This window comes from Strongylocentrotus purpuratus, unplaced genomic scaffold (assembly GCF_000002235.5).
Source record: "Strongylocentrotus purpuratus isolate Spur 01 unplaced genomic scaffold, Spur_5.0 spur5_scaffold_11, whole genome shotgun sequence".
In the NCBI taxonomy this organism is placed as follows: domain Eukaryota; kingdom Metazoa; phylum Echinodermata; class Echinoidea; order Camarodonta; family Strongylocentrotidae; genus Strongylocentrotus; species Strongylocentrotus purpuratus.
Genome location: NW_022145596.1, coordinates 24,730,939 through 24,853,713, shown reverse-complemented (window position 1 = coordinate 24,853,713; position 122,775 = coordinate 24,730,939). Strand labels below are relative to the sequence as shown.

Below are 122,775 nucleotides of genomic sequence, written 5' to 3'. Positions count from 1 at the left end.
GAGCCTCCGGAAGAGAGAAATAACATACTAATCATCTCGATGGTCAAGTCAGAGAATTAATAATGATTCTAATCAAATTGACAAAATGTAATATAACATTGTAATATTCTATCATCTGTTTATTATATCAACATATATTTGTATGCGAAAACAGAGTGTGATAACATATCTTTATATTTAGTGAAAGTATTTGAATGATGTAAAGATCATATCTTTCTGTGAAGAGATTAATTGCTTGTACATTCCACATTGTATAAGTGAAAATGGTGTGCTCATCGCTGCTAACTGTATGTAATCCATCCAAATAAAAAGATAATGAATGATATTCATACTTACAACAAGATAAACATATGTTCTCTGCCGGGTATCCATTCAACATTATTCTTAGAATCATTATTATTACCGTTAGTATTATTACTATTATTATTATTATTATCATCATTATTGTCATTCATGATCATTATTATTATTACTAATATTATTATTATTATCATTATTATCATTATTATTATAACGTTTATTATTATCATCATCATCATCATCATCATCATGTAATAATTATTAATATATTATTATTATTATTATTATTATTATTATATTATTATTATTATTATTATTATTATTATTATTATTATTATTATTATTATTATTATTATTATTATTATTATTATTATTACTATTAATATCATTGTTGTTGTTATTATTACCAATTTATAAAATACCTAATGTTAAGTTGGTAAATAGAATAATAAGCTGGCTTCATCCAGAAATTCACCGTTTAAAAAAAAGTGATTTCAACAAGGCATCTTCTAAATCGACAATCGTCTGCATTTGCCGTCTCCTTTCCTCACTAATCCATTACATTCCACAGAATATTAGCTGTTGTTGTTATACGTATCATAATTATGTTGTAATTGTTCTTAACTGAGTGGTGTTCAAATCCTGTCACCAATAAGCAGTTTCGTATGGGTCTATGTTGCTAAGAGGTTTAATGTACAGCAGTCGGTGAATGTCATTTAGAAGCATGCTTGATTTGAAAGGCATATTATCCAGATTAATGTTATGTTAAGGTGTCAATGTGTCAGAGTTTAAAGGTCGGTGGCATAGCTTATAATGTAGGTCGCAAAATGGGGAGAGGGACAATTAGGCAACGCAAAGAGAAGATATACTCTTTTCGAAACCCTAATTCCACTCGAGTGCCTTGACTGTTTCTTTCTCTTGTATTTCAAGTTTCATTCATCTAATTGTAAGAACGATTCCGCCCCCCCCCCCCCATTGACCCAGTGCCCCTCAGTGGCGTGACCCATGCACGCTACGCCACTGTTGATGATAGCTATATCTCACTGATTCCTGTCGATCGCGTCAAATAATTTTTGTTTGAAAACTAGCATTCCTCAGAGTAACACTGATTACAATGTTTAACACTTTAATGTTATTTCTCTGTGCTACTATGTACATTTGTTGTATATTGTATCAATGGAAAGGATTACGTTTCTGGAAAGAAAATAAAAAACAAATGCGAAGTATGATATCGGACAAAGCCTTGAATAAAATCATCCTTATCTGTAACGTCCATTCAGTAAAATTGTTCTTGCGTGTACCACTAAACTTCATTAACGTTGATGTATGTTATCAAACTTGTCCTGTATGGTTTTATTGCGTTTTGTCTTCTGTTGTACAATATAGGCTAAATGGGTATAACTACAAAATACGAAATACTCTGCATACTTCTAGAATAAGACGCCCCTCCCTCCCTCTCTCTCTCTCTCTCTCTCTCTCTCTCTCTCTCTCTATCTCATCCCTCTATATTTTTAACCTTCTCTCTTTCTCTTTTGGCATTTCTCTGTTTTTCTCATTTGCTCTCTGTCTGTACGTGTTGTAGCATTTCTCCCTCTCGATCCTCTCTCACTCTCACAATTTTTATTGTGCCCCAAAGATGCCCCATGATATGAGAGGGGTCACGGAACCTCATCCCCACTGCAATAATTCCCTCTCTGTTACAGGCGTACTTACCTTGAATTCATTTTTCTCTTCATTATTCATAAAGCCTTCACTGAAATTATTATGGTAGACAGCCTAAATGGAACTTCTCCAGGACTTTCTCCAAGTGGAACTTTAGCAGGACCTATATCAGGACACGTATACCATATTACCAAACGTTTCGATCTGGGAATTATACACACTCACTTTTAGGAGGATGGCAAATTTAATGGGGAAAAAAATTGATCGAGAGAAAGAGCGAGAGAAAGAAAAGAGAGAGAGAGAGAGAGAGAGCGTGTGTGTGTGCGTGTGTGTGTATGTGTGTGTGCGTTTGTGTATGTGTTGGGGATAAAAATGAAATTTTAAAATAGATACAAATATATTATGAACAAATATATTCTTTTAGGAATGATAGAGGTAAAAAGAATGGTTTATTTTTAATGATATTTTAAAGTTAAAAGTAATGCAAAGTTTTGGGAAGTTTTGAAAATTGGATGGATAATAATTCGTTAAAACTTTGATATATTTCGATGCCCCTGAATGAGTGAATGTTATGTTATACCAAGAATAACATTAATGATAGAGAGACAGAGAGAGTTTCAATTTCAGCTACTGCCTGCCTGCATGGGACAATTTATACTAAAGATCATTTATTTAGACTTGGATTTGTTGAAGATAATTTATGTTCGTAGGCTATACTGTTAACAGGAAAACGTATTCACCTTACATTTGGTGTTTGTTTAAATGTTACATTGAAATGACAAGCTGCTGTGTTACGATTTGAGTTAAATGAAATAAAGGACTTTAATTGGCGAGATATATTGTTGGATTGTCAGGTAATTCAAATAGAATCAAAAGTTGAAACACTATCATTTCATTGGTAAAATATATTTTTTTGTATTTATAAAAGATGGCGTAGGCCTCCTCCAACCATTGATAAATTACAGAAACGCCTATTAGATTACAAGGATCAAGAAAAGAAAATGGGGAAATTAGGGCTACATCTTACAAAAGTGGGAACAGCTAAATTAGAATGAGATTTAATTTGTACGGCAGCAGGCCTATAGAATAAGCCTTTTATACACGATGCTTTACCCGTATTTGTAAAAGTAATTTCCAATTAAAGGAATGTTTTTTAGTGCATGTTGGGCTAACTTAGGGCTGATTTTAACATATTTTTTTGGCCGGGGGGGGGGGGGGGTACATGCCCCCTGTGCCCCCCCCCCCTGGATCCGCCACTGGGTACGATGAGCATATTTTGATACCTTATTTGTGACACTGACATGCAGGTCACTCATTGGAGTGGGGTCCAGGGGCGGAGCCCCCAGAAGCTCAGGGTTTTTATGCATTAAATTACGATTAGATGAGCATCCAGGGGCCGCCTTAGGGCCCTTGGTGGGGTCCAGGGGGCAGAGCCCCTGGAAGCTCAGGCGTTTTAGGCATTTAATTACGGTCAGATGAGCAACCATTAGGACCCACCTTAATTAGGGCCTTTGCTGGGGTCAAGGGGGCAGAGCCCCCGGAAGCTGAGGTAAAAATCATGCCATTTCAACAACATTTGTAAATCACTAGTATCGAATTAGATATAAACCACGTTTGAATTTCATTTGAGGGGAACTGCCCCCAAAGCCCCCCCCCCCCCCATCATACGCAAGTGTGAGGGTGACGGAAGTTTTGTAATATCACTTTCCTATATAACAAAACTATAGTATAACATAAAGCATTATACTTTTTTCATACTTCAATTTTCTCGGTATTCACTAGTAAATTTTGAAGGATATTGGAGCGTAAAGCTACCGAGTGAAAATATTTTTGCGTTTTTATTTGTCTAAACGCTGCACTCTTGGGCCCTCCAGAGCCTAAAAGTGTAGTCTTTTAATAGTCAGTATTTTCTATACATTTTGGGGGGCACTTTTTCAAATTTTGAGGGGAGACGTTTCCCCCCCCCCCCCCTTCCGGCCCCCGGGATCGCCGCATCTGGACCCAACTGATCGGAGTATAGTAGACCTATAACAATGATAAAATCGTTCAATGCAATAAACAAAAAACACACGCTCCATTGCTGGCATCTCTTTGATCCGATCCCCGATCTAGATATGCAGTTAGTCTGCAAGCACAAACCCTGGTCATTCGTAAACGTGAGTCTGCACTATAAGACTACCATAGGCCATGTACTGTACTGTAGCTGCTCCTGACACAACCTTCTTCTTCTTCTTGATTTGTTTTTGTTTGGCAATCAGTCACAGTTGACTATTTTTGCCACACACTATTTTTATGAATTATTGTACAATTTCATGTCATAAATGACTATTTTGGGGATTCTTTCTCTTTCCATCCTCTTTCCTTCCTCTTTTTTTTCTTTTTAGACTCTATAACTTTTTTTAGAGAGAAAATTCAATAAATTAAAAATTTTGGAAAGAGACGACGGCCTATAAGCAAGTTGTGAATGAAAAACGCCTATAAACTAAAACTAAACGTACGTACTTGTGTTTACGCGCGCGTGCGCGTTCAAATATCACCTCACGTATGCACATGTGTACTTCGCACTTACCCCCACCCTTTTCAAAATGCCATCTTACCAGTCTTTGAGGTATATTTCGCAGACTTTCGGTTTTAACCTAGGTCACTCCGGCATAGGTGAGGGGGTGCCAGCTAGCATGTGATGTTGGAGGTGATCACCGAATTGTTAGAAAAAGTAAAAGGTCAAATTAGTTACAAGTATTGTGGGCTTTATTGGTGCAAGAAAAAGGAAAAGAGAAGATAAGGAAAAAAAAAAGAAAAAAAAAATCAACAACAATTTAATGGTTTTGATACAGCCGCTTTGTTCTTAAAACGAAGCGAACCATTGCTTTTTGTTTAACTATTTCTGAAAGTTTAAGTAGTGTCATGATTTCCTGTGGATGTGATAAATCAGTTTCTACGAGTAACATAGCTCTTTCTATTATGTACTTTGGGCATTCAGTGAGAAAGTGGTTTACAGTTTCAGTACGTCCTATGCAGTTATTGCAATAGCCTGTCGAGTGTATATTCAATCTGAAGAGATCTAAGTTCAAACCTATCACTCCTATTCTTAATCTATGGAGAATACTTTCTTCAAATCTGTTCAACTTACATTCATATGGTTGATTTACTGTCAGGCAGTATATGTCTAAGAGAGCTATCAGAATTATTCCATCTGTCTTGCCAGAGTTTTATATACTTGCTGGTAATAATACTCTTTATTTCAGAAAAGGATAATTTATTACAAATTTCAATGTTATTTTGTAAAGCAGATTTTGCATAAAAATCTGCCATTTCATTTCCGTGTACACCACAATGGCTAGGAATCCATTCTAAGTGTATGTGTTTTCCTTGATACGATAATTTTGTACTTAATGTAATAATTTCAGTTACAAATGTAATATCTTTTTCATCCTTTATGGCGAGCAGGGCGCTTACGGAATCACAAAAAATAACAATGCCAACATACACATTAATGTTCTCTAGCCAATTAAGCGCAAGGACAATTGCAGCCAATTCAGTTCTGAAAGATGAGGTGTGATCCGCCAATCGTTTGGCTTGTTGAAAGGAGAATGCAGGTACATAAAAAGAAGCAGAACTTATTCCAAAACTTGGAACCTTTGACCCATCTGTATAGATGTGTAGTTGTATTGGCCATTTGGTACTGATCAATTCTAAACTGCGTTGACGTAAATAAGATGGGTTTTCATGTTTGTTCACTATTTCGCTTAATTCTATCGACACTTTTGGAGCATTAATTTTCCAAGGGGGGAAACTAGGTATAGTGTAAGGTTCGATAGTACAATGTTTCATTAGTTCTGTTCTGCATCCAAATGGCTTGTTATTCTTTTGGAGCTTCAAAAGTTCCATTTGCCAGCTGGGCTAATATGACAGGGTGATCTCGATGCATTTCAATCTTTTGTCTGAATCTGTCCGCCAGCATCTGTCTTCTTAAGTCTAAGGGCATTTCACCTAGTTCAACTTGTAGTGAATCTAATGATGTAAGAGGAAGAGCTCCCGCACAAATTCTCAAGGCTTGATATTGAATGGAGTCAAGTGATTTCTTTATACTTTGAGCCGCACTGTCATAGGCTTCACAACCAAAATCTAATAACGATCTAATCAATGCTCTATATACCATTAGCAGGGATTTCGAGGAGCTTCCCCATGTAGTCCCAGTAAGGCACCTAAGAATGTTCAGTTTCTTTTTACATCTAAGGACTACGGTAGCTTGGCTAGACTTCTCTCAAGGCACAATGATTTTTTGATTAAGTGTCAAATTAGGGTCTGTGCCTCCAGACTAATATGCAGTCTATATTGCATCAAGATGGCAGCCCTCATGAACGGAGCACGCACATTGAGAAATCACTGGAAAAAGTCAACAGTTTTAGCAGTTTTGTCTGTATGGGGTGCAAACTTTCTAGTAGACCGATATAAGTGAGTCTGGAAAACTTAATTGTGACATTCATTTTAGTGATTAAGATAAATGAAAGTGTAAACCATGGAAACTGTACCGAGAAATTGAAACTGTACTAGACTACTTTGACTTCAGTCCCACTGGCAGTTTTCTGTGTAGGCCTACTACTACTCAGTACTACTGTAGAGTAAAGGAGCCCGTTTTCGGCCACTTAAGACAAAATCCTATTTTTAGGACCCTTAACTTCCTATTTATTATCATTTTTTGTTCAAATCATGAAGCAAATATTATTATTATTTAAACAAAAAAAGAATCCCAGAAAAAAATCACGAATTGCCATGACAATATTCATTTCAATTTTCACTGTTTTGGAGCCAGTTATCGGCCAAGCGTTTCAGTTTACGGTCGCATGTACAAAGTCAATAGGAAGCGCTCCCGCGCGCCGTGCGTTTCCGCGCTGATGTACAGCACAAGCGGGCGGAGCAGGTATCCCACGCCGGAGCTCCCTGGTGCTCGCCTGGCCGAAGACAGGCACAGCGGTGATCGGAAGTTGGAATCTGAATTAGACAGACATATCGTGTGTGCGTGGCAGGGTCCGGCTGCATTGATTTAATATATGCGATGAGATACTTTTGAGCTTGCGACTAACACAAAATCGGGCTCTAAATCTGAAAAATACTTGAAATAAAGCTGATTTTATGGTACCCATATTTCTTACATACACGCGTAAGATACTTGATTTTTCAGATTCGGGTAGCGGGACCGTCGATTACATCGCTAAAATGTGATATTTTAGGATATATTTTTCATTGCAAATGTGGTTCTTCAGTGACACTGGCATGGTATGGTATGAGTGGGATATGTGTTATGCTATTATGCGATGTATTTTAGAGTGATTTTACCTTGCATCCAACCAATCGGCCGAAAACTGGAGCTGGCCGATTACCGGCTCCTTTACTCTATATAGGCCCTACTTAGTTTAATGAAGTCTTTATTAAAGGCTTCGTTTAACAATGTTAAATCTGAGATGCATGGCCCGACATGTTATCAGTGCCTGTGATATGGAGTAATATTGAAGCCCTAAAAAAATTGCGCTTCAAAATGATCAAGAAAAATGTAGAAGTGCCTCAAAAAAGTAAAAATCTTCGAGTTACCGGTTTTACCAGTAGGGCCTAGGGGCGCTGGTCCGAGAATAAGGATCGTCTTCATAAACGAGGATCGTCTTCTTTAACACAGACAGATGCGTCCTCAAAAAATAAGGACCGTCTGCTTTTTCGCAGATGTTTCATATTTTTAATCGGCGCATTGGCGATGCAAAAAACGGATTCTGCAATGATTTTCTTGATGCATTTTACATTGACTTTGTACAGAGACCTTCACATTATAAGCAATAAATCCTTGGGAAGACGGACAACCCATAAAAGTAGATGGTGAACTAGGGTTATTTTCCCCCGGGGAATCCATTTTTGGCATCGCCAGCGGGCCGTTCTGTAACATGAAACCCCCAGAGCGCTGATGAAAAAAAAACGTCCTCGAAAATGCAGACGACCCTTATTTTTGAGGACGCATTTTGTCCTCGTTTAGGAGGATATCCTTGTTTATGAGGACGATCCTCATTCTCGGACCAGCGCCCCTACTGTTTACCATACTCATTTTCCCCAATAGACTGTTGTGTTATGAAAACCGTTTTAAAATTTGTAATTCCAAACATAAATATCTTTATAATCAGACAGGCGATCGGCTTGTAAATATCATGGGATTCCTGACTGACCTAAAGCCTAAAGGCTTATTATTATCATTGCAGCATGAGCTAAATCCAGGATTTTGTTTCAGAATCTGAGACAAAGTTACTGGGTCCCTGAAGAAGAGGGAAGAAGACGGACTGAGCTGCGCTAGTGTACTTTCCCATTATGAAATATGATATTGATATCACCTAGCCTTATTCAATTGGCACCCATACCCTGAGACTTAAGCTTTTTAAGTAACACTAAACCTAATCCTAACCCACTCCAGCAAAGCATAGAGAGTCATAACTCCAGGGAGCTCCAGATCGAATCCTGAAACACAAATCAAACAGCGGGTTATGGCAACATTTTTTCCGACATGTGAAACGGAAGTGATTACAAATTTTGACGAAGAGGAAGTACGCATGCACAGTAGCAGCGCAGCAAATGTGAATATTCATGCTACAGAGCGCCTTTCGCTCGAAAATGCTGAATATGCACGAGGTGAATTTGCTAAATTCATCAAACTCTGCGCGTGCACCTTAGTACACTAAACTAAATTAACTAATCACTATTGTAGTAATATTCTAACCAAATTTCTTCACCCCTGTCTATCTCGATACAATCCACAGGGCAGATCTTTTGAGAGCGGAATACTGCAGACAAGCTCAGGTAATTATGCAAACTGAATCATCAGTAGGATCTATCGTATAGTCAATTTTTTATTGAAAATTTGCGAACATTATGTAAAATTCAAAAATTCATTGTGGTGCTATGTACATCGCTCGAGTCCTACAGCAATGCTAACTTGACAATCTTATGGATCTGTTGATGCTGTACAGTACGTTCATGTTTCACATGCAAGTCAATCCCTTTTGAAAATTCAGGCACACTGCCAAACAACGGTTCCAGATTCTGTCCATTCGATGTAATTTGGAGTTTTGTATCTGCTTTTGATCTGGTGTCTGTTACAGTGTTGTGACTGGGGTATAAGATTATGGAACTAAAGGCTAAGGACAGTCCAAAATGTCTACATATGATATGATCATGAAATGTGTAGGTTCATCTATAGAAATACATTTTCGACTGAGCGATGACTTATGACACGGCTCAACACTAACAGGTGCCTGGGACATTCGCCCCCACCCCCCCCCCCCCATTTTTCCCTATTTTTTTCTTCCATAGGGCTCATACATCAAGACTCCAAGAAAATAAATCTGGACCCCCTTTCAAGGAAATATATTAGTGTGGAGACTGCTTATGACCAGTTTTAGTTTGACAGTGTCCTGTACTTATGGCATGTTTTTCTGTCTCTATCTTTCATAGCTGTATGGACAGCAACTCACACAGACCATCAGCAGACCTGTTAAAGCAACTGTCTTCTTGAATCCAGCTGCTAGAAAAGGGTAAACATTTCTCATTGAAAAGCAAGAAAATCATCTATATAATGTAGGCAAATGTTCTTTACCTACAGGTTACTTCATTAAAAGTTTCAATAAGAAAAGCAACCCTCCCCCCAAAAAATTAGTCTTTATAAACAAGTTGTCTTTCTACCTAGGTTGTCTCTCTAACAGGTTTCAGTGCCATTCTCCACTAAAGTGTTCAATTCAGGTACAAAATGTAGTACAAATGACGATATATTTGCTCCAAGAAATTTATTAAAATCGTTTCGATTTGCAAACTTTGATACCTACAGAATACAAAACAATGGATGCTTTAACATTGCATATTCGTAATCCACTGCTAAGCCCCTTTTTTCAATCTTACATAAACTTTCAGTTGTGGCCCAATGTAGATACACCCATAAAGTGATGTGCTGGGCCTTGAATCCAAGACCTTTCCATTTCTAATCAGGTGTTCAAATCATTTGGCATTGACATCTCAATGTTATTTCATGAACATTGTTAAATTTTGATTACTGATACACATATAATTTACACTCACATGGAACAAACTCAAGTAGGAAAGTAGATGACATTTATTCACTATGGATTGATGTCATTTATATATTTGATATGAACAGGGGTGCTTGTATGAACATTACTCTTTGAGATTCCTTTCTATTTGTTGTGAGCGTCGAAATCGGCAGCCTAGCATAGCCGGGTAATGTTGGAGCGCCTTGAGGACCTTGCAAGGTCGATACGTGCGCTATATGAGAATCCAATATCATTATTATTATTATTATTATTATTTCATTTTTAGCAAAGCCAAGAAGCTCTTCCAGAAGAATGCTGCCCCACTTCTCCACCTTGCCGGTCTTGATGTTGAAATCATACAGGTATGATGATCTGGATTTATAAAGCACTTAATACGGATTACCGTCTCTAACCGCTTCACAGACATTACCCCAGTCATTGGATTCATTCATGCACAACGTGCACCATCTCCACTCCCTGCGGAGTATTCTAACCAAAGTGGCTGTGAGGGCATAACACAAATGCTTTCTCATCCTACCAGTTCCCATGCCTTGCCGAAGGACATTAGTGACATGTTTGACTCACAAGGGTGACATTTAAAAGGGTCATGTACTAGCTCTCCTGAGTTGGCTTTAAAGAGAAGTTTAGTTGTGGCATGGTTGTGGTGAAGGTAAAGAATCATTAGTGAGCTTTCTTGTTCTCGTTATGTCAGTTAGGTCAAATATCATACAGTAGTGGTAGTATTTATTTCCGTATAAAAACATGATAACAATGTGGATTGACACATTCCGTGGGGTCCAGAACAAGTACATAAACACATCTGAACAACAGTAAATGAATTGATTGTCAAAGAAAAACATTACATGTATTAAATACAATTCTGCAATCTTAGATTTAAATATATTAATACTAGGGGACGATTTGATATGAGGAAGTGTGTTGTAGGCCTTTGCGTTTCTATACTTGAATTGAATGATCTTTTGAGGTAATTTGTTCTCGATTTGGGTAATTCTATTTTAGCTCTAATTTGGAAAAGGTAGGAATGGATTATCAACTCATATTCATTTCTTAAATATTCAGGGGTTAGATTATTAATAATTTTATACATAAGAACAAGGGAATGATGATTTCTTCTATGTCCCAAGAGTTGGCAATTAAGAGCATTACTGTAATTTATGGTGTATTTTTTTTTTTTAAAGTTCCGATTTATGCCCCTCCACCTGGCACTATGCCTGGCAATGTCTCCCAGCTCAGTAATCGGTGTGTTGACTCACCACTAGAAAACTAGAACAACACTCAAATTTGTCTGTCATCTTGGTTTGAAAGTAATCTTTCTGATAGATCTCAATATGTAGTTTATAATAATAATTCCTCCAATTTTTCTTCTATTACACAGCGTACCACAAGTTTCTATCCTAGGTCCTCTACTGTTTTTTAATTTACATTAATGATCTTACACATTCAGCTGCACTTCGCAGTTAAATGAAAGGCCTTCCCGCGTGGGTTTTTTAACACGGACCTGGCTTGCTGCCGACTCTGTCGGCAAAAAAAAGAAGAAAAAAGTAAGAGGGGTGCGGTTAATACACAAGGGCGGTTTATACACCGTTAATTACGGTATGCATTTCCAAAACAGAGACATGATCAAGAAGTGCCTCAAAAAAGTAAAAACCTTTAAGTGACTGGTTTTACCATACTTGTTTTTCCCAATAGACTGTAGTGTTATGAAAACCGTTTGGCAAACGCAAAATTTGATTTTGATTTTTAATCATAAATATCTTGATAATTAGACAGGTGATCTGCTTGTAAAAGTCATGGGGTTCCTGACTGACCTAAATGTTTATAATTATTATTGCAGCATGAGCTAAATCAAGGATTTTTTAAAAGGATCTAAGAGTAAAGACAAAGTTACCGGATCCCTTTAAGAATACAAATGTTGCATTGCCAGCCAAAGAAATCCTCGGACAGATCATCATAGATTTGGGAGGGAATACCCACACAATTGATGTGAAGCCATTGGTTACATATGCACCATAGTACACCATAATCCCTTTTGATTATTTTTTTACAAGTTTCATATAACAGGCACATGGGTATTTGTAGGCGCTAAAGTCAATACGTAAACAATTCAAATTACAGTTAAAAAGAAGAAAAAAATTAAATACAGCCTGTCCGAGTCCTTCAATTTACTAAAAACCCGGTTAGGAACAAGGAGATCAACCTATCGTAGACCATGTCATTGTATTTGCAAAGATAATTCACTTATAGCAGTGCATGATGAATGATGGGAACAGGAGAATAAGTCTGGTATTTCAATCATTGATTGTCATTTGAAGCACTGACTTGTTCAAGGAGAGCTGTCAGTAGAGGGATTAACGATCAGAGAAATCCTAGAAATGTCCCCTGAAAAAGAAGGCTCTTTATATGTCCTCATATTTAAAATATGAGAAATAGTTGAAAAGTTTGGACCAAACTCTCATGCCACATGAGGCCTGCCTTCATCAGCTCGAGTTTGCCAAATAACCCGCTATTTTCAGACTCTGGATAGTATCACAAACTAGCTCGTACAGACGCAAATTAGCCCGCTATTTCCCAAATAGCGGGATATTTTGGAAACAAGACCAATATTTCTTAGGATATTTCTCGATCAAATATCCTGCTAATTGCAACTGTGGGCTGATGAGGATGCAAATTATCTGGCTAATTTTCGATTGGGATAGTTCAAATAGCGGGTTATTTTGGCAAACTCAAGCTGATGAGGACAGGCCTACCTGTAGTCCCATGTGCACACCTGTTACTCTGTTTAGTACATGTGATTTCACAGACAAATTATTCAGTTTCTTCTAGTCATAATGACCATTACAAAGCCTCATTTTATACACCGATTCCTACATGCACATACCACATCATAGACCTATGAAGAGTACCATAGTAAGTGGCTTGGACATCACATAAGCCAAGGATATAAATAAGGACCCTCTTGGCCTCCTCTTCTACATCATTTTGAAAAGAATAGCTCCATTCTTCTTGAAACAAAAACAGATACATTCGATATGAAGTTTAGTCTCATGGAAGATATTTTGCCTAATCTAACAATGAAACAAAGCAAGACAAGTCATAAGTATTAAAGCTATTGAATTTTCATTCATGACAGGTGTTCAAAAACACAGGAAGTGCTAAATAACCACTTTGAATGGTGAATCTAAAGTTCTGATAGACAGGATTACTAATATATTCAAATTTTATGCAATTTTTTAATATTAAAACAAATATTGTTCTTGAGAACCTGAAAATTTGCCCCATGCTTGTCCGAAATAGAAACAACTTATGTATACAGACTGGATTTGTATTGTAGTTCATTCATTAATAACAGGTTAATGGAATAACTCATTGCTAGGTCCCCAGGAAAGAAACATCCATAAATTTGAATATGTTAGTAAAACCGGTCTATTCTATATTTCTTGTTTGCAGACCTCGATGGAAGGTGAAGCAAAGGATTTAGCTGGATCCCTGGCTAAGACGGACATTGTGATCATCGCCGGCGGAGATGGGACGGTAGCAGAGGTCATCACTGGACTACTCAGAAGAGAGGATGAGCAAGCGGTCAGTTCAAACTGGACATTGGGCATTATACCGGTTGGAGCAACAAATTCTTTGGCCAGGATATTGTACTCGGATGCAGAGGTCGATGTCAGGTAAACATTATCGAAGGGATGGAATTATAACTAGACATGTCATACTTGTTTGGAACAAGTATTTTTTAGAAAATGCTTAAAATGTCCTGAAACGTATGCAAAATGAATTTGAAACGATTTGAAGCATTATAAAATTTTGCGCGCGCATTGATGCGCGGGCGTATGTATGCGCAAACGTTTTTTTACCTGAAATTGACCGGACAGATGTTGACCTTGGTAATGATAAATATGAATGAGAAATGACTTTCTGTTATGAATATATGATCATGAGTTCATTTTCACAAAATGGCGCCTAGATGACGTCATCAGTCAAGGTCAAGGTTGAAAACGTTATTGCTATTTCCCTATATACCTATACATATGTGTGCCAAATTTCAAGTTATTTGATTGATCCATTTTCAAGTTATCTTGCTAACAAAAAAGTTGTAAGAATAAAGAAAAATAAATAAATAAATAAATAATAAAGGCAATTTTAACAAAATTATAAGGTGGTCTGTACGATATACAGCCCACCTGATAAATAAATAATAAATAAATGATAAAAACGATTTTAACAAAAATATAAGGTGGTCTGTATGATATACAGCCCACCTGATAATGAATTAAATTATGAAAGCACTGATGGAAGGTTTAGGTTAGGGAGATCAATAGATTAATTTTGTTGTGTAACAGAAATGCCATACAAGGTAATGAAAATGGTTTTGATTTGTATATAACTCAAGTTCTTTTAAATATTTTTGACTGTATTACAGATGGATGTGCAATTCTGCAATGGCAATCATCAAGGGTTTCACCAGACAAGTAGATGTCATGTCAGTACAGGTGATATAACATTTGAAAAATAATAATAGGAATATTTACAATACAAATGTTTATTATACAGTGCGTCCCAGAAAAAAATGAAACCGAGAACTTCAATGTTTTATCATAACTTAATCACAATTATAATTAATAAATGACACATATTTGGAGAGCTTAGATACTCCTCTTTCATTTGGTGCAACTCATATGATGCATATTTCACGCATGAGTGATTAAAAGCAATTTGAAGAGAGGAAACCAAAAAGTCATTTGGTGGGCGGTATCTGAATTTCAAGGAGAAAATCACATTTCTAGAAAGTTCAATTTCTGCCCTGTCATATGACACCTCAATCAGGAAAACAAGCTACATGTAGGAATAACAAAGTTCTATTTGTTTAAAATTGCTTGCATTTCCATAATTTGATCAAACGAGTTCGTTTTCACTGGCTACCTGCCGTAGCAACAAACAGAGTTGACAAAAGACTTAACTCCATTACGTTGAAGATCAACCAGGCATCAGGTCTTTCGTCTTCTTTGTGCATGGCTGATCGCCAATGAAACAGAGTTAAGTCTTTTATAAATGTAATGCTTCCTGGGAGAAGTTTCAATTATTAAATATATTTGTGGCATTCCACCCAGTAAATAAGATCGATTGATCGATCTGTATCAATAAGGTCGATTGATCGACCTGTATTGAAAAAACACAAGTCACAAGTTTTTTTTCTGACTTGTTTTTTATAAATACAGGTCGATCAATCGACCTTATTGATACAGATCGATCAATCGATCTTATTTACTGGGTGGAATGCCACAAATATATTTAATAAGAGTTAAGTCTGTTGTCAATTCTGTTCGTTGCAACGGCAAGAAGCCAGTAAAAACGAACCAGTTTGATCAAATTATGGAAATGCAAGCATTACTTTAAACAAACAGAACTTTGTTATTCCTGGCTCATTTTTCCTGATTGAGGTGTCATTGAGGTGTCCCTTTCTAGAAATGTGATTTTCTCCTTGAAATTCAGATACTGCCCGGCAAATGACTTTTTTGTTTCCTCTCTTCAAATTGCTGTTAATCACTCATGCGTGAAATATGCATCATATGAGTTGCATCAAATGAAAGAGGAGTATCTAAGCTTTCCAAATATGTGTCATTTATTAATTATAATTGTGATTAAGTTATGATAAAACATCGAGGATTCTCGGTTTCGTTTTTTCTGGGACGCACTGTACAACTCACGCCTAGTCACATGTGATTAATTTACTGGGACTATTCCACGTTTTTTCATGAAAGGTGTGCGAAGGTATAAAGTACTATCCAACAATTTTTAAGTAAACGATGTGCAGCAGTGCACCCAGAGGTTAGTGCGCTTATCAGGTGTTGGCCTATACCTGCATAGCACTGCCCGCAAACACGTATAGAGGTTAGGTTGCTTATCTCTGTTTGCACGCTAAAGTAAGCCGATTTTAAAATATTAAACTTTGGGGTTTTTGTCAGCTATAATGGCACAAGACTATTTGAAATGGATCTTTATTTTCATCAAATAACAAGGATCTATGAGCTTTGTTGTATAACACTTATGATGCATGTTTTAATTCATTCAGTACAGGATCAATCTGCTCTTGTTGAGGCTGTTTATGCAGCTACGTCAGATGATTTTGTACGATAGATGCATACAGCCTCAACTCGAGTGCATATATAGATTGTATGATGAACTCAAAAACTCATTTGCACAAGGGTGAAGAAGATGATGGTGATGGTGATGATGGTGGTGATGATGATGATGCTGATGGTGGTGATGATGATGATGGTGATGGTGATGGTGATAATGGTGATGATGATGGTGCTGGTGATGGGGATGGTGACAATGATGATGATGATGGTGACATTGATGATGATGACAGTGATGATGATGATGATGATGACGATGATGGTGATGGTGATGATGATGATGGTGATGGTGATGGTGATGATGATGATGATGGTGACATTGATGATGATGACGGTGATGGTGATGATGATGATGACGATGATGGTGATGGTGATGATGATGATGGTGATGGTGATGGTGATGATGATGATGATGATAATGGTGATGGTGATGATGATGGTGATGGTGATGATGATGATGATGGTGATGATAATGATGATGATGGTGATAACAAGAACAAGAACATCATTGATAACATTTTGCTTTATGTTTATACCTGAAAATTTGTCTTCTAAAATTGATTTCATTCCCTCCACCCTCCCCCCCCCCCCACCCCTCAGGATGAAACACACGGTCGCAAGTCTTATGCTGTGAATAGTATTCAATGGGGCCCATTGCACGATGCCAATGAGAAAGCTACAAAGTGAGTGTCAACGTTTAATGGATTTTATAGTGTCTGTTTAGGAATAATCTGTCATTTGGTCTGGCAGCTATTGTTCTGAACGTTATTTCATCATTGACATTGGGTTAGAGTTAGGATTGCAATTGAGATTCATTCTTGGTGTAGTATTAGGTATATTGTTTCGTCGGGGGTCGAAGTTTGTAATTTGATGATATTATAATAACAGTAGCACTGAAAGCCCAAGTCCACTCCAAAAATAACTTATTTTCAATAGAAGCAGAAAAATCAGACTAGCCAATCAAAAATAGTCTGAGCAAAATCGGATAACTAATAAGAAAGTTATGAATTTTTAATGACATGAAAAACTTTCAAAATCACTAGAGAAATTGGCAACTCACTCATGAGTCTGTGATGTCATGTCCTCACTATCCACTAATTATTTTCTTTATATTGATGATATAAATTTCCTATTTTCTCTGTAAGAATCTTATTCTTCACACCAGCATCCAAGTTCGATTAATTTTAGTAATATGTTTTTGTGTGGATGCACTAATATAGAGTAATTTTTTGAGTGGACTTGTCCTTAAAGATTGCACAAACTTTTCTTATATTCATGTATTATGTTACTTCTGTATATTCATACATGTAGCTGCACTATACAAATGTAACTATTATGATTATTATTGTTATTATTATATACAAGGCGCTTTCTCATGCCAAAAAAGTTCACTAATTTTGTGAGTGGTTAGGTTTGACAAATGTTTTATGCTGCAAGATGAATCACAACTGACCCAACAGTAAACCGTTGCTTTTCAAGGAAGTTTCTTGCTGTGCAATTGATGTTATTTACAAATCACAAAAGTTTCTGGTTTACAGTCCTACGTTTTTGATATTTTTTTTCTCCAGATTTTGGTATTTCGGACCTCTGAAGTATAGGTTCAGCTACTTATGGGCAGGTCTGACCAAGGTATAGTTATCTAGAAATATATTTTTGTAAGAATGAAACATTCTGTATCAGAAAATAAGCATTGTTAATTTTTACAATATTTTGACAAGTCCATTTTATTTTTTCCTGTTGTGTCCTTAACATTGCTGAATGCATTTATGGAATAGTAGTTTCTATTTAGTAAAATGGTTAGTAGAATCGCTCTATGGCAGGGGCATCATTTTCGACTGCGCGCAGTCGGAGGTCCATCTAGTTTTTAATAATCAAAAAAGAAGATTATCTGGTCAAGTGATATAATCTAATGCATACATGTACCATGTTAAAGATTGCTTGTGTGTCTGCCTATATCTACATGTATATAATAAATACAGCTTTAAAGCTAGCTTTTACAACCATCTCTAGAAATGGAATTCAGTTTTTCTCTTTCAGTTTTTTAGCTCTAAGTAACTCCACTGTTTATCATGCAATAGCTAGGATGCATAGACCAGCACAATAATAGTTAAACCAAATGCAAACTGTCAGAAGTCACATTCCTTGAAAGTATAGCTTAAATTTAATGTGGAGACCACATTATGCATGTGTATTGCTGCGAGAAAATTAATTTTATTTTCTACTATTGCTGAAAAACCCATCTACTTCATCTATATTTAACCAAAATCATATGGCAGTGACGGTAACATATATCATATAATACCATATAATTGTGTAGGGTACTTTTCATTGATAATGTGAGAATTTATTTCTGTCATTACCAGTACTCAAGATGACCCTTTAAACCTATCTCTTATCAACGTGCTAGGTGTTTCCAGCTCAGGTCAAAGGTCATGCGTCATACGGTCACCCGAAGGAGATCCCCGAACCAGTCGTTCCAGAGAAGCTCTGGTGGTGGACCAGACTCGTGAATAGACTCTGGCCCAAACAAGTGGAACCAGGTACTAATTTGTCTAGGATTACAGTCCTGTCTGTGTAGTAAATCTATTCTTGATATTATTTGCTCTAGTATCTTCAACTTTGATATATGACCCCTAAACGTGATCAATTTTTTCTTATAATTTTTGGTTGCAGTACTTGAGCTTGAAACCAACAAGATTCAGGGTCTATATAGTGGGCCAGTGAAAAGTGAAATGACCAACACATTTGAGAGACAAAATGAAATTTAGTAGAAAGTATACTGCTGTTTTGCGTTTTTTTTTTTTGTTATTTTATTTTTTTAATATTCTATCTCCTCATATTTGAATGTGGAGCCTACACTTATGGCAGGTGTATACATGCAGGCTTTAAGCCAAGATAAAAAAAACTGGCTGTCCAGAAGGTGCCCATCAAGTGATGTTGGAAGGGGAAGAAAAAAAAAAGATGTCTTCCACTAGAAATTGGCGTCGTTTACATGTAAATGCCCAGACATCATCCTGGCTATTAAAAAACCTGTAAGCATATACATTTATATGGCCAAATGCTTTTATGGTTTGAACAGAAATCGTAGGAGGCTATTCTTTGCTCAGAGTGAGCATGAGTTCCAATATCAACAAATATAATGGCATACAGCTCAATGGTGCTCCCATTATCCATTTTTTCTTGCATAATTTGTTCCGAAGGATTTATTCTGTGGGCCCATGGAGGGACATATATCTACAATTAATTTTACATTTCCCCCTTTTCCCCTCTCCTTCTTAGTACCCTCATGTCAAAGGTACTTTGTCCCACTTGCAGGCCACAAAAATGAAAAGGTTAAATTCCACTGGCATTTGAAAGATAATACTAATTTAGAACTTTCCTCAAAACTAAAGGGCTTGAAAATGTCTTTTTGTGGGAAAATAACGATGGTTAGTTGTGGAATCGACTTTAAGGATTGCAATCCTATTAGTAAGTAGTCTGATTTTTAGACCCTTGTACCAAATGGTGTACTTTTTTGTGCTGCGCAAAGATTCAATCAGTTTAATTTTGGCTGTAACAAGAAGTTGGTTATTGATGTAAACAAACGCTGATGTATAAAGAGTTGCAATTGATCTGAATCAATCACAAGTTTTGCAGTTCTCTATCTCTATGTACATAGTTGTGATTGATATCAATCACAAAATAATTACGATTATAAGACAGCGCCCTGGTAGAGGTTAAAACAAATTAGTAATTTTGTGAGTTTTCATCTTCTCTTTCTTACCCTGTGATAAATACCATTACAGCATCAGCATCCAATGGAAATTGTTGCTCTTGAAATGTCCTATTCCATACAAATTCAAAAATATTTTACAACTTTTGACCAGGTTATGATGTCCCATGGTTTTGTAGTCATATATACATGTATGCATGATGTATTTAAGTGCCCAGTGCTGTGATTGTTTGTGATTTTCACCAAGATTTTATTCTTTCAATTCTGATGATTCAAAAACCTTATACTGTGGAAAAACATTCCCACTGTGTTTATGATAAACCATTCAAGCTATCAAACTTGATAGCCGGCTCTTTCTCGCACAATGTAAATCTGTGACTTTAAGCCCATGATTATCTCTGATATTTCTACTGTGAAGAACCTGAAGTACAAGAGGTGGAAGAGGAAATATTGGAAGAACTGGACATCTCAACTGTAGAACTGTGTATCATGACGGACAACAGTGGAAGCAAGAGAGAGGTATGATGCCTTCCTAGTACCTGCAGTTATCAGAAAGAAAGTTATTTTATCCACTCAGACAGAGTTGTGAAAAGGTTTTACAGCACTACAGGCGCATTCTCCCCTTAAGTGTTCACAAAGCGATGTTTATGTTGCTGGCAGTACCAATCTGTTTTCAGCCTTGTTTCACCTGATAGATATGAGGTTTATGAAATCAACTTATTCTTAGGAGTCATTGGCTTGAAATATAAGGGGTCGGATCGAGGCTTTGCAAAATGTGTCGTGCCCTCAGGAAACTATGCAAGAACTTCCAATGAATGATGATTCTGTTGGAAACATCAGGGCAGCATTTCATGAGACCGTCACAAGTACAAGTCTGCGGACAACCCATTGAAACGTGTTTATTAAATTTAACACATGTCTGTGAACGTGTACCTACGACGGTTTCGTGAATCGATGCCCAGGAATTTTTATATGCACTTAAAACTCGTTTAGGACCCTCCAGACATATCATTCACAGAGATCACCTGTCTATATTTAAATAGAGATCAAACATTTTGTTTCCCTTGAGGTGAATTTGCCATTGATACACAAAGACCACCTGCCTGTAAAGACTGCCTTGCTTCTCTCCTTTGACAAATGAAAATGTTATATTTAAAACAAATTGTGAAATATTTTGAGTTTTTGAAATGCTTTTATTCCAGGGCCCACCTGCTTTGCAGCTTAGAGTTGGACCTCAAGAGTTGTCAAGAACAGACTTCGTGAAAGAAGGGTATGTATTTTTCACTTTTTCCCTACTTTAAGGGTACTATGTCCCATTTGCAGGCCAACAAAATGAAAAAGTTAAATTCCAACTGCATTTGAAAGATAATACTAATTTAGAACTTCAATAAAAAAGGTGGGGCTTGAAAATGTCTTCAAGTGGGAAAATAACGACTATAATACCCCATTCACAGTGGTTTTGAAATTTGTAGCGGCGTTGTAGCGGAGCGGCGACACCGCCATAACACCGCTACAAATGCATTCACAGTAGAAAAGTTATCCCGCTGCAGCAGCGGGATAAATATCATGTACCCATTCACGCTGCAGCGGGTGATTTTTATTACCTCCGTAACAAACACGTGTATGCATGGCTCATGACCCGCGAGTGACCCCGATATGACCGGAAATACTCCAGCGCGGGGTTTTCGATTGCTTGAAATTGCGCGCGCTAGCTGTACTTTACACACTCTTCCTCATGTAGCTAGCTCGATTTAGCTTTTTGTATCCTCGATCATATTACTTTTTAAAAAACTAGCATTTTTATTGCTTCCAGTCAGAATATTTTAATTTTTTGAAGTGTGAAATATTTTTATTTGGATAATTATAATATCTACATAATAATAAAATCAATTTGAATCCACTGGTTACCGGTACTTTATTTCTATTTCACTTTATGTTCCCCATTGCTGGAGAAAAGAGGTCAGTGATAGGTAAGTAAACAAATCACACGTGTTTGTCGCGGTGTTATAGCGGAGAGCCTTCACACTGAGTAAACACCGCGACAGCAGCGGGACTGTCCCGCTGCTGTAGCTAGGCGAACCTAGCGATAGTTTGTCGCGGCGTTATCGCGAGGCGGTGTTATCCCGCGATAGTTTATAACGGGTCCGAGCCTTCACACTTGTTTCAAGCTTAGTTCGATGGCATTTAATGTCAGACGACAAAGGATAGTACAGTCAGATTGGTATAGTAACGAGAGAGTAGCTTTTAATACTGATGGGGCCATCTGGCGCCCTCTTTTGATTGAAGCTTTACATGTGTTCTTCTAAAATCTCAGAAACAATATTGACACAACACTGAAGACAACACCGCGACAGCAGCGGGACAGTCCCGCTGCTGTCGCGGTGTTTGAGGCCACTGTGAATGGGGTATTAGTTGTCAAATCGACTTTAGGGCTATAGAGCCCAAAAGTAATAGTCTTGATTTTCAGACAATTGTACCGAATGGTCATACCTTTTATGCTGCGCAAAGATTCAATCAGTTTAATCTTGGCCATCACAAGAAGTGGGTTATTGATGTAGACAAATGCTCATGTACCCTTTACAACTTTTTTCATGTATGTTATTACCAAAGAAGAAAAAAAGCCAGTCAGTCACTCAATAGTGTCTGACAGTGAAGTCTAGCAAGTAAACGTGTTTCCTTGCATAATTTGAATATGTGGACACTGCTAACGTTTAAATTTCACAGATAGGACATACGTGACGTATTCATGATTCCGGCAAAGTTCTACAGAATTTGAGGTTGGCTGCAAAAGGGACATAGTACCTTTAACCCTTACTGTACTGGGGGGGGGGGGGCCTGGGAGGCCCCCCCCTCGACATTTTCGGAGATTGCGCCGCAACCGCTTGGAATTTTGAATTGTCGTTTCATGACTTTTTTCCCTCAAGTCTTACGCACATTTTGATACCATTTTCGTCAAAATCGGATATACCTATAAGGCGTTACATAACAATTAGTATGCGCATGTCATCAAAAAAAAAATAAAAAAATTTTAAATCCATCAAAATTTGCATAAATTATCATTATTAATTACATTAAAATAACTTTTTTGTGTTAGAAAAGAAGTTTCATATGAATAATGAGTTTCAACATTTAAAAAGTGGAGTTTGACACGTTTTCTGTAAAATGCATAAAATTAGCGCATTTCGCATAATTAATTAGGCTAATGACAAAAATTTGCATATTCGGAAAAAACTAATTATACCATCTTGTTCCTTACGTAAATATCTACAAACATGCAAATTTTCGTGTTCATCGGACAATCGACGGCCGAGATCATAGGGGGGGGCCTCCCAGGCCCCCCCCCAGTCAGTGGGTGTTCAAAATAGCCCAGTACAGTAAGGGTTAAGAAGCAGCACATGTTAGATGTCTGAATATATAGGCCCTTTACGTATTGCAACCAAATTCATGCATATACCTTTGTGAAGCTCCTTAGTAGGAATTATTTCATTCTCCTGTTACAAGTAATTGTATTTCTATAGTCAGAATGCACATTGCATAAGTTTTGTTAGGTAGGGCAAGCCATAATGTTTGTCTTACATAGCAACAACTTATGTATGCAATTTGAATTCTGACTATTGAAATACAATTATTTGTAACAGTTGAATGAAATGATTTGTAACAAGGCACTTAAAGGCGAAGTCCACCCTGATATTAAAATATTTTGAATAGAAGCAGAAAAGAGAAACAATTGAGTCAGAGTTAGAGAAAAGTCGAACAACAGAAATAAAAGTTATGAATCTTTCAAAATCATGAAAATCATATAATCTTTTAAAAAAATTGACAATGCACACAGAAATTGTGATAACATCCCCTCACAATTCACCACCATCTGAATGACAGAATGACCCAAAATCTCAATTTCTATGAATGTGAAAGGAATAGTAGCCCCATCTTCTTCTTTTTTTTTGGGGGGGGGGGGTGCATAAAAGAACACAGTTATCCATGATATATGATCGAGATAGGTATGAAGAAAATATATCTTTTCATCAAAAAGTAATTTAAGGAAATTTCTTGCATTTAACAAAGGATAAAGTGTGAGGGGTGACATCATATTTAGAGACTGCGTGGCCACTTTGACTCACAGATTTAAAGTGTTTTGTTTTTAATATCTTGTCCGATTTTTCTCAAAGTACCTTCACTGATCAGTTCTCTTTCTTCTCTTCATATTGAAACAAACTTATTATCAGGTTGGACTTCCCCTTTAACAAAGATTTGTGCATTCAATTCAATTACATTACAAAAATATTTATTGGGCAGTGTTCATTCGGAAGTCCACAGTCTTAATGTCAGGTGTGTTATAATCATGTTTCACTGTCCATATCGGGATATATGTCTCAATCTGTATCTGTACTGACTTTGATCTCATTTTGCTGTTGCTTAATATTGTGAGATCTCTGTAGTTTGGCATTGCAAGAAAATACAATGTAGATCTATGTGCATGTATATGTAAGTATGGAAAGCAGTAGGTGATTGAAAAAATAAACTTCATAAGAATTTCATTACACAGACTTTACAACTCATCCTTCATCCTTCATGCACCGATGACCTTTTTATACTGAAATCTTCTATTCATTCATATGCTACAAGAAATGCAAATAGTTTCCATATACCCATAGCTAAGACTTCTTTTTTTTTTTACAAAAAACGGATACCCTTCAATGGACCTATGGTATGGAGTCATCTTCCACCTGACATCAAAAATTGTTCTTCATTGTATTCATTTAAGGCTAAGTTAAGATTATTCCTGTTAAGTAACCCATCCTTTACAACATTCACATATAGGTAGATGCACCCCCCCCCCTTGTCTTTGATATTTTTTCTCCCTCTTCTTTCTCGTTTTTGGTACCACCACATCATTTTACCTTTAAAGTTTTAATTGTATAATTTATTTATTTTTTATTATTGGGGGTAGTCCTCAACAAATCATTTTTGATTTTTGACTACCCCTTCCACAACATTTGCTGATTTTTTCTTTTTAAAACATACATTGCTCCAACTGGAGTCGTTTTATATATATATATATATAATGTACATGTTCTATTATTGTATTGTATGTTTTATTTTTATTTTATGTAGCTCCCTATGTTTTGCATTTGTGGAGAAATAAATTGAACTTGAACTGCTGGGAGGGCAGCTTCTGCAACACCAGAAACTTTCTAATGATAGCCATTCTATTTAAGTCACACGAAAACTAAATTCTTGTGTTTTGATAAATGTACCAAGATGAAATTCAATTATTTTCAATTATTTTGTGGGAGAGAGTTTCATGACGAAAGTTTCTGGTCTTACCGCACTTCATAAGCTCCTGTACTATCTTTTGACATGGCTAGAGACTGATAAAGTTGCATGTACATGTAGCTGCACACCTGCCAACCTTTCCAAATAATCCAGAATATTCAGATTTTCTGGATTTTTAGTACCTGAAAATTTGAATATTCAGATTTTTCAAAATTTCGTGTATTGCCAGTTACACTGCCGCTGCAAGTGCGATTTCATATTTTTTAAGGCATACCGTGCTAGAAATTCCTATTTCTTATTTTCAAATGAGGCAGGTAAGTAGCTGGGTTCATGGGTTAATGGAATTATGTTTAAGTGTCAAAATAAGGTCCTTGTCTCCAGGTGCAGACTAACATTTTAATTTTAGATTTCCTGACTGTATCTATCTTATCCTTTTCTTGTCCACTGTACAGTTGGTCTAGAGCCAGCAAGCAGGATCACATTGAGACGTTCAAGGTGACTGATATCCCTGCAGGAGAAATTCATCTCAAGCCTGATCTAGTAGAGGTAGGCAGTTTGTTGGGGCATGTGGTGGCGTAGCCATGGAATGGAGAGAGGGGGGAGGGGTGTCCATAAAGAGAAAACAGGAAACGAAGATGGAGGCAGGAAAGAAGGTACAATGAGAAGATGAAACCAGACTCCCCTCACCTCTCTCGAAGGCATTCCCATCTCACATTTCATCCTCCTATAATGGTGCCCCCCCCCCCCCACCACCAAAATGACCCTATTATATTTCCTGACCTACACCGGTGTGGTTATTGTGTGATACTTGTATGCTTTTGTTAACTTGAATGTTACAACATTTGATCACTTAATTGATTTTGTTATGTGCTGTGCTAATTTTACAATGGCCTTGACATGTCAAGGACAAACCATCTTTCAGCCATTCGAAAAGATAATCCACTTTGAATCTTTGAATCAGGCCAGCTAATATTTGCTTATGTTCTTGTAAAGCCTTATGTGTCTTATTATTATTATTATTATTATTATTATTATTATTATTATCATGTTGCAGGCAGAGGAAGCCTGGTATACCATTGACAATGATCGCTTCGAGGCCATGCCCATCGTCATCGAGCTACTTCCGTCCAAGCTACGCTTCTTCACCGATGCTCTACCCCAGGCAACACAGCTCAATACCACCACAAGATGACATGCAGTATGCATGCATGGGTGAAGGAAAGTGATATCAAACTTGGTGCTTTGATTCTCCAACATGGATAGATAATCCAGGGTCCAGTCTGGCAAAGAGTTGCAATTGATTACAAATAATGTGCAGTAGACCATTTTCTTAATGTAATCAAATTTAATGCACAAATCTTTGTTTCACTTGAACCGGGTGGTCCTTGTATTAAGCCTTTGGGAATGAGAGAATTCAGTAGTTCAAAGGTCAAGTGCCTTGTTACACGTTATTTCATTCACGTACCTGTCACATATAATTGTATATAATATCGAAAGGCAAAATGCAAATTGCATCCATTTATTGTTGCTAGGTAGGAAAAACATTATGGCTTGTCTATCTAACAACACGTAGGTATATGCAATTCCCATTCTGACTATCGAAATACAATTTTTAGTAACGGCTAGGTGAATGAAATAATTAGTTACAGGGCTCTTAACCCTATCTAGCTTCTAAAGCCCCCCCACCCCACCCCCCTCTACATTTTTTTGCGAAACTTTTTTATCAAAAATAATCTTGCGCTGAAATGTTATGCCTCTTTTCTTTAGAGTCTTTCGCATCTTTTGAAATTAATTTTTAGAAAATCGGACCTACCCTTACAAAGTTACGTAACCTTTTGTCTTTGCATGTCAGCTCAAAAAATTGCTAATTCTCGTAATTTCTGTACAAAACATATGGAAATCTTTTTTTCTCCAAAAGAGATAAAAACGTTGGTTATTTGGTCTGGGTGTGTGTGTGTTTGGTTTTTACAGACCTGTATCAATCAGATATGATTATTTACGTCTGGGGACCGACCTTTAAACGTCACCATCCGAAAGACGTGACTCAGTTTCGAACCTGCATCCTCGGCTGAATCATTTGTAACTTCCATTGTTAGCTGGATTACAGGTGCACGCCACAATGCCTAGTTTATTTGGTCTTGTTTATAGTCTAGGTGTTTATTTTGGGAGTCAAACTAGTTGAATTTTAAATAAAACAACAAAACCAATAAAATACATACGGTAGGTTAAAAAACACAGAAATACCTAAGAATTTATTAAAACAATAGATAACATAGGAAACACCTGGCTCTTCCAATTTTTGTTGTTGTATTATTATGTTGTATTATGGTCTAAAGAATATATGTGGTGAAAACTAATGTTTAAATTTGAAGAATATATGATTTATGGGTAAAAATGTGGATTTATTACCTTATTTGCATAAATTACCATAAATATGCAAATGAGTAAAATTACCATAGTAATCTATACACTTCACTTGACATGCAAGCAAATTCGATCATAGCATTGTGCATTAAACTTGAATGCCTAACAAAATTGGCGTATAGATATCAAATGCAACTCTTTACTAAAAAGCTAGGAGATGCAATCGATATCAATAATTGCAAATTATTTGAAATCAATGGCAACTCTTCCATAAGACGGGGTCCAGACGTACATGCAGTAAAGCCACATTGACTTTTGCATGCAAGATGGTTTAACATCAGATGGTTTAACATCATAGAGCCACTCATCCTCTCCAAGCGCTATAGTTCTCCTGAGAACTATATGCTAAGAAAGATAACAAACAGTCCTTTTCAGGACTACACACCCCCAATAAAGATTACCGAGTCAGAGTCCTTTTCAGGACTCCTCAATCCTCTCTCTCTATCTCACATGGTGAACCTGCAAGACTACTATATATCTACATCACCATGCAAGCCGACACTTACAAGCAGCATCTAAGATGGTTTAATACGCCATGTCATGCAGTGTGGCCTGCCAATGCGGGACACTGAGAGGTGTAGTCATGAAGTGGGAGTGCACTGTAGATGGTATAGTGCATGTCAATCAATCATTTTCTGAATTTTCCGAGAACTTGCCATATCCTTCGATCGAAGAAGCACAGTTCATAAACATTGCGCAACCTTTGTGCATTATTTTGTGACAATGAGTGATTTAAAGTTGGGTGTTTAGGGCTGGTGTTCGTTTTTAATCAACATGAACACCAGCCCTAAACACCGAAGAAGAAATCAGCTGGTGTTCAGGCTTTGACCAATGAATACCATCAACTTCCGATAGCTTGTGTTATTGATTTTGCAAAATTGTCTGCTGAAGAAATCTTGGTGGCTGGTGTTTATAATTCATTTACAAATGTCCTATTCACTAACACTAGGCCCTAGGGATTAACCAAATGTTGATTTCCGGTTCAGTGTAAGTGTTAAGCTATTGATATTGATATCGGTATCGGGCTGTTAATCAGCAAATTTTTAGCTAGATTTAAGAGCTCTTGACTGCCCTAAACACTAAAAACCAACTTGAAATCACTCAATGCCTGTTTTGATGCATCCATGGTGTTATGTATTTTGCCAACTGAACCTTAATACAGTACGACATAGCCCAAGCTGTTGATCAAGGCATATGAGTCGTTACAGGAGTGCGGGATATTTTGTGCAAGTTTAAGGGTGGCTTGAGAATCCATCATTAAATAAACACATGATAAAGCAGTGACATTGGTCAGCTCTGATGGCATCTTATGTATTTGTTCATGTTTCTCGCGCAAATTCAAAATATGGGCAAGTTCATGGGATTTCGTCATGTGCCCCGTGCAAGTTACCAATTATTGCCTTTGATGTAAACATTGAAGGTTTTGCTTGATAATGTGGTCTGATCTAATCTATAGGAGAGGCTTAAATTGACACATAGTACTAAAATCCTGGGACTCCGTCATTTCAGATTAATTTGCTCATACGGCCGTTAAAATAGTAAGCGGCTTGGAGCATATGCAGAATGATTTGGGGTGAGGGAGGGGTGGTTGCCTGGGAGCCCCCCCCCCCCCCCAGCAGTTTTGCAAATTGTGACTCAATTGTGTGTTTCTTTTGTTTTTTAACATCGCCTCATTAATTTTTAATGAAGGAAACTTTTCAATATTTTATCATTTTCAAGATTTCTCACATGTCTATAGGCTTAGATGTGGAGTTTTCTTTTTCCCCAATAATAATAGGCAAATGTGACAACGGTTTATCGTAAAAGGGCGTCGGGGCGTGTTTGATGAATATTGGAATAACGTGCGAGCTAGGCTTTTTCTTTATAGAGTTTCTTTATAATGTTTCAGGATTTTTTGTGTATGTGTGTCTGAATGCCCTGCTCGCTTTACACTGATTCCCTTTACAACGTTTCTTACTTTCTTTATCAGGTTTCAGGATAAACTTTTTGTGTCTGAATTGGCTAATAATTGAATTAGAATATATGAACGTGTATTAAAAGAAAGATCGCGTAAGTGTAAAATCATATTTTTTAATGAATTCAATCAACCTTATCGTTTGTTTTTTCGGATACAGGGTTTATTAAGTTGGACCTAAACAAGACTCCTGTTATGAATAGAAATACCTAGACCTGATTTAATTTATTAATCAGAAATTGCACCAGAGATGCGAGTATTGGGTGTATTGTGTCATGTCCATTGGCATATTCACCTTGGTTGAAATTCTATGAGAGAGAGAGCTATACAAATATATTATTCTAAGGATATGACAACCAAGCACATGTGAATAGTTCAAAAAAATGTTAAGTGTTAACACTGTCATTTTAAGTGACTTAAAAGAAGGTGAGTTTTCTGTGTATTCTAGTGTTTCAGCCCTGATATGATAAGATAGGTAAATCCCCTGGTAAGCAAAGAGTTTTGTTGTGTTAAGATAAAGGTTCCAGTATTTCTTGTGAAAAATCAGAGCAGGAGCAATTTAATGAAATGACACAAAGTAAATCATATACTTGTCTGGGTATTTTAATAACATGAAAGCACACGAATCAAAAGTCTGTGTAGTAATAAAACCAAGTGAAATGAACATATATGTTTTCTCATACTTTTACATGTACAGAGATGAAATATACAGTACAATCTGAATTCATGAATATTTTCGTTATAAAATGAAAGATACATCAACAGCTGGATGTAAATGACAGTTCCATATACTTAAAACAAAAATTGTTGCCTTTTTTATTTTCGCTCAATAAACTGCATTATTTACACATCACATATTGGTTCAGATATCCACAAAAATTTTAAAAGCTGGATTGCCTTTTTGAAGAGCGTCGTGCACAATAATTTTCTGAGTACCATTGTCGCGAATGAGTTTTAAAAAAAAATCAAAGATGGATTTACATTCTTTATGCAATACTTATAGGTACATAATCAGTTATGTAGTGGGTGACATGGTGGGGTAAAGGGCTTGCAGGTCAGCAGGAGCCAAAATAATCCTCTATTACGTACTTTCATGATTATAGATGTAAAACAAGGTAATATTTGATTTTGCTATACGTGAATTTCATTTACTATCAAAGGAACCAGCTTGATATTTCAACACTGTCACTATTAGTCATTACATGCATCTTAATTTTAGGTGCACTTTTCTGGAAACAATTAATAATCATCTTTGATATACTTGCCCATTTTTTAACAAATATTAAACATAACACAGTAAAAGCATATCAGAATAATGTGCAATTCATTTATTTACAAAATCGTTATGGATCAGTTATTTAAAGTAATCAGAAATGGAATTTTCTTTTCAAGCAGACGCATATTTATTTAAGATTCTCAAAGGAGTAATTGTGATTGTCATCTACAAGCCCAGCTTTGCAGCAGTCCCCTCCAGGACCAACCTGTTTTATATGCATGTTGTACACTGTGGACAAATATATTGTTACGTTTCATTGGTTTACTATGTACAATGCAATACCATGTAATTTATTTTATTTTGTTGTAAATGGAAATAAACGAAATAAATAAATTGTGTAATCTATACTCTTCCAAGATTTCAAAGATATTTGTATATATCATGGAATAAAATTAAGTTTATTTTTGTGTCACAGTATATCTTAAAGGCGTCGTTTAACAGTGTAGAATCTGAGATGCATGGCTCGACATGTTATCAGTGTCTGTGATATGGAGTAATATTGAAGCCCTCAAAAAATTGCGCTTCAAAATGATCATGAAGTGCCTCAAAAAGCGAGACCGGTTTTACCATACTCATTTTCCTCAATAGACTGTAGTGTTATAGGAAAACGCAACATGAAATTTCAATTTTCAATCATAAAAATCTTGATAATCAGACAGGCGATCGGCTTGTAAAAGGCATGGGGTTCCTGACTGACCTAAGAGTGTATAATTATGATTGTAGCATGAGCTAAATCCAAGATTTTGTTTCAGAATCTTAGACAAAGTTACCTGATCTTGTTTTAAAATCTGTTTTCATTTCTTCATTTACTTCATGACACCCTTTGCAAATTATTTTCAAAGTAATTTCAGAAATCTAAAGTCCTCATGCATGCCATGCATCTTAAACGATTCTCTACATAATTATATGAAGATCATTACAAATGATCAAAAGACAAAAAGATATATACACCCACTTTTACACTTTCCTTTGATATGTAATTATATACAGTAAAATAGTTGTATATATTGCATACCCACCATAGCTACAATGTGATAGAAAGACAGCTGCTTTATAATGATTTTTTATGAGATAGAGGCCAAAATATTACGATTGTAATTTATTTTCAAATACAAACGGCAACACACACCAAAAAAAGCACTATATAAGAACTAGCTTTTAGTATTATTCTGATTTAAAAACACACTAAAATGTCAACAAAATGCTGGACACAAGTTTTCTTCTGTACATTACAAATTCTCACTGCAGAATATTTTTTAAATTTCATTATGTCTCTATCCCACTCTTGTCATATTTACAAAACAATATATCTCGCAATAACTTGGCATTTCATGCTATTCAAAAGTAAAGACAGGACCATATCAACAAAAAAAGCAAACATGTTCTACTGCTTGTAAATCTTATTCCTTTACACTCAAGCCCACAAAGTATATGTACTTGATACACAATTTCAGAAAATTTCAACTCTTAAGAATGTCTCATTCTTGTCTACATTTCATAGTGTTTAGTTTTGATATTTCAAAAATTATTTCTGTATAAGTTTACAGCATCTTATATACACGTGTAAGTGCATCACAATTCTGCCTATCGCATATAGCCATCCCATCTTAATCTTAATACTTGCAGGACTCTGGCATGCTGGGAAGGGTTTCATTGCCCATGATATTGAACCTCATAAACATCCAAACAAAAACAAGAAACTACCTTTGTTCCCAATAATGAACAGAGTAGATATACATTTATGACTAATGCGTTTACTACTTTTGAGCAAAGTAATCATACACGAAAGCAAATCAACCAAGGTACGTCAGAATTTGGTTTCCCACACAGCTGCTATCGAGAGCTAACCTTGGCTATGTGAAGTAGGGAGAATTGAAATGTTTACATAGGGCACTTGCCTTACATGCATTGTATATTATTAAAGGCACAACGATGACAAGATGTGATTACACGTGTTAAGAGATATTTGACGATTAAGGGCATAAGTAACCCATAGCAGTTTAATGTTACCTCAGTCGGTAAGTGAAGGTTTTGCATTTTTCATCAAGAATTGTACATGTACATGTAATTAACGCTCATGGAGCATATATCCCACAATATTTGGAGTTAATTCTCACTATGAACATGGCGGACAATGAAAGCGGACAAAATATACAGTTCCTCAGGTAGACAAAGGAACATCCCTTCACTGCGTAAAAATGTGTAGAACAGGTGAATATGCATGTGATGTGACACCTGTTCCACACATTTTGACATAAAAGCAGTGAAGGGATGTTCCTTTGTCTACCGCTTTCATTGTCCGCCATGTTCATAGTGTCTGTTGCAGTACATTGCTCTATTCAAATGAGAATTATGTTACTGAAAATAGGCATTCAGCAAATATCCCAAACTGGTGTTGGAGTAGACAGAAACAACCATCTGGTATGGATGTAGCAAGTATAGTAATGGATTGATAATATCATATCAACCTCAAATTGCTTGTACTGTAGGAACACTATATATTTACTTCAATAGTCCGATTTTTATCTTGATAATCCCCCTATTACTACATTAATACAATCCTGTGTAACTTTACCTCCATTCAATTTGTACTTTATACACGTATATCATAATGATTAATATGAAACCGTACGACACTTGAACCAATTCAAGGTAGCTTATCTGAATACATATAAAAACTTGGTGATTAAAATGTATCGATACACAGAAAGTATACACTGATAAATGCATATTGTCTCCATATAAATCATTCAGCAGCACATATGTTTATCAAATTTCATTTGATAAAATCCATGTATGCTCCATCAGGAGAAGTTGTGGTAAAACATCCAAATTCAAACTGTCCATCATGTACATGTATACAGGCCTCTATCGCATCCTGAAAACATAATGCTAGGAAAAATATATAATTCTGACTTCCCACCAGTCTTCCTCTTGTAGAATTAAAACAAATATCAGTTTACAAAAATATTTGTGGAATGCATGCATAAAAAATTCCTTTTTAGATATTTCTTATGTTGTGTGTCAATTCACGACTATTTAGAATCACAGAGGGAACTTTGTATTCATAGTTATAATCATCTGTTTTGTAAAGACTATTTTGCACAAACACCTGTAGAAGTATCATGCCATTGATGGATTCAGGCATCCGCACAATATTTGCACCATCTCCATCCTTTGGGGAACAACGCCCACCTTGAAGGTCACTTTGAGGGAAGCTGGCAAATTCAAAAGTTTAGCATCCCACTACCAGGGAGGTGTTTCACAAAGATCCTAAGTAGAACTTAACACTAAGTTGGACTTAAAAATTATGGACAGCCATTGGAGTCTTAAAATGAAATATATCCAAAAGCAGAAATTCAAGTGTTTTAGACTTTTTTATAAATTCCACGCCAAGAACATGAAATCTCCCATGATAATAGGAAATATGAATGATTTGAATCAACATTTTATGCCTTCTACAAAGAAATTTACAAAATATTTTCAAGGATGCTAATGGCTTCCCATAATTTTTAAGTCCAACTTAGAGTTAAGTTCTACTTAGGATCTTTGTGAAACACCCCCCAGGACCCCATTTCTCTCCTGGGTAAAGAGAGGCAGATGTAAGATATCTTGCCAAATGATGTTAGTGGCATGCTTGGGTTTGAACCCATGATTAAGTGTTACAGCCACTCAACTATGGCAACCTCTGCAGATTCAGAATACTATATACAACAAATGACACGATTTAAATTCTACTATATGACATTAGAATGAAAAAACTGAAGAATCAAATATGGCTGATGGATGAACAAAGGCACTCAGATCTATACGCAAGGCTATAATAGGTTGTAAGACTTTCTCCGGCAACAATTGCAGCTTAGCGGTCGATAACCAAATTCTTTATTTTAACCCTAACATCTTTTTACAACCCTAACCCCATATCTTTCATGAAATAAAACCAAGAGCAACTGTTGCAGGAGTACATGTCGGAGTACCCAATAATATGGACCAAGAAAAGATGAGGCGAGAGTTTGGGCCGACCCAATTTCAGTGTTTTGTCAAATAAGCATGTATTACAAAAAATATGGTGCATATAAAGTTAACAACTTCAATTATTCATACCCTTTAATACCAAGTTTTTTATTTTTGTTCAAGTATGTGAAGTTGATTTGACATATTTTTTATTTTTTACATCACAAAGTATTCAACAAAGGCCCAAATTCAACCAATCCACCATTCAAATAATTAAGTTGTTAACTGTACATGTAGATGTGTATATTTTTCTTGTGGAAAAAATCACATACATTTTTGTTTCCTCACTGTAAATGTGAGGAATGCCTTACCAGAGCAGGCAATAACATACATGTATCGACTTGGTTTTGAAAACGAAGACCAGTCCAAGTTTCAAGACCGCTGCATTATTTCATAAGATTAGAATAAAAATGGCGAATCGAGAACTGGTCTACAGAAACACTTTTTTCTTTGATATCGTCATTCAGTAAAAACCCTTTGAGGACAATTTTCTTTTGATTTGACAGATACTTCCACTGAATTTCATCCCAATTTACCAGTGACCGAGTATTAAGAAAATTTAAAGAAAATTATGGATTCCACTTAAATTTCAAATGCTAATTATACTGTAATGCATTTGTTTTAATTATCCAAATCGAATTGCTAAAATATACTCTCAACGTATTACATAGCGTTATATTTACAAAATTTAAACAAAAAACTAATTCTGCAGAAATATAATAGACGGTACACGATCTAATTTAAAAATAAAATAAATATAAAACCCTTGAACCAAAACATTAGATGTCGCTTTACACAAAACCATTGTATAAAGTAAGCATGCAATTAAAAACTAATACATGTAGATCTATATTCTGCTCAAATTCAATTAAACCTGACCAAAGGGCTAGAATCATAACAAAAAGGAACAATTTAATAATAATAATAATAATAATATTCAGCTTTTATATAGCGCAAATCACAATAAGTCTCTAAGCGCTTCCAAACTTGGATATTATTACCCCGGCTTTAGCTGTGCTGCCATTATAGCGCACTAGCATTTCAAGGAATAAATTCCTACCAGGTACCCATTTACTTCACCTGGGTGGAGTGTGGCAAATGTAGATCAATATCTTGCCAAAGGACATTAGTGCGGCGGAGCTAGGCACTAAACTTAAACTTAACCTAAACCTAAACTTACTTCCTTTGTTAAACCCAACGTACAACAACAAAAGTTATTTTAAAAAAAAAACCCACCTAAACCCAGCAAAGATTAGTTAAATTTGGGCCATTGTATCACACTAATTAACCGAAGGTGATCATATCTTTTTAACAAGCCCAACACAACCTATGATTAAGTGGCATGAATAACCAACATCCAGGATCTTTTACCCCTCTAGCAATCATACAACACATCTATGAAACACAAAACTGGTTGATCCCGCTCACGTTCAGTTGGGCATAACAAATATTTAAAAATCCTTCTCTCTCTAGAATAAATGTATATCAAATTAATCCATGAATAATCAAAGCTGACAAAGGAGCATAAACTTGGGTGCCTACTGGTAATAAAAACATTCCATTCTTTGTACAGCCAATATCACATTATGAAAGGTCATAAAACATCCCTATGCGCTTCCAAAGCACTTTGGAAACTGTTACCCCGGCTGTAGGTAAAGGAACATTTTTATCTGCATACATATTCAAACAAAATTTTGTCTGTGCGGCTGGGGTATATAGAAGTATCATGCTATGTTTTTTTTATGTTACACTGTACTGTGAATTTTTCTGCAAAAAATGTAAGGCATACCGTATTCTGTAAATCTTTGTTTTCTGACCAATAAAAAAATGAGATACCATCTATTCTGATTTGTGCACATTTGAAATTTGAAATTGCTCTTGTAAATATTTGTTTCTTTGTTTCCCTAGTCATTATCTGTAGAAGACAGGAGAGGAAGTACCCCTCCCTTAATCAAAATAAATCACATAATTCATTCTTGAAAAGGCTAAATTAATTCAGGATACTTCCCTTTTTTAGTTCTACTATTTCAGACGGGTTAGAGGCATCTGGCAAATCCCCTGATCCATGAGGAATCCCATGATTCCTTGAGGCTCATTCAGATACATAGGTAACGGCAGACCACAGCGTTTAAAAAAATTCAAACAAAACAATGAAAGGCAACCTCAACCATGTACATTGGAGGTCCTAAACGTATTCACTGACCTCTGTGTTATAAAATACAGAAATGTAATGCGTATTATATGTACATCATACCATAAGCCAACAAGGATTCAGAAATTAAATTTCTATTTAGTAATCCATGAGCATTAGTTGATGGTTTCTTTTCTTTTGTTATTGTATTAATGATTGTTCTTTGTTTTCTTGAATTCTATGTTTAATATTTTTATACTCGTTAATGTTCCTGGAAATAAAATAAACATAAGCGTTACCAAAATAATGATAAAAATCATATAACAATAATATGTCTTGTTTACTGAAGTTTAAGCCTCATCAGTATTAATACCGTTCTCCCTGAGGGCCCTGCAGTCATATTATTACCCAGGCTTTATAAAAAAAAAACGAAAAAATGCTGCGATTCACCATGTCATATCTGAACCAGACTTTTTAGGGACTGCATCCATAGATGTATTTATTGCTGTCTGTACAGGCCTTGTATGTACAGTCGTTGTATGCACAGGTGTCACAATCCCGGACTTGGTTCTTTTTCAACAAAATGTTCGAACTAAAGGAACCTTTATCCTCAGGTGTGGCCTGTGGAAAATGAAATATAGAAAAATGATCATTATGATTATGGTGTATTCATTCAAATGTGTCATGCAGCCTCATTGTACACATTTTTAGCATAAATAAATATAGAATCAAAATGAGTACATGCAAGTACACTGTAATAACAAGGGTATAACAGCATAATGTGATGAAATGAAAGTTGTAAGCAATTTTGCATGGGAAAGGTGACATATGTGGTAGCATGTTTCTGCTCCCAGACGGCCCTGTGCAATGATATGTGCCATACAACACCCTGATTACATGTATAAATAGTCCACAAAAAACGAAATAAGCACACATTCTGTCGGAGTCATGACACCTACTCTCTCCCAAATAACCTTTCTCTTTATTTCCCTCCTTACATCTTACTTATTTCCACATCTACCTCTCTTTCTTTGCCCTTAATTCTCATATACAGCATATTTGTTATCATAATTGTATTCACAGCTTCAGCTTGTACCCTAACCTCCTCCTTCTCTCTATCTACCCCCTCCTCCTTTCCTCTCTCTTCCCTCACTTGCTCTCTCTGTCTTCCCCCTCTCTCTACCTGTTCAAGTTTTCTGTCCCTCTCCTCAGTCTTTTTTTGTACTTTCATATCTTTGAAATAACTTGAAGTAATAAATATTGCATAAATTTGTATTTATCTAAATGTGATTACATTTTATTTCTAATGTATTTCCGTCTACATGTACACAACACATCACACAAACACATGTGTGCATGTAATATCAAAGGAAAATGCCTAATTACTCCTTAATCAACTGACCCTTTCACTATATTTTAAGCTTGTGCTGTGCTGCTGGTCAGTATTTTTATACCACTCACACAAAATAAAGAAAATAATATAAGCAGCTTTCGTACTTACACTCCCGCAGGTAGTTTCGTTATTTAAGGATGTATAAACTTGGTTGGCAACTTCCCATTCTGTACATCTTTGAACAGTTTCATTTGTCGTGTAAGTACCTTTAACAAATGAAACGGGAAACCCTTTTTGTGACGTCAGTGAGTCAGAGACTACAAAGAAGTTATGTATCCCAAGTGTTTCAATACAAATAAAGCATGGACATTTAGAAACATCAGTTTACACATGTAAGAATTAGATGGACTCAGTACTACAGAATCATAAAAACAGAGCATTTCTATAAACAATGTTAAATAATGAAGGACATATTTTCTTTAGATAATCAGTAATTATCATCCATTGCATCTGGATATACCCTTTTCCATAATGCCTCATATCTAGTTACCATGAAAATGAATCTTCTGAGGATTCTTTCTGCACTTGTGAGATCTAAATTAGAATTTCTTTAAACCCATTCCTCTTCCATTTGGTAGAACATTTTGTTGATATACAGTTATGCATAGGATGGTGCGATATCATAAAGCGTGACTCCATGCCTAAAATTAGCTTCACGAACTACAGTCGAACCTTTCTATTAATGTTAGAAAGAAAAAACAGAAAAAGTGGCCACTGGAGGCAGGTGGCTTTTCTAAAAATGTTCAATGACACATATTTCTTTCTTAAAGGAGACAAAATACATTGCCATTTTTCACCGTTCAGTTTTAGGAGGGGTACATGCCTCCAAGGAACTGTTATATGAGAATTTAGAGGCACAATGGCGGATCTTGCATTTACTTTCTACATGTGCTTTGCAACAAATTTGTTGGGCCAGGTCTTGAAGAATTTAGGGAGGATTAAGGGGCTTGCGCCCCAAACACCTAAAGAACCTCTACTAATGCCCCCCTCTTGTGCTTATTTCTTTCTGTATATACCGTATTTGCCGGCGATAAGGCCGCAGCGCCGTATAGGCCACACCCCCGTTTTTAGAAGAATGTGTAAGATCATTAATTAAAAACAATAAAGTACCTATGGTACCAGTGGTGTACCTTGTGGTACACCATTTGTTATAGAAAAAAATTTGAGGAACTATTATTATAAACTACATATTGAGATCTATTAGAAAGATTACTTTCAAACCAAGATGACAGTCAAATTTTAGTGTTGTTGTAGTTTCCGAGTGGTGAGTCAACACACTGATTACTGAGCTGGGAGACATTGCCAGGCATAGCGCCATAAATCGAAACTAAAAAAAAAAAATACTGCGGCCTATACACCGGCAAATACGGTATTAAGCACATCTTGTTTCTTTGTTTCTTAAGGAATCAAATAGATTTAATAGCCTACTCTGTTTTAAATTTATTGGAGATCAAAATTAGACCAGTAGCAAGGGTCGTAAATGAATTTTAAAAAACTACTAAAACAGACTCAAAGTCAGAATAACAAAGGTCTATAAAATACTGCCAGTTCTGTGCTTCCAAATTTCGAAATTACAGGTAAAAGAATATATTCTTTCAGGAAATGCTAAAAAAACTAAAATCTGACCATCCTAACCAAATACCGGTAGACCTTTATTGAGCTATAACAGAATACTACACTATGCAACTTTTTGGTGGTCTTGTGGCACGAAGTCAGTCAAGTCACAAATTAGCTTGTTGTCTGCTCGTACTGCACATGCCCAGTACACCTATACATCGCTGATTTATCCAATTTTTGCTTTGACATTATATTGAAATTTTTCTCTCTGATAGTTCCAACAGTAGAAAAACAAATTAAACCTCAGTCCAAATTTCTTTTGACAAAAGCAAGTTTAGACCATGCTGGCGTCTGGTTTAATTGAATCAATAGAATATGTACGAGCCTCATTGTGAAAAAGTCAGTATGTCCATATAAACATAACAAGAGATTCAAACATACCATAGGGTTCGATCGAGTATTTCAAATTGGATGCTGAGAACGTCACATCGGTAATATCCAAGATTAGGATGCTCAAGTGGACCATACTCCTAGTGCAATCTAGGCTCTCGTTTTTCAACAGACGATACGCTTCATCATTGCTGTCCGTGATTACATTCCCGTTGTATGTAATACTTGGTTCCCCATTCTCCACAGTGCCGTAGATGATTTCAAAGACTGAGTTTGGTGGTACCTGGTAATCGCCACCTGGTGGAAACATATTTGGTGGTGGTGTTGGTGTTGGTGTTGGTGGTGGTGATGTAGGCTCTATTACGGAAGATAATGATAAACAGGCGAATGATACACACAAAATTATAATGCACATTGTTGTTTAAGGACATAGATTGGGGGAATATATATAATCCAGTGTGAAAATGTAATATGGTCCTATAACCACATGCATTATCATAATTAAAATGGCTTAATCTTGAGGGCCCTGCAATTATTATTACCCCCAAAATAACCTTGACCTACATACAGGTATATAGAAAGGGAAATCTGGGTAATATACAGGGAGTCCAGGGAGGTAATGATGAGCCCGGTGGGGTCACTCCCCGCAGAGGGTAACACGTATGACCGTTACCACAAATGCAAATAACCCCCTTTTGTGGTCAATTTCAAGGACATTTTGTGAAATTTAACCCCTATTTTACGTCAAAACAAAGACAAATCGTACTTTGGAATAGCCCTATTTATAAGATTGTAAGGACGCTTTCGCAAATTTACCCCTATTTTACCAATTTCAAGGACAAGACTCGGCTCCGAGAATTTTTTTTCCCGGTTTTCTCTTTTCCCTTTTCCTGACCCCTATTTATCAATTTTGAGGACACCTAAATTTGCACCCCTATTTTCTATATTTCGAGGAATATTTTTTCTGCGGACATTGCTTGAAATTGACCCCTTATTTCATGATTTTGGTAACCGTCATGCGGTCCGGAAGTCACATTGAGTGACCCCATCGGGATGATGAGACCCAGGGGCTTCACTAACATTGTTCCCCTTGGATCCATGCTCTACTCTGCTGAGTGCAAGATGGCTTCATTCAAAGCTATTCTGCCATTCCCATCGACCCTATTGATCCGGGAACAGGATGCTTCCTGTACTACCCCTATGGGAATAAGAAAATCCAGTAGTCCACTAGTCAGCTTTCAGCATGTTTCTACTGTAGACCCGGGGAGCAACGGTACTGTCTACCGGAATACAGGTATTGAAATAATCGCTAACAGAATGTTACCAGTCCGTTTCTACAGAAGCACAATAAACCCATTTTTTGTGCAGGTATCATAATTCATACCAGGCACAATGGATGTTTGGAAAGCGGGTAATGAGTGCAGTAATTTACAAATAATACACAGCAGTGAGGGCATTAGTAAAAATTACCCAAACAAGGTACCTTTGGAACAGTCTAACATGGCCGAGGAGACAGCCGAGGTTGTTTGGACTGTTTCGAAGTAACATAGTGTGGGTAATTTTTACTAATAAATGCTCGAACAAAATGGCGTGTATTATTTGTTTTATAAGATGATGTTTTATTTGTTTTGTAAAATGATGTTTTATAACATGTGTTTAATGACCGGTCATTAGCAAAATTATGAGTTAGGCAAAATAAATGCCTGGCCATGTGTACGCTCAACAAATCGTTTGATTAGGATCAGCTTCATCATCTTATAATATGCATAGTCTCACACGGCCTAAACACTTACGCTAACGCATGGAAACGTTTGTAAAGAACTGAGAAGGCAAGCGTAAATGTTAGCATTATAAACAGATTATTTTATTACTAAAGAAGCACACACCTGAAGACAACAAACTCAAAATAAAGGAAAGAAAAGGTACCCGGTAGTTGGAAATCCTGTAGAAACACATCAAATTTTCAAGATATAAATGACAATAAAGGAAAGAAAAGGTACCCGGTAGTTGGAAATCCTGTAGAAACACATCAAATTTTCAAGATATAAATGACAACATTTGGAGACGTACCACTACAACTACTTAAGACATATACATCTTCATCTGTCGTAACCAGGTAGCCGTTTTCAGTAAGCTCCAAGTCTTTGATGGGACGAGATACTACAGGATCCTGTAGATTGGAAGATAAAAACAGAAAGAGTGGATGAGACAAAGGGATAAATATAATGATCTGGTTTACCCAGGATATCCACCTCAATATCAATACTGTTCTCCCTGATCGAGGGCCCCGCAATCATAGTATTACCCAGATTGGGGTCGATAGGCAGAAAGCAAGATAGCTAGGAGAGAACAAGAAACAATGGTAAGTTGAGAAGATGGGATATATTCAATGGATAGACAAAAAAATAAATGAAAAATAAAAAAGAAAGAAAATAAATTCACATTAGAAACTGAGGACTGAGACAGAGAGACAAGCAGATAAAATGATAGATAAAATGATAGATAAAAGGAGAAAACATGGAAACATGGTAAGTTGAGATGAAAGAGAAGGGAGAAATACACTGTACAATGGGTACACAGGATTTTGACCATGATCCCGTCTTCTGATCAAAGATTGAATCATAGTATATTTGTAGAGTAAAGTCGCAGCTCCAACATACTAAAATATGGGAGACATCAGAGTGGGGATAGACGAGAAATATTCAAAACAACAACAGAAAATATTAGCTCGTCAAATCAAATTCAATTATTTTCCTTTAAGTTTGAATTCAGAGCATTCTATCAGCAAAATCAGAAAACAAAAGAATAATTGGGGGTATCTAGCCATGACGCACGTACGGACACGGGAGAGACCGACAGTTTACCCATGATGTCAAGTTTAAGCATATCAAATATTCAGAAATGAAAATGTACATGTATGACGGAAATATGGTCAAAAATAGAAATTAACAAAATAAAAATGATCAATAATCATACATATGCCACATGTCATTAACCGTGTCTTTCATGAGATATGAAGCGAACAAATTCCATATAGAAAGAAAGGGGACAAAAGCTCTTTTTTACACACAGACAGCGCCTTGTCTATGTCAGCATAGTGTGCGTGCATAGCCATGGCATGCAAAGGCTTGCAAATTTTTCATTTGTGCTCTAGCTTATTGCAAATTAATTATAGATCTATGCCTCTAACAATAATATCAGCTTAAGAAATTGCTGTGAAAATTTATTACTTAGGTCGGCGTGACTTGAATACAAGTTTGTCATTGGCTTCATACTTGTACCTGTCTTATAACATTTGACGTTATGTTTCTAGAAACAAACCCACTGCCTACAGGAACCGGGTGGTCCCTGTAGTAAGCTGTCTCAGTCACAACTTTGCGTTTTTGGCTTGCGTATTGCGGCGTATTTATGGCAAGCTGTTATAACATTTATTCCTATTTCTTGATATCAAGAAATGATTTTCTGCTGTAAAACAATGGTTATTCTTGATATCAAGAATTCAATTTCTTGATATCAAGAAGAAATTAATATCAAAACGGCTTGCCATAAATACGCAGCAACAGCAACCCAACTACGCAAAGGTGTGACTGAGGCATTAGGGAATATGATATTTAGTAATCAAATAATCAACTAATTGAATAAATAATTACAAGAAACTTCTTTTACTCACTTGACAAGGATCTACCAAATCTCTGTCCGCAGTATCTACTACCTTGTACAGGCATCCCCTTTCTGTAAAAATAAAGAGTAAAGTCATACGGTATTCACATTTCTGAATGTCCGAAAGCCTAGTTCAGATATTATAGTTATTGACTGACAGGGGGTGTAATATAACATTATTTGGACCGCTGAAGGGAGTTATATTTTCCCGAAGCGCGCAGCGCTGAGGGAAAATATGGTCATGAGGGAAAATATAACTCCCTTCAGGTCCAAAGAATGTTATATACCCCCTGCCAGTCAATAACTGTTATATTAGATAGCTTTTGTTTGTTTTTTGTTGTTGTGGGGGGACAATCTAAATTACGTAAAAATAATATGTCGAGATAGTTCAAGAAAGAAAAAAAAAATCAAAAACAATTTTGGGAAAAAAAAAAGAAAAAAAAAAAAAAAATTCAAAAAAAATAAATTCCTACCCTAAAAAGCATTTTTCGGGAAAGAAACAAAAAATAAAAAAATAAATAAAAAAATTACTCAAAAAAGCATTTTTGGGGAAAAAAAAAAATGTGGAAAAAATAATTTCAAGGGAAAAAAAAAAATTCATAAATTTTTTTAAAAAATAAAAAGACCCTCGGTTATGGTGTAATGTGTGTAATTGGTGACATACAGTCCTCAAGAGGGCGACATGCATTGATTAAAAATATATTCATTTCACCAGCCGGTAAAATATAACACCGAAAAGTGACCGGCCAGGAAAATATAACAATTTGGATCCTCGCAATTGATATCACGTGACGAGCTCTGGACCAATCACATCTCGGTATCTGTCTAAGCTATCTAATATTATAGTATTAATGACTGCTTTGAGAGAAATAGTTGTTTTTATACGCTCAAGGGAAGGTTAGAATTGTGCTATTGCCCCGAGGCGTGCCGAGGGCAATAGCCCAATTGTAACCTTCCCGAGAGCGTATAAAAACAACTATTTCTCGAATATTAAAGCAGTCATTAATACTTTTATATGCCGAAAAAAAATAGACTAAAAAAATAAAAAAACTTTTGTCAAAGATGGGATTCGAACTCTTGCGTACAAAAGGTGATGTAACTAAAGTCAGCGCCTTAATCCGCTCGGCTATCGCGCTCTATTAACATACTAACCAGTTTTCTCTAATATATACATTAAAATGGATTTAAAACGGCTTCGCGTGTTGATGATTCGCAGCTGCTCCATTAATCGGGCCCTTCTTTTACTTTTGCAATGCATATTGGCACGAACTTAGATCAAGATCTATCGGCAGATGTTGTTTTTTTGTTTTTGGAAGTTTATTTTCGTCTTCATGTCAACAATGCAAGATAAAATTGTCGGTAAGATCGATCGAGATTCAATTGTATTGAAATTACCGACCAAATCTTCGCACACGTACGGTATCCTCGATCGCTCAAACCATTTTTTAACATGTAAACCTATGGGGTAACCATGGAGACTGACCTATTTTCCCAATAACCATGGTTATTGGGAAAATAGGTCTGTTTTTACAGGAACAGTTAAAGTTTATGAATGCAATTTCGACCAATCAGATTGCTGGATTACTTAAGTGAGGTATATAAACAGTCATAAACCACAGCAGTTTTGTTTTTTGATGATATACAGAGTTTTTTTCATGACACAAGTGTAAAGCACTACACTTGTAGGACCTTTGTTGAGCGCAGTTGCCATACATTTACATGTAAGAAGGGGACAAAAGCAGCGATTATTTTTAATTTAAGGTTGATACAAGGAAATAATGGACAAGATATGCCACAAGGTGCCTCGATCCAACTGTAAGATGGTAGCCACATAAGAATAATTTTAGCCATTTTGAAAGAGAGATTTACCTCCACGGCATTACTTCATATTGACTTTGTGTATACATGATACATGTACCGGTACATGTATTTATCAGGGATGTAGATTTGAAGAACAGGTGTGTTTTTTTAAAGAGCAAGAAATTTCACACCTTTATGTCGTACTTTAAAGATGTTTGCAAATGTGTGAATTCGGTAGATCTCTGTTTTTGTGAAAATACTTGACCTTTTAATGTGTTTTTAATGAGCCAAAAACACATGTACATGTTGTAGGGTTATGAGAGTATTTAAATCCCATTTTAAACCTGTTTTTTGCTGCTAAAATGGGTCATATTTTGTGGGCAATGTTCTGAAAAGTATTTGGAGATAATTCTCTCTATCCCTCTAATAATCTTGTGTTACGCCTTTGAAAATGAAGTGATAGACCCGGGATTTACCTGACGAAATTATGTAGACTTCTGTGCCGTCTTCAGTGCCGTCTTCAGAAGTCATTTCCAAATTAGAGAAGCGGTCCCCAACCAGGAAGAACTGAACTGTTCCAACTGCAGGGTCACTCATTAGGTTGTAATCACGCTCAAAGTCTGTGTCGGAGTCATTTGGATCCTCGCACTACAAAGGGGGAATATGGTGAAATATGAGTTAAAGTAGAAAAAGATTGGTTGAATGATGAATATGAAGCATACGGTACATTATTTGAACTTCTTTTTTTTTCATTTTAAGATTTTGTATTCACTATTCATTTCATATAAAACTCATCCAAAATATCTTTTTTTGTGTTTTTAAAAGAAAAAATGATTCCATTATATAGGTGTAACACAAAATATAATTCTCAGTGTTCTCAATTTAACTTGGACAAAGGTACAGAGAAATAAGGTAGGTGGGGAAAGTAAAAATTTAGGATACAAATTTCATTAAGCAAAATAGGTGAATAGGGAGCCTATGACAATGCAGCCTCATTACAGAGTTGCCAATTAGCCTTCATTAGAAAGTGATCTTCATATCATTAATAAGGTTGTCTGACTTTTCTACTTTTTATAGCAAAATGACTGTATTCCTTTAGAAGGAGAAGGATGAGTTCCGGCAAAAATGAAGAATTATTTGTGAACTTTCTAATTCCTGTTATGTTAATTTGGAAGAATATCACAGTAGAAATGTCCCCTAAAATAAGTTGCTCTTCAAATGCCCTCCTATTCAAAATATGACGAAAAATATCTGACAAGCTTGGAATAAACTGTCATGGTACATGTGTGTGTAGTTCAATTCACTCATTTCTGGTCTCTTCTCATTTGAGGGATTTGAAAACCTCACAGTAAACCGACATTTATTCTTATATATTTCATACATACACATAACCAACCTTACCCAAATGCTTCCAGATATTTTACTTTCAAATAATAATTGCAAGACCGGTATTCAAACTTTATCTTCAAAGATGAACTTACATTCAAACCAGGCCTTGGTGACTTAACCACTCCATCATATACTCTCCAAAGATCATTGGTATTTGATACACCATCAGCCCCGAAGAAATCACCCCCATTAAATGTCTCATCGATTGAAGTCAGTGTGAAATTACAGAGAGCTGATTGAGGTGCGGCATTCCTGAAGAAAATTACAAATTTATAATACAATCAAATTTGGGGTATCATAGCCATTTCTCAGGAGAAAATACCAAACTCATATAGTGATATAATAATAAATATTTGGACATTGCAGCCACTGCCCCCCCCCCCCTTCCAAGGGTTGGTTGAATTTGGAGAAGGGCATACAGATTATTCAGAAATGATTCATGCTACAAAATAACAGAATAATGGCACTAAATTTTGCAATCAACAAAACGTTATGTAAGAGATATGGACCCCTTTGATATTTTCATCAAAATTCAGATGTTATTAGTTTTGTATTTTTCAGTAGATCAAGAAGCTACCTCGAGAAGAAAAAAAGAAGAGGTGGTAAATTACTACTGTACTTCTTGGTAACATTTTTAGGTTCATATATTGTAAGTTTTTATTTTTTTAGTAGATCAAGGAGCTACCTTGAGTAGAAAAAAGAAGAGCTTTTTTGTTACATACGGAGGCGTAGTGGTGGTTTTTGTGTAATGATCTCAATTCAATATGGCTGGGTATAAACAATTAAATGTTATGATTTGAGGTTTAAAGTTGCAAAGAGAAATGGTAAAATAACTTCCGGGTTCATATATTTTTAGTAAGTAAAACATAGAAGGGAAAGATAAAGATGTCTACATTATGGGTGATTTTAATATTAACTTGCTGAATTGTTCTACTGTAAATCAGGTTAATTACTTTGTAAATATTTTGTAGAATAAATCATATCGTCCATTGATTGATAAGCCTACACATATTTGTAAATCATCAACAATTCTTATAGATAATATACTTACGAATTTTTGCAGTAATGATATTAGTTCTGGTATATTTTGTAACGATATAACAGACCATTTGCCAATTTTTTCTGTTACTCAAAATAATCTCAAAGAAAATAGAAATACTAATGCTAATAAATCCAGTTTGATGATGTTGAACTCGCATATGATCGTTTTTTAAATAAGTTTAAAGGTAGCACAAAGTTTTGGGAAATTTTGAAAATTGGGTGGATAGCGATTCTTTACAATTTTGATATATTTGGATGCCCCTGTGGATGTATTATAAGCACTAGAAAATGTAGCCCCTAAAATACTTCTAATTTTTGAGAAAAATTGAATATAAAACGTTACCGGTGCTCCCGGTAAATTTTGATAAATTTCAAATAGCGCCTACGGCCGTACAATAGGAGCTGCGACCATGAAAATCTCAGATCATTTAGATGTGATATATAATTTTCAAACAGGAATAGCTAATCGGTCAATTTTAGTCAAGAAACATTGTTTTATAAGCTTAATTAATATCTTGACCTTGAGAGGGAGCTATACAACATAAAGAGTTTATTATTAACAATTTGATAACTTTAGACTTGATTTCAACCTCGACAACAATCACTGAATATTGTATGATCGCATATGCTTCCAATATGTTCATTTGAACAAAATTCATGACCCCATATCAATACCTTGTATTACCTTTAATGATGTTTTTAGTAATAAATGCTTGAAAGGTAATCATAAAAAGAATTCTTCACCAAGAAAATCGTGGAGTACTTTTTCTTTATTAAGATGTATCAATAAAAAACAGGCTTTATAAAGAATATTGTAAAACAGAAAAATCAAAACTGATTTTATTATTCACTATATAAATCTATGTATCTACTTAATATTTGCTAGTTTATCTAAACTACGCTACCGTCGAGAACTCTTTAAAAGCGTCACACTCGCGCATGCCCCACCCCCATACATCGCCTTCCCAGGATTCGCGTGCGCATCGCACGCCCGCCATTCATCCTCTTTCACAAGCCTCCAAAGACAAAGCTTCGGACATGTTGCCCGCAAGGAGAGGGGACGGAGGGAGGGACATAGGAAGATTTATATACCGGTAGTAAATAATAAAATCAGTACTGATTTTTCTGATTAACCACAATAAATCAATGTATCTACCTATTATTTGCTAGACCAGCAAACAAATGGACCGGGAGGCATGTCCCGAAAAAAAGGAGATTACTGGGGAACAATGGCAGCCGAAGCCGCTCGCAGGGACGCAGTTGCAAACAACACCTCCCCAGAGGTGACGTCCCAAAGATAAAAAGACGTACAGGTATTGGGAGACTGCCAAAACGCGGCCTTCAGAAAGAGGACTGAAGAGAACCTCCATTGGTCCGGAGGATGCCAACTTATTCTTGGCAATGTAGGAAGGTCGTGGGACCAACCGAACTCCCCGCCTTTCCCACCTGATGGGGCCGGGGGAGGTAGACAGCGCATGGAGCGCGCGTACTCCTCTGCTGTCCAGAAGCTATTGCCATAAGGAAAACTGTTTTCACCGTCAAGCGAATAAGTGAGGCCTTAGACAAAGACTCAAAAGGAGGCTTTGCCAAAACGTCTAAAACCTTCGGAAGACTTGAAGCACGAGCCAGCTTCAGGAACGCTGGCCACTGCAGAAAAGAATGCTGTAACTTGTACAAGAAATGGGAGATAAACCCCCGAGCCGTCCAGACCCAAAATGAGTGGCGCGAGGGCCGAACGGTAAACATGAAAAGAACCTTACCCTTGTCAAACAATTAAATAAAAATCCAGCTATGACACCTACCGAAGTCTACGGGGGAGACCCCGAGGTCTTCACACCCAATGGAGCAGGGGACCAAACAAGAGTTGTAAAGTGTCCTCGTGGATCCTTACGACTCTAAGACTATAAACTATGAGGCTCTCTCAGAGATTCCAGAAGTCATAGCGTACTCCCCGACACCGGCCCAGCGGTCAGAGAGAGTATGTGGTCAGAGAGAGTATGTACCGCGGGACGATGACGTAAAATCCCAGACAGAAACTGGGACAACAGGTCCGGTCTCAGCGGGAGAGGGAACAGATATCCGCAGCAAAAGGGACAGAAACCAGAAACACTGAACTGAAACGAGCCGGAAACAAAAAAACTGACAGGGAGCCCGTGGCCCCAAACATCAGCGACAGACACTGATTACGCTCCAAGTGAGCTGGGGAACTGTGTCCACGAGATAATTCCCCCGAAAAAGGCGGCGCAACAGCCCTCAAAGGCTGGTCAGCCACATGACTAGGCTTCAATGAGAAGCTATCACAGATGGCAAAGCCATCTGCGAGAAGAGTCCCAGACATAGCCGTCATTTGGGAAAACCCCAAACCCCAGAGGGGAAGGGTGAGTCCCGATCCAGCTACCGTACCCACTCCTCTCTTGGAGGGGTAGCAAAAGAAGCTGGAGAAGAGAGCTTAGCCATCACCAACGGGCAAAAAGCCCAAGGAGAAATGCCAACCACCGAACAGAGCTTCTCCGAGGCTGAACTCGGCGAAACGGTCCCCAAACCAAAACAGGTACCGGCTTATACCAGACAAGCGTAATCGGGCTTCAGACCAGAAAGATGGGACTAGGGTAAACCCTGTTGCCCACCAAGATACTTTGACACCACGCAAAGCCCAGTCTGAACGGTTGGAGAGCAGGCAGGCTGAGGTCTAAAAATCACCACAGCTCACAAAAACCAACTACAAACTTCTTACCCCTTGTCGAAGCGTCGGGTGACAATACTTGCTCTAGGGCCTTGCTAAAACTGAAAGGTTTAGCTAAATAGGCTCAGCATGGTCACCACTAGACCATGCCTCACCGCATTAGAGGCTGCAAGAGCTTGGTGCGAAATGCTTACGTGTGGTCTACAACCTTCTGTCGAGTGGCGAACTCAACTGAAACCCGTTGCAGATGCCGAAGACGACCACAAGAAAAAGCCCCCGTCAACCAGATGGGCTAGGGGCACCACTCCCCACAGGTAAGGGAAGGTGCCCAAAGCTGCTGCCGACTCCCTATCTGGAGGATCGTCAAGGACAGGAGCAAAAGGCCCAACTCCCACCAACCGGCCGACGGCCTATGGTGGAAGGCCAACAGCACCAAGCAACCCGGACCTAAAAGTGTCTCGGATGCCGGAGCAGCAACACCCGTGAAATCTGAATGAACCCAAAGCCAGGTGTGACCAGGGCCGGCTCATTACTAGCTGAGGCACAGGAAGGGGCAGAAACTGAGCCTCCGCCCGAACCCAAAATGCCTTTCGGGTTTTTTGGTGGCTGGTATCCCCAGTCACCAAAATCATCAAGAAGCCACAAAGCCCAGCCTGAGCGGCTAGAGAACACACCGACTGAAGTAATACTTAACTCAGTCTTCTCTACCTTAACCCAGTCTTCTCTACCTTGACCCAGTCGGCAGCTGGACGTCAGAACGCTTGCGCTTCTTACCCGCAGGTACAGGAGAAGAAGCGAGCATTGCGGCCATACTAGACTTCGTAAGCCCAGAAATAAGCTCAGTGTGACCGGGACCGACCCGCTCCACTGCACCAGAGGCTCAACAATCAAAATACGGGAGCCTCTGTGAGATCAGGATCTTTGCGTTTCACGAACGTGGATCAAACCACGTTGTGGGTAAAACCGGGGTGAGTGTGTGTGTATGTGTTGGATGTGTCCGCTTGTGATTATTAATAATTTTTACTTATAATTTGTTAATTTTGTAAAAGGGGCACCAGTCCACAATATCTTGATCTGTTTTGGTTGCCCCTAATAATATGTTAACTTTATACATCTATATGATTGTCAACATGTTCTATTGTATTGTACTATTTTGTTCATATCATTGAATAAAAATGAATTGAATTGAAAGTAGATGATAACAATTCTTCCTTAGGCTGATTCATTACAATAAAGCATGTATTCATGGTATAAAGATAGTTGGTTAACTTCTGTTTAAATTCTTACAAAATATATTGAAAAAAAATCATAAAATTATTATGTCATCAGTTGAAACAAATTACTTTAAAAAGTATACACATAGAGCATGACTGTAAAAATAGGAAAGCTTAAAAGGAGGGAAGAAAGAATAAGGCATAATAATGTATAGAGAGGAAGGAGGAAAAAAGCAAGAAGAAGTATTGGGTAATTAATGAGTAGAACAAAAAGGAGAAGAGAGGGGAGGAGAAGAAGGGTGTGATTTAAAGAAGAAGAGAAAGAGATGGAAAAACAGAAAAAAGAAAGAGAGTCTTTGGGAGAGAAAATGACGGGAAAGAATAGCCTTTATAGACAAGTCATTAATCCAGGAGCGTTGTATCGGTCCACTGCGGTTCTGACCTAGCATTGTATGACATTAGATCCTACAAGAGCTAATCTACTGATTGCGAATGTAATATTCTTACATAAACTGGTATTTACATGACAAATATTTTCTGGACTTTTTATTGGTTTCTTTTAAAATGACAAACACCTCTGCTTCCTACTTCAAAAGACATTAGTTATGATTCACGGATGCTGAAATTTATATCTTCGTTCAGTACAAAACATTCTAAATTTCTCTCTCTGGCTTTCAAAATATTTGGCTTAAAGGGTACAGTAACTTCTATTTAAAAAGTTTTTGTGAAGTGGGCATAACATTGCGAGGTGTCACTCTGAAACCAGGGAGTTCTGCCAAAATGGTTAGGGATTTTTAAAAAAAAAAATCATTTCTTTTCAACTCGTTTACAACATAAGGTAACACGCTATTATATCTGTAACTAAATCTACCTTAAAATCTACTGTATATCTACATCACCATGCAAGCCGATACTTACAAGCAGCATCTAAATCTACCTTGTTGTAATGCCTCTGAACAAGCGTTCAGGATATGTATGAGGGTAGCCTTACAACTAGATAGGGTGAATTTTTCATTAAATTGTCTTGCCCCATAATTTCAGATTTCCTGGAATTGGAAGACAATCGATCGTTGCTCGAGTGGCAAAACTAAGGAGGCCTTTTGGAAGACCATACATAATTTCTCTCCATGTTAGGTCACTCTCTTTCTCTTCCAACAACTGCATATTTCACTGAGAAAGACAAGAACATTTATCAAAGCCCATTACAAAACTTACCGTTCATTAGTGAAAATGGCATGGATCATTGTACAGTTTATATCACTGCAGGCAAAGTCCTCTGAAAGAAAGAAAAAAAATTGTCAACTCTGAGAAAACAAGAGTACGGTACTCAAGATTATACTGATACATCATTGATATCTATGTATATTGTAATATATTTCCTTCTAAACAATAAACTTAGTCAGCTTGGATTTCCATTTGCAGCCTTTTTAGTTGAATAGAATAAATCTTCCCCAAATATTCTTTTTTTCTCACTACCATATCCTCTTCTCCTCCTCTTTCTCCTCCTCATCATCACCATCACAATCATAATCATCATCATTATCGTTATCAGCATCATCATTATCATAATCATCATCGTCATTATCACCACCACCACCACCACTACCACCACCGCAACCATCTGCACATCACGGACACCACCATCATGATCTTAATAACCCATTACCTTCACATCGTTATCACTACCATCATCATCACCACCATCTCATCATTCACCCAATTCTATTACCAGTATCTCCACATCATCATCATCCCCATCATTGTCACCACCACCACACTATCACTTTAGCATCACCATAACCATCTTCACATCACGTGCACCGCCATCATGATCGTAATAATCCAAACCCTTTACATCAATATCACTACCGTCGATCATCATCACCATATCATCATCACCACCATCTTATCATTCACCCAATTCTATTACCAGTATTTCCCAGTGGCGTAGATCCTTACTTAATACTTATTGTAAGGGGGGGGGGGATGAACGTATAGATCATCCCCCTAAACAATATGTAATAAGTAAGGACCTCTGTCACTGATATCTCTGCATCGTCATCATCACCACCACAACCATCTTCACATCAACACCACCATCTTATCATTCACCAAATTCTATTACCAGTATTTCCCAGTGGCATAGACCCTTACTTAATACCTATTGTAAGGGGGGGGGGGGATGAATGAATAGATCATCCCCCTGAACAACAGGTAATAAGTAAAGATCTCTGCCACTGATATCTCCACATCGTGATCATTACCACCACAACCATCTTCACATCATCATCATCACCATCATCATCACCACCACCATCTTATCATTCACCCAATTCTATTACCAGTATTTCCCAGTGGCGTAGATCCTTACTGAATACCTATTGTAAGGGGGGGGGGGGGGGGTGAATGAATAGATCATCCCCCTGAAAAATAGGTTATAAGTAAAGATCTCTGCCACTGATATCTCCACATCGTCATCATCACCACCACAACCATCTTCACATCATCATAACCATCTTATCATTCACCCATTTCTACTACCAGTATCTCCACATCATCGTCATCACCATCATTATCATCACCATCACCACCACAAGGACTAACACCACCATAACCATCTTCACATCACGTACGCGCCATCATGATCGTAATATTCCATACCCTTCACATCAATATCACTACCGTCGATCATCATCACCATATCATCATCACCATATCATCATCACCACCATCTTATCATTCGCCCATTTCTATCACCAGTATCATTATCATCATCGCCATCACCATGATGATCCAGTCCTCATCGTCATCATCATCATTGTCGACCTCATCACTCTTCTATACTGTTCATACTTACGAATATCATTATAATAGAAAGTAGAGTCCTCAGTTGTAATGGAGCACACAAGGCGCTGCTTCAAGAAACTGGTGAGGGTCTGAGTACTTGAAACTGCTACCCCAGCATCATTCTGCAAAGCAAACAAGAACGGGTATGTTATGAGGTGTCGTGCTATAGTGGTTCATTCACTGACTCTTAATCCAAGGGTCCAGGGTTCAAATCCCAGCACAGCAGGGACGTCAATTGGCAAGATTTTAATACACATTTTCCACTGTCCACCCAGGTGTTATATGCGTACCTGGTAGGATGCGAAATTCATTGCAGTTTGCTCAGCATTGTGAGTGTTTACACAATGGTGCCTGGTGAGAATGCTCCCCAGTGAGTGAAGAATGTGCTTTGTGCTGGCAAGCCTGAATCTAGTGACCCAGTTTAATACTTATATCTGTAAAGCACTCGGACACATCGTTGATGTATTAGGTTAAAAAATTACATTTGACACTTTATGCTACGGTCAAAAAGGTTCATACGAACGATAATTTTGTACGAATCTCCGTTTTTCCATTGTCTTCCTGAATTTCCAGTACGGCGTTCGTAGCAGTTCGTAATGGCATTTGTGACCGAGGCTTACGATAGTTAATAAAATGACCAAAAACTTAGAAGTCGCATCAGACTGAAGGTTTCATTTTGTACAAATTGTTAATGCCAAATATATCTTGAGTAAGTTTTATGAAATTTCTTTTCATCCTGTTCTTTGAATATTTGAAAAGATTTTCACTTTACATTAAAAAAAACTAGATGGAACTTCGACTGCGTGCAGTCGAAAATGATGCCTCCGTCATAGAGCAAGTTTACAAACCAAAACAGTAGAATTTTTTCAAATTCAAGTTTTATTGTAATCCATTAACAGGTTCTCAGAATATCGTGATTACAAGCAATTTCTCATATACATATATGACCCTTTGATCTTTGACCTCATGACCCTAAAATATACTCGGTTCATTGGCTCTGCAAGATGTCCTGAGTTAAATAGTAATCCATCTGTCAGTTCTAATGAGAATGCGTTCACAAGCTATTTTTGCATACATAATGAGCCCATGAAATTTGACCTTTGACCTCATGACCCAAGAATCTACTCAATTCATTGGCTCTGCAAGATACAAACATGATCTAAGTTTGGCAGGAATCCATCAATCTATTCTAATGATAATGCGATCACAAGCTATTTTTGAATACATAATGAGCCGCATGACCTTTGACCTTGACCTCATGACCCCAAAATCTAATCAGTTCATCGGCTCTGCAAGATACATACATGACCAAAGTTTGGCAGGAATCCATCTATCGGTTCTTGAGATAACGCGATCACAAGCTGTTTTTGCATACATAATGAGCCCTGTGACCTTTGACCTTTGACCTCGTGACCCCAAAATCTAATCAGTTCATCGGCTGTGCAAGATACATACATGACCAAAGTTTGGCAGGAATCCATCAATCGGTTCTTCAGATAACGCGATCACGAGAACGGGAAGTACGGACGGACGGACAACCCGAAAACATAATGCCTCCGGCTACTTCGTAACGGAGGCATAAAAAGTAATGCAGAACATAACAATGTCACTATGCATCACACCTAAGATTCCAGATCATCTCTTTAAACCTGGAGTCACTGATATTGGAGAGAAAAAAGTTTTCATTCAAAAAATGAAAACTCATTGAATATTTTCAATAATAACTGAAACATTATATAACTCAGGCCTTATTCACATACGATCTGCCCAAACCGCTGCATTTTTTTATATGATGACAAACAGTGCAATTCAGGTCACATTTGCTGGTGATATTTGTTTTATTCTTACCAAACAGGGCCTCATGGAAGACCCCCAAATTGGTGATATGTGCCACCCTATAAAATAAAAAATCTATGACACAAAGCTCAGTGACTAGGCGCAGGACCTTTGCTGCGTGCAGTTGGCATTCATTTACACATTCAAAAAGGGCGGCATTTTTGGGGGGAGGGGGGCGGCAGTCTAATGAGTCATATTTGAACAAGCCTTTATTCATTTTGTTTTAATTCGATTCAATTTAAAAAAAAATTATACCATGCTATAAACATGAAAACAAAAAAAATTAACATTTGTCCAGCTTATCATGCTTATACAATATACCGGTAGTACCAGTCATGAAAATCGATACGCAAAAAGAAATTGGGAAAACAGAATATTTGTTTGGCTCATTATATAAGAATAAATTTGGTGGTCCAAGGACTCGTTTAAAGATAAATTAATTTGAGTTCTGATCATGCAATTGCATTGTGAAATAAGCGATGTGGAATCGATCAGAAAAATTTGATCATCTAGCATATATTGGTGTGTACTGCAAGGTTCTGGAATCATTAAAATTATAAGAAATTTGGCCCAGTCTTTGTTAAGTTACAAGCACTGTACACAGAAATACATATCTGTCGTCCCAATTGTTATGATGTTACATGCCATATTTAGAATATACATGCATTTGAAGAGCCATGTTTTTCAGAGAACAATTTTTTATCTGTTGTTCTTCCACACTTGCATAATACATTGATAATGCTCACAAATTATTTTTCACCTCTTCCCAGAACTCCAATCTTCTTTTTAAGTGCAATAATTTATTAAACATAGGCATACTTTTTTAATGATTTGGGCAAATTTAGGCAGGCCCTGAGATTTGTTTTTAATACGCACATGTGACGTCATTTAATGTCAAGAGTGGACTGAAATTTAGGGAATTAGTAGTGAAAACTTGATTGTAATTGGATGGTGCGATTTTTGAAAGAAAGTCTGAGCATAAAAAACGTGGAGAATGAAAGAACAAGTAAAGAAAAAAGATTATGACAAAATCAAGAGGTGATCTACAGATATGATGATTAGCATGATGATGAATCAATGATTATGACGATGATGATGCTGCTGCTGATGATGATGATGATGATGATGATGATGATGAAGATGATGATGATGATGATGAATTGATGATGATGAAGATGAAGATAATGATGATGAATCGATGATGAATTGATAATGATGATGGTGGTGATGATGATGATGATGATGATGATGATAATGAATTGATGATGATGATGATAAAGGTGATGATGATGAAGGTGATAATGAAGATGATGATGACAATGTTGATGATGAGGATGAATTGATGATGATGGTGATGATGATGATGATAATAATAATAAAAATAGTGGGTTCTTGTATTACGCCATAGTGTCAGGCAAATTCTGACTCCTGGCGCTCCATTACCATTACCCCGTCTTTAGCACAGTTGCCAAACAACCTCAGAACAACCTCATCACAGGTGCAGTATTTGTGGATTTATCTGCGGCTTATGACACTGTCAATCACCAAAGGCTACAGACAAAACTTCATGACATCACAAATGACCTCAAACTCACCAGATTCATTCAGAAGATGATGCAGAACAGACGCTTCTTTGTCGAACTTGATGGGCAGAAGAGCAGATGGCGGAAACAGAAAAACGGTCTCCCCCAGGGTGGCGTCCTGGCGCCAACACTCTACAACATCTACACTGCTGACATCCCTTCAACAGAGAACACTCGAAACTTCATCTATGCAGATGACACCTGCATCACAGCCCAGCATAGTACCTTCGAAGCTGTTGAACTCCATCTCAACACAGCGCTCGCAAGCCTTTCGGAGTACTACAGAGCAAACTACCTACGGGCAAACCCATCCAAGACTCAGGTGTGTGTTTTCCATTTGAAGAACAGGGAGGCAAAGAGAGAACTGAAGCTAAAGTGGAACAATGTGCAACTTAACCACTGCGAGCATCCAGTGTATTTAGGTGTAAAACTCGATCACACTGTATCCTTCAAGAAACATATCGAGAAGACAATAGGCAAAGTAGAATCTCGAAATGCCATCATCGGGAAGCTAGTATCTTCACACTATGGCGCTGACCCCAAAACTGTACAAAGTGCAGCTGTTGCTCTATGCATGTCATCCGCAGAATATGCTTGCCCATTTTGGAGCAGATCAGCCCATGTGAAAAAGCTTGACACCACACTCAATAACACATATCGAAAGATAACAGGCTGTCTGAAACCAACAAAAGTTGAGGAGATATATCACCTCGCTGGCATTGGATCTCCTAACCAAAGGCGCACTAACACCTGCCTAAAGGAACGGATGAAGCAGGCGACAGATGACATACACATGCTACACAGATACTTACAACCCCACAAACGACTTATATCCCGACACAGCTTCCTCGATTCTGTCCCACCACCTGAACAGAATCCTCCACCATCAGTCAAGCCCGTACTCATCAAAGGTCTTAACCTGAAGTGGCCGGAGTGGCAATGCCTAAATCGAATGCGGACGAGAATGGGACGGTGTAAGGTCAAGATGGCAAGATGGGGCTATGCCCATGAAGGAGATACTCTCTACGACTGCGGAGAGGCTCAGACGATGGACCACCTCTTGCAGTGCGGCAGAACGGGTTGCACAGATGAAGACCTGTCCCTTGTTAATGAAACGGCCATTGCAGCAATCGAGCGATGGAAGAACTTAATTTAATTTAATTTACTTCTAATTAAGGAACTTTACATAAATTATTATCTTGATCTAAGGAGACATGAACGAACGACGAGCACAGTTGCCATCAATTACAGCGCTTAATCTATTGATTCGTGCCAGGTACTGACTTACATTACCTGACCAGAGAATGAGAAGATAATACATTTTTTTTAGGGAAATTCAGTCATTCAATTTAGAATGCAATCTTCAGAATGTAGAAAAATCACCAATCACCTGAAAAAATAATGTGTATAGCTACAATGTATCTAGCAACCTCAAGAAAACTTTACCTGGCATTCTATAGGTTAATGGAAAAGGAATATGAAGAATACCCTAAATGCCGCTCACAAAAGTCACGTCTATTTTGGGTTCCCTTCCTATTCATTTTAACAGGCCTGCGTCAACTAGTCTACTCAACATGTAGTTTTTATGTTTACTGAAAAGTGTATTTAAACGGCAATATCTCCTTGTAATAATAATAATAAAAATAGCTATTTCTTACACAGTTACATGTATATAGCGCTTTTCCGGACCGAAGGCCCTATCAAAGCGCTTTACAGATATATATTATTACCCCGGTCATTGGATTCAGGCTTACCCGCACACAATGTATGCACATTCTCCACTCCCTGGGGAGCATTCCAGCCAGGCGTCATTTTTACAAGCGCACACATGCTAATCTAAGCACATTAGCTTTTGCATCCTACCGGGTACCCATTTAACACTTGGGTAGAGAGTAGCAAATGTAGATCAATGTCTTGCCAAAGGACATTAGTGCCGCGGTGGGACTTGAACCGCAGACCTTGTGATCCACAGTCCGGTGACATGTAGAAGTCATATTCAAAGCTCATACTTTGAATACAGTATACATGTAGCAACAGCAAACCTTTCCATCAAGACTGAATCCTGTTTTGGTAATTGGTAGTTTTTAAGGATAAAATAAGGGATTTTGAACTTGCACTCTTCAATGTGTTCCAACTTTTAGGCAAATCAAAGATCTTCCTGTGGACAATAGATCCCCTACAACACAACTGAGAAAACTGACCTTGCAGATCCTGGCAATTCGGCTGTAGTAGGTGTCTATGGAGGGAGCTTGGCCTGCGCTTAAACTTGCAAACTCCTGTGCTGGCTCACGGAAGAGGAAGTACACATAATCACCATTGACAAAAGGTTTTCCTACAAAGTGCGCCTCTGAATTCATGACAAAGAAAAAAATGGAAATTATAATGACGATGGTGATGATACTAATATGATATTTACAACAAAAACATCAACAATAATAATAATAATAGTAATAATAAGTAATACATGAAGGAGAAGAAGAAGAAGGAAAAGAAGAAGAACAAGAAGAAGAACAAGAAGAACAAGAACAAGAAGAAGAAGAACAAGAACAAAAACAAGAAGAACAAGAAGAACAAGAAGTACAAGAAGAAGAAGGAGAAGAAGTAGAAGAAGGAGAAGAAGGAGAAGAAGAAGAAGAAGAAGAAGAAGAAGAAGAAGGAGAAGAAAAAAAGAAGACTTGTATATGTGTGATATCAACAACTATATTGCACGTGGGGAAAATACCACAATCAACTACAAATTCATAGCAGCTAGTATTCCAGAAAGTGTTAGTATTGTCAAATGTATTAACATTCCACATACTTTGGATGGATATGTTTATTACCGTAAAACAAGTACATGTACCTAATGCCTATTTTAGAAGCCTACGTTGCTTATTAAAATTTATACTGTATTATTATATATTTAAAAAAATACCTTGCATGCCTGCCCTTCTGAATCTTGATCAGGATGATGCCTACATGTATATTGCTAGTTATACTCAAATATCATTTAATATTAATATATTTATATTCTTGAATGGCTCTATGCTCATTTCATGCAACTCATGTAATAATGGTTCTAGGATTATACTTCTGCTGGATGTTCAGGGTTGAGGAGATATCAATCCTTTGTACACTGTAGCATTTTGTTAAAATCAACTGTTAAATCAAATTTCTGATATTCAATCTTAATTTATCTTACCTTTTTTATAGTAATTTGGGTCTCTTCCCCCCCCCCCCTTTTTTTTATTATGTGCAATACTTTATGTATAGAATTTTTAATTATGCACTGGGAGTAGCATGTGTGGGGGCACAAAACCTCCGGGCAACAGTGTTGAACTTCACTTTTGTGCACCCTGACCCACTTGCTGCTCCCATATCTCTTTGAATGTGTTTGTTCATTCTTACTATGTACTTGCATTTTGCCATGCTGTATTGTATTTGTGCTTTCTTATGAATGGTCAAATAAATAATAATAATAATAAATGTAGATAGTCTTCAGACAAAAATTAGAAATAAATCAAACCAAAGAGACGTACTTACCCGTAGCAACCATTTTATCAGAATCTGTCCTTGTGATAACTTTGTTTCCTCTATCTCCGTCTGCCTTGCCAATGATGGACTTTTTATCTGCATCGCTTTTCACAAGTCCATAGTAAAAGTTACCACCTGTAGAAGAAACACAGTTTAACATATCGATCGTGAATTGGGTATAATTTCTACAATTTTGAATGAATAGTTGCCAATCATTTACATGTACCTGTAGCTCCTTTTCCACCGCATGTAAAGCACTGTGAGACGCCATCCTTGGGTCAGAGTTCAAGTTCGTATATATATATATATATATATATATATATAAATTAGCAAGCAGTGGCAGTGTAAATTCAATAAATGCATACGATTCCAAAATAAATTATGTGCTCAAACTCTGTTTGATATTTGAAGTGGTCTACTATAGGTGATGATTTTATTGTTTGAACGAAGGTCACTGATGATGCTAGAAGAGTCTACCTTTAAAAACAAGTCTCACAAGACACTCCTCAACATACTTTGGCACTCTGATGTTGACCAACTATGTGGACCAGTAAAATATTACACCTTCTTTTTCATTTATTTCTTTTTCTTTCTGCTAGTTGCCACATGTTTTGAACAAGAATTGAATACTTATAAATCAGACCGTCTCGACATTTCGTTCGTTTGTGTCTCCTTAGATCAAGATTAATGTATCTTGATCTTCAGAGTAGTTGATACAACCGGCCGTGTCAGACACGTTGCCCCAGGGTGCGAGATAGGACTCTTGTAGTGTGCCCCCATTTAAAACAATTATACAATAACAGTTAACATTACATTTAATTAATAGTATGAAACTATTAAAATTACTCTCATGTTACGGGAAAAAATACTATATATATATATATTATAAATCAATTGATTTGGTCGATCCGGGTTGATGGCGGCGTTGCTTTATATATCCTTAAAAGACTGAATTATACCGTTCTAGATAATCTCTCAACATGCAATAATATTATAGAATCCCTTTTTATTGAAATCGTGATTCCCGGTAATAAGAACATAATAGTCGGCGTGATATATCGACCCCCGAGTTCCGATGCACACGAATTTTTATTGTATTTATCTGACACATTACAAAACGCCAGTTTCAACAATAAAGATTGTTTTTTGATGGGCGACTTTAATATAGACCTGTTAAAGCACTTACATAGCAATGTTTCTCAAGAATTTCTCGAAACAATTTTGTCTGCTTCTTTCTTACCACTTATTTCCAAGCCAACTCGTGTTGCAAATACATCTGCTACTTTAATTGATAATATTTTTTCTAATGTTACTCCACATTTTGATTCTTACATTATTCTTTCGGACATATCTGACCATTACCCCATTGTGACTCACTACACGGTTTCAAAGCCATTTAACAACAATGGTCCTTACCCAAGTAGACGTAAAATAACTGTAGAGAATTTAGCTCGCCTTGGCGCTAATCTCGAAAATACTGATTGGTATAGTGTTTATTCCGAAAATGAAATTAATTGTTCTTATGAAATGTTCTCTAGTATATTAAACAACCAATTAGATACTGACATGCCGAAGCAAAAAGTCAAACATGGTTATAAGAAAACGCCCAAACTCCCTTGGATTTCTAAGTCTATATTGCGATCAATAAATCGGAAGAATAACCTTTATTATAAATATAAAATAAAAGGCACTGAGCAATCAAGGAGAAAATATACATCATATAAAAACATTTTGACTCGGATTATTCGATTAGAAAAGAGAAATTACTTTGTAAATCGTTTGAAACTTTTTAAAAATGATATGCAAAACACTTGGAAGGTAATCAAACAAGCAATGAACCAAGTTAATAATAAATCTGAGGTAAATAAGATCAAATTTGATAATGAGATTGTTGAAGACCCAAAAGACATAGTTAATATTTTTAATACTTATTTTTCTTTAATAGGTGATAATCTCGCCAAAAACATTCCGCCTTCAAACACAAATTTTGTGGAGTTTTTAGGCCCCCACAATCCAAATTCTATTTTCTTTGTTCCAACTAATAGGCAAGAAATTATGAAAATTGTTTCTAGTCTGAAAGATAAGAAAAGTTCAGGATATGATGGAATCAATAATGTCATACTAAAATCCATTATTCCGTTTATTGCAGATCCATTGGTTCACATCTTTAATATATCACTTTTACATGGTAAATTTCCTAATTCTATGAAAATAGCCAAAATTATTCCGTTATTTAAAAAGGGTGATAAATTGGATGTGGGTAACTACCGCCCGATTTCTTTATTATCTTCATTTTCTAAAGTTTTGGAAAGAATAATCTATATCCGGATGATGTCCTTTTTGAAAAAATATGATGTATTTTCAAACTTCCAATTTGGTTTCAGAGAAAAGCACAGCACCGTTCATGCTTTAATGTCTTTTGTTGAGAAGGTTGCCCACGCAATTGATACATCGTCACACACTGTAGGTATATTCCTGGACTTCTCCAAGGCCTTCGACACGATCAATCACGAAATTTTACTTTACAAACTATCTCACTATGGTGTACGTGGAAAGGCCTTGGAGTGGTTCAGGAGTTACCTCTCTAACAGAAAGCAATATGTACACTTAAACGATCATGCATCTGAATTATGCAATATTAGTTGTGGTGTCCCACAAGGTAGTCTGCTAGGCCCGCTTCTCTTTATTCTTTATATAAATGACTTTTGTAAATCGTCTAACTCCCTGTCGTTTATTTTATTTGCAGATGATACTAATTTATTTTTTTCACACAAAAATCCAAACGTCCTCGTTGATAAAATCAATGCCGAGTTATTAAATATATTGCAATGGATACAAGCAAATAAATTGTCACTTAATCTCCAGAAAACAAACTACATGCTATTTAGTAACTCTTTGGATTCATTACCCTCTGACATTATTTTTGACAATACCCCTTTGAAACATGTCCCTCTTACCAAATTCTTGGGTACCACACATTGATAATATTTGTAAAACCATTTCGCGCAATATTGGTGTTATTAATAGACTAAAATTGTACTTACCGCAATCATCATTATTTATGCTGTATTCTTCATTGATCTTGCCATATTTGAATTACGGTCTTCTAGTTTGGGGCAATACACATCATACATTGTTGGAAAGAGTTCTATTGCTGCAAAAGAGAGTTATTCGTATTATCTGTAATGCCCCCATACGCTCCCATACGGATCCTCTGTTTTTTGAAAATAACATCTTAAAAATTAAGGATTTGTACTTATTTCAGCTCGGTCAATACTGCCCTCTGTGTTCAATGATATGTTTCTTATAAACCATGCTGTTCATAGATATCCCACTCGACAATCCGATGAGTTTCACTTACCTCTTTTGAGAACATGTTCTGCACAGAACACGTTCATTTTTGAAGGCCCTAAATTTTGGAATACTTTGCATAACGATTTGAAAACTTCCCCTTCACTAATTGCTTTTAAAAAAAAGTTAAAATTTTCCTTATTACAATCTTATATTTAGAAAATTATTGTGATAGAACACCTCCTTCCCAATTTTGTTTTCTTTCCCTCTTTTCTTCAGCCCATCTCAAAACAAAAAACTACTTGCCATCATGTTCTTGCTCTTTTTGTTTCAGCTATCTCAAGGATTTTGTGCGCTCCCTATTTCGTGCTCGATCTCTACAACCTTCCTTTTCTCTCACTCTCCTTCCCTCCAAACGCAGCCCGCATTTTTGTTCCTTTTTTCCCCCCCCTTTTTTTTTTCTTTTTTTTTCTGTTCTTTCTTCGTCATGTAATTTGTTACGTCTTCTTGTTTACAGTCATTACGTGTTTTAATAAATGTTCTCTGTTGGCCACTATTCTTCTTTAATTGATTATGTATTCAATATTTTGTTCACACTCATTATTATCTGAGGGGTCCACAATTTACAAGCTTTGCTTTTCAGTGGACCTCTCCATTTTCTCAAAGTATAAATGCAATTAAGTTTTAAAATTCATTTTTTTTGTCTTCCTAAAATGTATAAATTATTATTAAGATTTGTTTATTACCAATGTAACTATGTTTTGTATACATTTTACATTGTATTCGTTATTATGTATTGTATTTTGTTGGAAATGAAAAAATAAAAAATGAAAAATGAATGAAATGGCACAAACATGGCACTAATGGACAGAGATCCTAATAATTACAGAGCTTGGTCTTGTTGCTCTGTTCGCCAGCAGTTTGAGGATATGGAATCCCGCGGCACATTACTCACAAGAGTTCTAACAAGCCAAGCTTATACAGAGCCTATAATAAGTAATGTTGTGCATGTACCACCCACTCGATCGATCAAAAACTCAGAACTCATAACTGAATCTAAAAAAAAAATGAATAATAAAGAAGAAAAAAAGACGAAATGGTAAATCTAAAATTTCATAGTTGTGATCAATATCTATAAAGATTTATCAAGCAACAAAAATAAATAATATCATGTTCAAGAAAAGGATATATACACTTTGTATTATTCTTTCGTGTCCTCAAATGCTCTGCCAGGCTTTGGCACACTGAAGAGCCTTCTCATTTGCTGCCACTAGATCTTCCAGGCAGCATAGGTCAATTAGGAGTGGACATCTTAATAAGTGTGGCATAGATTGCACGGATGTTCCACACTCGCAGTTGGTGTCTGTGTCGTCAGTATATCCCCATTTATGCATGTTGTATTTACATCGCCCCACCCCTGTGCGGGACTTCCACGTCTTCCAATCACGTATATGGCAGCTGTTCCTTGGTCGGGATTGGTAGCTTTTCATGGTGGTGGTTTTCACAACGTTTCTCTTCCCACAAGATCGCTCTGGTTGAACGAGGAGGTTGTGACAGTGGCTGGACTGTATGAAGGAAGCTCTTCCTTGACTTCAGGCGGGTAGGGGCTGGTTGATGGGAGTAAAGGGGATGGCAGGTGTCCTCAAACTGTCTGCTGCATTCAGTCCTACTTGCAACTGTTCTGCGGACATCGGATGGAGCAATGCCGGCCAGGGAGTGCAAGCTGTCCACATTCGTGGGCTTGAGGCAGCCAGTGATGCATCTGCAGCTATCGTTGAGTGCTGCATCATCTTTCTTTGTATGGAATGATCTTCCCCATACAGGGCAGGCATATTCTGCTGCAGAGTAACACAACGCATGAGCAGTTGACCTCAGCGTGGAGGAATTGGCACCCCAAGACGAGTTTGCCAGTTTCCGTAGGAGGTTGTTCATTGTCCTAACTTTACCCTTCACCTTTTGAACATGCTGTTTGTATGAAAGGGTTCGGTCAAGAGTGATTCCAAGGTAGACAGGGTGATCGCAGTGTTTCAATGAGACATCGTTCCATTTCAGGGACAGCTTCCTCCCAGCATTGTGGTTGCGGAGATGGAACAAGCTAACCTGGGTCTTGGCAGGGTTAGCCTTCAGATGGTTGTTGTTCTAGTAGTCTGTCAGGTTGTCTAGGGCTGATGAAAGAGTGGCTTCTATCTTGTCTATGTGGGAATTCTGGGCTGCTATGCCAAGGTCATCAGCATAGATGAAGCTTCTTGTTCCTGGGTACACTGGCTGGTCGTTAGTGTAAACATTAAATAGGACAGGAGAAAGTACGCTGCCCTGAGGTAGACCATTCTTTTGTTTCCTCCATCTACTGCACTTCCCGTTGAGCTCAACATATAAGCGTCTATTTTCCAGGAGCATTTGGATGACGAAAAAGTCCAGATTTTCTCAAAATCGCCTTCCATGTGTTGTTATCCGTAGTCCGATGTAAGTTATAATTCTTATCGTGCGCTCAAACCCGAGTTACGCCTGGAATTTCGAGAGCCCACGGAAAACACGTCCTCCCCACCCCATCCCAGAATCATCATTCATTCACATATACATGATTTAGATATATTTTGAGAGGCAATTAACTGTGGCAAGAGTGAACTAGCTGTTCTCTCAGAGTACCAATCACTTAAACCAACCTGAATAAAAACTTCACAGGCAGTCCTGTAGCCAGCACTTTAAACCAGGATGCTGTAAAAACATATCTAAGGGTGTCGCGAGAGAAATTTAATTATATCAAACAATTATTTGTGAATAGCATAAATTTTGTAAAAACAAAATATTTGACACCGCTATGGATTTTCACGAGATAACATCTTAAAGATAATAAAGTGTCTTTCTTCCTCGGTCGCTTCACTCAGTCGTAACATTTAGAAACAGGATAATTTCAGCCTGCAAAATTCCTGCATACTTCCATATTTGAAGGTGAAAGAATATTATTCCATTCCACAGCGACGTGCCAGAATATTTTCATATTCGGGCAGCAAAAATGGCAGAATATATTTTATTTTATCAAAGTCTGCATCCGCACCTCCTGTATTTAAAGCTGCGTTATACCTTTTGAGATGCCGCTGTGAGGGACCCGCACGGGCAACATTCATTTCAAATGGCCCCAGGACGGCAGACGCCTGTTGTTGTGCAGATAACTGGGGGTTTCGAGGGGCTTTGAGGGGCCCTTGAGGGAGTCGTAGGGTACACGTACGGAACTCTTGAGCACTGCAAGGCCCCCAAAAATTGTGAGGGGCCCGTCCGGGGACCACACGGGACCCGTAAGGAGCTCTATGGGCCCTTTACAGGCTATTTACGGCCTAACGGTCAGATAAAAACGCCGGAAGAAGTGGGAGCAGCCAACTCAGCACCACGGCGCCCGTACGGCTTAAAAAACTGTTCCCAGGAACTTTACGGCAGCCGGCCGTAAATGTCTGTTTTTACTCGCCGTACGGGCCTCTGAGTGATATGGAATCACCCAACTACCATCAGTATTTTCTGCAGTGCATGCAATTCACCCTCCAATTATGACAATCCTGATATGACCCAGCAAGTAAAATTACCATAGTGCAAGACCCAGAAGCTGGGACATCCCCCCCCCCCCCCTTGAAGTTAGACCTGGAAGCTTGGCAGCCGGAGACGGTTTTCTTCAAGAAGCTTTGGTATTCAAGGTATTCAAGAAACATGTACCATCAAAATCTCTACAACTTACCATTATATAGGAATGTTGCATTGTGATTCTTCAAAAATTGGAACACCTCTGTACCTTCCTCATTTGATGCAGTGCACGAAGTGTAATTTGTTAGTTGATTAGGGATTCGTAGATCCTGAGGTGGAACATTTTGTGTAAAATCGCAGCTCAGCTGTGAATTAGAGAAGGAAATCAATCTTATGGTGAAAATAGCAAATAAAGTTACAATACACATATTTCAAATATTTCATTCATGGTATTTGATTCCATGTTTCATGATTATATGAAGCACTCCATCTCTCAATGTTTTTAAATCCAATTAAAAAACTTATTTGTTCAACTGAGAGATCTTATTTTGTAGAATTTAGTAAAAAGAAGCTCTTAACCAGCACAGCTGAATATTTTGTATAAAAGCTGCGCAATATAAATTTATTATTATTATTATTATTATTATACCCAAAATGTACCCTGTGAAACTTTTTAAGAGAGTGGATACATTTATTTTTAGTTTCTACAAATCAATTGAAATTTACAGACAGATTATCAAGCTGCAAACCACCAATGAAAAGAGAGACCTGCAAGTTCAGCAAGACTCTTTTTACTTTGGCATTAGTTAACAAATGTGTTTACTTTTACAAAACTCATGTAGAATTCAATCTGGCAGACAATTAAGATAGGGTCTTGAAAATGATTTCATGAGATGGCAATTTCATCATTTTAGTAAATGTATCTAATGAACTCTCAAAACCATTGTCAGAAGGCTCAAGAGACCAAGAACACTTTCGGCCTGATGACACTGTCAGTCTCGACGCTCTCTGTTTCACTGGTTGTCAGTCTCATGGGCTGTTGGTCTCGTGCTGAGGGTTGTAGCCAGGTAGACCATATAAAAGGATATCTTACCTCTGAACCAGTCAAATCGCAATTAGCACACTGTGACAGCTTAGCATTGGTTCCGCATACAAAGATCCTCCTGCAACCAGAACCGCAGCCTTGGGCAAGGTCCACCACAGCTCTAATGAAGTTATCACAGTTCTCCTATATATATACACATAAGTCAAGATATTAATTAATTTTTGAAAAATCAACACAGCACTTGTAATTAGTCTGCTTTAGAAGCTGTGACACTTACACACAAAAAATGATTCTAGTGGCTTTGCCAATTTGACTGCAAATTCCATAGAGATAGTAGTACCAAACTTTGTATATAGAGGGTATATACATGATCATAATTTTATTGTGAGAAATTTCCTTCCTTAAATTTTCATTCCCATAGATTATCAATGTGACTGGGACCACCACTACCACAGCTACATGCAGCCATGTAAGGTGAATGCGCATATGCACAATGTAAAATGATTTTGAACATACACAGTAGTGATTAATATTCATCAAAAGCATACAAACTGTAGTTGACATGACATGTATTTTAAGCTCCGATATGACCACACTCCCAGTGGTGCCATTTTATATTCATAAGGGTAATGCATGCTCATTAGCATCATAATCAATAATCTCCTATTTGCAGACTTCCAAAACAATTTTAACAAAATGTGATTCCCTTTTCTTCTTTTTTTTAAAACAGGAACATGTACTAAATTGGCTCTAAAACATTATCTTATTTTGGGCTTATGGGTTACAAATTTCGCAAAAAGTACCATCATTTTTACCTAATTTGCAGAAACTTTTTACTAATTTTGTGAGTGGTTAATTCAGTCAGATTTGCAAAAGCTAAATGCTGGGTAACAATTCATTCACAACTAATACAACACTACAGAACGTTCATTTCGCAAAATGTTTTTTGCCATGAAAATGGCCGTCCATAACAATTCATGAAAACTTTGCGTCACACAAGATTCTGATTTTACTGTGAACTATAAATGGCTGTTAAAGATAAAGACTACTTATGGTCATGCGATTGCATTGTGAAAGAAACGTTGTGGAATTGATCAGAAAAGGTTGATCATCTAGCATATACACCTGTAAGTATTGGTGTGTACTGCAAGGTTCTGGAATCATCAAAATGATATGAAATTTGGCCCAGTCTTGGTAAAGTTAAAAACACTGTACACAGAAAGATGTATATGGGACTTCGCGACACGTGCGCGATATCTATCAGGTCCAAATAGATATAATAATCTATCAAATATATCAATTAGCAGGCGGTTTCTCGTCAAAATTTGTATCATCACGAATTAGTAAAAACAGTATTCTTCCACATGATTGGTATAATTAAGAGCTTCCATTTAATAACAGGAATTATTACTCACCCTATCAGTATTTGTTCTGTAGCAATTGCTCTGACCTGTACCGTAACATACCCCAATATCCTGAAACACAAAGGACAACACTAATTAAACAGTTATAAAATACATGTAAATACATGTAAATATTCATGCATAGTTCCTATTCCTGAAATTAAATCTAAATATATTTACACTTTTTAATAGCTGAAATCATTCTCATTTTACCTGCCTTTGTTCTCCCCCTTTTGCATGCATTAATTGTGTACAGTTGTACTTGTATGTACGTTATGTGTACATTTATATTTGTATTAAAAGAGTAGATGTAGACTAGTGAAGTTGCTTCCGCATGAGTTCATTATACGATCTATCAGCACTTGAGTTGAGGTTGTGTGTATCTATCGCACGAAGCCGTTAGACTGAATGCGATAGATACACACAGCATCAACGAGGGCAGATAGATCATATAATGAATGAATGAAAAGCAGAGCAAAAGAAAACAAACAAACCATTCTTTTATTACAAGGATACCAAATACTTTGTATATATGTTTATACATGTTCTTACTTATTGTTTATTGTTGTTTTATGAATTTATGTTCAAGATTTTGTTATTAATATTATTATCATATATATATTTGTTAAACTATAATGTACCTCCTTATGTTTAACAGGGCCCTAATGGAAGACCACTATTATTGGTGATAATGAGTCACCCTGTCTAAATATCGGAAATAAATAAATAAATAAATAAATAAATCATTTGTTTTATACAACGAAACTCCTAGATCCTTGTTATTTGATGTAAAAAGAATTCATTCAAGACTGTTTCGTGATAGTTTATGGCTGACAAATAAATCTCAAGTTTAATAAGGCTTAATTTAGTGCACACACATAGCTACATAGCAAGTGGACTAATTACCTCTATACCCTTTTAGGCATAGTGCTGCGCAAGAATAGGCTCATGCTCACGCATTATTAAGCGCTCTAACCTCTACGCGCACTACTGCGCTCTGAAAACGAGTTCAATAGTAGTGGAAACTATTGCACTCCTTTTCATGAAAACGAGTGCAATAGGCTCAGTAAGTGAATCACACGTGACCACGCATGACCAATCATTTGATTAGGATCTGGGAGTGAGTTGTATCAAACAGTAACAGTTGGCCTTTTCATTTATATCAACTTGAGATGGAAATTAATAATGCATCCTTAAATTTGTAACACTGGGGCTTCACACCAACAGGTGCCCAGGACGCGTCATTTTTAAACATAACCTAGCCATCCTAGCGCTGCACATAAATATTTGAATATGTATATTTGCGTTGGTTCGGTGTGGTACAGATCAAAATTAAATCAGCAAGATCCTGGCCTAAACAATATGTCGTAATGATTATGGACAAGTTACGACCTGGGTAGTCATTCATTTACGGTCAGCCTCCCGATTTTCTTGTAATGTAACCTTTTTTAAGTAAACATATAGCTTTGCACTTGTAATTTTTGTATGAAATCTCATTATTTGATAAATTATCGCATCAGATTCTGTGTGCGTGCGTATCATGAATATGTATGACTAGCGCATGACTCATGACGTATAGGTTCCTATTGAGCCAATCAAATGCAGCGGTAGGATGGCTATATCGGTTAGGTTTAAAAAAAAGACACGCCCGTGACACATGTTAGGGTGGAGTTCTAATACACTGCCGCCGTCACGTTCAAGCTCTAGCTAAAGATGGCGGTCTTCTGCATTTTTTCAACTTTGAAATAATTTGTCAACTATGTATTTTTTTAAAGGTATAATTATTTAATTGATTTATAGTATGATATGATTCTAGATGTATTTTAACTTTTGTTAGTAATAAATATGTACCTGCTTGTAAGTATCGGCTTGCATGGTGATGTAGATATATAGTAGGCTTGCGGGTGCACCAAGTAAGAGAGAGGGAGGATTGAGGAGTGCTGAAAAGGACTCTCTGTAATCTTTCTTGAGGGTGTGTAGTTCTGAAAAGGACTGTTGGTGTAGTCTTGAAAAAGACTGTTGGTTATCTTTCTTAGCTTATAGTTCTAAGGAGAACTATAGCGCTTCGAGAGGATGGGTGTCGGGAGTGGCTCGACATTTCGAACAGGTTGACTATCCGTCATCAGGAGTGGAGTTGGAGTCTCCAGGTTGCGGACTTGGGTACAATGCCACCTACGTAGGGGACACACACGGCGTCTCGCCGACAGCACACCCCACTCATGGATTCGCAACTCCTCCAAGTCCGCAACCCGGAGACTCCAGCCCAGACGCCAAGCAGACGGACAAGCAGACCACCCATGTCCACTCCCTGATGACTCAAGCCCACACGGTCATGTATATTTCCCCCACGTCCGCACCACAATGACTTAAGCTCACGCACGCCAGCTATTCTCCACTCCTGAAATATATGTACCTATAAAAAATAATATCGCTAGTGACATTCCTTTGTCTCGCAATGTATGATCAACAAGGGATCTATAAGATCACGCTTCGTGACGCGCTGCTACACTTCGTCAGGTGATAAATTATATTTTATCACCTGACGAAGTGTAGCAGCAGCACACGAAATGTTGTGATCTTATAGATCCCTTGTTGACCATACATTGCGAGACAAACGAATGTCACTAGCAATATTATTTCCGATACTATATCCCCAATGAGTAATATATTGAGCATTATACGTACCTAGTTTGCATAGAACTTTCTATCATGTTGAAAAATGCAGAAATAAAATTGAACAAACAATCAATCAAACAATACAGAAAAGAATTCTGAGCTTGCAAATTTATGTTTACGCATACATACATACCTCAGTAGTGAAACTTTGTCCATCAAATACAGTCACGTTGTGAGCACTTCCAAGGAAAATAAGATTGTCTAGTCTACCAACAACTCTGACATCTTCCATACTAAATGCAGGTGTATCTCCTCCATCTGCAGAGAAAAAAGAGAGCAGTCCTTTTCCAAAAGTTCCTCACATTGAACATCAAAATCTCTAAAAAAAACTAGAATTAATTGAATTGTTCTTCTTAATCTGAATTGCTCTAGCTTCTATGGTAACTAAGATGAAGATAACTTTTTTAATGGAAAACATATCACAGAGACTCTTGTTCTTACCGAAAATAAACTGTTTTAAAAATTAAAAGAACTGCACAGATCCTTTCACACATACAGTAACATGCACTTACATGGAATTTATCTTTATAGTTGCAGAGAGACAAATAGGTTAGCATGAAACCCACTTCCCTGGTATCATGGAAGGAAGACAAAAATTTCCTGATAGAAAATAAATGAACATTTCAACAATATGCTTTAATTGAAGCATACTGTCCAGCGATAATCAATAATCAACTAACATTTTGTTTGAGATATAATACAGGATTATCAGGGAGCTATCAGTTATGGTGTGAAATAAATGGAAAATAAAGAACATGCTTATAGTCTTTGATGTATGACAGCTAGGTATATATGCCGAATGTTAATTTATTTAACCCCAATATGAAAAAATGTCAACTGATATGCACATATTTGCTTTCCGGTACATTTGTATCACTATATAATGACCAATTGATCAAGTACATATATCGTGAGTTAACTTGTCAACAACAACAAAATCGTTCTATTATGGGACTGCCCATGTTTATTTCTTCAAATGGTCTGATCTTAATCAGAAAATGTATCATCTCAAATACAGCTCAAGTACAGTTTTTACAAAATAACGCACCCCCTTTTCTTGTAAAAATGGCATTGTACTTGCTCAACTTTTGCTGAGATTTTCTACACAATTACTCTTCAAGAGTGGCAGGATTGATATGAAATTAGACAGATGAGTATAAAAACATTCTTATTCAATATACAATCTCCACCATACTGTACTTACCACAAGCCAAAAAAGCTTGCTCACTTTGGCCTCTGACTGTGAGACAGGCTATGTACAGGATGATTGCTAGTATCTGTCCCTTCAACATTCTTGCAACTGAAATGAGAATGTGAACAGAGAAAATATAGCTAAAAACACAAATCTTTTAGTTCATATCATTCATGGATTTAATAATAAGTGTTATATGTTGATGACGGTACATACAGAGATAAGAGAGGACTGTAACACCCCCCTTTCTCTGAAATAAGTTCGGAATATTACAAAATCGCCTTGAAGTTTCTATTGTCTCTCATCATATAAGTGAATGATAACATTAAATAGTAGGAGACCAGCCTGTAGGTCCCGTGACCAATCTCTGGGAACAAAGGTTTAAAAGTGTTTTTGTGTTCCCTGATGAATACCGAACAATTTTGACTTGGGCTGCCCCCTTGAAAATTCCAGGCATTTTCGTGAGGGGTCAACAAAGGTCAAACAGGGGTAGAAATTCAAATATATTCCAATCGTGTCGATATGCATATCAAATTACTCGTCTGGTCATGAGGATTCCAAAAATGTATAGTTTGCTATACCTCCGACCTTAAATGAGGGCGCTTTGGTAAAAAACGTTGAAAGGTCAACACACTTTTGACTTTTGAAATGAGTATGGTAAAAACCGGTCACTCAAAGCTACCATGCACATGTGTTTATGTTAGGCCTATACCATTTTGTACTCGTGTTCAATTGTGTGTTGTATTTATTCCTGATTGTGTATAAATTGATAGTATGTTAATCAATGTTACATATATTTGCAGAAAGAGCCGGAAAGTGATTTGTATGCAATGTTTAATATTTTGTGCATGTTTACAGATATAATTTAGAATTAAATTGAATTGAATTGAATGTTGTTTAATTGTACAGCAGTTACTATTCCTGGTAATTTATGTATATTTCTCAGTTCAAACAAACCTGTAAAACAACATTTGTTTAGTGCCAGAAAATATTATTTTTCTTTTCTGTTCAGGTGCTGATACAGTGTGAGTCAAACAAAATTTTACACCAAGAAAATTGCTAATTATTTAAAAAAAAAAAAAAAAAAAAAAGTAAATATATATATCTAATATGAAAGAGTGTTTTACATACCCCAATTAAATCATTTGGTATCATTTTTGTGTGGTATGTGGCCATGCTTGGATGAACAGGAGGCATTTTTTTAAGAGTGTAAAAATCGACTAGCACCAATTAAAGTGATGCCTTTGTGATGTTTGAGTAAAACATTGGGATTTAGGTATTAATTCGGTATTTGCATACAGATCCACATAACATTCCTAACAAAATAAATCATACTCACAAACTTTGTGTGAGCGATATAAGGTGTTGGAATGACGTAATTGAGAGTTAATTGACACGATTGGAAAAATAAAACGATAGAAGTTTGTGAATGCTATCCTGAACAGAATAATAATAATAATGATACCGGTATGTGTTTAAATAGTGCCGATCACTTATCAGAAATCGCTAATTAAGCGCAGGCTCTACAATGATGCAGCATAATTACCCTGCATGGCGCAGAGCAGCTGTCACGCGCGCGCTCTGATTTTCAAGGAATAAATTCCTGCAGGACCCCATTTACTTCACCTGGGTAGAGTGCAGCACAATGTGGATAAATTTCTTGCTGAAGGAGATCAACATCCTGGAGTGGGATTCGAACTCACGACCAGGGGCGTCTCCAAACGGGGGGGGGGGGGGGGGGGGGGGGGGGGGGGGGGGGTTGGGGGGTGCGATACCCCCCCCCCCCACATGTCATGATATTGTTGGTAAAATTGCGCTCCCATCAGGAAAAAGAGAAAAGGGGGAGGGAAAAAGAGATGGAAAGGGAAAGAAAAGAAAGAAAGGAAAAGAAAGGAAAGAAAGGAAAAGAAAGGAAAAAAAAGAGAAGAAAGAAAGAAAAAAAAAAGAAAAAGAGGGAGAGAGGAAAAAAGAGAAAAGGGAAACAAAAAAAACGGGGGATGAAAGAGAGGAGAGAGAGGGGAGGTAAGAGCCTGAGAGAGGAGGAGTGGGAGTAAAAGAGAGAGGGGGGGTTGTTGGGTGGAGTCGTCTCGTCGAGGGGGCAAGAAAGACACGGGTTAATATGTTGCTGTGTCGGGTCAGCTGTGTCGGTATTATTGCTTGATCCGCGTGTACTATATCATTGCAGAAGTTTGAAGTCGTTGAGATGTATATTGTCGGTTGGCCGACAAGTTTTTCCCTACGAACTGTGACTTTTTATCCGCTGTGACGACTTTGAGAGTGACTATTTTTTCAAAGTTTCACTTTCCTATAATATCAGCTAAAGAAATCAGAGGTCAAACTAATTAAGAGTCAACAACAGTACAACGAATCGTCTTCCTTTCTCAATATTTCGATGAAACGCCAAAAATCCTGCGCTTTGCACGGGAGGGGAAAACTTCATTTAAACGAGTCAGGAACGTTCCAACGAATCGTCTTCTTTCTATAATAATTTAAGGAAACGTCAAAGCTTTCGCGCTTTGCGTCAAAGGGGGAAACTGAATTCAGATAAATAGGGCTTAATAAGAGTCAAAAACAGTGCAACAAATAGTCTTCTGGAGGTTTTTGGGTGGAGCTAAGCAAGTTTGAAAAACAAATATTTAAAAATCTATGAAACAAATTCAGAAATTTACATATATATATCAAAATATGAGGTGTATGCAGGACTGCACACCAACAGGGATACACTTGTATTTCAATGTCATGGGCCCTTTATTGATTTCATCCACGTACTTTACTCAAATGGTAACGTTAAACAAAAACACAGTAGTAACGACCTGTGTGTACTGTGTACTGTGTGTGATGAAAATAATCCCTCTGATTTCCACATGGAAAAATCAAAGCGAAGCCCCAATCGCTGGTGTAGTCTGATTGGTTCAAACATGCGCATAAAATTAATATGCATGTTTACGCGCGATATGTAACAATTACAAATCTACATAACAATAGAATATAATAACAAAGCAGACAGAACCGGTTGGGACATGTCTGCAAAGCCAGACAGCCGATCGCGGTCAATTTAGAGAGTGTACATTCACTGTTCAGCGCAAGTACATGTACCTTTATCCGTTGCCATCCTCTTACATTTTGAGTTTTTATATTTCATTTCGATATTTCAAACAACTTATTTTTAAAATCCCAGCCTTTAGAACAATCTGCAGTCATAACGAATGACACCCGGAGGCGTGCAGCACTCTAAAAGTTTTCAGATTTCAATGGATTGAATTCCTTACTCAAATTATAATTTTGCTTTTTTCCTCCAATTGTGTAATACAAACATACAATTGAATAAAATAAATAAACGTTTTCAATATTGATTGCTTTTGACAAATGTTAAAAATGGCCTTAAAACTTATGCAAAATAAATTTTAGACGATTTTTAGCATTACGCGCGCGTTTTTGACTCGAAATTGACCGGACAGATATTGACCTTGATCTGATAAATTATATGAATGAGAAATGACTTTCGGTTATTTAAAGATAAAATCATGAGTTTATTTTCAGAAAATTTCACAAAATGGCGCCTAGATGACGTCATCAGTCATGGTCAAGATCGGAAAACTTGCTGTGCTTTGTCCATACCCGGTATGCCTTAGATACATATTTTTGCCAAATTTCAAGGCATTTGATTGAGCAATTTTCAAGTTATCTAATTATCTTACAAAAAAGTGTACGGAAATAAGAAAAAGATATAAATAAATAATAATAAAGGCATTTGTAACGAAAACATCAGGTGGTCTGTATTATATACAGCCCACCTGATAAATAAAGGCAATTTTAACGAAATCATAAGGTGGTCTGTATTACTTACAGCCCACCTGATAAACCTGAAAAACAGCGAACATCATAAACTCATATATACGTAAAGTGTACCTGAATGAGAAATGTAGGTTGCTTCTAAAAACATACACATAAAGTAACAGTTGTGATACTAAAATGTTAGGTCTACAGTCAAGTCTTCTGTCACTTACCGATAAGTTTTTATCGGGTACTGTTTGGCCAGACATGAAAAGCTCGCAAAATAGTGCAATGACGTTTCTGTAATATATATACAACTTCCTGATTCAAATACATGCACCCTTACAGTCACATCATGGACCCTAATAAAGCAAATATTTTACCTAGTCCTGTTTGTATCAAAGCCATGCAGAGCAATATGTGCAGTCATGCATGAATTTTACAATAATGTATTCCTCTTTGCCACGCAGAGCTATTATCATAAAAGGTAGCTCACCGTAGCTGCGTGTCATGGCGACAGAATGGACTAACATTTTAACAAAAGAATGATGAATATGATTTAATCATAGTGTAGTGTGTGTATCCATACACACACAGGGTAAACATGCATGTTCATCATATGCATGCACATACAGCTCCATGGGGGCCTGTGTTATTGGGTGGAGTCTATATACTTCCATTTCCATGCATTAGATTAATGATAAAAAAAGTCAGAACTCAAGTGGTTGCATATGTACAGCAACCCTACATGTCTGTCCTATTTGTAAACTTAACATATTATTTCGTCCGTTATCCCTCTTGACTCCCAATACAAACAAATAACACGCTATAAATACACTTCAATTATTGTGGGATAGCCTGACAACGACTACTGAGAGCCGGCCGTTTATTCAGTATGTGTTTAACGAACATTTCTTCTCCTTTCCTTCACTGGAAACCCGACCGACCATGGTCCAGGATAAAGACCAGAGGTAAAACTCAACTAGCATAAAAACTCTGGAAAACCTTAATAAAACAGTCATGTCGTAACACGACACAACGCACTTTTATTGTAAATAAAAGTTGTCTCATTGAAATTACAAGCTAGAATGATTCAATTACACACTAATTGATGCCACGCCCTGGTCTCCGTGGCAGAGTTTGCTCGCACACCTGTACAAGCTGCCTATGCAAATTACATTCCATCAGGACATGGCCCGTACCCAACATAAGTATGCATTCATTAACGATACAAACAACATTTGCCTGCTGTACAATCGTACCGCAGACAAATAATAGTATATTCTGGTCATTTGGTGTACATATCAACAAACAGAAGTTCCAAAGGCACTATTTTAGATATGCTGTACCAAACCGATCAAACCATCATTTACAAATGACAAGTTGTCATTGGTAATGTTTTTCCTCAGTTAATTGTTTATTGAAAACGATTGTTTTTTATTATAGTATTATCATGATCTTCTTGAGTAATTTTGCAAAAGTAGTATACAAATAATGCATTGCAGTGTGGGCATTTAAGAATTACCCACACAATTAGGTACCTTTGAAACAGTCTAACACGTCCGAGGCGATAGCCGAGAGTGTTTAGACTGTTTCAAAGGTATCGAGTGTGGGTAATTTTACTAATGCCCAAACAAAATGCTAAGTATTATTTGTGAAATAAAATTATGACGTGGATCCTTGTTATTTGATAAATCACCCTCATCTCAAAGTCCGTACATTAATAATTCTAGGTCTACATCTTTGACTGATCGAGATGCGTTTTAAATTCCACGGCAGCCATGGCGCGAGTAAAAGTAAAACGATAAATCTCAATGGTTGCGATCGCAAAACATGATTGTCAATGACCGGTCATTACCACAGGATAATGACCGGAATTTATCCTAATTTCACGTTAGGCTAAATAAATGCATGGTCACGTGTACGCTTTCAACCAATCATTTGATTAGGATCTACGTCGTCATTTTATAATATCTTTTAATTAACATTATAAGCAGACTTCACAGAGTTCAAGAGAATAAAGCTATGTTACCCTTGAAATCCTATGACTGTAAAACTGAAATGTTTTGTTTCATATATTTTACTATAAATTATTTCATGTGTTTTGTTTCATATATTTTACTATAAATTATTTTGTGTATTTTTTTTCTCATGAAATTCCGGACAAAATAACACTTTGAACTGAATAAGATGATCATGCTGATTGCCCATGAACTTTAAAAAAAAAAAAAAGGGAACAAAAAATTTGCAGAAACGTTATAAGCACTGTATTTTGTAAAGGCCTGAAGGTCACGTTGTGCATAGTACTCATGACATGTTCATGATGCCCATTAATAGGGCAATCAAGTCCAAAGTACAATGTTCAATATACTTCAGAATATGATCAGATTAGGAGAATTTACTTCAGTTTCATTTCCAAAACAGCTGCTAAAAGATTTACTGAAACTTGGCAGAAGTCACAGAGAGCAAGTTGTTATCTCTGGTAGATTGAGCCTTCGTTCATGAATTTGGCACTGTCTTTTGAACCAGAATCCAAAGGTTAGATGTGATATCAACAGTGATGAATGTACAGTACACGTACAATCGTACATGTACATGTATACAACAACCAACATTTTGATTGTCTTCACTGCCTCAATGGTTTACCATTTGGCATCAGTCGCCATCAGATTGAACAGCTCAAAGCTACATGTAATACTGTCATCGCTAACTTGGAATTTCACCAATTCACCACTTAATTAACTCAAGCTGTGGGCCTACATGTACATTGTCATTCAAAACACAACTAAACTACATGTACGGTACATGAATGCGGCCTATTGAAGGGGAAAATATGCATTCTATAATCAACATCATGCAGCATTGCTAATCCTAAACCATGATTTGTTTTTAATAAAAAAAAACAACACTCAAGCTGATCAAACACATATAAAGATGCAGGCATCAATTAAAAAGGCCTCACACAGAAGTTTATAGAACCCTTTTATTCCGGGTATCGTTATTTTTAAAATTTGCTACTCCAAAACAAAAAAAAATAGATGCAGGGAACTTTAATTTCATTTTGATATATATTAAAGATAAACTTGAGTTCTGGTAAAAAAAGAAAATGAATTCTCACAGAATCTAACAAAACTTACACTGAATGTTCAAGATTACAAATAAATGTCATGTGCCAAACAATTTTGGAAGAAAATGTATACTGGCTAAGTAATGAGCATAGAAAGATAAGGAAATCAGGGTAGTACTAGCCCCGACACCATGTGTGTTGTCCCATATACATCTTTCTGTGTAAGTGATTGTTACTTAATTTACCAAGACTCTGCCAAATTTATGATGATTTTGATGACTCCAGAACCTTGCATTACACACCATTACTTACATGCTATATGATCAACTTTTCTGATCCATTCCACACCTTTTCTTTCACAATGCAATCGCATTACCAGAACTCAAGTTAATCTTCAAAGGGTTTGTAGAAAATATCATTAAAGGGATAGATCATAGTTGAGTTCTTGTTTCAGACAGCAAATGCCTTCAAAGCGTATGGTTATAATGCTCTTATTCTAATATGACATTTCTAGGGCTCTTTTAGGACCTAAAGTTGCTATTAAGGTAATTTTAGACCCCAACATATGTGAAATTTAGCCAATACAATCATACTAATTCGGCTCCACTTAAAAAAAAAATGGTGACAGTTAATTAATAATAACAATACGGTCCACGGGCCGGCTGGTTGTGCGTATTATAACAAAAAAGCCAGCAAAAGCCAACATCGGCATTGGCGGGAACATAACTTTTAAGGTGCTATCTTGTTTTTTCAACAGTTGGTTCAAATCATCGAAAAATTTGTGGGGCATTACAAATATTAGAAATCAATATATTTATGGATATTTCAGCCGTCTCTGAACCGATTTTGATCAAAGATGATTTTGTCATTTAAATTGTATGTTATTTCCAATTTGACACTCAGTTTTTCATTATCTTACAACGACGAAAAGATTTTGTGTAGCGCCTTCTGAAACAAAACTCAACTATCCCTTTAAATTCATATTTTACCACCCACACATTTATCCCAGGAGACTTGATCTTCTTCTTTTTTTTCTTTCCCTAAATGAGTTGATTCTTTCTTTTCAATCAATTGCCTATGGGGACAGAATAGTTCCTGTACTTATCTATATTGGAATGACAATATTCAGTAGTCTGTGTTAATCTATAATAATAATAATAATATTGGATTCTTATATTTACATGTATATAGCGCATGTATCGGTCCTCAAGGCGCTCCAACATTACCCGGCTATGCTAGGCTGCCGATTTCGAGCACACAGCATTTAAGGAATTTCTTCCCCCCCCCCCCCCCCACCAAAAAAAAAGAATTGAGAAAAAAAAATGATTATACTTCAATATTCATTAAGTATTCAGTATTTTACACTGCATAAGGTTTGCAATGCATCAAAATGTCAGGTTGATGAGCAATTTTTGCTCGATCCATTAAACATATACATGCTGCATCATTAAACAAAATTTCCAGTGCGTCTTCACAAAAAGTAGTGAGATTTCAAGTCATTTGAAAATGACTTCATCTTCAGTTTTCCCTCTCATTTTGAAATGGCTGTAGCTATAGAGTACCGAAGCTGTGACGTCATAAAAATCTATTTTTAGAATTTCTCAATTTTTTCTTCATTTTCCGAAATAGCATAAAAAATAATGTCCAAATGTGGAAAACCAATTGAATATGGTATGTTACGTATATTGGCTAAGATATGACCATCTGAATGAATATATTTACAGTAGGAACTCAGTGTTATATGCTCTGGCTCCTATATAATGGTTAGGAGCCAGAGCATGTGTAACACCGAGTTCCTGTAGGAATATATTTATTCAGATGGTCATATCTCAGCCAATACTTAACATATTCAATTGGTTTTTCGACATTTGGACATTATTTTTGATGCTTTTTCGGGAAATGAAGAAAAAAATTGAGAAATTCTAAAAATAGAATTTTGATGACGTCACACTTCACCACTCTATTGGGCTCAAACCAACTCATGATTGACATAAAAATCGTCTTCTAAGTCTATCTATATTCTAATGTCCATGTCGTAAAAATCTGTATTAGAAAAGATATCATCTTTTTTGTTCATATTTTCTAGTTGTTAGAAGTGACATTTTTCGACATCTGACATGTTAATCGCTATCAACAGTTCTTTGACTGAAGTTAGATCCCATCTTGCCGATGAGAAGGATTTTAGTGACCAACCCCCCTCGCTCTCTAGTGTTGTAGTCGTTGGTCCTGTGTGCTCATCATATTCCTTTTGCTACAACAATTATTGGATTCATATCTGTCAAAATCTGCAACATTGTCAACAAATGGTGAAAGACCGTCACAGATCCTATAGGCATGTTGCGGAGTGTATAATTGTATTTCTGTAATAAATTCAATTCAATAGATATAAATTTTCATTTTGTAATTATTCCTTTTGTAAGTTTTATTTAGATCTAGCAATTTTCAGAAATTGACGACAAGCGCACAAATTGTAGGCGTAAAACACTTGTATGCCCATGCAGGTACGAGCCTCCCTTACCAAAGTTCTCCTCATGCTTCGGTTTCGCATATGCTGCGAGTGCGTGATTGCTGCAGTCGCGTCGTCCGTAGTCGTATTATACCCAATTGGGCCCGACTCATTGTTTCGTCAGTCTACACTCCGTTAATGCTATATCCAGCGGATATCTGGCTTTGCTCAATCCCCCTCTTATATATGTTATGTCTTGCAGGAGAGCGTCAACAGACAAAATAGAGGGATCTCGATTTATGTTTAAAAAACTCCTTCAAGCAGACAATTTTGTCAGTCATTATTACAACGCTTAAAGTGCAAAACCGAAAGTTTCCATCTCTGATATCAATGGATGTTCTGTCGAGACGTCTGGCTCCACTGACCACCTCTATACAGTCAGAGACTGAAGTGTGCTGTAGTGAGGGGTGGTAATGCATAATGGTAGGGAGGCCAATGCCCTGGCGTAAGGCTTCTAAGCATACGATTTGTGCGCTCGTCGTCCAAGTCAGAAAATTACCAGAAGAAAAAAAAAGGGGAAAAAAAAAAGAAAACAAATATCTATGAAATAAATACACAATTGTACACTCCACAACATACCTATAATCACGGATCTGTAACGGTCTTTCACCATTTGTTGACGATCTTGCAGATTTTGACGTATTTTAATCCAATAATTGTTTTAGCAGACGAACTTAACGCGCACACAATAGAAACTAGAGGGGTCCTAGAGGGCGCGGAGGTTAGCTCACTATTAATCCTTCTCAATGGTAGAAGGTAGACCCTAAAAATATGGAATCCAATTTAAATGAAAGAACTTTTGATAGAGATTAACATATCAGATGTGCACAAATGTCACTTTTAACAACTAGAAAATATAACAAAAAAATATTATATTTTTAATTGCAGATTTTTAAAAATTGCACATATTCGAAGGTAGATAGAGTACGATGTTTTTGTCAATCTTGCGTTGGTTTGAGCCCCATAGCTAGAGCCATCTCAAACTGAGAAGGAAAACTGTGAACAGAGATGTCATTGTTCCAGCCCCAAATAGAAGTCTTGCGACATCATAATATAAATATGTATGAGCTCCGGTCTCATCGCGCGCAAAACAAATTTGACGTAGTCTCACACATAGTACCTTATTCTCAGCACTAGACACCAGTGTCGTGCAGTAATGTATGAGAAATGTAAAAAAAAGACATTTCAGTAAAAAAAAAAGTCTACGTGAGCAGTCTATACTCCAATTGAGAAGTGTAATGAATGCCATGATTTGAACGTGTGTGTTTTAGTGTATGATATGGTTAGTGAGAGAGAGAGAGAGAGAGAGGGAGAAAAATATCTCTGTCAGTACACGTCTTTCAATGCGTGCAGTCCTATTGACTATGTTTGATTCCGTATTGTGTTCGCTGCAAGTTGGATTTATCGATTGTTGATAATGCAGTGTGCCAGTGTCAGATTGATCTTTACTCATGAGGAAATATAATAGTAATTGGAATACAAAACTAAGGTAGGCCTATATATTTATTTCAATCACTTTCCTAATTTACAATGAGTGGCTTTCGAGCTTTCTCTCTATTATGTTTTGACCCTCCATGCCATGGCTAGCATGGCTCGATCGTGGCTTGCATGCAATTACCGTACCTGGCCTGCAGTACTGCGTCGGTGTGTGCGACTAATTCAAGGCTAGCCGGTGATGATGAATGTACTTTCGCGCGAAGTTTTGAACTTGTTGTCCAGGCAATGACCATGATGACACGCCTATTCCCTCGGGCCTGTCTTATTCTCAACATAATTTTTGGGACCATGAAATTGATTGTTTCAGGGCTCTTACGTACGGCCAGGCGTAGAAGGAAAGGCATAGAAAAGAGCTGGATATCTCCTATTTTATGGAAATTCTGGAGTCGGCAGATGGGTGAGTTGTCTTAGTGAAAGAAAATGCTTTCTTTTAATCTTTGTTTTATTTTAAACAAATTCGTAATTAAAAAGTTAGATTTGGGCATTGGCCTCCCTACTAATACAATTCAATTCAATTCAATTCAGAACTTTATTTCAGACTCAACTACACAAGGCAGAGGTCCATAAAACATATGTTACATAGATATATAGGGAGTATAAACATGATGAGTATAATAGCAACAAATCTTACAAAGAGTATAACTAAACTATACTAGGCCTACGTACAAACAATCTAAACTCTAAGAGTAACAAGTAACCTGCAAGGTTGATAACAGCATAACAAACTAACTCTAAGCTGTACCTGTAACTGTAAGATTAAAATAACATGTATTACAATCAATAACAATCTATTGAAGTTGTATCTCGTAACAATCTGTCTCTGTTCAACTAACCAGAACGATAAACTAATAATAAATAACTATTATAAAAAACAAAGAAACAAGGATACTGGAATCCTTGGTAACAGGAACATAATGATCAATTGCCATGTGTCAGCAGGCTATTCAGCCAAAATCTCCAGAGGCCCGATGTGTACCTAAGACAACTATACGAGGGGTTCACTAACATCTTTAAAATACCATTTTCAGACACATCCACTCTCTGGATGAACTTATACATAAGATTTCGTAATACAGCCGAACAGGCTGGAACATTCAACTCAGCAAACATTTGACTAGCACTAAAGTATCAGAGACTGAAGTGTGCCGTATGAGGTACCAAGGTAATGCATATCAGTGGGTCGGTTCAGCCGGACCAAGATGAATAAGATGCTTATAGATCTAGATCTAATTGGTTTTCACTCGTTGCTTCTTCATGACCATCATAATTTCATATACATGTGTTGTACACTGCACTCTGGCTGCAATATCAGTTACTACTGGTATCACCTTTGTCCTTACTTCATTTTACTTGCAATTTTGAATTTGAAACAATACCACATAGACTACATGCTGAAAAATTCTCAATCTATCATTAATAAGTTAGTAATAAATGAGTCTAGCACTTGGCAGATGCCTGGCAAGAACAGACAAATTATCATCCAATCCCTGCTCTATTGGTACAAATTTACAATACCTATAGAACTGCAATAGCTATAGCCGCGCTGTAGGCTAGTTAGACCGAATTTTCCGTCTCTTTCGTTCGTTAGCCTCTTATTGGGGTAGGGTCGGCTCTCTCTTTAGAGACGGAAGCCGTTTATACACATGTCCTTGCTAACGCCACGGCCAGTTCTGGTCGTAGCGTTTTGCCCCCAAAATCCCCCAAAATGTCATTTTACCTCGAGCATGTTATATTGTAAATTAGGCCTAGGCTATAATAAATCAGTTCCACTTACCAACTTGACTGAAATAATCAGTTTAATAGTCCCTTTTTAGGAAATTATGGGTCAAAATCGAAATCCATTTTGAAAATCTTTTTCAACATGGATTCCGATTTTGACCCATAATTTCCTAAAAAGGGACTATTAAACTGATTATTTCAGTCAAGTTGGTAAGTGGAACTGATTTATTATAGCCTAGGCCTAATTTACAATATAACATGCTCGAGGTAAAATGACATTTTGGGGGATTTTTGGGGCAAAACGCTACGACCAGAACTGGCCGTGGCGTTAGCAAGGACATGTGTATAAACGGCTTCCGTCTCTAAGAGAGAGCCGACCCTACCCCAATAAGAGGCTAACGAACGAAAGAGACGGAAAATTCGGTCTATAGGCTAGTAGGCCTACTAGTATTAACTAGTAGGCTACAGTACTGTAAGTTAAACTTACCCGCTGGGCAGTTTGCCGGAGTGGGTCTGAAGTCTGAGTGATTCGACTTTACTAGAAAGTGTAAGAGTAGACGTAGACCTATACGCGAGTTTCCAAAACGTCATGGGATAAATCCTTTAATAGTCTATATTTAAATGAGATGTTCTTTCCATACGAACCAGAATTGCAGAATTAACCGATCGAAATAGAAGTCAGTGAGTGTAACTGCTAGCTGCGAGCTTTTGAGAAGCTGGAATGCGAATCCAGCACTTGATTGGGCGCGGTGCGTTGTTTGCGTTCGGTCAAAGGGCATTGCAGATACGGGAAATCCCCTGTTCAGTACCGTACCCGTTACGCTACGGTATTCAGCGTAGATAGGGTTCCATGTCAGGTCGCCCAATGTCAGCCCGCCCCCTTACAAAGTCGCCCTCAATTGGTCATGTCGCCTCCCGATTTTTTGTGCCGAATTTGGGATTCTTGGTCAGCTCGCCCCCACTTTTTTGGTCATCTCGCCCCCTAATTTGTTGTTTTAATTTGATGTATTTTACAAGTTCAAAGTCAAGCCATTTTTAGTTCCTTGCATCTCAGTACTATGTTATTACTTTGTTATCACTAAATATTGAAAATTTTCCTCGTAACTGCATATTTTCGAGGATATTTGCATCTAAGTTTCCACCGGCTTACGTAGTACTAGTCATCGCTCGTTCTGACTCGACTGGCTTAGTTCTAGTGACGGAGCTTACGGATGAATGCTTGAATTCAGGTAAAATAAACTTGAATACAACCATATTTTCTGTATGTGTAATGAAAGAAAGTGTTCTCACAGTGAAAAGTTGGTAAAAGTTAAATTTTCAAACAGCTACATTTCAACTCTAGACTATTGAATTATTCATTCGGAAGTTAGCGCTGCTGCGGCCTGCGCCTGCATGTACTGGCCGTACAACCGCGCACTCGCACCGGCGTTATTTTTGTAAACAACACACCCCAAATCCAACACAGACAGACACACAAAAAACATGAGCGAAGCTACTTAGAGTCTATTGCATCTGGCCCATTCTGGGATTAATGTAGGCCTATAAATTTGTTTTTATGTATGTGTTTTGACAGTATTTGATAGGTAATGTACCGGTATGGCAATAAAATTCATTGAAATGTAAGAAATTCTTTTATGGTAAGATTGGGTTATCAACTTATCATAGATTGTTTGTAATTAACAACAAACGCTAACACCACAACGCTGTTAACAGTAACACAGACAAACAACAACATGAGCAAAGGTTTTTTGCAATACAGCTTCTTATATGCATCTGGGATTAATACATTTAATTTATGCATACATTTGTGTGTTTATGTATGTGTTTTGACAGTATTTGATAGCAGGGGCGGCGCGCCACGCCACGCAGCCGCAGGGGGTGTCTGAGGGCATAAATGGCTCGCTTTGCCTTTGGTGCATACTTTTTGCAAAATTAAAAAGAAAACAGTCTTAAGTTCAGCTAACAGGACAAGAACGCAGGGGTGTTTGAGGGGGATGTGCCCCACTCGGTTTATAGATTTTTTTTTAAATTGATGCATAAATTGCTTGATTTGGTGCATAATTTTTGCAAAATCAAAAAGTAAACAGTCTTAAGTTCAACTAACAGGAACAAAAACGCAGGGGGTGTCCGTCAAGCAAAGAAGGACATGAATGAACATTTAATTAAAAATTGAAAATTAGATACAGTCCTGCCCTGAAAATGAATAAATGGCACCATCCGAAAAAGGAATACTTTTGGTTTGAGACTGAAGTAATCATGAGTAGTATACCTTTTGGGGATCAATGTCCACATATTTAGCTTAGTTTCTCTCATTATCTGTACTCTGTGTCTGTAATATCCAAAGGCAGCACTTTAGGACCCTTGGTCCCTCACCCTATACAAAAATTCTTGTAAACAATTGTTCTTGATACCAGCAAATGTTGCCCAACTCCACTTCATATTTTAAAGAATTTTCCAAGCAAGCACCATACTAGATAATGTACATGTCTCACTACCTACACTTCAGTGGTAATGAAATTATGATGATGTTTTTGCTTTCACTTAGTTGCAGATGCAGTACATACAATTTGCACTTATATGAAGGAAGCACTGGGAAAGTACATCTACTTTTCAAGAATGCCACAGGCCAGAAACAAATCCAGGTGAGAATAGTTTCATGATCTGTTCAGGAAAATCACACTTCAGCAGCAAAGTACTAAGCACACTCACTGCGTATGTGCATTGGGGTGGTTGTTGTCTGGTAGGGGCAATTGGAAAATTCTATTTTGGGGTAATAGGGGCAATTGAAAACTTCTGTTTGGGGTCAGTTATGCCTAGTAATTAATTTGATGTACAAAAGATAATATTGGATTCATTTCCTTACCTCTGCTTGCAAAAAAATGAAAGAAAATAACTTGTAATTATTTCTTTCATTCTACAAAATTAGATTGGATACAGGGACCGACATGCTGGGAAGATGGGTCCTTGATAATTCACTGAACACAGAGCTGCAGATGTGACTTGGCATAGTGACCTAAGAGTGGGAGCGGTATGGAACCGTTGAAGCAATTCACCGAACACTGTTGAAGCAATTCACTGAACACAGTCAGAGCTGCATGTGTGACTTGGCATCAGGCGCGTACGCAGGGGGGGGGTTTGGGGGGTTAAACCCCCCCCTTTGGAATTTTTTGTGTGTAAACCCCCCTAAAAAAAACCTAAAACCCCCCCCCCCCCTTTTGGATTTTTTTTTTTTTTTTTTTTTTTTTTTTTTTAATTATCAAAAAAAAAAAAAAAAAAAAAAAAAAATTCCCATGGCCGACCTAAAAAAGGTGACCTTACCCCCCCCCCCCCAACGGAGCAAAATGTCAAATTTCCAAATTTCGAGACCAAAAAAAAAAAAAAATGTGTCCTCTTACCCCCCCCCCCCCCCCCCCCCCCGCTTATTCAGCGGCTGGCTGAGTCGTTGCGAAATTTTCGGACCGATTTATAAATGTTAAAACCCCCCCCTTGAAAAAATCCTGCGTACGCGCCTGCTTGGCATGGTGACCCTTAAAGTCTCCTGACGGCTCCGATTGCGATTCTGATGATGAACCATTGTCTATGCTTCTGAGCGAGTCAAAAGGTATCTTCTTTCCTTCTTGATTGTCTCCCAATAGTTAAAATTTAAGATATTCTTAATTGTTTTTTAGTTAAGGGAATGAGTGGCCCTATCGAGGTCAGCACCTAAGTTGTTTTTTTAAAGACCAGTATTGGAAACGCCCCAATTTCAAAAATGAAATGGAAGCTCTCATTACCAATCATGTCAAAGAATATGTTTTGACTAATACATGATGATAAAAAATTTGCCGGGAAACCGCCTACTAATTCATATATTTGGTAAATTTGTTTCTCTCATGGTCTGGTGAGAGATATATGGTAGTCCCATATACATCTTTCTGTGTATAGTGCTTGTAACTTTACGAAGAATGGGCCAAATTTCTTATCATTTTGATGATTCCAGAACCTTGCAGATGCTAGATGCTAGATGATCAACCTTTTCTGATCGATTCCACAACGTTTCTTTCACAATGCAATCGCATGACCATTACTGGTCTTTACCTTTAACAACAAATGCCAATACTAAGGTGATACCACATAAAGTATTTAATTTATTAAGAGACTCTCTAAAAGTGGGTACCAAAACTACACACAATAATTTCGCCCAATCATAATGCACTGTAAAGTTTCCCTTTCATAATTGAAATTCTGATAATGGTTTTCTATTGATTTTGACTTGGACTTTTTTAATTATATTTCTTTCTCTTATTTCCTTTTGCTTTCAAGCAGTCTAGATCAAGAATCTTCGCTGCTTCAACCACTATCGCTTGGATGACATACGTGTGAAGAAACTTGAAGAACTTGTGTTGAAGAGCATGCTTGAGAAACTAGAATCAATTACATTGATCGTTTTGGCAATGCTTCAATGTTTCAATACCTCAATCTCTCTTTTATACTGTTTGATTTTAGACATTTTGAATATCATAAATAAAGCAAACTCCACTCATAATTGTAATTGTGTGTAGTAATTGCAATGAAATAGATCCATTTAAAATCAATGAATTGATTTAAAGCTAACTGGTAACATTTTCCATGATTTCTGAAACAATGAACTGAATGGTCATACAGGTGTTTGGTAAACTTTGTAGCGTTTGAGACTGTGTACTAAATTTTATTGAAATATCCTAGAAAGAGATTGTGTAAACTGACTTGTTTCTGATACTCTACTAACAAGATATTTATGAAAAACAGAGATGAACAAAAAAGTAACGATGATGATTATATTAGTCATTTTTCCTATTGAAAAACTTCATGATACATGTAGTACATGTATGTCAAGCATTTTGTATGTCACATGTGGCATTTCCTCCCTACGATTGCTGAACAAACATGATAACCAGGACATGTATAACGAATTTGATAAAGACATTTTAGCATATTTACAAGTACTGTATAATGAATGAAATAACCTTCGTATTCCTTGGATGTATACCTGATGAGTCTTTTCGAAAAACCCTAGATGTACATTTCAAAATGCAATACAGTATTGATGATAATTGATGATGATATGTTTGGTATGAATTATTTAATATTTTGAATTTATGCTCTATTTGCCACTTGCTGTTCTGGTTCCAAATGTTTGAATTAAAACTGCTCAGTCGAAATTCATTGTCCGTGTTTATATTGCAGAGTTGAGTAGTTAACTACAGATTATGGTCAATGATCAATACTGAATCTTTTTCCTTCATTCAAAAATATTTCTTAACATATTTGCTTTATTTCCTATGTGAAAAAATATATTTAGCTAGGCCCCTCTCTAAAAAATTTAAAATTCCTCATAGTAATAGAGTAGCAAAAGCCCTAATATCACCCGCATGAATTTCAACAAGAAATGGCAGAATTTGTGTGATATTAAGGGGAGATGGAGTGGGTAAACTGAGAGAGAGAGAGAGGGGGGGGGGGGGGGGGAGACTACTTGAACGTGTTCTTGAGTGGAAAGTATATAGTAACTTGAGTGCAATCGTTAGTCCCTACTACATACAATGTACCTGATAATTACACCTCAAAGAATATTAAATACATAATATCCATTTTTAGCTTAAGATTAAAGAGAATATAGTTTATTAATCATTTTAAAAGCACTTGGTAGAAACAAAGTTGATTGTGCTTTCCAATATGTGCTATTGATTTATTGTGAACCATAGCTTCGTGAACAAAACTGACATCATACATCTAACATCATAATTATACAAAGAAGAAAAGGTGCTCTTATTTTATCCATACATCTATTAAACAAGTAATTTTGCCGTATTTCAGTCTCTATCTCATGAAATTGCTTCACACAATAAAAATCCCATATGTTTTATACGCGCTCGGCTACGAGCCGTCACTTCGTGAAAACAAAAAGTCTAAAAATAGAAATAGAAGAGAATGTCTCTACATTGAATTAAAAGTGAGCTATAATTGATATGGCTAATATAAGTTTATTATGAAGCAAATAAATCGAAATAAAAGCTTTCGGTGGTAGACTCAAATGAACGAAACGTTATCTAATTTTACTCTCAATTCATTCTATAAGTGCGTGATTTTGTTTAAGGAATAAGGGACGACCATGCGTGACCAATATGAACACCTGCTCATCTTTTAGTATTCGAAAGCACTATAATTAGGTTCCATCCTTAACCTGTCTAATAATGTTTGTTTGTTTTTTGTATAGATGTCACTTTTATTTTAATCTGTGCACATAATAGAGCATTTATTCTTTCAAACGCATACCTTATATTGTATGTCGCGGCGCTTTTGTCCTTCATAAAAGCGCGGAGGATAAAAGCGCCGAAACAATAATATCGAAACATTGAGAGGCTTTACCGCTTTCAATGAGATCAACCCTCATTATACGTCAAAAGCGTCACTGCAGGGGCGTTGCTAAAGGATATTGTCGGTAAAATTGCCCTGCTGTCGGGAAAAATGAGCCTAAAAAGGGGGAGGGGGAAATGAGAGGGAAAGGGAAGGAAAAGAACGAAATAGAGAACGAGCGGCTGATAATGTCGAAATGAGAAGAATATTACTGTACAATACTTATAAAAAGTAAAACTTTTTAATGTAAATCTTACGGTTGCATTAAAATAAAATGAAACGTTTATTACATTATACTTAAGCACAAAATAGTTATCTAGAAGAAGGTGGACAACATAAGAAGAGAAAGAATGAAACTTTCTCTTTTATTTACAAACATATAAATAGCATAAAGAATATATTACTGTAATATTATAAACAGTAAAACTTTTGAATGTAAATCTCTGTTGCATCAAACTGATATCTAAACAAAAAATGTTTATTATGCTATATTGACGGTATACGTCGGACATTATATAAACAAACAAAAAAGAGACAAACTAAAGAAAAAATCTGAGCTGGGGGGGGGGTGGGAGTCGGTGAGAAAAATATCATAATAATAAATACAGTACAGACTGCGTCCAATTTTCTACCTCCCCGCCACCCGCCCTCCCCTTCTCTCTCCCTCTCTCTGTCTATGTCCATCTTCATCTTTGTCCATCTTCATCTTTCATAAATGTTATCTATTCCGCCATTTGCTTGTATGACGGGCATATCATCCCTTCCTTGAGATTAATTATTATAACATATTCCTGATGTTATACGTCGGACATTATACTCTAGCGAAAAGATATGATCAAACCAACAGAGACTAACTAAAGAACAAGATCAGAGGTGGGGGGGGGGGGGGGGGGTGATCGGAGAGACAAATATAAAACATAAATACAGTATACAGGCTACGTCCAACTCTCTATCCCCCCCCCCCCCCCTCTCACATAATTATACCTTATATTTAGTTTAGGGAACGAAACAGAGAACAAGCGGCTGATAATGTCGAAATGAGAAGAATATTACTGTATACAATACTAAAAAATAAAACTTTTGAATGTAAATCTCTGTTGCATCAAAATAAAATGAAACGTTTATTACATTATACTTCAGCAAAAAAGAGTTATTTTGAAGAAGGTGGACAACAATATAACAGAAAGAATGAAACTTTCTCTTTTATTTACAAACATATAAATAGCATAAATAACCTGATTCTGACCGCTGCACTATATAGCGTACTGCCTTTGTACGTAGGGGGCGACTGTGTATAGGGGGCGACTGTGTATAGGAGGCGACTGTGTATAGGAGGCGACTCGACCACACAATTTGGGGGCGACTACGTTAGGAGGCGACTGCGTATAGGAGGCGACTGTGTATAGGAGGCGACCGAGTGGGGGGCGACCTGACCAGACACCGTAGATAGAAGGGGCGTCCGAGCGACACTTAGTAAACATAAATAGCCTTCTCTTTTGCCTTCAGATCGAACGAAACTATTCATCAATCATCAAATAGCACTAACCACCAGCGTAAATATTTGTACTTTATAATATTGTCCAAATCATTTAATAAATGATTGATTGTGGGGTCACTCAATGTGACTTCCGGACCGCATGACCGTTACCAAAATCGCGGAAAAAGGGGTCAATTTCAAGCAATGTCCGCGGACAAAATATTCCTCGAAATAAAGAAAATAGGGGTGCACAGGTGTCCCCGGAATTGATAAATAGGGGTGCACAGGTGTCCCCGAAATTGATAAATAGGGGTCAGGAAAAGGGAAAAGAGAAAACCGGGAAGATAAATTCTCGGAGCCGAGTCTTGTCCTTTAAATATGGTAAAATAGGGTAAATTTGCGAAAGTGTCCTTACAATCTTATAAATAGGGGTATTCCAAAGTAGGATTTTGTCCTTGTTTTGACGTAAAAAAGGGGTTAAATTTCACAAAATGTCCTTGAAATTGACCGCAAAAGGGGGTTACATGCATTGGTGGTAACGGTCATACGTGTCACTCTTTGCAGGGGAGTGACCCCACCGGGAAATATTGCTTTAAAAATTCTTCAAATTTGACGGTGTTTAAAATCAACTGTCTGGATACACACAACCTGTCCAGACAAATTCTGTCTGGGTATACGTAATTATATTAAAACATATAAAAGGCATCGAAAGGAAAAAGGTGCTATGGTACAGTATTTCAATGTATGAATGTTTCTCTCACGAACCCTTTGTAATATCCCTGCAAAATGATATTTCTATATGGATGGAATGCACTTTCATTAGGTGTTCGGACATGCATGTTCCTATAAGTACAGTGCGTCCCAGAAAAAACGAAACCGAGAATTATCAATGTTTTATCATAACTTAATCACAATTATAATTAATAAATGACACATATTTGGAAAGCTTAGATCCTCCCAGGATCCTCTTCTTTCATTTGATGCAACTCATATGATGCATTTTTTCACGCATGAGTGATTAAAAGCAATTTGAAGAGAGGAAACCAAAAAGTCATTTGGCGGGTGGTATTCTAATTTCCGAAGGTGAAAAATCACATTTCTAGAAATTTCAATTTTTGCCCTTTCATATGACACCTCAATCAGGAAAAATGAGCCAGGAATAACAAAGTTCTGTTTGTTTAAAGTAATGCTTTCATTTCCATAATATTATCAAACGAGTTCATTTTCACTTCGTTGAAAATCAGCCATGCATCAGGTCTTTCGTCTTTTTTGTGAATGGCTGATCATCAACGAAACGGATTTAAATCAACAACTAATGTGTGCAAATTGAATTTTGACTATAGTGAGCATAGAGATATAAGTATATATCTCTATGATATAGTGAGATACATTTATACGTTACAGGCAGGCGCGTACGCAGGGGGGGGGGGGGGGGTAACCCACCCCCTCAATTTTTGATTAAGTGTGTGTTTTAAAATATTTTAAAAACATTTTTTTTAATCCTGCGTGCGCTACTGGTAACAGGGGATGAGATCATTAGTATCGAAGAGCTACACCATATGCATAAATTTGGTTACAATCCGAAAATAGCATATTGTTTTTTGTTGGATTTCACATCAAATTTTACGTCAGTGATCAGTTTGATGGTGTATTGATCTACTTCTAGCATGTAAAAAAAAGTAACTGAATCGAACATATTTTTTACTTGATATTCTTCTTAGGGGAGGCGATGAAGCGGGGTCTGCATGTCTATAACCAAATTATATATTTCAACCCAAACCTAGACCGAATACCTATACCTAGGATTAGAAGCCCTAAAATAATACCGGAAAATAATTTGTGTTATCGAAGTACTGAAAAGTTTCAGAACAGGCCGACGGCGCACAGTGGGCCAGGGAGGAACCAAAGTGCGCCAAAACTCATGTTTGGGGATTTCTTTTTTATAAATCCAGAGAAAATGTTTGGATTTCCAGGGATTTTCGCTTAAATTGTATTACCAACATTTTCTCTGATGTCTAAGCTTTAAGTTGATACCAGATTTGGCTGCCCGATTCTGCCCATTATTATGTTAGAGCTGCTTTCCTTGCAACATTGCCCCGAAAAATGTGTTTAGTTTGGTCCGCGGTGTCAGAACAAGTGTCACGCGCCCCCTCGCTCCGCGGACCCCCAAAATCCACATTTTCGGGGCAATGTGGCAAGGGAAATCGGCTCTAACATAACAACGGGCAAGATCGGGCAGCCAAATTTGGTATCAACTTGAAGCTTAGACATCAGAGGAAAGGGTGGTATTAAAATGTAAGCGGTACACCGCGGAGATCTAAACATTTCTTCTGGATTTATAAAAAACATGGATAATTAGCCCATTTTTCAGTGAATTACCCTATAATATATCATGAAGATTGTGTTTCTATTAATTTTAACCCATTCATTCAACGAAATGAACTATCAGGAATATGTGAGAGCAATTTCATATCAATAACTTAAAAACTTCATGTTGAATTGAAAGATTTATAAAATAAGTCACTTTTGCACTAAAACTGTGAATATGTAGGATTTTGCTGTTTGAAGTAGTAAATTTATACCCTTATTGTGCATACCGGAATTAAATATTTCACTGAGGTATTCCTCTATGTATTACCTTTCAACTGGGCAAGAACAAAATTGAAAAAAATAAATCACCCAAACTTAGTTTTGGCGCACTTTGGTCCCTCCCTGGCCCACTGTGCGGCGGTGTTACGATACATTATAATCCCTTTGTAAAAACACGGGAGGGGGTCGTCGTGTGAGTGCGTCTGTATAGGAGTGGGAGGGGGTGTAATGGTTTATTGGTGATCCGGTTGGCACTTGAAATAGCCAAGGGGCATTATTTTTTAAAGTTAATCATCTCTCTCTCTCTCTATCTCTCTCTCTCTCTCTCTCTCTCTCTCTCTCTTTCTCTCCCTCTCGATCACGATCCTCTCTTTTTCATTACAACCCTGGCTGTCTCAGTGAGGAAAAGTGTAATATGTTTACCACATTTCCACTCCAGGCGAGTCACGTCAATAATCACTCGATAAAAATAAAATAAATTATACTGCTTTTATTAATATATTGCATAACTTAACTTGAGAATCCAAAACTCTGCTGCCAGGCTTGTAACACGCAGACGTTCTTGTGAACACATCACTCCAGTACTTCGCAAATTGCATTGGTCGCCGGTGACGTACCGCATTATGTACAAATTAAATCTTGGTTTTAACTTATAAATGCATTCATGGTTATTGGCTCCATTTTGTCTGCAATTCCATAACAAAGAGGGTGGATCAGATTCATCTAATTAATAACATTGATTAATTACCTGTGTGACACTTTGTTTACATTTATTATAGACATTTTCATATAAATGTGAAACTTGTTCCACTAATTGAAAACCTTCACTGATAAACACAAAATAAAATCCTAAAACTACTATCTCTATCTAAATAAGTATCATGAATATAGAGTCTACAACCCCTCCTCCCCCCCCCCCCTCCCCCAAGGAAAAAAAGAAGAATAGAAATAAAATGAAAATGTGGTGCTATATAGCCCTGCTAAAAAATGAGGTTTACATCCCAAAGCACAGTACAGTTCTATTTGTGGTGTATAAGCCCATTGTCAAGAGGTTGTCTGTTAAACTGCCCCCCCCCCCAGAATATTAAAGCGATCTATAGCCCATAGGTAGTTTTTACACTTTTTATAACCTAAGTTCTTAGTAAATCACAGTTTTGTGTTTCATTGCTCCATACATCCAATTTCAAGAGCCTTTATACTTCAAAATCATAAAGAAAATTGCAAGTCATCAATAAAGGTCTGATGATACATATTTGGTCATAAAATTAAAAAATTCTTTCAGATTTTGAGTCCATAACGACATTATTTAGTACAAGAAAATGCATCATCATCATCGGGGGTGTATACCGTTTGAAATGTATTCGATAGCACTGTTTTGTTGTGTTTGTTGTTGCATCGTGATAGTGTGGGTATAATATCAAAACTTATTCATATTGATTGATTGATTTTTATTCGACAAGCTTCCAACATACAACAATATACAATAATAACAGATCAAAAAAAGTCAGCTTGAACAGGATAACCCACGAAAGCTCGAGAGCTTATTTCCAGTGGGGTCCCTTACAGACATGTATAAAATTAATAAGTTAAAATAGTAATATTTACAGACAGATAAGAAAATTAAAAGAACTACTTGTTAAAGATAATTATAATAACAACATTAAACTGATGATAGAAATGATATTAAGTACAAGAAGAAAAAGAAGAAGGAGAAGAAGAAAAAGAGGAGAAGGAAGAAGAGGAAAATAATGATGAATTTGTAGAATTTCTATAACGTACGAAACAAGTATATACAACATGAAAAAGTATGAACCGACAGTAGTATACCGACAGTAGTATACTTCTTCTAGGGGACACGTGCCTCCCCCCCCCCCCGCTGTGATTTTTTTGGGGGCCAAAAAATATATATAAATATCCTCTTACCCAGGCACGTAGCCAGGGTTGAACTATTTTAGACCCCTTTTTTTTAACTCGATGGATAACATGTTTGTGCCCCCCCCCCCCAAACATAAAACTCTGCCAACGTGCCTTCTCTTACCCCCGCCCCCCCCCCCCCCCCCTCCCCCGCTTATTCAGCGGCCGGCTGAGTCGTTGCGAATTTTTCGGCCCGATTTAAAAATGTTAACCCCCCCCCCCCCTTGAAGAAATCCTGCAAACGCTACTGATTTCACCCCATGCCATGTTGTGCTCCCCCCCCCCCCCCCCCGGTAAGAAATACCTGGATCCGCCACTGACAGTTGTGAGATCATCTGAAATCTTGCATTCACCATTCACATTGTCGACAAACGCAGTTTAGTCGTGCATCCAGTCAGCCCTATCAATTTATTGTTCAAGTTTAGGTCAATAACATTATTCCAAAGTTGCATACGGGCTTAGAATATTTATTAAACAGTTTGTTGTAAGTTGCCAATATATTTCCAGTGAGCCATTTTTCGTGTGCCTTTCTGAAAGAAAAAAATTAAAAAATGACGCATACAACTTAGGCTAGTAGTAGGAAGCTGCATGGTAGTAGCAGAAGAAATGTCGAAGCTGTCCTAAAGAAATAGATCTAGAATCTAGATGACAAAACTCTGTAGACTATAGATTTCGAGGATAGAAAATGTCCTGCTAGCAATGTTTAGCATCATGCTCCTGGCCCTGCAAGTGTTATTGAGTTGACGAACTGAAACCAAGACATTAGATTATTAAGGAATAATAGCGTATTCAACTGTGTCTTTGAGATATTTTGCAGGCGCCCGCGGTAACCTAGCCGCCTGGACGCCAGCAGAGAAGCGCACTACGACTAGTGACTGGTATGGTTGGAGATGATCGACATCGTGATCGTGCAGCGTATCGTCTGTAAAGTGTAAATATAGTGAATTTGGCGCTAGTGTAGCAAGGTATCCAAAATATAGCCTACTAAATGAGTAAAACAGACCTCAAATTTTAGACCCCAAATTTCGTGTTTATCATTATCTCTAGGGTTAGGGTTAGGGTTAGGGTTAGGGTTAGGGTTAGGGTTAGGGTTAGGGTTAGGGTTCTAGGGTTAGGGTTAGGGTTAGGGTTAGGGTTAGGGTTAGGGTTAGGGTAATGATGACCACAAAATTTGGGGTCTGTTTTAGTAGGCTATATTTTGGATACCTTGCTACACTAGCGCCGTGAATTTGATTGTATGAATAGATAATTAAATAATAAATATTAAATAATGAAGGCGCTTGTCCAGAAACATATTCAAAATTTGACCTGTAAATCTATAGACTATGTAGATTACTGTAGGCCTAACTCAACTGAGTACTCCGGTGTGGAGATACCCCACTAAAACATACCCAAAATGAAGTAAACATTCATCAAATGTGTGAATAAAGATCATGAGATAAAATTTGTTATGTTTATTACCTGTTACGTGTCAATTTTCTTGTTATCTTTGGAGTATATTATCAGAAAAAACGTTAATATTACACTTTTTCACAGGTTTCACTGCAAACCGCTGCACAATACAAGTCCATACGGATGGTGGGTTGCGGGGGGGCGCGCGCCTGTGTGAAGTTATTTTCCGTAATGAGGATCTGAGACATTATGGTATTGGTAGATAACTTCACACAGGCGTGGAGATACCCTTCTAAAACATACCAGTACCCAAAATGAAGTAAATATTCATCAAATGTCCAAATAAACTTAATAAAGGTCATGATTTAAAAGTCAATATGTTTGTTACCTGTTTTGTGTCAATTTTCTTATCTTTTTCGGAGTAGTTTTCATAAAAGTAAGAACAAATACTTATAATATGCACTTTCTCACAGGATTCACAGGAAACCGCAGCACAATACAATTACATACTGTCCCGACGGTTGGGTGCGGGCGCGCCAAGTGTTAAAGGTAAAGACCAGTTATGGTCATGCGATTGCATTGTGAAAGAAACGTTGTGGAATCGATCAGAAAAGGTTGATCATCTAGCATCTGCAAGGTTCTGGAATCATCAAAATGATAAGAAATTTGGCCTTTTCTTTGTAAAGTTACAAGCACTATACACAGAAAGATGTATATGGGACTACCCTATATCTCTCACAGACCATGAGAGAAACAAATTTACCAAATATATGAATTAGTAGGCGGTTTCCCGGCAAATTTGTTATCATCATGTATTAGTCAAAACATATTCTTTCACATGATTGGTAATGAGAGCTTCCATTTCATTTTTTGAAATTGGGGCGTTTCCAATTTATGATCGCTAACTCAGTAACTGAACGCGCCCGCCCACACCGCACTGTCGGTACGGTATGCAATTGTATTGTGCTGCAGTTTGCCGTGAACCCTGTGAGAAAGTGCATATTATAAGTCTTTGTTTTTAGGAAAAATACTCTAAAAAAAGATAAGAAAATTGACACGAAACAGGTAACAAACTGACAAACTTAACGACTTTTAAATCATGACCTTTTTTTTGGACATTTGATGAATATTTACTTAATTTTTGGTATAGTAGGGTATCTCCACGCCGGAGTTATGGGTCAAAGTTTGGATAGACGGCAAGCCATCAGTTGCCACAAAGTGTCGATCGTAAACTGTTGAGTTTTGGTGTTTGCCACAAGGTGACTGCATCTGTAATGGAGTATATAGACTTAAGTTTTTGGACGGCATGCAACTGTCATTTTTATATTCTATGGATTGATTATTCGAGGAAGAGAAGTCTTGTTGCTTCTACTATTTTTCTTTTATATAGTTCACTTGTAAACAGCGTCTGGCATATAGACGGACTGAAACCAGAGAAGCAAATATGCAAGTTTGTCCAAAGTGTACCCGTTTTCTTGCGAGAGAGCAAAGGAGAAGAATTTTCAGCCTGGATGCCCAGCGTACCCTGTGGATGCGGGAAGTGAGGCTTTCTGGGTCTGGTGGTCAAGATGTCTTGAAGAAGGAGGCTAATAATCCACTGTTTGCAGCCAATAAATATGTCCAGCATCCCATCTTCGAGGTACTTTTTAATGTGGCAGATGCCTATATCCTTTATGATTTCTGAAGAAGTCTTTTCTCTCATAAGACTGGTACTCAATTTTTTACAATCACCATAGGTTATTGCGAGTATAATTTACTTTTTAAAGTTCTTTTTGTCCCTTCCCATTTCCTATTTATTAAAATTCTCTTAATGTGTATATTTCAAATTTCAATTTGAACTATTAATTGTATGAAATCCATCAATAAGTTAATTTTTACTCAGAATATATTCAAAGTGGGCTGAGGAAATGTTTTTAGCAACAGTGTAGAAAAACGATATCATATGATTACTGATCTGTCCTTTAATGTTTTCTGGTTGTTCTTACGTCCTGTTCTCGTGATCGCGTTATCTCAAGAACCAATTGATTGATTACCGTCAAACTTGGATCATGCGTGTATATTGCAGAGCTAATAAAGTGATTAGATTTTGGGGTCACAAGGTCAAAGGTCACAGGGCTCATTATATATGCAAAATTAGCTCGTGATCGCGTTATCTCAAGAACCGGATGATGGATTACCGCCAAACTCAGGTCATGTCAGTGAAAAAAATACACGGAGGTGCGGTGCGAATTAGCCCCCAAAATGCTAAAAAGAGCCCCCCAAAATGTGCATAGAGTTCAATGCAAAACAAATTAAAGAGTGTTATTTTCATGCAAGCAAGCTTGAACAGTAGCCCCCCCCCCCCAAAAAAAAAAAAAAAAAATGAAAAAAATGTAAGTATTTTTTTCCCTGATTTTCAGGACAAAGACATGATATTTAGACCGACGGAGACCGAGGTTCAAGAGGCAGGCATGCTCTTTGAAAATGGCAGGACGCACAAAGTACAGTTTGCAAAGGCAGCTTACTACCCAGAACAAGCCCCAGACTACAATCTTCCAGAGGTGATTTAAAGTCTTGATCAATGTTAAAATGTTACCATATTGTTACTATACAGTAGGTTTGTGGGTGTACCATGTGACAGATAGCAGGGCTCGAATTACCCACCGGCAATCGGCAATTTGCCGCCATGCCCCTCTCACTGGCCGGAATGCCCTTTTCAAAATCAAACCGTTTACGGCCACAATATTTTAATCCACAAAAGTTTTGCCGACATTATAGTCATCGTAAGCCAACCCGACTTGTAATGTTCAAGGTTTTGTTGCCCATACGGAGCTCTAAAAACAATGATAGTCGGCAAGGTTTTGTTGCCCCTCCGGAGCTCTAAAAACAATGATAGTCGGCAAGGTTTTGTTGCCCCTCCGGAGCTCTAAAAACAATAATTACCGGAAGGTTTTGTAGCCCCTCCGGAGCTCTAAAATCAATGATAGTCGGCGAGGTTTTGTTGCCCCTCCGGAGCTCTAAAAACAATAATAGTCGGCAAGGTTTTGTTGCCCCTCCGGAGCTCTAAAAACAATGATAGTCGGCAAGGTTTTGTTGCCCCTCCGAGGCTCTAAAAACAATAATTATCGGAAGGTTTTGTAGCCCCTCCGGAGCTCTAAAATCAATGATAGTCGGCGAGGTTTTGTTGCCCCTCCGGAGCTCTAAAAACAATAATAGTCGGCAAGGTTTTGTTGCCCCTCCGGAGCTCTAAAAACAATGATAGTCGGCAAGGTTTTGTTGCCCCTCCGAGGCTCTAAAAACAATAATTATCGGAAGGTTTTGTTGCCCCTCCGGAGCTCTAAAAACAATAACTACCGGAAGGTTTTGTTGCCCCACCGGAGCTCTAAAAACAATGATAGTCGGCAAGGTTTTGTTGCCCCTCCGAGGCTCTAAAAACAATAATTATAGGAAGGTTTTGTTGCCCCTCCGGAGCTCTAAAAACAATAATTACCGGAAGGTTTTGTTGCCCCTCCGGAGCTCTAAAAACAATGATAAGTCGGCAAGGTTTTGTTGCCCCTCCGAGGCTCTAAAAACAATAATTATCGGAAGGTTTTGTTGCCCCTCCGGAGCTCTAAAAACAATAATTACCGGAAGGTTTTGTTGCCCCTCCGGAGCTCTAAAAACAATGATAGTCGGCAAGGTTTTGTTGCCCCTCCGATGCTCTAAAAACAATAATTATCGGAAGGTTTTGTTGCCCCTCCGGAGCTCTAAAAACAATAATTACCGGAAGGTTTTGTTGCCCCTCCGGAGCTCTAAAAACAATGATAAGTCGGCAAGGTTTTGTTGCCCCTCCGAGGCTCTAAAAACAATATTTATCGGCAAGGTTTTGTTGCCCCTCCGGAGATCTAAAAACAATAATTACCGGAAGGTTTTGTTGCCCCTACGGAGCTCTAAAAACAATAATAATCGGCAAGGTTTTGTTGCCCCTCCGGAGCTCTAAAAACAATAATAGTCGGCAAGGTTTTGTTGCCCCTCCGGAGCTCTAAAAACAATGATAAGTCGGCAAGGTTTGTTGCCCCTCCGGAGCTCTAAAAACAATAATTACCGGAAGGTTTTGTTGCCCCTACGGAGCTCTAAAAACAATAATAATCGGCAAGGTTTTGTTGCCCCTCCGGAGCTCTAAAAAGAATAATAGTCGGCAAGGTTTTGTTGCCCCTCCGGAGCTCTAAAAACAATAATTACCGGAAGGTTTTGTTGCCCCTCCGGAGCTCTAAAAACAATTATAGTCGTCAAGGTTTGTTGCCCCTCCGGAGCTCTAAAAACAATAATTACTGGAAGGTTTTGTTGCCCGTCCGGAGCTCTAAACACAATAATAGTTGGCAAGGTTTTGTTGCCCCTCCGGAGCTCTAAAAACAATATTTATCGGCAAGGTTTTGTTGCCCCTCCGGAGCTCTAAAAACAATAATTACTGGAAGGTTTTGTTGCCCCTACGGAGCTCTAAAAACAATAATAGTCGGCAAGGTTTTGTTGCCCCTCCGGAGCTCTAAAAACAATAATTACCGGAAGGTTTTGTTGCCCCTCCGGAGCTCTAAAAACAATAATTACCGGAAGGTTTTGTTGCCCCTACGGAGCTCTAAAAACAATAATTATCGCAAGGTTTTGTTGCCCCTCCGGAGCTCTAAAAGCAACAATTACCGGAAGGTTTTGTTGCCCCTCCGGAGCTCTAAAAACAATAATAGTCGGCAAGGTTTTATTGCCCCTCCGGAGCTCTAAAAACAATTATAGTCGGCAAGGTTTTGTTGCCCCTCCGGAGCTCTAAAAACAATAATTACCGGAAGATTTTGTTGCCCCTACGGAGATCTAAAACAATAATTATTGGCGAGACCTAATTTCCACTATGGAACTCCTAAATTAATTGGCGGGACTTAATTGCCGATACGGAGATGTGAAAGAATGTCTTCATCCAAATGACTGAAACGTTTGGCACAAAAACCGTAATGACTCAGGCTTAGTTTTTCAATCCATCCTTTTTATTTGAACCAATCAATATCGGGAAGTTTTGTTTACCCATCGTTGGTTCAACATCTTTACTTCGCGCTGTGACCCTTTTTGGTGCGTTTTCACAGTTTTTAATCAGTGAAAAACTTGGATTTTTCTCGGGAGGAGGGTCTGGAATTAAATCAGAAAAGGATTAAGAGTCGATATAATGGTACAAAGAATCGTCTTCTTTCCCATACGTTTTAATTAAAACGTCATAGCTTCCGCCCATCGCGCGGGAGGGGTGTGAATTGAGTTCAGAAAAGGATAATACCGGTAGTCGAGATCGAGACGAATCGTCTTCTTTCCCTAATAATTTATTAAAAACGTCTAAGCTTCCGCGCTTCCCTTGGAATTCAGAAAAGGATAAAGAGTCAAGAACGGTACAACGAATCATCTTCTTTCTCTAATAATTCAATCAAACGTCAAAGGGGGAAACTCCCCCCCTCCAGCTCCCCCCCCCCCCCAATTTTTTTTTGAAAAGCATTTTAAAGAGAAATAGAAAGAAAGAGAGCAAGAAAGAAAAAATAGTTAACTACCAGTTTCTCAACAAAATAAGGTATCAAAAATTGCTCATCTGATCGTAATTAAACGCCTAAAACCCCTGAGCTTCCGGGGGCTCTGCCCCCGGACCCAACCAAGGGCCCTTTGGCAGGCCTCTGGATACTCATCTGACTGCAATTTAGTGCCTAAAACCCTTGATCTTCAAGGGGCTCCGCCCGCTGGACCTCACGCCAATCAGTGTCCTGCCAGTGTCACAAATAAAGTATAAAAACATGTTCATCTGACCGTAATCAAATGCTTAAACCCCTGAGCTTCCGGGGGCTCTGCCCCCTGGACCCCACTGGATGCTAATCTGACGGTAATGTAATGCTTTAAACCCATGGGCTTCTGGGGGCTCCGCCCGCTGGACCTCACGCCAATCAGTATCCTGCCAGTGTCACAAATAAGGTATAAAAATATGCTTATCTGACCGTAATTTGCCTTCAACCCATGAGTTTCCGGGGGCGAACAAGGTATCAAAAGATGTTCATCTGACCGCAGGCACGTAGCCGGGGGGGGGGGGCAGTGGGGGCGCCCCCCAAAAAAGCCAAAAAAAGCCAAAAAAAGAGAGGAGAGAAAAGGACGTATGAAGAAACAGGAGCAGACAAAAAACATTTTTGAAATTCAGACAAGGATTAAGAGTCGAGAACGGTACAACGAATCGTCTTCTTTCTCTAATGATTTAATGAAACATAAAAGCTTCCGCGCTTTGCGCGGGAAGGGGAAAACTGTATTCATGCAGGCGAGGATTATTTTCGAGAACGGTACAACGAATCGTCTTGTTTCTCTAATAATTAAATTAAATGTCAAAGCTTCCGCGCTTCGATCGTGCAGGAGGTGGGGTAACTGAATTTAGATAAGGATTAAGAGTCGAGAACGATACAACGAATTGTCTTCTTTCTCTAATGATTTAATAAAACGTAAAAGCTTTCGCGCTTTGCGCGTGTGGATGGGGGGGGGGGAACTGAATTTAGACGAGGATTAAGAGTCGAGAACGGGACAACGAATCGTCTTCTTTCTCAAATGATTTAATGAAACATAAAAGCTTCCGAGCTTTGCGGGGGAGGGGGGGAGGGGATGAATTTAGACGAGGATTAAGAGTAAAAAACGGGACAACGAATAGTCTTCTTTCTCTAATGATTTAATGAAACGTAAAAGCTTCCGAGCTTTGCGGGGGACGGGGGGGGGGATGAATTTAGACGAGGATTAAGAGTAAAAAACGGTACAACGAATCCTCTTCTTTCTCTAATGATTTAATGAAACGGTTTTTTATGTCTGTATTTTGGAGCAAACCCCCCCCCTTTTTTTTAAATGAAACACACACACAAAAAAATTATGCCAATGGCTGATCTAAAAAAGGTGACCTCACCCCCCCCCCCCCCCCACCCCACCCCTCCCCCCACTCCAAAGGGAACAAAATGTCAAATTTTCGAATTTCGAGACCAAAAAACAAAAAAAAGTGTCCTCTTACCCCCCCCCCCCCCCCCCCGCTTATTCAGCGGCTGGCTGAGTCGTTGCGATTTTTTGGGGGGACAAAAAAAAAAGTGGGCCCCCCCCCCCCCAAGGAAGAAATCCTGGATCTGCCCCTGGGTGCACAAACCCCCCCCCCCCCCTACCTTGAAAACAACGGCGTGAGGTGATTTTACGCGCACTTTCCACGTTGGCCTTAGTGCCCCTTAGGATAGATTTGTGCCCCTTTCGGTGGATTTGTGCCCTCTCAAAAAAGTGGCCTTGACCCAAATTTGATGTAATTCGAGGCCTGAGATAGTCAACCTGTTCGAAACATTGAGCCACTCATCCTCTCCAAGTGCTATAGTTCTCCTTAGAACTATATGCTAAGAAAGATAACAACAGTCCTTTTCAGGACTACACACCCCCAAGAAAGATTACAGAGTCAGAGTCCTTTTCAGGACTCCTCAACCCCCTCTCTCTCTCTCACACATGGTGCACCCGCAAACCTACTGTACATTATATCTACATCACCATGCAAGCCGACACTTATAAGCAGCATATTGTTACTGTTTAAAAAAAATTCCATTCTAACTTCAATGTTTTTTTAACACAAAAGAAGGCCTGCATGTATATGCAATGCATGAAATATATTTCCAACCTATTTTATTTACTGCATAGTTAATTAAATGAAAGAAATCTTAACATGCTATTTTGCATGTCTCACATCTTACTTTATGGTTTACGAGTTAAGAGTAGATATTCTACATATTGGTGATTATACACCAAAGGGCACTATAACTCAATGGAGCTACAGAGCGTTTTTGAAAGTAAGGGGCTGAGCATGCAGAGGATCATTATACAAATAATGCATGGCCCAGCGTGCGTTAGTGGTAAATGCAATGCACGCAAGGTTTCATTAGATTAGTGCCGCCTCTGTGCATGAGCCGCTTGCGGCAAGTTCACAGTGTGCACCATCTGAAGAAACCGAGCGTACAACTGCATTTACATTACTGAGTACGCACAACAGGGTCAAGTGCGTTATTTGTTTCATATGCATCCTCCTCCCCCCCCCCCCTCCCTGGTTCTGTGTTAACTCAGAGAACTACTCGGGAGGTAATCTCTTCTTCCTCTCATGAGACTCGATCTTGAACTACGTGTACATTGTCATTGTTTTTTTTAAAATATAGATTGCTATGATTGGTCGTAGCAACGTGGGCAAGTCCTCCTTGATCAAGGCTCTCTTCTCAAATGTACCTGGCCTGACTGTCAGGACATCAAAAACTCCAGTAAGTTTCTCTTAAGCTTGATGCCTCATTTAGTAAAACACCTTTCAAACATGCTGTGGCAAAATGAAATGGCTTACCGGTACCTCAAAGGGTGCGTTGTGTTGAACGCACCAATTCGAGTTTAGAATAGAATTTTAAGAATAGAAATTTAAGCTTTTTTTATTGAAATAATCAAAATTAAAACAGATAGAAAATTAAATAAAACTACCTGACTCGGGTAACAGGCCGCATAAATCAATTGTGCTCAGATCCCCACTGGTTTACGTGTGCGAGTGCGGACACCATACAGTGCTTTTTCTTTGGCTCACATATTGGCTCACATTGGCTCATTTCGTATTTGTTGACGTCTGTTTCTGGAATTTATTACATATGAGTTGGGCAAAATCAGGAAGTTATATGTCCATATTTTGCATGAAAGGGTTACGATTATTGTACTTAGATTGCAAAACTATTTTCAAGCTCACTCACACATGATATATTGAGACACTTTCAAGGCTAGTTATTATTTCAAGTTCATGTACAAACGTCAACAGCTTCAATATAAAATGTAAGTTAATCTCACTTAAATCCTTGGTCTGGTAACAATTATTTGCCCATTGTTGTGTATTGTACTACATTTTCCATAACAATGAATTGTTATGCAATTTTCAGGAAAATGTCATTTGTTATATTTGTTATATTTATGCTTTTATTAACTGGACTAGACATTTGCAAATTCATAAAACGTTAATGTACTGTACATACACTATCACCAGCAAGCAAGTTCCTCAACAAAGAATTCAGAAATTAAACAACATTAGCCTTTATACTGTTTCATTAATGAGATATATCTTGAATCAACTCAGACAGAGTGATGTTATAGAACAACTTACCAGTTCTAAATGTTCATTTTCTTCAATAAACCTGGGAAACCTCTGTCTTTATAGATACACATAGTGTATTACTAAATTTGGTGCCTGGCCTAACGGTGTTGGTAATGGTGTAGGCCCGTTTGAGACTATATATATATAGCCTTTACACTGTTTCATTAATTAGATATATCTCAACTCAAATCAGATTGAGTGATTTAATCAAACAATTTACCAGTATTAAATGTCCATTTTCCTAAATAAACCTGGGAAACCTCGGGTCTTTATAGATATACATAATGTATTACTGGTACTAAATTTGGTGCCGGGATCAATGATGGTGGCACTAATTTTTAATGTTGTAGGTTCGTGTTTCATTAATGAGATATATCTCGACTCGAACCATATTGAGTGATGTTATCGAACAACTTACCAGTATTAAATGTCCATTTTCCTAAATAAACCAAGGAAACCTGGGTCTTTTTAGATACACAAACCGGATATTGCTATTTTCAATTCTCTGTTTGTACTTGGCTTCATGGGGTAATTCTTTCTTTACAATGATTCTCTTCATTTCCTGACTAATACTTACAAACTTACTTGTGTGCTAGTACATGTGTATATACGAACGACGCACGTTTGTGATGTAGGGAATAACACAAATTCATATATCCACTAAACTTGGTGCCAACATACATGTATGCTACCAATAATGGTGGTCTTCCATGAGGCCCTGTTAAACATAATGAGGAACAATAGTTTTTAAAATATATATATTATAATAATAACAAAATCATGAACATAAATTCATAACAGCAATGAAGAATAAGTAAGAACATACATGTAAACATATATGTACAAAGTATTTGGTATCCTTGTAATGAATGAATGGTTTGTCTGTTTTGTTTTGCTTTGCTTTTTTGTTCAAGAAAACGTTGTATATTTATAATATCTTTGTGTAACATTATAGTATAGACGGTAATTATTTTTTTATATCCAACAAAAACTAATTGTTAGCATATTTTGGTATATATTAGACTTTGAAAAAAGGCAACATATACTTTTGAGAATTCATAAAAATAGTATAGAAAGTACTAAGATTAAGCAATTGTGCATCTCCAAACACTAATGTATATTGACTATTTCTACCCTTTTATCCTGTGTATTCTTGTATTTGACTTTGTCTTTGAAGGGACACACAAAGCTTCTGTTATTCTACCAAGCTGGTTCAGCGTTCAGTCTGGTTGACCTTCCAGGCTATGGGTTCAGGCAGCCGGAAAACTTTGCAGTTACGGCTGAAGGCTACTTGAGGACCAGGAAAAAGTAGGTTTATATTGATGATGATAATACAATACAGCTGAAACTGAAAGTTATTTGATATATTGTTTTATATGACCATGAAAACATTCAGGAAGTATGTTTATTTATCAATTTATGTAACAATGCCAATTTAGAACCAATAGAATGAAAAAAACACCGCTCTCATAATACAATATTTGTTCACTTGGTCATGGATGATCTTTGATTTTCTTCAAGGCCCTTTTGCATAAAAAACATAGCTCCAAAATTGAATCCCAAATACACAATTCTGATATGTTAAAAATAAAGTTGCATTATATTTTTTTAGCAGTGCTTGAACCCCCAAAAGCATGTCTTTTATACTGTAGTGCTGTTTGTTGTTCTGAGATCTTGTGGATGTTTTCTCCCATTCTTATCCAAGATGTATTTTATGACATTGAAAATGAGACTTTGTGGAGGGGGGGGGGGGGGGGGGGGGGGGGGGCTATGAATAGCGGTGATGCAGTGTCATAGTCGGATGGTTCAAACACTTGATGGGAGATGGGGAAAGTCATAGCTTCAAACCCCAGCAGTGTCTCTTGATAATTAAGACATTAATCTCCATTTGCCACTCTCCACCCAGGCGTCAAATGGGTAATAATCAGTAATAACATTTTCACACTTGTTTTTTAACCCCGTACTTTGCTTAGCCCTGTACTATCCTTAACCCCGGACTAACATTTTTGCGCTTTTCACACATGCTTTTTTAGTCCTGTACCAAGCGCCTACCCAGGAATAAGAAAATTCGTGCTGTTCTCTCTGCAAATCGTTAGCCTCGTACTAGCTGTATAGCGTGAACATTCATTAATTCGCTCCATTGCTTAGTACAATTCTATTTTTCGTTTCTGTTCTCATTTATTTGCTTGGCACCGCAAATGCGGAGTTAGCACTGGTATACTGTTTTAACACTGGCAAAAATTTGCTTAACCCCGGACTATAGGTGGGCTTAACGGAGGGTCTGAGCCCCACCTGTAGTCCGGGTTAAGCTTATTCTACTTTCTGTTCAGACACGTATTAGTAGAGTCTGTGCTGGCAGACTGGTGAATAGGTACCAGTAGAAAGAAATTCCTGGAATTGGATGCTGTGAGCATCAAAATTTTAATAACAAAATCAGAAAATGTTGTTTCCCTGAAATGTTTGGAACTCTGCTTCAATGAAATACATATATTGCTGGTACTGGCATTTGTGTGCAAGCCAGTACATCAGTATACTCCTCTTCCAATGCTTGACGGTAGTTTGCAAGCACACATTGATTCTTATCAGTCACTGTAAACAGTGTCTGCACTATGAAGACTAGCCTTACAGCATACTGCATAATATAGGCTCTCTACTTATAAAGTCTCTGCTTTAGGAGTTGTGGTAAAGTGTCAAATTAGAGTCTGTGCCTGCAGACTAGCTTGACGGTTGGGCCCCATACTTTTGTTAGCCCTGGGGGGTGTTTCACAAAGATTGTAAGTTGGACTTAAAAGTTATAGAAAATCATTAGCATCTATGAAAATATTTTGTAAAAGTTATTTTAAAAGGCATAAAATGTTGATTCAATTCATTTATATTTTTCTATTGTCAAGGAGATTTCATGTTCTTGATGTGAAATTCATGAAAAGTCTAAAATACTTCAATTTTCGCTTTTGAATATATTTTTTTTAAGGCTACAAACGGCTCTCCATAATTTTTAAGTCTAACTTAGAGTTAAGTTCAACTTAGGATCTTTGTGAAACACCCCCCTAGACTAACTTTTTGGCTTTTCACACACGCTGTTTTAGTCCTGTACTTTGATTAAGCGCCTATCCCGGGATATTCGATAAGAAAATTCATGCTCTACTCCGGAGTTGCGGAGTTAGCCCTTCTTTTTTGCAAGGCCATCTAACCCCGTACCTTAGGGGGGTCTATTTGCTATTCATAAGGGCCTTTATTCATAAGGACCCCTATTCATAAGGACCGCTATTCATAATTCACATTGATGGTCACTTCTCGTAAGGACCGCTATTCATAATACGAAATGAGGGTCTCTATTCATAATACGAGAAGAGGGTCGCTATTCATAATTTACATTGGGGGTCACTACTCATAAGGACCGCTATTCATAATACGAAATGAGGGTCTCTATTCATAATACAAAATGAGGGTCACTATTCATAAAACAAGAAGATTTAGGTCAAATAAGATGCGATTTTGCGACCGTAAGGCATTATGCAAACGGTGGCGTCCCCTATATTATGGCAACATCAAAAATTTAACCCAAGGTTAAATTTTTGAATTTTTAATATAACTCTGAAAGTATAGGTTCTTATTCAATGAAATTTTGACTAAAGGGTTATCAAGTATCCCTTATCATGTGAGTAGAATTTCAGGTCACAAAGTTAAGGTCAAAGGTCATTTCAGGTCAACAAATTTAGACTATGTTGTGGCATCAACATCAAAAAACTTACCGGTAACCAAAAGTTGTCCTAATCTCAATTTTTTTTATCATATCGAATTGCGTAATGCAGGCGAGACTGCCGAGAGCATTTCCCTTGTTTATGAGAAGCGACCCTTAAAGTACAAGTCCACTCCAAATATAACTTACGTAATTCATTACTTTCTTATTAGTTATCCGATTTTGCTCAAACTTTTTATATTGGTTCGTCTGATTTTTCTGCTTCTATTGAAAGTAAGTTATTTTTGGAGTGGATTCGTCCTCTAATAATAATAATAATAATAGGCATTTCTATAGGGACCCTCATGAATAATGACCTAACTCTATATTATGAATAGCGACCTTTTAGTCCTATTATAAATAGCGACCCTTATTTTGTATAATTAATAGCGACCCTCTTCTCGTATTATGAATAGCGACCCTCATTTCATATTATCAAAATTGACCCTTTTCCAGAGGTGCCAACCAGTACGATTTAATCGTATTTAGTACGATAATAAGAGTGGAATACGATAATACGATATCACCTCTTAAAATACGATTTTTTTTTCAAACAAAAAGTTTTTTTTTTTTTTTTTTAACACCCATAAAAAACATGGAATCGCATTAAAACATGAACAAGTAAACCCCCGCAGCCCCAACAAAAACTTTGCTTTACAATTTTCTCTTAAAATTTTGATGAAAGAGTAAATATTTTACTTGACTGTACGTACCAGTATCATATTTTTCTGCAATTTTACTGGCCCGGGGCCAACCGGCCATTGGTAGTGTCAAGTTTTCGTGAAAATCTGATTTTTTAGGATACTCAGTCTGTTTTTTTGTGTCAAGAGGTTGGCATCTCTGCTGCACTACATTATTGCAGATTTTTACAAGAGCCATATTGTGAATTCAGTGCATCATTTTATATGGAGTGGCTTATAGTCACTTGTGTGTGAATCTTCAAGGTGATTTTGTGGCTGAAGCAAGAGCTTGGAACTAAAAAGAACTGAGTTTGCAGTTTAAACAAGGTATATAGATGAACATGTACAATTGAATATGTTTTAAAAAAACTAATTACAGCAAAAATATGGTCTTTACGGTATGCATTTGCGCTGCGTTACGACATCAATAGGATTTTAATAGGTGTAAGGAAGGCCGGTAAAAAAATACTAATTTTGATGGTAAAATACTAATTTTGGAGATGCTGAGTACTAATTTGTACTTACAAAGGTTGGCAGCTATGCTTTTCTTGTATTATGAATAGGGACCCTTATGAATAACGACCCCGATTTTGTTTTATGACTAGCGACCCTCTTCTCATATTATAAAACCTTCATTATTTAATGAATACCGGCCCTCTTCTCTGATTATGAATAATGACCCTTATGAATAATGACCCTTTCCTCAAATTATGAAAAGCGGACCTTATTAATACAAACCTTATGAATAGCGGACCTTATGAATAGCGGTCCTTATGAATAGCGACATTGTCCCACTTAAGGTGGGGCTAGCCTAACTACTTTGGTAAAGTTGTGTCTGAACAGAAAGTGGGCTAAGCATAGCCCTGGGGGAGGGGGGGGGGGGGGTATTTCACAAAGACTAAGATCGACTTTAAGCTGGACTTAACTATGGCAGGCCATTAATTCATGCCACTATTTGCTCTCGCCATTACGATCTTCAGATAATATTTTTTTCTTCAATAATGAACTATCAAAAAATGTAAATTCTGTAGATTTGTAACCATGATTTGTACATCCTTTGAGAGACCAATGCCAGTAAATGGTGAGAGAAAACAGTGGCATGAACGGCCTGCCATCGTTAAGTCCAACTTAAAGTCGGTCTTATTCTTTGTGAAACACCCCAAAGTGGGGTTAAGACCCCCTTTAGTCCCACCTATAGTCCGGGCTAAGCAAAATTTGACCAGTGTAAAAAGCATGTACATGTAAATCGTCTTCTCAATAAGCTACAGGTTCCTAAATGGTCTCTTGTCTGTTTGGTGTCAATATTTTTGTATAACTGGTCACTGCACTGTAGTGGTATCAATTGTCATCATTTCATCCAGCTTGCAGATGCCTTTTCTCTTAATTGATATACACGACGGCTTCCAACCGATGGATTTTACAGCAATCAAGATGCTTGAAGATTTCTCCCGACCATATTCAGTAAGTTTGATTTGATGTATACCAACTCCAAACAGACTGATTTTTTTTTCCCATAGGGTTAATGTAATATCTTTGGTTTTGTATTGTTGTGACTTGGGTAATACCATGGCAGCTTAATTGGGTTAGCTTGCTTTAAATTGCATTGTTTAAGTTATGTAACCATTTGTTGTTGTTTGAAGAAGAGAATTTTTTCCGATATATCTATATTTAAATTTAACTTTCCTAAAAACTTTTTTTAAATTTTTATTTTCTTGAACTTTCCTAAAAACTTTGTGCAATACATTTAACTTATTACCATGTGAATATTGTAAATCGAAGATTTACTTCTAATGAACAAACTTATCTTTTATCATTCCAAAGTTGAGTTTTTAATTTGAAATGTAATCTTTTGCAATTTCTCATCTTGTCTTTAGATGTCTACAATGGTTTTAAATTTGAAATAATCGCCAAACTCCTGGTGTAATTTGAACAACACATTTTTCTAAAACTCACTTTTGAACTCTTTGGTTTTCTGCTTATATATTTTATATTTGATTTTTAATCTATGTCAAACTATGTTCATTGTAATTGGTATGTATATTTTTGTAATTTTGCATATTTTTATCTGTGAATTGTATCGCAATTCAGCCTTTTACGGCTGCGAAGATATTTTTTAATAAACCTTGAATTGAATTGAATTGAATTGAGCTTGCACATGGCTGGATGGTCGTAAATGCCGGTATGAGTGGATTAGGGGCGGTCTAAGTTTGGGGGTCCCGAAGGGCCTTAACTTTAGTTAACTATATTTAGGCCGAAATATAAATGGGCTATTTTGCTCTCAACTAATGAAGTAATCTAATCCTCTATGCCCTGGATCAAGAGATCCTGTCTAACCAGGCAGTCACAAACATTGAAAGAAAGCACGATGTTGATTTTAATAAAGGCATTGTAGACCCTACACAGATGGTTTTATCTACTTGAGAGCCTAATTTTACTGTAACACAAAGTCAATACCCTGTGGGGTGATCAACGCTTGATCAAGGCATTATTTCGCAGTCGATATATATTGTTGGCGGGTTGAGGGTTACAATTTGGTTTTAGATTAGTTTTACATTTAGGGTTAGAGTGCATATATGCAGTGTTGTTAGGTTTAGGGTTCCAATAGGGTTGTAGGTTAGTTTTATGGTTGGGGTAACCGTACAGTGTTGTTGGGTTTAGGATTCCAATAGGGTTTTAGGTTAGTTTTATGGTTGGGGTAACAGTACACTATAGTAAATTGTTGTTAGGTGTATAGGTTCCAATTGGGTTTACCGGTAAGGTTAGTTTTATGTTCGGGGATAGAGGACCTGCAGTACAGTGTTGGGTCCTGAATTGAAGTTAGGAATTCAGATAAATGTAGTTGGCTCTTGACTGATTTGATTTAATATTATCTGTTATTTTAGTTGATCGTCACCAAGGTGGACAAGGTATCACCGAGGAAGCTTGTTACATCTCTCCTGTCAATCCGCGATATCCTACAAACCAAGACCACTACCTGTCTACCACAACCATTCCTCGTCAGGTAGGACACCTTTCTTTATCGTACAGGGTTTCTGGGTATCCTATAAATCAGGGGAAACCTGGAAATAAGTTCCCTTGTCTTCGAGCCAGGCTAACAATGTCAGGGAATGTGCAACAACAAAAATCAATCAAATTAGGAAAAAAAAGCAAGGGAAACCTGGAAAATAATTTCCTTTTTTTCAAGTCAGGGACAAGTCAGAGATTTAAATCAAAGCATAGGTAATTAGGGATTTCTCTTGATGAAAAATAAAACAAGCTGTCAATGTATTGTAGTTTGTCTCATGTCCTAACATCATCCACTGGATGGATGGTTGGCTGAGGTTCGTGTGTAAAATACCCCTTGGAAGTTTAAAACTTCAGGGAAGAATCAGGAAATTTGTGTTTATGAAGTGATTAAAACCTTGTAATAAGGAGTCTTGAGCTTTGATGAATATGATTACTATAATAATTACCAGTATACAATATAATTCTCACAAATTTAAAGGTAATGCAAAGTAGTATTGAAAGAGTAATGATTCTTTAAAATGTTGATATATTTGGATGCCCCTGTGGATGTAGGCACTAGAAAATTTAGCCCCTAAAACACTTCTGCTTACAAGAAATTTGGATAATCAAAATTTACTGGTGCTCCTGGTAAATTTCAAATATTTCAAATAGCGCCCAAGGCCATTCCATGGTAGCTGCAACCATGAAAATCTCAGAATATGTAGTTCTGGTATATGATTTCCAAACAGGAATAGCAAATCAAGCGATTGTAGGCAAGAAACATTGTTTTAAAGCTAAAGTAATATCAGTCTTCAGAGGGAGCTATACAACAGAGTTTATTATTTACAATTTCATCACTTTAGACTCGATTTCAACCGCGACAACGATCATTGAATACTGTTAAATCACATACCGGTATGCTTCCAAAACGTATGTTTTTTTTTAAAGACTAAAAATAATGATACATGTATCTGCCCTGTATGATTGAGTCTTGAAGCTCTTTTCATTCTTAAAGTTTATGGGAAAAAAAATTATTTAGTAAAATGGAATTGAGAGTTATTTGTCACTTGTGGATTTCCATGTCTTATTGCATAATTCTCCTAAATGCTCGAAGGGACAAAGCAAAAAGTACTACCGGGTATGTACAATGCTATTCTCCACTCCTGACGACGGATAGTCAACCTGTTCGAGACGTCAAGCCACTCATCCTCTCCAAGCGCTATAGTTCTCCTTAGAACTATAAGCTAAGAAAGATAACAAACACAGTCCTTTTCAGGACTACACACCCCAAGAAAGATTACCAAGTCAGAGTCCTTTTCAGGACTCCTCAATCCTCTCTCTCTCTCTCACATGGTGCAACCGCAAGCCTACTGTATAAATAATTATTTGTTGGAGGGGGGGGGGGTTTGGTTGGTGGCAGAAAAAATATTTCCACCCATTCTTTTAGGGGTTGACTTGATGTCCCAAATACTTTTGACTGATATTATTACTGTACAGGTATACTATACATGTACCTAATTTCTAGAGATGTACGCTACTGCAGAAATGAAAAGAACAGTGAAAATTGTGAAAATCCATCCTAAAATTTGATGGATACTGGTAGAGTATTAAAATGAATTACAGTTCTCTCTTGAAATGCCAATTGTTTAGGGGGCTAAAAGAGAAATTTGACTTTAATAATAATAATATGGATATTATGTTGTTAATCCTAGTTTATCATTTTCTGTTATTGTTTTTTCTCTTACAGTGCTACAAAGATGAAGGGGATAGCTTTTCTGCGGAGTTACATAGCGCATCTTACAGGGAGTGTCAGGGTATCGAACAGATGACACCAGCCATAACTACAAATTATTCTATGACTATACACTAGGTATTGTACAATCAACAACCTGTGCTCATCCATGCAATGTACGCAACTTCATTGCCGCAGCAGCTGAATTCACTCATTGTCATAGGCTTTGAAATCTTCCCTTATATTTCATAGTGCAAAATTATTTAGTAAAAACTTTGTTTTGGTGGGGAAAAAATTAAAATGGACATCTTACCTCCAACTTCATCAAAACTTGAATGCAAGTTAAAATGAAGTTAAATGGACTTAATTACCACACAGTAAATGAAACTACATTTCCTTTGAAGGAATGTTTCACTGCTTGTGTTTGACATTGCTGCCCACAAAAACAAGACTAATTTTGCAGCATATACATGTTATACATGATAATGCTCAGTACATGAAAATGTAGAACCTGCCTTAGTTGCATGCAGTTTGGTTCATGATTCATGACAGGCAATAGAAATAGACAAAGAAAACAATAGAAGAATGTCATTGTGAAAGGAAGAGAAGTGTGCTCTCACATTTCAATTGCACTTCCTCGGACAAATATAGACTGCCATAAATGGTCTACATGTATGTTGACGTTTTATTTCCTGGTATGTGTTGAAAATGAAATAAATTAACCATGAGATCATTTCATTCGACTGGTGTGGTTTTGTTCATTGTTGCATCGAATGGGAGGATATAGTTGGGACAAGTGTAGAGCAGTGTTCCCACATAAACCACCGAAACAGAAATAATACTGAAAAGTGCTGAAAGATGTAAAGTTGTAACCCATATCAATGAATGCATACATATACATGTAGGGTTATTTAAGGAAAAATGTTGACTTATGAAGTCAATTTTTTTTTTCCGGAGAGGGGGGGGGGGGGGGGAGGAAAAAAAAAAAGTATAATTTAAAAAAACTGCAACATTTGTAAATCACTGGTATCGAATTAGAAATAAACTATGTTATATTTTATTTTTTCGGGGGGGGGGGGGGGCAGGGGAAGAGGGGGGAGTAACTACCCCCCCCCCTCCAATAGGAGGATATTGTTGGAACAAGTGTAGAGCAGCATTCCCACATTAACCACAAAAACAGAAATAATAAAAAGGGTTGGAAGATGTAAACTACCGGTATATCAATGAACATGTAGAGTGTTTAAGCAAAAGAGGTGCTCATAGCTATGCTTTGTTCATTTTGCCTTCGCTTAGCTTTAAATATAAGATATAGAAATTGTTTGTTTGGGGAGGTATTAATCTCCAGCACACTATTTAAAAGTGGAGCATTAACCAAACGAGTCACGCTTTGTTTGAGGAGGAAATAACATTTGTTATGTCTGAAGTTCACTTCCTTGTTTATATATAGAAACACTATACATTCATACAGCTTATGCACCGGTTCTCAAACTCTTTGACATGCAACGTTAAAGGCCAACAGCATTACTGAGCATACTTCATGTATAACTACCGGTAGATAAACATATAAATCTTCTTGATGGAGGTTCTGAAGGTCATATCAATAGTGCAATAGTAAAATTGAATGGAGTAAAATGGTTCTATTAATCAGTCATGTGTGTAGCCCTCTAATTATAGAAAACTGATACCGGTAGGCCTATGCCAAATCTGCTTTAATTTGGGAACCTTTGGAACTGTAGGAAATTGCTTTTATGTAAAGCCCATCTGACCTTTCCACTAAAGGAAAGCCTATGATATTCACCAGGTTGGCTTTACCGTTAATGTGATCTTTCTGAATCACAATCAGAAAGAGACAACATATATTTACATTTCATGTCTTTGCTATTTCTTTTTCTTCCAAAACCTGATCACAATCACATTGTGAGTTGTGCGGGCTTATTGAATTAACAATGGATTTGATTAATTTTGCTAAAGCAGCTGATTGTTGGCAAGCAGCTTTATTATTACATTAAAGTGATAAAATAAAGCAGGATTAAAGGGCAAGTCCACTCCAAAAATAACTTACTTTCAATAGAAGCAGAAAAATCAGTCGAACCAATCAAAAAAGTTTGAGCAAAATCTGACGACTTAAAAAGATATGGATTTTTGATGCCATGAAAAACTTTGAAAATCACAAGACAAATTGGCAACTTACTCATGAGTCTGTAACGTCATTGCCTCACTACTTTGTCTTTATATTATAATATCAATTTTCCATTTCCCCCTAATAACTTTTTTCTTCACACCAGCATCCAAGTTATATTGATAGTAATATGTTTTTGTGTGGGTGCAATTTTGTTTCAGTTAAATCATGAAAAATGTGAATTTTGATAACCATTTATATAAAAATCAATAATTATGAATATACAATATTCAGAAAATAGTATCAATTCTACAAAGTTCATAAAAGATTTTGTGAAATTTCATACATGCAATATGAAACAAATCATATTACAGAGGCAAAGGCATGGGAAATGACGTTTTTTGGGGGGAAAAGGGAATTATTGGGATTAAAATTAATAAAGCAATTGATAAATAGTGACATGACGTCACAATCTGATAACCAAATTGGCAATTAGGGTAGTGATTCCCATTGTTCCATGGTTTTACATACTTTTTCAAAAACCGTAACTTTCTTATTAGTTATCCGATTTTGCTCAAACCTTTTTGATTGGGTTGTCTGATTTTTCTGCTTCTATTGTATGTAAGTTATTTCTGGAGTGGACTTTCCCTTTAAGAACCAAATATGATGGGGCCCCTCAAGCTTTGCAAAATTGGGGTTTTGTTTATATGATAGTGCATAAAATAATTGAATACAATGATTACAATCACATTGTCCTATATGGTTTAAGAGTTTACAAGGTCAAAATGAAATGGAAAACAATTCTTGGTGACCAAGGCATATTAAAAAAAAGAGGCTGACTGATAAAAGGCGATAAGTATTATATGCATTCATTTTTTGACCCGTTTTTAATGTTTACCCTTCCTATCAACTTACATGGATGCGAACTAAACCCAACAAATTCACCCCCACAGAAAAAAAAAACTTGATGAATAACACAGAGTCTCTAATACGCCTCACCGTACATGTAAATGAATTCATCAATGATCCTGTGACCTCTTTAACATCCAATTTCAACCCTCATCG

General features: G+C 37.2%; 3 protein-coding genes and 2 long non-coding RNA genes across 8 annotated transcripts; 4 read left to right on the top strand and 1 right to left on the bottom strand.

The window, feature by feature from the left end:
- The first annotated feature begins 6,287 nt into the window (after positions 1-6,287).
- LOC100892801 (acylglycerol kinase, mitochondrial) lies at positions 6,288-26,885 on the top strand. The gene is made up of 13 exons (XM_030980947.1): positions 6,288-6,417; positions 8,754-8,793; positions 9,448-9,527; positions 10,324-10,399; positions 13,506-13,729; positions 14,482-14,551; positions 16,799-16,881; positions 17,767-17,827; positions 18,606-18,738; positions 20,329-20,429; positions 21,113-21,180; positions 25,640-25,733; positions 26,242-26,885. The coding sequence occupies exons 1-13, from the start codon at positions 6,308-6,310 to the stop codon at positions 26,377-26,379; spliced, it is 1,278 nt and encodes a 425-aa protein (XP_030836807.1). The 5' UTR covers positions 6,288-6,307; the 3' UTR covers positions 26,380-26,885.
- A 10,459-nt stretch (positions 26,886-37,344) lies between these two features.
- On the bottom strand, positions 37,345-88,319 carry LOC100892227 (semaphorin-1A). 3 transcript variants are annotated; one of them, XM_030980944.1, is made up of 17 exons: positions 88,060-88,319; positions 75,022-75,117; positions 73,951-74,075; positions 71,154-71,213; positions 69,787-69,921; positions 68,908-69,058; positions 61,902-62,027; positions 60,581-60,726; positions 54,971-55,082; positions 53,329-53,389; positions 47,268-47,427; positions 46,263-46,434; positions 43,997-44,058; positions 42,397-42,496; positions 40,378-40,683; positions 38,488-38,585; positions 37,345-37,607 (listed from the first exon to the last, which is right to left on the bottom strand). In XM_030980944.1, exons 2-17 carry the CDS (start codon positions 75,107-75,109, stop codon positions 37,461-37,463), a joined length of 2,049 nt encoding a protein of 682 aa, XP_030836804.1. In that variant the 5' UTR covers positions 75,110-75,117; positions 88,060-88,319; the 3' UTR covers positions 37,345-37,460. The 3 variants fall into 3 exon arrangements, with proteins under 3 accessions (XP_030836804.1, XP_030836806.1, XP_030836805.1); XM_030980946.1 differs by having other exon boundaries at positions 88,218-88,319; XM_030980945.1 differs by lacking the exon at positions 88,060-88,319 and adding an exon at positions 79,017-79,163.
- Positions 88,320-88,525: 206 nt separating this feature from the next.
- LOC115922304 lies at positions 88,526-90,677 on the top strand. Of its 2 annotated transcripts, none has more exons than XR_004063415.1 (3): positions 88,526-88,801; positions 90,118-90,214; positions 90,499-90,677. It is a non-coding gene; the product is annotated as an uncharacterized LOC115922304 (long non-coding RNA). The 2 variants fall into 2 exon arrangements; XR_004063416.1 differs by having other exon boundaries at positions 88,783-88,801; positions 90,124-90,214.
- A 407-nt stretch (positions 90,678-91,084) lies between these two features.
- LOC115922303 lies at positions 91,085-92,756 on the top strand. Its single transcript, XR_004063414.1, has 2 exons — positions 91,085-91,173; positions 91,878-92,756. It is a non-coding gene; the product is annotated as an uncharacterized LOC115922303 (long non-coding RNA).
- Positions 92,757-100,524: 7,768 nt separating this feature from the next.
- Positions 100,525-120,326, top strand: LOC590744 (GTP-binding protein 8). Its single transcript, XM_790338.4, has 8 exons — positions 100,525-100,855; positions 102,707-102,955; positions 103,716-103,856; positions 109,494-109,592; positions 111,633-111,763; positions 116,236-116,335; positions 117,757-117,875; positions 119,607-120,326. Exons 2-8 carry the CDS (start codon positions 102,761-102,763, stop codon positions 119,686-119,688), a joined length of 867 nt encoding a protein of 288 aa, XP_795431.2. The 5' UTR covers positions 100,525-100,855; positions 102,707-102,760; the 3' UTR covers positions 119,689-120,326.
- Positions 120,327-122,775: the final 2,449 nt, after the last annotated feature.

Coding starts and splice junctions, on each gene's coding strand:
- LOC100892227 (XM_030980944.1), bottom strand. CDS start 75,109: ATGTTGAAGGGACAGATACTAGCAATCATCCTGTACATAGCCTGTCTC. Junction 69,059..69,786: donor GCGATTTGACTGGTTCAGAG/GTAAGATATCCT, acceptor TCTAATTCACAG/CTGAGCTGCGATTTTACACA. Junction 37,608..38,487: donor ACGAAACTACCTGCGGGAGT/GTAAGTACGAAA, acceptor CATTTTCCACAG/GCCACACCTGAGGATAAAGG.
- LOC100892801 (XM_030980947.1), top strand. CDS start 6,308: ATGGCAGCCCTCATGAACGGAGCACGCACATTGAGAAATCACTGGAAA. Junction 20,430..21,112: donor ACAGTGGAAGCAAGAGAGAG/GTATGATGCCTT, acceptor CTTTTATTCCAG/GGCCCACCTGCTTTGCAGCT. Junction 25,734..26,241: donor TCAAGCCTGATCTAGTAGAG/GTAGGCAGTTTG, acceptor ATCATGTTGCAG/GCAGAGGAAGCCTGGTATAC.
- LOC590744 (XM_790338.4), top strand. CDS start 102,761: ATGCAAGTTTGTCCAAAGTGTACCCGTTTTCTTGCGAGAGAGCAAAGG. Junction 102,956..103,715: donor TCCAGCATCCCATCTTCGAG/GTACTTTTTAAT, acceptor CCTGATTTTCAG/GACAAAGACATGATATTTAG. Junction 103,857..109,493: donor CAGACTACAATCTTCCAGAG/GTGATTTAAAGT, acceptor TTTAAAATATAG/ATTGCTATGATTGGTCGTAG.